The following is a 144,179-nucleotide window of genomic DNA, read 5'->3' as shown; positions in this document are numbered from 1 at the left end:
TTGTAAATTTTACTCATTTTAAATGGTTAACTTTTAAGGAATTAATTTGATTAATCAGAATCAGAATCAGAAAGAGCTTTATTGCCAAGTATGCTTGCGCATACGAGGAATTTGTCTTGGTGACAGTAGCTTCCAGTACACATACAATACAAAGTGACAAGACAAGTGACAAGTAACAGGTATAAATAAAAAATAAAAAAAATAAAATAGAAAAAATAAAATAAAAAGATTATAAATTATAAATATATATAAAGTTATAAGGTGCTATTATGAAATGTCTGAGGGAAGTATTGCACATGTTTGTTCCACAGTAGGGGAACATTTAAGTGTTCATGAGGTAGATGGCCTGGGGAAAGAAACTTTTCCTGTGTCTGGTTGTTTTTGTGCTCGGTGCTCTGTAGCGTCGACCAGACGGTAACAGTTCAAACAGAGAGTGTGCTGGGTGTGACGGGTCCAGAGTGATTTTGCGAGCCCTTTTACTCACTCTGGATGAGTGCAGTACTTTGAGTGTGGGAAGGGTAGTGCCAGTGATTCGCTCAGCAGTCCGAACTATCCGCTGTAGTCTACGGAGGTCGGTTTTGGTAGCAGAGCCGAACCAGACGGTGATGGAAGTGCAGAGGATGGACTGGATGACAGCTGAGTAGAACTGTACGAGCAGCTCCTGTGGCAGGTTGAATTTCCTCAGCTGACGCAGGAAGTACAGTCTCTGTTGGGCTTTCTTCACAATAGAGTCTATGTGAGTGTCCCACTTCAGATCCTGAGAGATGGTGGTGCCCAGGAACCTGAATGACTCTACTGCAGTCACAGTGCTGTCCATGATGGTGAGTGAAGGGAGTGCAGGGGGGTTTCTCCTGAAGTCCACGATCATCTCCACTGTTTTGAGCGTGTTCAGCTCCAGGTTGTTATAACTGCACCAAAGAGCCAGCTGCTCCACCTCCTGTCTGTACGCAGACTCGTCACCGTTCCGGATGAGTCCGATAACAGTAGTGTCGTCTGCAAACTTCAGGAGCTTGACAGAGGTGTCTTTAGAGGTGCAGTCATTTGTGTACAGGGAGAAGAGCAGTGGTGAGAGAACACATCCCTGTGGAGCACCGGTGCTGATGGTGCGGCTGTCGGACGTGATTTTGCCCATTCTGACTAGCTGTTGTCTGTCTGTCAGAAAGCTGGTGATCCATTGACAGACGGAGCTAGGGACAGAGAGCTGGGTCAGTTTGGTCTGGAGCAGTGATGGGACGATGGTGTTGAAGGCAGAACTAAAGTCCACGAACAGAATCCTTGCATAGGTCCCTGGTTTGTCCAGATGTTGTAGGGTGTAATGCAGTCCCATATTGACCACATCATCCACAGACCGGTTTGCTCTGTAGGCAAACTGCAGGGGGTCCAGCAAGGGTCCAGTGATGTCCTTCAGATATGCTAACACCAGTCTTTCGAATGACTTCATGGCCACAGATGTTAAGGCAACAGGTCTGTAGTCATTGAGTCCTGTGATCTTTGGTTTCTTCGGGATTGGGATGATGGTGGAGCGTTTAAAGCAGAAAGGGACTTTGCACTGCTCCAGTGATCTGTTGAAGATCAGTGAGAAGATAGAGGCCAGCTGGTCAGCGCAGGTTTTCAGACAGGCTGGTGAAACACCGTCTGGGCCTGGTGCTTTCCTTCTCTTCTGTTTCCTGAAGATCTGACGCACATTATCCTCACTGATCTGAAGTGCAGGGAGGGAGGGGAGGGGAGGGGGATGGCTGGAGGTGTTGATGGCTGTGTAGAGAGATGGTCAGGGCGGGTATGGGGTGTCTGATCGGGGGTCTCAAATCTACAGTAAAAGACATTCAGCTCGTTCGCAAGATGCTTGTTGCTGTCGATGCTGGGGGATGGTGTCTTGTAGTTGGTAATGTCTTTCAGGCCTTTCCACACTGATGCAGGGTCGTTGGAGGAAAACTGGTTTTCCAGCTTTTTGGCATAGCTCTTCTTAGCCACTTCAATCTCCTTTGTCAATGTGTTCCTGGCCTGATTATACAAGATCCTATCCCCACTCCTGTAGGCATCTTCTTTGACCTGACGAAGCTGTCTGAGTTTTGGTGTGAACCATGGTTTATCATTGTTGAATGATAAGTAAGTCAAGTCAAGTCAAGTCAAGTTTATTTGTATAGCGCTTTTCACAATACAGATTGCATCAAAGCAGCTTCACAGTATTAAATTAAAATAATACAACAAAGTTTGTTTCAAGAGGAATTTATTGATTGATAAAATTAAATTAAATATCCCCAAAATATCCCCAACTGAGCAAGCCAAAGGCAACAGTGGCAAGGAACCGAAAAACTCCATCAAGTGACCTAATGGTGTCCTAAAACTCCATCAGGTGCCTTAATGGAGAAAAAAAAAACCTTGGGAGAACCCAGGCTCAGTCGGGGGCCAGTTCTCCTCTGGCATTGGATAGAGGCCGGATTGTAGTTTGAACTGTAGGATTATATGAATGCCTGGCTGAAGAGATGCGACTTTAATCTAGTTTTAAACTGGGAGAGCGAGTCTGAGCAACGAACAGTATCAGGAAGACTATTCCAGAGTTTTGGAGCCAAATGTGAAAATGCTCTCCCTCCTTTGGTGGTTCTGGATATCCTAGGTATGACCAAAAGCCTTGAATTTAGTGATCTCAAAGAGCGCGATGGATTATAGGGCGATAGAAGATCCGTTAAATAGACTGGAGCTAAGCCGTTTAGGGCTTTATAAGTCAGTAGCAATACCTTGTAATTAATACGGAACTTTATAGGTAACCAATGCAGTGATGATAAAATCGGTGTTATATGATCATATTTTCTTGATCTCGTAAGAACTCTAGCGGCGGCATTTTGGACTAACTGTAGCTTGTTTATTGAGGATGCAGGACAACCAGCTAATAAAGCATTACAGTAATCCAGTCTCGAGGTCATGAATGCATGAACTAACTTTTCTGCATCAGAAACTGATAGCATATTACGTAGCTTAGCAATGTTTCTAAGGTGGAAAAAGGCTGTTTTTGTAACATAAGAAATATGATTTTCAAAAGACAGGTTGCAATCGAGTATAACACCCAGGTCTTTTACTGTAGAGGATAAAGTAACAGGACATCCTATGATGTTAAAGTTGTATTGTGCGAGGTTTTGTGGGCGGTTTTTTGAACCGATAAGTATTACCTCTGTCTTGTCTGGATTTAATAAAAGAAAATTACGCGTCATCCAATCTTTTATATCTTTAACACACTCTGTCAATTTGGAAAATGTAGCGTTTTCATCCGGCCGTGATGAAATATATATTTGAGTGTCATCAGCATAACAATGGAAACTAATTCCATGTTTCCTTATAATATTTCCAAGTGGCATCATATATATTGAAAATAACAGAGGGCCTAATACAGATCCCTGCGGCACTCCATAGTTTACTGGAGTTATGATCGATTTTTCTCCATTTAAATAGACAAAATGGTAGCGGTCAGATAGGTATGATTTGAACCAGCTTAGTGCTTGTCCTTGAACACCAGTATAATTTTGTAGTCGATCTAAGAGTATTGTGTGATCTATAGTATCGAACGCAGCACTAAGATCAAGTAAAACTAGTATTGAGATACAGCCTTGGTCAGAAGCTAAAAGTAAATCATTTGTGATTTTAACGAGCGCAGTTTCAGTGCTATGATGCGGTCTGAATCCAGACTGAAACTTTTCATAGATATCATTTTGTTGCAAGAAAGAGCCCAGTTGAGCGGACACCACTTTTTCTAATATTTTAGACATAAATGGAAGATTTGAAATGGGTCTATAATTTGCTAGATTATTATGATCTAATTGTGGTTTCTTAATGAGAGGTTTTATAACTGCCAGTTTAAATGTTCTTGGAACATGACCTAAAGATAAAGACGAGTTAATAATATTGAGGAGAGGCTCTTCCACTACAGATAACACTTCTTTCAGTAGTTTAGTTGGTATAGGATCTAATAAACATGTTGTTGTTTTAGATGAAGTGATAAGTTTATTGAACTCTTTTTGTTCTATAGTTGTAAAGCACTGTAATTGTTCTTTCGGGGTGATAATTGAAGCTGAATTGTAAGGCGCGATTGAAGATTGAACGTTTATAATTGTGGTTCTGATGCTTTCTATTTTCTCAGTGAAGTAGTTCATGAAATCATTACTACTGAACTGTAACGGGATATTTTGTTCGGGTGACGTCTGTTTATTTGTTAGTCTAGCCACGGTGTTAAATAGAAACCTTGGATTGTTTTGGTTGTTTTCTATTAGTTTGCGGAGGTGCTCAGCCCTGGCAGCTTTTAGGGCCTTTTTATAACGTGACATACTGTCTTTCCACGCGATTCTAAAGACCTCTAAATTAGTTTGTTTCCATTTACGCTCTAAAATACGGGTTTCTCTCTTTAAAACATGCGTAGTATTGTTATACCATGGTGCTTTATTTTTCTCTCTGACCTTTTTTAATTTAATAGGTGCAACCACATCCAATGTTCTAGAGAGAATGGTGCTCATAGTGCTAGTTAGTTCTTCTAGTTCATCTGTTTGTTTGGGTTCAGGCAGCAGCTGAGACAGATTAGATAAGCAATTTGAGAAATTATCTATGGTGGATGGGAGGATTGTTCTGCCTGGTTGATAACGCGACGCCGCATGACATATTACAGCAGTACGTAATATGCAAGTTACCATGTAGTGATCAGTGACTTCATCACTTTGTGGAATGATATCTATATCGGTTGGATCGGTTCCGTGTGATATAATTAAATCGAGTGTATGATTAAGACGATGAGTTGGTCCGGTGACGTTTTGCTTGACCCCAAATGAATTTAATAAATCTGTAAACGCAGCTCCTAACGCATCATTTGGATTATCTACGTGTATGTTAAAATCTCCAACAATTAATGCTTTATCGACATTGACTAATAGGTCTGAGAGAAAATCTGCAAACTCTTTTAGGAAATCAGCGTAAGGCCCTGGCGGTCTATATACGGTAGCCAAGGCTAGAGATAATAGGGATGTTTTTCTAACATCTAAGAGCGTAACATTTAGTACAAGTACTTCAAATGAAATAAACTTATAACCCGTTTTCTGAGTAACATTTAGAATATCTTTATAAATGGTTGCAACACCTCCGCCACGGCCAATCAGACGGGGCTCATGCTTATAACAGTATCCAGGAGGAGTAGACTCATTAATACCGAAATAATCATTTGGTTTAAGCCAGGTTTCAGTAAGGCAAAGTACATCGAAGCTATTATCTGTGACTATTTCATTTACAATAACTGCCTTAGGTGTGAGTGATCTAATGTTTAGAAGACCTAGCTTTAGAAATAGTTTTTGTTTACTAATAGCAACATTTTCTGTTTTAATAACAATTAGATTTTTCCTAGATCCTGCATTAGATTTATTATTTGATCTCACTAAACGAGGAATAGACACGGTTTCTATGCAATGTTCTACACTAGTATTTATATCAGTTGAATTGGTGCAGCAGAGACTATGATTTGGACTTTTGGTTACTAGTCAAAGGGTATTTAACATTTTGGAGATGTTATCTGACAGAAGATCCGCTCCGAATCTGCTTGGGTGTAAGCCATCAGCACGGAAAAGCCTAGGACGCTCCCAAAACAGATTCCAATTATTTACAAAGAGCAGTTTCTGCTCATTGCACCATGACATTAACCATTCATTTAGCGCAAATAATCTGCTGAATTTTTCATGCCCTAGTCGGTACGTGGGAAGCGGTCCTGACACAATGATCGTTGTTTCAGGCGATGTGCTGCGTACCGTATCGATTAGATTCCTGAAGTCTTTCTTCAGAATCTCCGTCTGGCGCAGCCTGATGTCGTTCACTCCCGCGTGCAGGACCACAGTTCCGACGCGCTCGTCACCGTTCAGGATCTCGGGAACGCGAGCAGCGATTTCAGAAACACGAGCACCAGGGAAGCAGTGACTTTGCACCTTACTTGTACCTAACGTAGCGTGTACGTGCCGAACGATGGAATCGCCGATGATCACAGCATCGCGTTCTGTTTCGCGTAGAGGGGAGAAGCGGTTTTGTGTCGATAACTCGAAAACCGGGAGGGTCGGAGAAAGTCTTGGTCTAAACCTGACTCGCGTCTTCCGCTGCGGAACCACCCAGGCTTCGTGGTGGCGTGTTGGAGCCGGAGTGAACGAGACCATGGCTGATTGCGACCGATGCTGAGGAACGCACGGAGTAGACGCGGTCGGAGTCAGCGGGTTAGTAACGTTAAACACTGATTTGTGTGCGTCGGCGCGTGATGTTTCAAGAGCCAAACACCGGTCTCTCAGCTCGGCCTGTCTCAATAAAAGGTTGTGGATCTGTTTCTCAACAGCTTCCAGCTCAGACTGCAGTGCGTGAAGCTCAAATGTGTCCTCACCTGCACCAAGCGGTAGACTACTTACATCTGATATATTCGCCATTTTAACAGATGGACAGTGAGTTAGCAACGAAGCTACCAGTGATGCTATCAATATTAATACTAATTTATATTATAAGTTTGTTTGTAAATGAGTGTGGAGAAGACGCGTTCAGCCGTGATCCACGGACGTAACCTTTAAGAGTATGCAGCGTTGGATCACTAATAGGCTTGAGACGCGTCTGCTCAACAGTCCGCGTTGTAACTATGAGGTTTTTTAGTGGTAGGGGTGTAGAGTAGACGCACGATAGGCGAAAAAAAAGTGTTTGTTTATAAGTGAGTGTGGAGAAGACTCGTTCAGCCGTGATCCACGGACGTAACCTTTAAGAGTATGCAGCGTTGGATCACTAATAGGCTTGAGACGCGTCTGCTCAACAGTCCGCGTTGTAACAATGAGGTTTGAGCAGTAGTGCTTCTCAGTGAGGAAGAGTAGAAAATGTTCGTTGTAAGCGGGTTTAAAGAGAAAAATCAAGAATTATAAATCAAATCGATAGAGCTCCAAAAACAACAACGCATTCAGACGCAACGCATGATAATGACAGGACAAGACATTATTCACCGTGTTTGTTGAGTGTTTCTTATTCACCTGAGCTTTTATGAACTCAAAGGCGCGAGAGAAAATAAATAAATAAAAATAGCTGAGCGCAAGGGTGGCGCGTTAACAGGCTAGCGAATTACTAGCGTGTTATGCGTCAGGGTTGGGTAAGCTGTATTTAGTAGTAATATAAACAACTAGAAATTGTAGTAAATGATGGTTCAAAACAAGGAAATACGAGGCTAAGACGGAGCTTACAGCTCCGAAGCAAACACACTCACAGCAGGCAGCGAGAAAAATCAAGAATTATAAATCAAATCGATAGAGCTCCAAAAACAACAACGCATTCAGACGCGACGCATGATAATAACAGGACAAGACATTACTCACCGTGTTTGTTTGTAAGTCCTGGTAGGGATGCATAAATCCTCACAGAAACTGATGTATGATGTTACAGTCTCTGTGAGCTCGTCCAGATCGCTGGCAGCAGCTTCAAAAACACTCCAGTCAGTGCATTCAAAACAGGCTTGTAAGACCTGCTCTGTGTCGTTGGTCCATCTCTTTACAGTCCTTATTACTGGCTTAGCAGTTTTAAGTTTTTGCCTGTAAGTTGGTAGAAGATGAACCAGGCAGTGATCGGAAAGTCCTAGAGCTGCTCTGGCGACGGAGCGATATGCATCCTTTGTTGTGGTGTAGCAATGGTCCAAAATATTATTGTCTCTGGTGGGGCATGTAATGTGCTGTTTGAATTTAGGCAGCTCACGTGTGAGTTTTGCCTGATTAAAGTCTCCGAGAATGATAAGAACAGAGTCCGGGTGTTGTTGTTCTGTTTCTGTGATCAGATCAGCCAGCTGTTGCAGCGCCGTACTCACGTGTGCTTGCGGTGGAATGTAAACACTGATGAGAACGAGCGAGGAAAACTCCCGCGGCGAGTAGAACGGCTTACAGTTAAGGAAAAGCACTTCCACATCAGGACAGCACATCTTCCTTAACACAGTTACATCAGTACACCACCTTCTGTTGATGTAAAAGCATGTCCCACCACCGCGCGTTTTACCCGTTGACTCCATATCGCGATCTGCTCTGAACAGCTGAAAGTCCGGTAGATGTAACGCGCTGTCCGGAATGGCTTCGTTCAGCCAGGTTTCCGTGAAACAAAGAGCAGCAGAGTTGGTAAAGTCCTTGTTTTTGCGTGAGAGCAGAAGTAGTTCGTCCATTTTGTTAGGGAGAGAGCGGACATTCGCCAGATGGATGCTAGGCAGCGCCGTTCTGAATCCGCGCTGCCTGAGCTTAACGAGTGTGCCGGCTCGCTTCCCACGCCTGCGCGTCTTATACTGTTTCCACAGTGCAGCGGCGCAACCGACGACAATGTTCCGCAAAACGCCAGAAGAATCAAAAACTGGTTGGTGATCAGTTGGTGTGCACTGCCGAATGTTCAGCAGTTCGTCCCTGGTATAACTGATAGCGTATGACAAACATAAAACAGGACAAACTAACAAAAACAGTGTAACAACTGGAGAGCTCAACACCGAGGCAGCCATCCGCGGCGCCATCTTGGATTAATTATTACTCAATTCTAATTTGTTAAATTTAATTAATAATATTGCTTGTAATCTGTTGCCACAATTTTATTGATTAGATATAGCGTATTCATTTTGTACAGTTAAAATACCTACACTACAGTATAGTGAAACTTATGTTTTGAAAACCACATTTCTCATGTTTCAGGAACAACATTCCACTTTAGAAATGTAGCTAAGCTATTATGCTACTTGTTTCTAATGCAGAAAAGCTAATTTACTACTGTAAACGACTGTAACGGTTTGCTTATTTATAGATAGCAAGCAACTTGTATGGCTACTCTGAGAAAGTGAGAGAGAGAGAGAGAGAGAGAGAGAGAGAGAGAGAGAGAGAGAGAGAGAGAGAGAGAGAGAGAGAGAGAGAAGAACAACATTCACAAACACAGTGCTCTACAAAAATATACTCATGTAAATTGTTTGCCATGTACATTTTCACATGTACATTTCTCATGCTTCACATGTTATTTTCTCTTTGTGTTACCAAATAGGTTTATCTTTAAAAATACTAATGTGTTCATTTCAAATAAGTTGTTGGAATATTCAGGCTCTTCATTCTTCAATTCAACATTTGGTTCTAATAGCACAGACCCAGAATTTCTGAAAAATAGTGCCCTTAGTTAAATAGGTACAGCCCATCGTGGACGAGACTCGGGAGGAATTCTGGTGTGGTACAGGGAGGATCTGGCCACACATTTCTTTTATTACATTTGGAAAATATCATTGCTGTCAGGTTTCTGCCCTGGCAGCCTTGTCTGTGTTGTCTTTGTTTCATGTCTCTGTTTGTGTTATGTGTCAGCACATGGCTTTGTCTTTGTTTGTGTTTGCCATGTGCTCTTCTTGTTCCGCCTCCTTATTTCCCATTACCACGCCCCCTTGTTCAGTCCTTGTCTAGTCCTAGTTTTTTTACTTAAGACAAGTTCCAGTCTTTTGCTCCAGTTCTCTCAAGCCTTTTTGTTTCTCTCTAGATTTTTAGTTCTTATTTTTCTCTCTAGTTTCCTGCAGGTTTGCAGTTTTGATTCTTTTGTTTTTAGATCCTGTCATTTTTTTGTAGAATTTATTTATTTTGCTTTTCTCTACATCAAGTCTCATCACACTGTCAAACCTCTGGTTCCCTGAGCCGCTGCCTTGTCTCCATCATTGTTCAGTTCAGTTTAGTTCATCTTTATTCATTTCCCGAAGGCAATTTGGTTGCAGCATACAAGCATACACATAAGACAAAGTCACACACACACACTGTGAGGGACCAAGCAGTCAAGGGCAAAGGACACAGGATTTCCAACCAAAAATGATTTATTAAATACAAAAACAAAGTTACAAATTAAATAGTTTGAAAAACTTAACAAAATAAAGTCAGGTCTGGGCCCATAAAAAGGATCAACTGAACAGAACCAAACTTAACAGTAATCAAACCAACTAACAAAACAACATGACCTCCCAAATGACACACAAGGGGAACTTATATACACAAAGGACTAGTCCATTACACATACACAGGGAACACCACAAACATCACTTAACACAATTACAATAAATAAAGTAATTAACTTCAGAAATAAAGAAATAGGTCATAAACCAAAGTAATTTACCCAAATAATTATAATCAACAAAATACAAATAGAATTATAATAAACAAAACAAACATACAGTCAATCATACACCCCCCAACTAATTGGCAACATGGATTAGCCCAACAGAACAAAATGGCAGCAACTGACGCCAGCCGGTCCTTTATTGGAATAGACCTCCACCGGAGCGCAGCGTCCCAGACAGTGCCAAACTTCTGCTCTTCCCACGTAAGCAACTTAAACTCAAAAGAAATAAACGTTAACACAATATACCACTAATAACTAGAAAGTGTGCACCCAACCTAGTCATGTATGGTAAAAGTGTAAATTATAAATAAAGTGGGTAAAATGAACCAAATCTGTGTGTGTCTTTATTATGAAATATATAGGATGATCTGCAACAAAAGATTTAATTATAAAATGTAATAAAGGACAATCAAAATAACATGTAAACAAACAAAAGGGGAAAAGGCATGTCAGTGTGTGTGGTTTAGTTACCGCCTTGCTGTGTGGCCACGTCGTCGGCCATCACACTCCCCCCCACTTCAGGAACCTCCCTGACACAGCGAGAGAGGAAATCAGCCGTAGCATTGTCTTTCCCTGGAACATACTGGATACTGAATTGGAAGGGCTGCATGGCCAAGTACCACCGAGTAATTCTGCTATTTGTGTCCTTCATCCTCTTCAACCACTGTAGAGCCTTATGGTCAGTTTCCACAATAAACTCTCTCCCAAGCAGATAATATTTTAGGGAATCCAGAGCCCATTTCACAGCCAAGCACTCCTTTTCGATTGTAGAATACCGGACCTCTCTCGGGAAGAGTTTACGGCTAATACAAGCCACCAGTTGTCGTCCATCACTTGGCCCTTGCAGTAGCACGGCTCCAATACCTCGTTCCGAAGCATCTGTTTGCACAATAAACGGTTTATTAAAGTCAGGATTATGCAACACAGGGTCCTCACCCAGGGCAATCTGGATGTCTTGAAAAGCCATCTTTGCTTCCTCTGACCACTGAAGTCGATTGGGGCATCTGGTGCCCACCATATCCGTCAAGGCTGCTGCTCTGCCAGAGAAATTGGGAATGAATCGGTTGTAAAAGCCTGCCATACCAAGGAACGATCTCAATTCTTTCCGTGTTTGGGGTAAAGGACACTGTTGAATGACCTGGACCTTCTTTACCTGAGGTCTGACCACCCCTTTACCAATGACGTAGCCCAGATATTCAACCTCAGTTCGGGCCACAGCACATTTCAGTGGATTGATGGTGAGGCCTGCTAGTTGGAGTCGCTGTAGAACTTCTTGAAGATGTTGTAGGTGCTGTTCCCACGTGTCACTGTAGATAACAATGTCATCTAAATAGGCGGCCGTAAAAGACAAACCATGCAAAATCTGGTCCATGAGCCTCTGAAAAGTGGCTGGAGCCCCATGCAGGCCAAAAGGAAGAACCTTAAAATGAAACAGCCCCCATGGAGTTCTAAAGGCAGTCAACTCTCTAGATTGAGAAGTAAGAGGAATTTGCCAATATCCTTTGGCGAGGTCAATGGTGGTCAGATACTTGCTTTGACCTAGGCGGTCAATGAGGTCGCTTATACGGGGTGTTGGATAGGAATCGAACTTAGAGACAGAGTTCAGGTATCGAAAATCAATACAAAACCGTAAGGTTCCATCTTTTTTAGGGACTAAAACCACTGGGTGGCACCACTCACTCTTAGACGGCTCGATGATTCCCAACGTCAGCATCAGATCAATCTCTTCCCTCAAGGAGACCTGTAATCGCTCAGGTATTCGATAACTCATCCTTTTAACAACAGCATCACCTTTCAACACAATCTCATGTTCAATCAATGTTGTGGCTCCAGGATACTCAGAAAAGAGGTCAGGGTGACAAAGCGCTCTCACCTGGGATTGGCGATCTTTTGGCAAATGCTCCAGGTTAACACATTCTGCGACCGGCTGAGGCAAGTATTGCTCCTCCGGTCCCTTTTCCTCCATCACCTGTTGAATCATTAAAACTTGTGACTCCTTCTCAGGACGAGGAATCCACTCCTTCAGCAAATTAATGTGCAAGACTTTACTAGGCCGGTCCAAGCCTGGTGTGGTAATTTCGTAAGTGGTGCGTCCCAGCTTCCGCTGGATCTCAAATGGACCCTGCCATTTCGCCAATAATTTGCTCTCCTGACTTGGTAACATCACCAACACTTGCTGGCCAGGGTTAAAACTCCGTTCACATGCAGACCGATCATACCATGACTTCTGGGATCTCTGTGCCTCAGCCATGTGAGTTTGAGCCAGTTTCGCCATCGCCTCCAACAGTTCCCTCATCTGCACAACATAAGAGATCACATTTACCAAGTCCCCGCTACCCTGGGTTCCTTCCCACAGGTCACGAAGCAGGGTCAAAGGGCCTCTCACCTCACGCCCATATAATAACTCAAAGGGAGAGAACCCAGTCGAGGCCTGGGGAACTTCTCTGTATGCAAACAGGAGGTAGGGCAACCACCGGTCCCAATCCTTGCCTGACTCACTGATGAACTTGCGAAGCATTTGTTTGAGTGTTTGATTGAAACGTTCTGTGAGGCCATCTGTTTGCGGATGATAAGGAGTTGTACGTAAACTCTCGATACCCAGAAGCTGATACACCTGCTTTAAGAGAGTGGACATAAAGTTAGTGCCCTGATCAGTAAGGATCTGACAGGGGAACCCCACTCTGGAAAAAAGTTGTATCAAGCATGTTGCTACGTACTTGGCTTTAATGGACTTCATTGGGAACACCTCGGGATATCTAGTCGCATAATCAGTTATAACAAGCATAAATCTATTTCCAGCTCTACTCCTTTCTACAGGGCCCACAATATCCATACCCAGTCTCTCAAATGGTGTACCCACAACAGGTAGAGGTTGTAATGGAGCTCTGGAAGGGCTTCTTATGGAGACTTTCTGACACTCAGGACAACTTTTACAGTATCGAGTCACATCCCTCCTTAGTCCTGGCCAATAGAAGTGTCTTTTGATGCGAGCTAAGGTCTTGTGTTTTCCTAGGTGGCCAGCCCAGGGAATGGAATGACTCAACTGGAGGATTACCTCTCGGACACATTGTGGCACGACAAGCTGGTTTGTCGACTCAAACTGGCGATAAAGAATACCTTTTTGGAACAAATACCTTTCGGCAGAGTCAGTGTCATCAGCATTGGCTGTAGCTTCATGTTCTGCTTTCTTGAGGTACGGAGCCAGGCTGACGTCCTCCTGCTGGAGCTGGATCATGTTAGTGGGCACCTGGAAACCTTGAAACAAGTCACATGAGGGGTTAGCCGGTATCTTGGAAACATTATATGCAAGCTTGTCCCGTCGTCTCTCACTACGGGACTTCCGCGACTTTGAAGGTTCCACTTCGATATCCACATCAAAGAAAGGTAAAGTACAGAGTGTTTGCGTCGGTTCCTCTGCCCGCTTCATTTGGGCCCTGGTGATTACAACATTGCAAAGCTGTTCCGGCTGCAGTAAATCCAAAAGCACCGGTAAATCATGCCCCAGAATCACAGGATACGGCAAATTATCTGCAACCCCAACGTCCAGGAGATAAGTCTGTCCCTGTATTTTGATGTAAAGACCCGCGGTAGGTAACAGTTTCTCATCGCCATGGACACAGCATATCAGTCTCTTGTCAGAAGGATTAATCAAGGCAGGTGAAACAAACTGTCTGTGTACCAATGTCTGGTCGCTGCCAGTATCAACTAGAGCAGTGGTTCCCAATCCTGGTCCTGGGGACCCACAGCTCTGCACAGTTTGCATGTCTCCCTCATTTAACACACCTGATTCAGATCATCATCTCGTTAGGAAAGAGCTCTGAACTGAACTGGGTGTGTCAGATAAAGGAGACATACAAACTGTGCAGAGCTGTGGGTCCCCAGGACCAGGATTGGGAACCACTGAACTAGAGCATGGAGTTCTTTACCGTTCACTTCTACAGTGGTCATCTTTAAGGACAGTCCAGGCTTTACCGGAGCTGCATTCTTTCTGGGCACATAACACACTTGAGAGAGCTTGACAACGTTCTTCGGGCAAACAGGTTTGGTATGACCCTCTTGGCCACACAGGTAACAAATAGGCACTTTCTTAGGTGGTTTAAAAAACGCAGATTCAGATTTTCCTCCTCCAGGAGGCTTACCAGAGTTGTAGTACTGGGGCGGATGAAAGACATGGGGCTTGCGAGAATCTCTCCCACCCCGCCAACTCCATGGCTGGTTCCTTCCCCGGGCAGCAACGAACACATCCGCCAATGATGCAGCTTCAGCAGCAGTATCAGGGCCCCGCTCACGGATCCATACCTGAAGCTCAGGAGAGAGCATTCGGAGATACTGCTCAAGAATAATTATTTCTCCAATTTCCTCAACAGTTTTACCTTTAGGTCGAATCCACTTCCCATACAGCTCCTTCAGCCTGGCATACAATTCATTGGGACTCTCAGATGATTCAACCTCCAGAGAACGAAATCTTTGTCGATAAGTTTCTGAATTAATGTCGTACTTCCTCAGAATAGCCGACTTGACACAAGCATAGTCAAGAGAGTCATCGATGTCCATAAGCACATATGCCGCTCGGGCCTTACCAGTCAGTAGGGGAATCAGGCGGAATGCCCAGTCAGCCTTAGGCCAACAACACGCTGCAGCAATCCTCTCAAAGGTTATCAAAAAATGTTCTATGTCATCAGAGTCACTTAATTTTTCTAATCTAGGCTCTTTGACCAAGGACTGACCTCTATCATAGTCCATGTGGTAAAGGTCTCTTTCACTCCTTTTAGGGAATGGTCGATCAGAATCGGGATCACCATCCTGCATTTCCCCTGGACTAGACACAACATTGCTCGATTTTTCGATTGCTCCTGTCTGCCGTGAGTGTTTTTGCTTCGGTGCTGTAAGCTCCGTCTTAGCCTCGTATTTCCTTGTTTTGAACCAGAATTTACTACAATTTCTAGTTGTTTATACTACTACTAAATACGGCTTGCCCAACATCGCTGGCTTCCGTTGCTACTAGCACAACACGGTAGTAATTCGCTAGCCTGCTAACGCGCCACCCGTGCGCTCAGCTATTTTTATTTATTTATATGTCTCTCGCGCGCTCGCGCCTTTGAGTTCATAAAAGCTCAGGTGAGTAAGAATCACTCAACAAACACGGTGAGTAATGTCTTGTCCTGTTATTATCATGCGTCGCGTCTGAATGCGTTGTTTTTGGAGCTCTATCGATTTGATTTATAATTCTTGATTTTTCTCGCTGCCTGCTGTGAGTGTGTTTGCTTCGGAGCTGTAAGCTCCGTCTTAGCCTCGTATTTCCTTGTTTTGAACCATCATTTACTACAATTTCTAGTTGTTTATATTACTACTAAATACAGCTTACCCAACCCTGACGCATAACACGCTAGTAATTCGCTAGCCTGTTAACGCGCCACCCTTGCGCTCAGCTATTTTTATTTATTTATTTTCTCTCGCGCCTTTGAGTTCATAAAAGCTCAGGTGAATAAGAAACACTCAACAAACACGGTGAATAATGTCTTGTCCTGTCATTATCATGCGTTGCGTCTGAATGCGTTGTTGTTTTTGGAGCTCTATCGATTTGATTTATAATTCTTGATTTTTCTCTTTAAACCCGCTTACAACGAACATTTTCTACTCTTCCTCACTGAGAAGCACTACTGCTCAAACCTCATTGTTACAACGCGGACTGTTGAGCAGACGCGTCTCAAGCCTATTAGTGATCCAACGCTGCATACTCTTAAAGGTTACGTCCGTGGATCACGGCTGAACGCGTCTTCTCCACACTCACTTATAAACAAACACTTTTTTTTCGCCTATCGTGCGTCTACTCTACACCCCTACCACTAAAAAACCTCATAGTTACAACGCGGACTGTTGAGCAGACGCGTCTCAAGCCTATTAGTGATCCAACGCTGCATACTCTTAAAGGTTACGTCCGTGGATCACGGCTGAACGCGTCTTCTCCACACTCATTTACAAACAAACTTATAATATAAATTAGTATTAATATTGATAGCATCACTGGTAGCTTCGTTGCTAACTCACTGTCCATCTGTTAAAATGGCGAATATATCAGATGTAAGTAGTCTACCGCTTGGTGCAGGTGAGGACACATTTGAGCTTCACGCACTGCAGTCTGAGCTGGAAGCTGTTGAGAAACAGATCCACAACCTTTTATTGAGACAGGCCGAGCTGAGAGACCGGTGTTTGGCTCTTGAAACATCACGCGCCGACGCACACAAATCAGTGTTTAACGTTACTAACCCGCTGACTCCGACCGCGTCTACTCCGTGCGTTCCTCAGCATCGGTCGCAATCAGCCATGGTCTCGTTCACTCCGGCTCCAACACGCCACCACGAAGCCTGGGTGGTTCCGCAGCGGAAGACGCGAGTCAGGTTTAGACCAAGACTTTCTCCGACCCTCCCGGTTTTCGAGTTATCGACACAAAACCGCTTCTCCCCTCTACGCGAAACAGAACGCGATGCTGTGATCATCGGCGATTCCATCGTTCGGCACGTACACGCTACGTTAGGTACAAGTAAGGTGCAAAGTCACTGCTTCCCTGGTGCTCGTGTTTCTGAAATCGCTGCTCGCGTTCCCGAGATCCTGAACGGTGACGAGCGCGTCGGAACTGTGGTCCTGCACGCGGGAGTGAACGACATCAGGCTGCGCCAGACGGAGATTCTGAAGAAAGACTTCAGGAATCTAATCGATACGGTACGCAGCACATCGCCTGAAACAACGATCATTGTGTCAGGACCGCTTCCCACGTACCGACTAGGGCATGAAAAGTTCAGCAGATTATTTGCGCTAAATGAATGGTTAATGTCATGGTGCAATGAGCAGAAACTGCTCTTTGTAAATAATTGGAATCTGTTTTGGGAGCGTCCTAGGCTTTTCCGTGCTGATGGCTTACACCCAAGCAGATTCGGAGCGGATCTTCTGTCAGATAACATCTCCAAAATGTTAAATACCCTTTGACTAGTAACCAAAAGTCCAAATCATAGTCTTTGCTGCACCAATTCAACTGATATAAATACTAGTGTAGAACATTGCATAGAAACCGTGTCTATTCCTCGTTTAGTGAGATCAAATAATAAATCTAATGCAGGATCTAGGAAAAATCTAATTGTTATTAAAACAGAAAATGTTGCTATTAGTAAACAAAAACTATTTCTAAAGCTAGGTCTTCTAAACATTAGATCACTCACACCTAAGGCAGTTATTGTAAATGAAATAGTCACAGATAATAGCTTCGATGTACTTTGCCTTACTGAAACCTGGCTTAAACCAAATGATTATTTCGGTATTAATGAGTCTACTCCTCCTGGATACTGTTATAAGCATGAGCCCCGTCTGATTGGCCGTGGCGGAGGTGTTGCAACCATTTATAAAGATATTCTAAATGTTACTCAGAAAACGGGTTATAAGTTTATTTCATTTGAAGTACTTGTACTAAATGTTACGCTCTTAGATGTTAGAAAAACATCCCTATTATCTCTAGCCTTGGCTACCGTATATAGACCGCCAGGGCCTTACGCTGATTTCCTAAAAGAGTTTGCAGATTTTCTCTCAGACCTATTAGTCAATGTCGATAAAGCATTAATTGTTGGAGATTTTAACATACACGTAGATAATCCAAATGATGCGTTAGGAGCTGCGTTTACAGATTTATTAAATTCATTTGGGGTCAAGCAAAACGTCACCGGACCAACTCATCGTCTTAATCATACACTCGATTTAATTATATCACACGGAACCGATCCAACCGATATAGATATCATTCCACAAAGTGATGAAGTCACTGATCACTACATGGTAACTTGCATATTACGTACTGCTGTAATATGTCATGCGGCGTCGCGTTATCAACCAGGCAGAACAATCCTCCCATCCACCATAGATAATTTCTCAAATTGCTTATCTAATCTGTCTCAGCTGCTGCCTGAACCCAAACAAACAGATGAACTAGAAGAACTAACTAGCACTATGAGCACCATTCTCTCTAGAACATTGGATGTGGTTGCACCTATTAAATTAAAAAAGGTCAGAGAGAAATATAAAGCACCATGGTATAACAATACTACGCATGTTTTAAAGAGAGAAACCCGTATTTTAGAGCGTAAATGGAAACAAACTAATTTAGAGGTCTTTAGAATCGCGTGGAAAGACAGTATGTCACGTTATAAAAAGGCCCTAAAAGCGGCCAGGGCTGAGCACCTCCGCAAACTAATAGAACACAACCAAAACAATCCAAGGTTTCTATTTAACACCGTGGCTAGACTAACAAATAAACAGACGTCACCCGAACAAAATATCCCGTTACAGTTCAGTAGTAATGATTTCATGAACTTCTTCACTGAGAAAATAGAAAGCATCAGAACCACAATTATAAACGTTCAATCTTCAATCGCGCCTTACAATTCAGCTTCAATTATCACCCCGAAAGAACAATTACAGTGCTTTACAACTATAGAACAAAAAGAGTTAAATAAACTTATCACTTCATCTAAAACAACAACATGTTTATTAGATCCTATACCAACTAAACTACTGAAAGAAGTTTTATCTGTAGTGGAAGAGCCTCTCCTCAATATTATTAACTCGTCTTTATCTTTAGGTCATGTTCCAAGAACATTTAAACTGGCAGTTATAAAACCTCTCATTAAGAAACCACAATTAGATCATAATAATCTAGCAAATTATAGACCCATTTCAAATCTTCCATTTATGTCTAAAATATTAGAAAAAGTGGTGTCCGCTCAACTGGGCTCTTTCTTGCAACAAAATGATATCTATGAAAAGTTTCAGTCTGGATTCAGACCGCATCATAGCACTGAAACTGCGCTCGTTAAAATCACAAATGATTTACTTTTAGCTTCTGACCAAGGCTGTATCTCAATACTAGTTTTACTTGATCTTAGTGCTGCGTTCGATACTATAGATCACACAATACTCTTAGATCGACTACAAAATTATACTGGTGTTCAAGGACAAGCACTAAGCTGGTTCAAATCATACCTATCTGACCGCTACCATTTTGTCTATTTAAATGGAGAAAAATCGATCATAACTCCAGTAAACTATGGAGTGCCGCAGGGATCTGTATTAGGCCCTCTGTTATTTTCAATATATATGATGCCACTTGGAAATATTATAAGGAAACATGGAATTAGTTTCCATTGTTATGCTGATGACACTCAAATATATATTTCATCACGGCCGGATGAAAACGCTACATTTTCCAAATTGACAGAGTGTGTTAAAGATATAAAAGATTGGATGACGCGTAATTTTCTTTTATTAAATCCAGACAAGACAGAGGTAATACTTATCGGTTCAAAAAAACGCCCACAAAACCTCGCACAATACAACTTTAACATCATAGGATGTCCTGTTACTTTATCCTCTACAGTAAAAGACCTGGGTGTTATACTCGATTGCAACCTGTCTTTTGAAAATCATATTTCTTATGTTACAAAAACAGCCTTTTTCCACCTTAGAAACATTGCTAAGCTACGTAATATGCTATCAGTTTCTGATGCAGAAAAGTTAGTTCATGCATTCATGACCTCGAGACTGGATTACTGTAATGCTTTATTAGCTGGTTGTCCTGCATCCTCAATAAACAAGCTACAGTTAGTCCAAAATGCCGCCGCTAGAGTTCTTACGAGATCAAGAAAATATGATCATATAACACCGATTTTATCATCACTGCATTGGTTACCTATAAAGTTCCGTATTAATTACAAGGTATTGCTACTGACTTATAAAGCCCTAAACGGCTTAGCTCCAGTCTATTTAACGGATCTTCTATCGCCCTATAATCCATCGCGCTCTTTGAGATCACTAAATTCAAGGCTTTTGGTCATACCTAGGATATCCAGAACCACCAAAGGAGGGAGAGCATTTTCACATTTGGCTCCAAAACTCTGGAATAGTCTTCCTGATACTGTTCGTTGCTCAGACTCGCTCTCCCAGTTTAAAACTAGATTAAAGTCGCATCTCTTCAGCCAGGCATTCATATAATCCTACAGTTCAAACTACAATCCGGCCTCTATCCAATGCCAGAGGAGAACTGGCCCCCGACTGAGCCTGGGTTCTCCCAAGGTTTTTTTTTTCTCCATTAAGGCACCTGATGGAGTTTTAGGACACCATTAGGTCACTTGATGGAGTTTTTCGGTTCCTTGCCACTGTTGCCTTTGGCTTGCTCAGTTGGGGATATTTTGGGGATATTTAATTTAATTTTATCAATCAATAAATTCCTCTTGAAACAAACTTTGTTGTATTATTTAAATTTAATACTGTGAAGCTGCTTTGATGCAATCTGTATTATGAAAAGCGCTATACAAATAAACTTGACTTGACTTGACTTGACTTGGATTCATAGAAAGTGGATCAAGGGTGGGTGGAGTATGAATACGAGCTTGCACCTCCATCTGAAGCAGGCCAAACTGGTGCTGCAATGCCTTAAATCGTCGTTCTTGTTCCTTTTGCTCTTGGGCCCTCCCGGCCTCCCGAGCATCCATCTGCGCCATGTGGGCCCGGAACAAACTTGTCAGATCTGCCAGCGTTGGCTCCCGCCCTCCAGACTCCTCTGTGACAATCTCCTCACCATCCTCTACGGTCTCCACCTCCCCTTCCTGTGCTTCCATTGGCACCAGCCTTTGTGTCCCTTTTCTTCCAAGCCGACTCATAGCTCAAAAAAAACAGGGAGGACGAAAAAGGGGAAAAACCAAAAAATAGGAAACCTGCGCCCTCTGCAGATCCCACTTCTGACACCATATGTGAGGGACCAAGCAGTCAAGGGCAAAGGACACAGGATTTCCAACCAAAAATGATTTATTAAATACAAAAACAAAGTTACAAATTAAATAGTTTGAAAAACTTAACAAAATAAAGTCAGGTCTGGGCCCATAAAAAGGATCAACTGAACAGAACCAAACTTAACAGTAATCAAACCAACTAACAAAACAACATGACCTCCCAAATGACACACAAGGGGAACTTATATACACAAAGGACTAGTCCATTACACATACACAGGGAACACCACAAACATCACTTAACACAATTACAATAAATAAAGTCATTAACTTCAGAAATAAAGAAATAGGTCATAAACCAAAGTAATTTACCCAAATAATTATAATCAACAAAATACAAATAGAATTATAATAAACAAAACAAACATACAGTCAATCATACACCCCCCAACTAATTGGCAACATGGATTAGCCCAACAGAACAAAATGGCAGCAACTGACGCCAGCCGGTCCTTTATTGGAATAGACCTCCACCGGAGCGCAGCGTCCCAGACAGTGCCAAACTTCTGCTCTTCCCACGTAAGCAACTTAAACTCAAAAGAAATAAACGTTAACACAATATACCACTAATAACTAGAAAGTGTGCACCCAACCTAGTCATGTATGGTAAAAGTGTAAATTATAAATAAAGTGGGTAAAATGAACCAAATCTGTGTGTGTCTTTATTATGAAATATATAGGATGATCTGCAACAAAAGATTTAATTATAAAATGTAATAAAGGACAATCAAAATAACATGTAAACAAACAAAAGGGGAAAAGGCATGTCAGTGTGTGTGGTTTAGTTACCGCCTTGCTGTGTGGCCACGTCGTCGGCCATCACACACACACACACACACACACACACACACACACACACACGCACACACACGCACACGCACACGCACACGCGCACGCGCGCACACACACACACACACACACACACACACACGCACGCACGCACGCACGCACACACACAAAAAAAAGAAGTTTGTTTTCATCCTAAAAAACGGTTTACCTTAGGTTTAAAAACTTTACAGCTGAGGGGATGAATTAATTTTTAAACCGGTTTGTTTTACAAAACGGAGTTCTATACCGACTGCCAGAAGGGAGATGGAACTCATAATACATAGGGTGGGAATCATCTAACAATATGCTCTGGGCTTTACCCAAAACCTGTCTAGATATAGCTGGGCCATAGTCATCTGCTTCCTCCCCGTTATTTTATTTCCCTGATTTACAATCATCCCAATACAATTCTTATTTTTCACATTCAGAGAACTAAACTAGCACAGCAATGAAAAGGATAACAGCGACTCAATACAGGATCTGTAGAACATACACATCAATATTTTATCCACATTAAATGACCTTAGTTTCCGCAGACAATGCAATCTTTGCTGCCCCCTCTTACACAAAGCATCAGTATTTCGAGAAAAGGTACATTTGTTATCTAAGACAGTAAATACTTGTACTGTTCAACACTCTGAATACCCACTCCATTAATACTTATTTGCTTATCTTGAATAGATTTCCTCCTTCTCCTTAGTTTTCAGAACATTAAGTTTTATTAAGTTTAATTAACATTAAGTTAATCAGGCAAAACTCACACGTGAGCTGCCTAAATTCAAACAGCACATTACATGCCCCACCAGAGACAATAATATTTTGGACCATTGCTACACCACAACAAAGGATGCATATCGCTTCGTCGCCAGAGCAGCTCTAGGACTTTCCGATCACTGCCTGGTTCATCTTCTACCAACTTACAGGCAAAAACTTAAAACTGCTAAGTCAGTAATAAGGACTGTAAAGAGATGGACCAACGACACAGAGCAGGTCTTACAAGCCTGTTTTGAATGCACTGACTGGAGTGTTTTTGAAGCTGCTGCCAGCGATCTGGACGAGCTCACAGAGACTGTAACATCATACATCAGTTTCTGTGAGGATTTATGCATCCCTACCAGGACTTACTTATCATTCAACAATGATAAACCATGGTTCACACCAAAACTCAGACAGCTTCGTCAGGTCAAAGAAGATGCCTACAGGAGTGGGGATAGGATCTTGTATAATCAGGCCAGGAACACATTGACAAAGGAGATTGAAGTGGCTAAGAAGAGCTATGCCAAAAAGCTGGAAAACCAGTTTTCCTCCAACGACCCTGCATCAGTGTGGAAAGGCCTGAAAGACATTACCAACTACAAGACACCATCCCCCAGCATCGACAGCAACAAGCATCTTGCGAACGAGCTGAATGTCTTTTACTGTAGATTTGAGACCCCCGATCAGACACCCCATACCCGCCCTGACCATCTCTCTACACAGCCATCAACACCTCCAGCCATCCCCCTCCCCTCCCCCCCCCGCACTTCAGATCAGTGAGGATAATGTGCATCAGATCTTCAGGAAACAGAAGAGAAGGAAAGCACCAGGCCCAGACGGTGTTTCACCAGCCTGTCTGAAAACCTGCGCTGACCAGCTGGCCTCTATCTTCTCACTGATCTTCAACAGATCACTGGAGCAGTGCAAAGTCCCTTTCTGCTTTAAACGCTCCACCATCATCCCAATCCCGAAGAAACCAAAGATCACAGGACTCAATGACTACAGACCTGTTGCCTTAACATCTGTGGCCATGAAGTCATTCGAAAGACTGGTGTTAGCATATCTGAAGGACATCACTGGACCCTTGCTGGACCCCCTGCAGTTTGCCTACAGAGCAAACCGGTCTGTGGATGATGTGGTCAATATGGGACTACATTACACCCTACAACATCTGGACAAACCAGGGACCTATGCAAGGATTCTGTTCGTGGACTTTAGTTCTGCCTTCAACACCATCGACCCATCACTGCTCCAGAACAAACTGACCCAGCTCTCTGTCCCTAGCTCCGTCTGTCAATGGATCACCAGCTTTCTGACAGACAGACAACAGCTAGTCAGAATGGGCAAAATCACGTCCGACAGCCGCACCATCAGCACCGGTGCTCCACAGGGATGTGTTCTCTCACCACTGCTCTTCTCCCTGTACACAAATGACTGCACCTCTAAAGACCCCTCTGTCAAGCTCCTGAAGTTTGCGGACGACACTACTGTTATCGGACTCATCCGGAACGGTGACGAGTCTGTGTACAGACAGGAGGTGGAGCAGCTGGCTCTTTGGTGCAGTTATAACAACCTGGAGCTGAACACGCTCAAAACAGTGGAGATGATCGTGGACTTCAGGAGAAACCCCCCTGCACTCCCTTCACTCACCATCATGGACAGCACTGTGACTGCAGTAGAGTCATTCAGGTTCCTGGGCACCACCATCTCTCAGGATCTGAAGTGGGACACTCACATAGACTCTATTGTGAAGAAAGCCCAACAGAGACTGTACTTCCTGCGTCAGCTGAGGAAATTCAACCTGCCACAGGAGCTGCTCGTACAGTTCTACTCAGCTGTCATCCAGTTCATCCTCTGCACTTCCATCACCGTCTGGTTCGGCTCTGCTACCAAAACCGACCTCCGTAGACTACAGCGGATAGTTCGGACTGCTGAGCGAATCACTGGCACTACCCTTCCCACACTCAAAGTACTGTACTCATCCAGAGTGAGTAAAAGGGCTAGCAAAATCACTCTGGACCCGTCACACCCAGCACACTCTCTGTTTGAACTGTTACCGTCTGGTCGACGCTACAGAGCACCGAGCACAAAAACAACCAGACACAGGAAAAGTTTCTTTCCCCAGGCCATCTACCTCATGAACACTTAAACGTTCCCCTACTGTGGAACAAACATGTGCAATACTTCCCTCAGACATTTCATTATAGCACCTTATAACTTTATATATATTTATAATTTATAATCTTTTTTTTCTATTTTTTATTTATACCTGTTACTTGTCACTTGTCTTGTCACTTTGTATTGTATGTGTACTGGAAGCTACTGTCACCAAGACAAATTCCTCGTATGCGCAAGCATACTTGGCAATAAAGCTCTTTCTGATTCTGATTTTAAAAAAAAGCATTCTGACACCAGACAATAAAATCATCAACCACAGGACCATGCATGGAATCCTCCTCACTCAATAGGCTAACAATTACAGAATCATCAGCAAATTTGATGACATGCCTATCACTAAAACTACTCTTACAATCAATTGTGTACAAGATAAATAATAAAGGAGAGAGGACACATCCTTGAGGTGACCCAGTATAAAACAGTAATTTACTTTAACTCTCTGTATTCTCTGCACAAAGAAATCTAAAATCCATCCTACAAGATTAAAATCCAACCCAAATTCTTTAATGAGTTTCTCAACTAAAATTTGTGGCTGAATGGTGTTGAAAGCAGATGAAAAAATCAATAAAAAGTAATTTAACCAATGTTTTCGGCTTATCTAAATGCTGAAGTACTAAATGTAAGAGAGTTGCTACTGCATCCTCTACACCTCGTTTAGCCCTGTACGCAAATTGAAGAGGATCTTTGCATAATTTCTCTATTAACACATTTTTCAAAACATTTCATAACTAAGGATGTTGGCACCACAGGTCTAGTCATCTAATATCTGTACATTCTGCTTTTTTTGGCACTGGAATCACTATAGACTGCTTCCACCGTGCAGGTACGTTTTGCAGTTGCAGGGACAGAGCAAAAACTTCATAAAATATTGGTCCTAACTGCTCAGCACATTCCTTGAGTAAATGACCCCCTATATTATCAGGCCCAGGTGCCTTCCTGATTTTACACTGTTTAAAAAACTGTTATCACAGAAGGGACACAATCCTTCTCTCCGTTTATCCTACATTCATTTTTCAAATCCTCAATTTCCTGTTTAAAATCATAAGTATCAAATCTCAAATAAAAAATTATAAAATTCCTGTGACACAAAACTGCATCTGAACTGAATCCGTTAAAACTAATTCTATTATTTATTTTCCTACTTCCCTGACCTGTCATTAAATGCATCCCATCCCAAACAGAACCTATATTCCCATTTTCATTTTTAACTCGAGATCTTCCTTATAAACTGCTTTAGCCCTCTTGATTTCACACTTCATTTCTCTTTTTAGCCTATAATGCTCTACTGTATTTCCCTCTTTAAAAGCAGTATTTCTTTTTGACCGAAGAATCTTGAGTGATTTTGTAACCCACGGTTTGCTGTTTGGAAATTTCCTAAACTATTTCACAGGTATTAACTTATCCTCACAAAACGTCACATAATTACAAATTATACTATTACTTGATCAATGTCCGACCCAGAGTCCATTAAAACAGTCCAATCTGTACATTCCAAACACCCTTTTAAACGTAACGTAACATCTTCAGACCAATCTTTCATCTTGATTAACTGTGAATTTTCACGTTTCAGAACAGTTTTATATGTAGGGACCAATAATACCATAGATCTGAAGTTCCCAAAGGTGGTTTACCAAATGACTTCTAAGCTCCTTTAATCGATCCATAGTACAAATCCACAATTAAATCCTTCTGAGTTGGGCAAGTTACATACTGATTAAAGAGCCAAGTCTCCATGAACGCCATCATGCAAACGTTCCTGTAATCATGCTGGAATTTCACCATAGCTTGAAGCTCATCTGTCTTTTTCCGTAGAGACTGCACATTCGCCAACATAATTGTAGGAAGAGGAATTTTAGAAAGACTTAGATTTTTCAGTCTCTGACGAACACCTCCTTTTCGTTCTCTCTTCCGAATTTTAAACGTTGAATCCTTTAGTCCAGATCGATTTTGTTTTTGCTTGAAAGGCAAAATTCCCAAATCAGGATAGCCACATTCCACGGGTTGCTTTACGCAGTTGGGCTTATGCCATTGTAAAAGAAACTCCCGGGAGTATTGAATTCTTGCCGACTCCTTAGGTGATTCGAACAAACACACTCAGGTGGATCAAAGTAGGCTACCCCCATTTTCTCCATTTAGCCTACTCCTATTTAATTTTTTTAGGAAGGGCCTATAGGGCAAATCTCCACATCCAACAGTGTTGAGGAAAAAATAAAAGTTATTTTAAAAGAAAAAAGGAAACAACAAACAAAGCATGCGTGCGCATGCGACTGATTGGCCGTCACACCTTTGCAGTCTCAACCCGACCAGCCAATTATCCTATTGTGTGTCCTGCCCTACTGTTTGGCCTGTCACTACTCCATTACCTTCTTGTGCCTTGTTTACTGTCCTGTCAATAAATATTCTTCGCTCATCTCTGCGTTTGGGCTCTCTCTCGTTCAGAATTCCTGACAATTGCTAGTTAAAACTAAATAACCAAATTGACATTTCAACTACTGACATATACCTCTGTGCCCATCTACATTCCCTCAGCAGAATCCCCTTAACATGATGAGGAATTTCTAAACAACATCCACATAGATCCCCAGCACCATTCATTTTTCTCACTGAGCAGATCTTTGAGTGGGCGGGTGTAGGATGCAAGGTGGGGTAAAAACGTACCCAGATAATTAACCATTTCCATCACTCTCCTTGCTCCATCCACTCCAGTTGGTTCAGGCATCTCCAAGATCGCCCTCTCAGTCTCTTAAAAAAACAAAAAATTCTATCGAACTCTAAAATCTAATTATGGATTGGACTAATATCTCCATAGAGTCAAAGACACAAAGCAGAGACGGATCCTGACCAAGCAGCTCAGTGAGCACAGTCTAACCATTGAGACCGGCAGACACAGAAAGACCTGGGTACCCAGAGAGCAAAGGGTGTGTGTTCACTGTAGGACAGGAGAGGACAGATTGAGACAGACATCCACCTATCACAAATACATATCAATCAGAGACCTCTACTTAAACAAATTCAAAAACTCAAAGAACTTTACAGCCATGACTGAAATAGAACAAATAAAGATAATATTAGGAAAGGGAGTGACAGCAGCACTGGCTACAAGATATGTGTCTGACCTCTGTGTGTTTCCCTACTGTCCACCACAGTAACCCCCAGTATTTGTATATGTGTTAAAAGATGTTTTGAGAGAGAGAGAGAGAGAGAGAGAGAGAGAGAGAGAGAGAGAGAGAGAGAGAGAGAGAGAGAGAGAGAGAGAGAGAGAGAGAGAGAGAGAGAGAGAGAGAGAGAGAGAGAGAGAGAGAGAGAGAGAGAGAGAGAGAGAGAGAGAGAGAGAGAGAGAGAGAGAGAGAGAGAGAGAGAGAGAGAGAGAGAGAGAGAGAGAGAGAGAGAGAGAGAGAGAGAGAGAGAAAATTCAGTAATTCAGATACATTAGTCTGCCGGAACTGCCACAAATTCCCAAGATAATCTTGAAAGTAATATGAACGGCAGCTACGCTAATCTTTTTGCATTTGCTTTCCTGTTTGTTTTTTATAATTCTAATACCAAGGTTAACAGACACGGCACCAGCTCCGGCTCCGATGCAACCTGAGGCCTAACCCAGCCAGATGATGAGGACATCAGTCTTCTAGAATGGATTTCACAGAAAATAAACCACCACAAACTAAGGTCCATGCAGATATTGATGAAAAGGAAGGCTTTGTTAAACAGGAGAGATGTCAACTTACATTAGACAACTCCATGGACCCCCAATGTTGTATATTCATTATAAAAAGTGTCAATAACAGTTTTCTTTCATTTCCTTTTAATTAATGCCATGCCAGGTTCTGTGGCTATATTCATGGTGAGACCCAGGTTTAGTTATAAAACAAATTTTTTTTCTTTTTCAAAACCTTAAAACTAAATTTGGATTTACTTGGTTAAAACCTTTTCAAAAGTATAAACTGAATAAAACAAGTACCTCAAAGGGGTCGAAGTATTACCATCCAGTAAAATAAGTTAAATGAACAGTGAATTCTGACAAGAGCAATTTGGGGAATTTTCTCTTGATAGTAAAATGTATGTGTGAGTCTTGAGTGTCTCATAGAGATTTATGATTTTATTAATATACATGACTTTACCAAGTTTAGAAATCACACTTTTAAAATTATGCAAAATCATTTATAGAGTGGGAACCCAGGTTCCTTTTTTAACATTAAAATAATAAATAGCTTGATTTTTAGTTGTATTTAATATAATGCTTGTTTTCGTTTCATTTTAAGTCATCTAAAGCCCCAGGGTTGAGAACAACCACATTCAACATTACAAGTTGTCACATTTACAATTACAATTTAAATGGGCTGGTTGAAATAATAAAGACAAGTTCTTATGTCCTTGAATTTGAGAATTATGTAATGAAATGACTTTACATATTGGAGGTGAGCAACATCAGCCACATCAGTGACATTCAGCAAAAAAATGTTAAAGGGATGGTTCACTTTAACAGCACTGCAAAATGAAAATATCTTCTTTTGTGCATCAACAGAAGAAAACAAAAATCATACAGGTTTGGAAAAACATGAAAGTGAGTAAATTACCGAATTTTCATTTTTGGGTGACCTATTCCTTTAATGAAATCTGAATTAAATATAATTTTACCAAACACACTTTGGAAAAGAACACAATTACTTTTAATTCATTTATTTATTTATTTACAAAGAATACAAAAAATGAAAAGCGAATCAAATCTGCTGCAGCATCAGGTTCATATGTCGCTCTATATGATGAAAAAAGTAATAATTCAGTAAAATTCATAAAATACAGAAACACTTAAATGTTAACATATTGGGTTTATTATGTATACACCGTAGTATATTTACCCAACCCAATTCCACCATAAGTCTAAAATTAAAGTAATTTGTGAAAGGTAAAATTTTAGCAGCAATCTATGAAAATATAGGGCTGAAAAACTAACCGCTGTATCTTCATTTCCGATGTGACTTCTTAGACGTTGCTGTCTCTCGACCTTGTTTTAAACCCTGTGTAAGAGATAAAAACGTTTGAGTGAGATTTTTCTGATAATAAAAAACAACCAGGTGCACAAAAATATGTTTGTGAACAGCAAGAAGAATAACTGTACCAAATAGTATCCAGTGTGATAGCCACTCATGTACCAGGAAATAAGCATACTGCCCAAAGCCTCGTCATCCTCTAGAGAGTCTGGACTCATTGGTGGAGGCGGTGGGATCATCTGGACCAACAATAAAAAAAGATTTGAAATAAAAAGTTAATTTGCCCCATCAAAAGCTGTCATTTTTTTACTAGATCACTTTTCATGAAAGAAAAAGTTAATAGATCTGAAAGGTCTCCAGCTGCTTCTTACCGGGGGACCGGGTGGAATCATGGGAGGCCATCCAGGGAAGAAATGTCCAGGACCTTCTGATCGTCTGCCATCCGTCTACAGAGAGAACTGAGTCTTAAGGCCCATTCAAACCAAGGACGATAATTGTGATGATAACTAGAACTATAAAGTTTTAATAATCATTCTAATTCTATATGAGCATAGGGAAGTCCACACTGGAACGATAACATGATATCGTTGGGATCACTTTAGTTTCAGAACAATTTTTTTTCCAGCTGATCAATGACAAAAACATTGACAGCCAATCAGAATCAACCTGACTTTAAAGAGCTTGAGTACTTAAAGTGGCAGACGACAACTGCAGTGCATACTTCTATTAAACAGAACATCACTGTGCGTTGGTGTGGATGCTAATACAGTTATTTTTTAGTTATTGTTCTTGGTGTGAATGGATCTTTAATTTTTTTGTGTGAAAAAGCTACTTATCTGGCAAGCTGAGAATCCCTTTGCAATGCTGAATATAACAAGGTATTATAACAAGGAAAGATGGCAGTCACAGATGTTTAATTAGGCCTGTCACAATAATGAATTTTGCACAGATGATTAACTGCCATACAAATAATTGAGAATAATTCAATTTAAGCCTAATACATTACATCTTTTTTCATTTGGAATTGTATAAAATATGATAATAAAATGTATAATAAAATAGGCCCATATGATTTACTTTATTCTGTGAAAATAAATAATATTTATACAATAATTATTTATATGATAATACAATATAATGCAATCTGATTAAACACACAAGCCTTCATTTTGCATGAAGGAAGATCTTTAACCATCGTTTTAAGTGTTGTTTTATTTTAATATGATTTATTTTTTACTCTGCCAGATTATGATTGGCTGCTTCTTACCAAACCAGAAATAGACACAATATATCACACATTGGCATTTCTTTAAGTTCTTAAATTGAACTTATTTGGTTGGCAAAATGTGATTGAAATTTAACAGCACAATTATTGCAGCTATCTCAAATAATTGCAATTAGATCAAATGATTAGATGATTGATTCATCCACAGCATGACTTGTAATTCCAGGCTGCATCACAATGTTCTTCTGTCCAGAGGAGAACTAAGTGAGCCTGGTTTATTCCAAAGTTTTATTCCCAAAGACATCACTTTTTACCCAGAGCTGCTTTATAGAATAATTGAACCCCTTCCATAATTGATTAACTTTCCACAGTTACTGAACCAAACTGAATCAACACTGATCTGATTTCAACTGAATAATAACTTTTTACTATTGTCTTCTTAGAATCTAGAATGTCTTCTTTCACTATAAAGCTGCAATGAAACAATCTGTATTGTACAAAGCGCTATATAAATAAATGTGACTTGACTAATCAATCATGACAGACCTATTTTTAACATTCACCTTTTTGAAGTGAGGTCCAGGCGGGGGTCCAGGTGGGAAACCAGGGATCCACGATGGAGGTCCCATGGGAGATCTGCCTTTAGATTTGTGCTTCCCATGACCGGACTGCTGTGGGGTAAAAGATCGATCACTCTCCTCTGTCGATGACTCAGCCTCCTTGACCTGCATTTAGGCAAGTGAATAGAAGATCAAACACCTGCATCATTAATCTCTTAAACGACTACAGTGTCTAACTGATAGCAATGTCCACATACATCTGCAGTTTTCTGAGTGTCTTCATCCAAATCTGATGCCTCTGTCAGAAGGTCACTGAGGTTCTGCTCCTCCTCATTACCATAATCAGTATAGAAGACCACACAGGTGCCCTTCTCCTGATCGATTGAGGAAATAGTAGCAGTGTACAAGTTCCCATCTTCAGACCAGAAAGAATAACAGGAGTCCCCAACCTGCCACTGTGTAACACATTTCAGTTCACCTGTATTATTTGGAACTCCAAATCAACTCAAGTATCAATCTCGCTGTCCGACATTACCTCTTTATCAGGTGCTGCGTTACATCTTTTTCTGCTTTTGCTCTTTTTGTTGTTTTTCCGCTTCTTTCCAGGGTTGTCTTTTTTGTGAGGTGTCACACTGTCCTCTCCTTTCAATGCATTCTGGTGAGTTGAGGAGGAACGGGAGCAAAACAACAGCAGGGTTACTGAAGAAGCAAAGTAAACGGCATTGTATCAGCTGCAAAGTCGCACCTTTTTGAAGCGTCATTACCTTGAACGACGCAACCGCTTTATCATATGCTTTAATCAAAGCTGTATCATCCCAGATGTCAGAATCATCACTCTGGGAAAAAAGAGATCATGAACCACTGAACTCCTCTGCATGCTTTATGCTAACGTTAACGTTACATCTTTGTTGGACGTTGTTATTCCAACTGATTGTAAGACCAAAACCAAAGTCAAAGAACGCAAAACCCCGCAAACTAGAACTATTGGACTAAATGTGCAGCCAACAAAATGCTAACTAACGAGCAAAAGAATCGGGTATTTTGATACGAATCTAAAATACATGCGAGTCTAGCTAAATCTCACATCGTAAATTCTCTTTTAAAAGGGTTCAATACTCACATTGCCCGTCCCACGACAAAATATGACATCTTCTGCACCATTTGCCATGAGTATTTTAAATATAAAACCGTATAGCAAAATATTTCCCAAGAGCAACGTGCGCCACTGATGTATGCCAGCAGCTGATGACGCTCAAATCACGCGACACTAGCGATGTCCAATTCGCGAACGACGTTCGATAATGAACCGAGCAGCATCTGGAGTGAACCGCGGATTTGGCTGGTGGGTTCTGTGCAAAAAAAAAAAAACTGTTTACAGTATAAATACGTTTCTACATTACTTCGTTTATGATCCGAATCACGGCTAAAACGAATTGGGATACATGATGCATATTGCTACTGTAACAGACAATGCGTTGAACACTAAGTAAAATACGTCATGAAAAAATATAACAGCTGAATTTGCTTTTGAACCGATTCTTTAAAACAAACTGTTCGCATGAACCGATTCGCGGAAATGAGTCAGAGACACATCGGGCTTTAACGTTACATGTTGCTTGGCAACTCGGATTGCCTCAACGTGAAAATCCTGCCTCTGACATATATCTACCTGTAAATAATATCTAAAGTTCATAATGCTGGATGCTGCTTTAAGTTCATACGGAGCCCAGGTTGTGCTGGCTATATCAAGCGATGAGAATCATCCACCGGAGAACATTATCGACGGGTCTGTAGATTGCTGGAAGTAAAAACAGCTAACTTAGCTAATGTTACCACAACACTTAAAAAAATAACTTTTGATGTAACCGATGCATTTGATTTATTTCTATAGAAAAACAGAGACGTTCTGGATTTCAACTGGCATGTTTCCGCAAGAGTTTATCATCCGCTTTCCAGATAACATGAACATTTTCACTGTTTCCATTCACAGCTACAACAGTAAATACACCTTATAAACGCACGCATCCTTATGCAACGCTATCTGTCTATAATAATATGGTAATAATAACACATTGTAATGTCTTCACATTTATATTTCATTTCAGTTAAAAGGCTGAGAATAGAAAAGGGCACATCAGAGGATGCTGATAAATTTGAAGCGGTTGCAGACACAGGTAAGTTAGGTCTGAAAACATGTTATTTATTTTCCTTCCTCGAATCTTTTGAGTTTCGTTCACGCGAATATTGTTTGTTTCAGAGTTTGAGCAAACAGAGGGCAGCCTACAGGCTAATGACATTTCTGTGAGTTACATCTCAAAGATTTGAATCTCCAGATACAGTAAGAAACTCAAAACCAAGATCTCAGATTTTTTTTCTTTCTTTTCTCTCCAGGTTAATGTATCAAACACAACACATTTGCGGTTCCTCATATTGTCTGGATATGACCATTTTGTCTCTGTACACAAAGTTAGTGTACAATCATGAGATGATCTCCATCTGTTATGTCCTTTTGTAAACTCACATGAAGTAACTTAAATGCTTGTTTTAAAATTAAGTAAACTGTATCACTATATTTTTTTCAACAAATAAACCTTTTCATAATTTCTGTTGTTTAATGTCTCCTACAGTGTTGTTAAACTATTAAAACTCGTTTTTGTTCATTGAAATAAAATATATTGCATAAAAAAATAGAAATGTTGCTATAGCAACTAACTGAAATAATTTTGAAGTACTAAAATTACTAAAACAAAAAATGTAATAAATATAAAGCTATGTATGTAGAAATATTTTAACAAAATGAGAAAAGCACACAAGATTTACTAAAACCTAAACTAAAAATGTAATCAAAATATGAATAAAAACTTTATTAGTATATAAATAATACTAAAATTACACTGAAAGTGATGTTCACACAGTGCTGTATGGTGATTTCTAGAGAGAACACTAAATTTAAGTAAACTGAATAAAAAATAAAAAAAAGATATATATATATATATATATATATATATCACTAGCCAATATTATGTGATGTACTGTCCTACATATCAAGAGTATAAAACAACAAGAAAATCTTTGAGAATACGAGACAACACTCAATGATTGGCTTTACAGATTTTAATGTTGTCAAACATACAAAGACAAAACAAGTTTATAAAGTTAGTGTGTACTGCCCAGAAGACAGAGGAAACTGATTTAAATCTAAATGTCTAATCTTTACAAAACCAGATTTACATTCTGAAGACTCCAAAGCGAGTTTTCTGTGTGGGGGCGTTGAGAGCAGCACTCAGACTCAAGCCCAGGACAAGGCGAGTGTCGGCGGGGTCAATGATTCCATCATCCCACAATCTGGATAGTTAGAGGAAGTGCAACAAAAGTAAAAAATAGACATGGCACAGGGAGTAGTAGTAAAAAAAAAAAAGATTATGCCCTTGTTGTCTGGCACACTCTACCATTACAATTTTGGGACCAGTTAAGATTTTTTTTGTTTTAGTAAAAAAAAGAAAAGAAATATATACTTTTATCCAACAATGATGCATTAAACTGCTTAAAGGTGACTGCTAAAAAAACTGCTAAACTGCAAAAAAAAAACAAAAAAAACATTTGTGTCCTTTATGTATGAAATATAAAATATTGGTGACCAAAAGAGACTTCTTTCAAAAACATCAACTTTTTAACGGTAGTGCATCACACAGTTAAAGGACAACTCCAGTGAAAAATGAACCTTGGGGTAATTAACACATGGTTACCGAGTCGATCGTTCCCTGGGGTGCGTTTTCATGATAATCGAATGTAAAGAGTTTTATTTATAAAAACAGATTAGCTCATAACACTAGTATATGGGGCAGAGAGTAAGTAAAAACAAATCGCTAGTTAATACCACTAACAAGGCTCAAAATAGCCTCACACTAACACGGTAGCATAATGAGGGTCCCTACATGCAAACCGAAGCATTGAGAGCGTTGTAAGTGTACAGACAGTTTAATAAGAAGATACTTTATAAAGACAGTACATTACGCGTTTACAGGCAGCGGGCATCTTGGAAAACAGACTCGATTAATCGAGCCACGAACGCCCTGCTACGTGAGCTGGTCGATAGGAATTACGTTTGTGAAATCTAATGTAGCAGGGCGTTCGTGGCTCGACTAGTCGATACTGTTTTCCAAGATGGATCCTTGCTTTGCTTTTGTATTTATCAAATAATGAATAGTGAGTAGGAAAAGTCATAAAGTCTCATGCAATTTAGATGAAGGGAACTTTCTTTTTCCCTTCATTTCGAGCAGCATTTACTACTGATCAGCCGTTCTGCACTGACAAGCTGCACATAAAATAATCACAGCCTTTGCCAAATCTCATGTGGTTTCATTGTGATTAATTGTGCAGCCCTACTACATACTGCACAATGAATCTCTTATTTACATTGTGACTACATCGGATCCATACGAATCACACAAATGACCTATTTTGGATTAAAAACGCAAAATTTCGCTGAAAGATGACAAGTTTGCATCCCTGGCAATTCAAACATACATATCAACATGTCTATCTAGTTACCTGGCACTGGAATAATATGGGTTTCCCTCCTCCTCAAAGCGTTTGATAATTGGCTCTTTCATTGCAGCTTCCTGCTCTGGGGTAAACTGAAAAATAAACAGATTATTTACTTGAGATACATAATCTATGTGCTTTTCTCAGAAACAAACTTTTTTTTTTAATTCTCAGAAAAAATAAGCTGTAAGAGAAAGAAAACAAGCCCTAGATGTATTAAGATTGATAAAAGATGAAATTAAGTCAATTTCCTCTGTTTGATTCTGACCTCTTTTCCTTCCCTGGCTTTTTGATCCTTAGTTATGGTTGCCAGCACAGTGGCAGCCTGCTCTCCTCCCATCACAGAGATGCGTGAATTAGGCCACAAGTACAGGAACCTGGGGCTGCAAGGTGCACATATGGTCAACTAGGGTTGTGCGATATAGCTAAAAAAATGATCACAATATTATGTTTCATATTGTTCGGTATCGATAATTATTGACATTTTTTATAACTTTTTTTTTTTTAAAGACAAGTAGAAAAGTTTTTTTTTAATCCACATTATTAAGGCAAACAACAAATTATATTAGTTTAGCAGTCAAAAACAAAATATGTAAACAAAAATATCTTCTTTATGTCTTATATTAAGATACAAAAGTAAGTGTTAAAGAAACTTTTGAACTTAAAATGTTACAAAATGTGAGCAATGTAAATGTGTAAACGCAGAACAATCGAGGCAAACTTTGAGGTAGATCAACATCTGTAATAAGTAGGGGTGTAACGGTTCACAAAATTCATGGTTCGGTTCGATACAACAGTGGTGTCACGGTTCGGTATGTTTTCAATACAGCAAAAGAGAAAGAAATGGCAGAGAAATTTCCTTGATTTTTTATTATTTTTTAAAAGAGAAATACATTTTTTCTACATCTGAAACTTAGTTTTATTAATGGGGTAATCTTTGAAGGATGAACAAATAATGTTTTGGTCATCACATTAAAAAATAAATAACATATGATTTAATAATATCGGAGTTTTGAGGTGCTGGAAAAAGATGTGTGACGTACTTGAAAGCATTTTACTATTCCTGCCAAACTTCCATGGTTACTGTTAATGTTACGACATTAAATCCATGGTGAATGTTGCTGATCTGTGGACTTTAAGCCTATAACTAGTTCATTCATGGCACAATGTTTCTCCTGGTTTCCACGTCAGCGCTGTTTGATCCGTTAATAACAGAGAAATTTGAATGCTTCTCACTAGATCTCGCAGCGATGTTATTACTTCAGTGGAGAATTCAAATGATTTCTTTACTGGATCTCTTAACGCTGTGTAGTAACATGTCACTTGAATAAGATCGGCTTGCGCTGCACTGACATTGGTCCAAACTGATAAACGGTCTGTGAAGCACAACATAATGATTAGCGCAGTTTCGTTCCGCTTTCATTACGTTTGACATTTGATGTTGGGCAACATTGTGGTGGTCGCGCCATTTTTAACTTCGCAGTCCACTTACGGTCGAATGGAACGCACCTTCAGTCAACATGATGTGGAGAGCGCAGTTCATGGTTGCATCGAAACGACAGACGCCACGGGAGCGCAAGCGCTTAGAAAAGAAGGAGACAGCGGCACAGCCGTGCTTTCCACGCGTTTTTAGACACGATATGTGCAGCGCAAAGATATTCAGGCGATGTGCTCATTTGAATGAAAATAGAGCGCTATATCGGATTTTTTATTTTTTATTGTTACCGACAATGGAGTACCGTCGATAAATACCGATACCGTTTTATTGCCCAGCCCTACGTTCTGACGTCAACTGGATGCCTTGAGCATGTTTTTAGTGCTGTACCTTTGAGCAGGTGCAAGTCTAGGAAATAATGTTCATTATTAATAACGCTTACCTATAGGCTCTGCCACACATGCCATAGTTTCCCGCACCATACGATCCTCCGATGATGACGGTAATCTTAGGCACATTGGCACAGGCTACAGCGGTCACCATTTTAGCTCCATCTTTAGCAATACCTCCAGCTTCATACTCTCTGCCAACCATGAAGCCTGATAAAAAGAGTAACAGAGAACATCATGAGTGTATGGCAGTAGCAATTTCACTAGGCATACATTTATGTTTTAGGGATGCACCAAATGTTCGGCAAACCAAAATTATTCAGCCCGAAAATAGCCAAAAAAATAAATAAAAATAAATTTTAATGAAAAAAATGCCATTTTTGATGACGTGATAAAATGGCAACCAGCATAGAGTGAGAGCCTGAGGCGCGCATGCTTTATGAATGCTGCAAACATGTCATCAGTGTGGAAGCATTAAAGTGTCCGAGAAAGACGCAAATATTGCCGTTTGCAGACACTGTTCTGCTGAATTGTCTAGAGGGGTGCATCTGCAAAACGTTTAATTCAGGTCAGCAGTGAGATCAAGTCAGACGCGAAGATGTCAAAGAAACGTGTACATTTAACGAGGATCTTCAAAAAGAGTTTATCAAGTTATTATTATGCACAGTAAGTTTTCGCGCACCAAAAGCATTCTCTCAGACAGCGCGCGATCCCAAATAAACTTCTCTTTGCGCCTGAATGGTCAAATACAGACACAGTTGTCAAAATGCCTATCATGTGTAGTATCTTACGTAAATACAGTCGGTTATGACTTAACCGCTCGGGTGAAAAACGGATATGTGTCAGTATACTGTATTACTAGATCCAAGCATTCGGTCTTAAAGTGCAGCAGCCTTAAATACCTGTCTGTGTCATTAATGTTAATCAAGCAACAAAAAATGTTAAATAAATGTTTACATGTTAAAATTCTAAATTTTCAATGTTAAATATTTTTAAATAGTAGTTTTGTACTTATTTTTTTCTTTGAAAAGCAAGACTATTTAATTTATGCAATGGTGAAAATTCGGTTTATATATTCATTATATTAATAAAATGTTCATTTAGTTGCATCCCTAATAATGTTTCTATGCTGACTCGTTCAGAATCAGAGCACTGTTTTGTAACATTAAATGTATACATTCAGATAAAGTATGCATAATACTGACCTGTAATATTTTGAAGAAAGAGGAGTGGAATGTTTCTCTGACAGCAAAGCTCAATGAAATGAGTTGCCTATTAAACAACAACAACAAAAAAGATTCTGAAAACATGTTTCCAGAAATTTCTAGTAATAATTTCAAAATATATAGTCTATCCACTTTCATTGTATGGAAAATAGAGCAACCTGGAAGATGCTGTTACTTGGGCTTCCACAAAAAAAAAAAACATGCATGATTCAAGATTCAAGAGTGAATTATGAATTTTCAATTTTATGTGAAGTATTTAACTATAGATTTTTTGTCTCAGTTTCCATACACAGTGCGCTGCACCAGAAGTTGCATTGGCCACTGAGGTTAAATGCGGAAGTGATCGCGCACAGAGTCTATAGTGCAAAAGACATTATTCTCATGAACTTTATGCATGAAAAATCAGAACAATGATCAGGAGATGCACACCTTCTTTGCAGATTCTGAGAACAGCACACCGTTATTGCCAATAATTCCCACAGGGTAGCCAAATATCCGTGCGAAACCTAAAAAGCAAATGAAGAAATCCAGTACAAAGGAAGTAAGAAATCAATGCCGAAATTCAAAAACAAAGATGATTAATGAAAAAAACATCCACCTGTGATGAGTGTGTCTCCGTAGAATGCCTTGAATTCATCAAATTTACTGCCATCAACAATACGAGCGATAACCTAAAATTCATAATTGCCTTTAAGTTCTATCTATTGAGGCAACATTTGAATAGGCTTGAATTCCAGTGATAAAGTGACCAATACCTCTCGAATATCAAAGTTGCGTTTGAGGTTGTCCCCCACAATACCATATAGCTCATCGGCAGGAAACAGAGGAGCCTCAGGAGGTTCCACAGTAACCTTATGAACAGTGGGGCAAGTTCAAGACGATCAGCATCAAGTCATAAAAAAATCAGACAGATTGAACATCTATCAGGAGTGCAGCTGTGTCCTCACATCAAGATTCTTCTTATAGTTCAAGCTCCGTATGGCTTTTCGAGCAAGATGAAGGGCATGATTATCATCCAGGGCATAATGATCAGTTACACCTGACTTTCTGAAGAGACACAAATGTTGAAAAACCCATAAGGCCAATCAAGCTCAAAACAAGTGTTTATGTGAAAATACAAGTGTTTCTCTAACCTGCAGTGAAGGTCTGCACCTCCCAGGTCTTCAGCAGACACCTCTTCACCAGTAGCAGCTTTTACCTGTTAAATACACAGATGGACTTTTACCATTGCTAAACATGAGCAGCCAGTCATATTGCACTCCTGGGGACATTAACACATACCAGTGGTGGTCCACCCAGAAAAATGGTCCCTTGTTTGCGCACTATGATGCTCTCATCTGCCATCGCAGGCACATAGGCTCCGCCTGCAGTACAGGAGCCCATCACAACAGCAATCTGAAAGATAACAGGTAAAACTGATGTATCACGATGCATCAGCTCCCATTGAGATGCTGCCATATGACATGTCAATTATAAAACAACATTTTATAATCGCTTATGGTTTTATATACACAAATGGCTTATAAGGATCAATGGTTCTCAGCCTTTTTGTTTTAAAAGCGTCACATTTTGTTATATATACAATTAAGCAAGAGGAGACTTTTTTTCTGCAATTATGACAACGTTGTTTTTTAAAAACTTCTTTATTAAAGGGTCATGAAACACTAAACCAAATTTTTAACAGTTATGCGTGTTGAACATCATAGAAGTCAATTCTACCATCCGTTAGTTTTGATTATAGGAGAAAACTAGTTATTTTTTAACTAGCTATTTTCAGCTTCCGGGTTTAATTTAGTTTTCAAACAGTGAGATGATCGCATAGAGTAAGTGAGAGATGCATTAATGGATCAAAAACAAGTGTTTGTTTTCGCTTTGCAAGAGTTTCTGAGTAAGTTCTCTTAGATCCTGAATCTTTGAAAAAACGCGACAAGTAACCCGACTTTACGGCCCTTTAACCGATCAGACGGCTTATAAAAATGCTGTAAATAATTGATATATATATATATATATATATATATAGATAGATAGATAGATATTTTCAATGCAGATAACAAATGCGAATGGCTGTGCATTCAATTTTAGCTGTCACAGAATATGTATATATTGGTGTCATTTACTGTGGGCTTACAAAACCATGTGTATATTTTGTTGCATGTAATGGTACTTTGCAGCGTGCATTTGTGGGAAGCTGTGATGCTTTTAACGAGAGCGAAATAAAACTGTCTGAATCAGAAGCCGCTGCTGTGTTGGAAGTCTCCCCTCTTTCCCTTCCACTCCACAGCATAACCACACTCACTTTTGTAGAATTTTTTTAAAACAGTGGTGAGAACCGACTGCTGCTGAAACAGGGGGTTTCAAAACTGATAGTGTTGATATATTAAATTAAACTACTGATTCCAGAAGATCCAAGATTCTGATCCTGTATGTTCTTTAATAAAAACAACAGTTACTGAGGGTTGACTACCACAGGCTAATATGTAAATAGAAATTTCACATAAAAAAAGACCTGTGCAGTTCCCTCCGAGGAAAGGCGGGCCTGGTTGAAGAAGATGCGTCCAAAGTGATCTCTGTCTGGGAACACATCGGCCTGTCTGGGTAAATTGGCTCCTCCAGAATCCACTATAGAAAAACAGATCAGAGTACATCTCAACACTTAACATAACAAATGAAAGCATAGAAAAATGTTGTTCTGTACTGAATTTGAAACCTCTGAAAGAACTCACCCAGGTATATGCATGGTAGATGGTTTTGCTGTGCAATCTCTTGGGCACGCAGGTGCTTCTTCACAGTAACCGGATAATAGGTTCCACCTTTGACAGTAGCATCATTCGCAACTATAATACACTCCACCCTGTGAGGTACACAGGCAGGATGTATAAACCATTAACTCTTGCACAGCATTATCAATGCATGCATACTAGCCCCTTTCCCACATGCAGTCTTTACTGGTAAATTACCATTTAGAGATCATGTGTGTGAACAGGACTTTTTCAAAAATAAATAACAAATAAATCTGTTCTAGCAATTTTCTGCTATAAGAAGCTGTAACATTACCAGTAAATTCCCAGTATGAGTATGATGGTGTGTTTGAATAATATATGCAGCGCAGCCGTCAGACGTCCGTCTAGCGCATGTTTACATAGATGTGCTCATACTGGTAAGTATGAGCACATCTATGTAAACATGCGCTAGACGAACGTCTGACCACTGCGCTGCATATACTATAGTGCACTATAGCCTAGTAACTGTTAGTAACTACAGTATTATACATCATGTGTTTTTAAGAGCAAAAACCCATTCTGTCACTCAGAAGTAGAAAGTGAAACTAAAGCACTTCTCATCCAGGTGGATGAAGAGAACATTGCATTTTTTAAAGGTAAATTCCGATGATTGACATCACAGAGTTTACCGGTACTTTGGTACTGATGTGTAAATGGTATCTATTGGTAAAAAGACGGAATAAAGTCGTTTGTGTGAACAGCACATTTGTGCATTTCGCCAGAAAAGTAAATCTGATAATTTAATGTTAACTGACTGACTGGCTTTAATGTGTGAAAGGGGCTGTTGATTTAATTGTATGTTCCTCACCCTGAGACTCGACCGATACCAGTGATTATGCCTCCTGCAGGAACTTCCTCCTTACCATATAACTGATAACCAGCAAACTGGGAAAACTCAAGAAAGGGAGATCTGCATTCAGACAAACAAAAAAAACAAGTTCAGCATGAAAACAGTCTGAATGGACAACATTGTAATGATGACATTTTAGTTTTAGTTTTTTATGACAGTGAGTTTGTTTTTACCCAGGATCCAACAGTCTGTCGATGCGTTCCCGGGGCAGGAGCTTTCCTCTGGATGTGTGTAGGTTTCTCGCTTTTTCTCCTCCACCTTTGAAAATGGCAATGTTTTGTAAACATTGGTGGAAGGAAATGTGCTAAAGCTGCCATAAACTACCCCTATGTAATGGCTTCATAGGCTGTGTTTAGTGGTATCACAGTAAATACTTTCAACTTGCTCACCAAGTTTGATCCTCTCTGCTCTGTCCTTCAACTCCTTCACCAGTGCTTGCATTCGCTCATAATTTTCCTACAATGTGAAAGATTTCTAGTTAGTAAATTACCATATTCAAAGTTTATAATATAAATAATCAGAACGTGACTGAAAAGTACGGTTTAATATAGTATGGTTTAATGTCACCAGACTCATCATCATCAGACTATTCACAGTCAGTGGTGACAAAATAACAATTATTTTAGCATACTGTAAGTTATATCATATATGTATCAAAAGCAGAAACATATAGTTACATTAAGTATAGTATATAGTAACAAATCTGACCGGTTAGTGCAAGGTGCAAATAAAAGTTTACTCGTCTATTGTATGTGTGTATTATACGAACTATGTCATTGTCTCTTTAAATAAGTGCACAAGGACATGCACAACTGCCGCAGCAGATGAATCCCCACTGCCGGCTGGCTGCAGTAACTTGAGTCCAAGGCTTCATACGTGGCCTACCTGAAAAACCGTAGACTGAGAGTCGGGCTGCGAGCCCACTGTTGCAACTTTATCCGCATGATATAGCCTGGAAATGGCAACATTTACACTCCTGCTCCGAATGAGTGAAACCACCGGTCTAGCATAGTGCAGAATCATGATTCATCCTCTAACTGACAGGTCTAAGGACGAACTCAGCAGGCAATGTCCTCTGACAGCAAACGGTTAACGCTGAAAGCGTTGCTCCCCTCCCCTTTGAACAGCCAATGAAAACTGGTGGAATAGGGATAGGATAGGAACATAGGAACACAGTTGTGACAAGCATAATATTCTCCTTTTTTTCTTTTTTCCCTTTCTTTTTTATTTCTTTTCAAACTTTGTGTTAGTCTCAATGGTAGAGTCTTTGTTGATTGTTTCCTGTCGTATGTACATTCTGCAAAAAAAAACAAAAAAAAAACGCATATATATATATATATATATATAACGTTATTTATAATTATTATTATTTTTCTTTTTTTAATAAACAAAAAGAATAGTATATGTGCTATTCCGAACGATTTCCGTTCGCTGTGCAGATTTTTGCTGGCAAACATTCGGTCACGATATAATATTTACGATCTGCATTTTCATTTTTGACATTCATTTTTATATTAAGAATTTATTCGAACATATGTGCTTACATATAAAGTTAGTGATCTCGATAATTGAGTTAGCCTACGTTACGTACTTGGTATTTAACTACCATGATTTAAACTAAATATATAATTTTTTACAAAACTCATATTCATCATGTGCTAAAAAAAAAAATTGCACACTCCTTTCTTTCAGCAACTTCTTAGCGTGTATGTACATTTTTTGAAAAAAAGTAAACTTGAAATTTTAAATCTGTTCTATTTAAATCTCTTCCCCAGCCCCTCGTTTTTCCTATTCAAGTGCACTGTAATTCCCGAGAAAGAAAAAACATTTTAAGTTTGAAGAAGTGAATATCAATTTATTAACTTATTTATAAATACTTAACTGATGTAATATCCATTCCAGACTGTGCCGCCAATATAATTGACAATTGATCATATTTAATTACACATTCTTGAAAATAAATTCTCACTGGAGAATTGTATTATAATTCACAAAAGTGGTTTTGCTCTCAGAACGAAAACAAAAGTAACACAGTTACCATAAAAACAAATATATTTGCATTGAACAAAGCAAGATCTTTAAACTCAGAAGCAGTCAGTAAAAACCACATTGATAAAAAAAGTGGTGCGATGTTCAGCATTAAATAAATACAAATAAATAACAGAGCTGACACTAAACCTGCATCACTGCATGTCACAAAAAAAAAAAAAAAAAAAAAAACCTTAAGGCAAATGCCTCATAACAAATTTATATAATCTATGTATGTGTTTTTCCTTCGTGAAAGTTGAATAATTTTATTAAAATTACTAACAATTCTCTAATAGGTCTGCAATTAGCAGTGTAACAGTGTTGTACATGTTCACTCCAGTGCAATGAACAGGAATAGCAGCAGCGAACAACGTCTCGAACAAGAATCAGTCCGGATCCACGACTTCAGTGAAGATGTCATCCAGGAAGAACTGGGACACTTGAACAGGATCCTTATCAGCATCCAAATTGGAGATTGGAGGGCTGTTTTGGGAGAACTGCATGATAGAGAATGTAATATTAATGAAAACAACTAAAGGCTTAATAATACAATGATTTGATCATAAATCACAGCATGTACCTGATGATCTGCCGGTGGTCGGGAGGCTGTGGTGGACACTCTAGCTGGGGACGAGGTAGGCATGTTCGCATCAGTTATTGGTACACGATGAAGGACAATCTTTGGTGAGTATCCTGGAGGCACGGGTGGCTCCTCATCAGCATGCAATTCTAAACCAGGGCTTCTGCTTCCATGCAAAGCCAGAGATGCCTTGGTCATCTCATTCCTAAGAGTACAAACAGATATTTGCAAATTAACTAAGCAACTGAGTAGTTGTTTTTACTGTGAACAACACTAAAATATTGTGATTTCAACTATTTGAAAAGGATTATAAAAGATACTAAGAGTCATTGGCATGAAATGGAAATAATTCTTACCCTCTCAAAATGGTTTTCACAGTGACGGGTGTGCTGTGATGCTTTGGTTGCAGGACACTTCGGGGAGTGCATATTTCCTCTACAGATAACTTCTCTAGCTGTACCCTACACACACCTGAGATCTCTCCTGTGTGTTGCTTTGGTGGAGTTCTCATGGACTCCTTCACTTTTGATGTCTGAGCTCGCCGAGGTGTTGTTGGGGCAGCTTGGGCTGTCTTTAGCACATTGGGCTGACCTTTAAGGCGTCTTTCAGGCGATCTTAGTGTCATCTGAAATGTATCTGTTTGAGAGAGATTAATGAGCAGTGAGAGAAAATGATTAATTAGAAAGAAAAATTTGTGGTACAAAGTATAATGAGGACAAAGACAAATAATATTGTGTATGATGAAGAATGACTGACTTCTCGCTGGTGATTTTTCTGCTTGTGATGCTGGCAGACTGTCATTTGACTCATCAGTCTTTGGCAGGTCAGAAATAGTGTCTAAATGATGTACCTATAAAACAGATTTTTGCATTGTCATCAGTACAGTGTTTAAAAGTGTATATAGGTGTATCTCAAAACAGCCTGTCCAGGTCACATTTCACTCCAAAAATGAATTAACACTCATTTTGCATGAAGAAAACGTAATTCTACTCGTAGGACACTTAGCATTTTTAAGCCCATGATTAAGTTCATTTTATTCTCCAAATATAAGGTTTTTGAATTGACAATTTTTTGTAAATTATTTAAATTAATTTTGAATAAAGGCAGTACCGTGAAATCCATAATGTAAATCATTTTTATATTGTATCCAAATCTTTTTTTGTGTTACATAATGCAAAAAAATCATAAAAGGATACTTTATGCAAAAAAAAGTATCTTTGGAATTTTTTGGTAAAATGTGATCTGGGCTCTTTTCATGAGATTTATCCCATACAATTATACATTTATAATGAACTGCAGTTAAATGCTTCTTAAAATAGCATACTTCATCTGAAATCTCAGAGGGTGTCTCCTCACTCTTTGGCAGACTAAGAGCGTGTTCCTCTTCCTCATGAGGACTGCTTGAGACAAATACTTTTAGATCTGTGCTGTTCTCTCCAATCTCTTCAGAAACAGGCACAAATGCATCTGACAGCAACATGTGGGAAACTCCTTCACACCAGTTCTCAATCTCATCTGAGTCCATGGGCAGCATATTGCTACAGAGGGACCATTCCTCTGCTCGAGGGTCCAGGGACAGCTGAGGAGTAGCCGAACAGGTCTGTGTAGAGCCCGACTGACAGAGGCCGGTTTCTAAAGGATCATCTCTCTTTTTTGATAATTTAGGCTTTGGGCGCAGTGTGCCTTGAGGAATAGATACAAGATAGATTGAAAGCATTAGAAGCAAATACATCAAAATCATCTGATCAAATGTTGATAGACAAAAAAAAAAAAAAAAGATTGAGTTTTTTTTCTTTTTCTGGATCCATCACTCCCATTGAAAAAGCAAAAATGATTATTAATTTATTACATTTTTAACTCTAACCACTATTTTTGGGGAGTAAGATATGATTCTCATTACTTCATATATTTTGCATTATATTATTTTTACTCAAATGTCCATTATTACTTCTCCTACAAGACGGTGTTTTCCATTCCACTGACACAGACTGACTTGCTGTTGTCTCATCCGTTTCAGTATTTGCTGGTCTCTCAATATCTGTTGACTTCTCAACCTGTGGCAGTAAGATAGATGCTCAGTAAATCATTGTCATTTTTTAACATTTTATCATAATTTTAAATCATCAGAATCATTTAAATCTTTTTTTTTTTTATCAGCGACCAAAGACCTGTCAAAACACATGAACATACTTTGACTGAATCTTCTTGAAGACCAACTGATAAGGCCTCTTTGTGAAGGTTGTGCTCTGCAGACTCATCCAATGCAGGCACCAAAATATCAGAGAGCAACATATGAGAAACCCCCCCGCACGCCGCCTCATGGTCCTCTGAGCCAACGGGCAGCGAGTCAGAACTATGACAGAATGACCAAACCATCAGTGGTTTCATTTTCATTAAAGTTTCAGTGCATATCAGAGAAAATAGAGTCACTCATACCATGTAAAAGTCTCAAAACTACATTGTGTTGACTCCACTTTGGGTTCTGAAATGCATTCAGTTTCTGGGGAATTTAGAGCAGCATCGACCTCTTGCTTTGGCATTAAGGTGGACGGAGGCACGGTTTGTGATTGCTCGCCACTCTTAGGGGAATCTCCAGCTTTCCTTTTGGGAAATGTCATCTTTACCAATAACTTGCCTTAAAAGCAGAAAATTCCTCACATTGTTACAGAAACTAAGCAGAGTGTTGAGATACATTGTTTTAATAGTTTTTCACCACCTTTCCCCTGAGTGTGTCTTTTACTCTTGGGTGATATTGATGGTTCCACATTTGATGATTGTGACACAGTATCTGGATCCTCTCTCATCTGTAGTATAGATTTCAAATAGAAGACGTCATCAAATATTAATCATGGGTATAAGAACTAAAAGATTTCATTTAACAATGAAATGAGTGTTTTTAAAGATTAAGTTAATCTTTGTAAGTGTAAAGTAGGTGGAAACAAGAATGTACAAGTAAAAACAGTATCAACCAATACCAATAAATCAATTTAATTCACATAACTAACTTCAGATCTTTCTGCTTCATGAGGGCTTGTCTTTCCAGTTGTCATCCATTCCTTGCTCAGATCATCTTGCATGTCCTCATAGACGGGTATGAATATATCAGTCAGCAGCATGTGTGAAACACCCTCATGTGAATGTGTCTCCTGGTCTTTCTCAGCAGCGAGGACCTGCTGGCTCTCTTCACCCATCTGGAGGCTGCTTTGGACAGGACTTCCACTCTCCATGGAAACCGGCACCAATATATCAGACAACACCACATGCGACACGTCCTTGTGCCCACCCTCTCTTTTCAATTCCACAGGTGATGATTCAGTGCTATGACAATAGAGTGTTAAAACAAAAAAAATGAATTAAGGACTTCACAGATTTAAGGACATTTATAAAGATAGACATGTCTTACCATGCTAATGTTTCCACAGTTGTGAATGGGGTCTGCTGCTTTGTCTTTGTGACTTCTTCAATGTTTTCTGTGTCTGACGACTCCTTTGGAACATCAGAGAGATCTTCTCGCGCAGATCTCTCGCTCAGTTCCACTTTAACACATTCTTCTTTAATCAGAGATGCTGGTAAAATGATTAGAGTTGTGACTGGTTCATTAGATCCAATATCAGTTTGCTCCTGTCTTGAGAAATCATCTTTAGTAGATGTTGTTGTTTTGGGGATTTTAGGCTTCACTTGCATCCTGCCTTAAAAAGATAACATTCAAGATACAAATAAAATGTAAATGAAATACATAAATGTAATTATAAAACAAAAAAAATGCATAATATTCAGTAACAGTTTGGGTTTTTTTGGGGTCAAAAAAGGTTTTTTATATCAATAATTGTAGGTAATCTTATTAAAGCTTAAAAATGAACTATGAAGGGAAATTAATATCCTTACTTCTTCTTTGTAAAGGCACAGTCTTCTCTTGAGAAACTGATGGTGTCACACTTGAAGCCTCTCTGCAAGTATCTGGCTTTTTAGAAATATCTGCCATTTTTTCCCTCTGTGGACAAAAGCACTAATCAACTCATGTGATGTGCTCCTAATTAACTTTAAAATTTTAAAATTGGCATGAAACAGAAATTGCAGTCATCTTCCCACCCCCCATTTTGATGTATATCTGAGCAAAGATATACTTAAGATATAGCAAATATATTTTTTTTAGGGCTGGACTTGATGATGTCTATCAGGAATTGGATCATTAATGTTTGCTAATAGTGATAGGCTCCTGGAGAAAAAGGATTGAAACGTGTCTTGTTTAAATAAAAATAGAAACACACTTACTTGGACATTTACTTGAGACAGTGATCTCGCACTCTCTGGAAGGCATACAGACAAGTCCTCAGGTTTTTGGAGCTCACTGTCATGAGGGATTTCCTTCTCATTAAAAACATTTTCCATTTCTCCTGAGGCGACTACAAAGGCATCAGCCAACACCCTGTGCACCTGTAAGGAAACACTTATGTAAACGACTGATTTAGCTTAAACTATAATACAGCAAAACACAGCATGAATGGTCTTGCTTCAACAGAGAGCAGCCAGCGACTCACTGGAGGGTCAACAACAGAGTCCTCATCCATCTGGAGACCTGTTCTGAGAGGACTTTCCCACTTCGCCTGACTCTCATCTCTCATATCTTCAGAGCCTGGCACAATGGCAGTTGATATCACACCGTCATTCCCAGGATTGGCTCCCCACTCACGGTCTTCATGGCTTAAGTGGATTTTAGGACTAACTGTTTCATGTGCAGAAGTTTTCTGGTTGGACTCAATCTCAGCTTGCACAATAGCATGAGATGTTATCAGAGTCTGACTGGGTGCACAGGCAAACTGGCCATTGTTTGAAGGCCCAACCACACATGGCTTTAGTTTTGGCTTGACCTTTATCTTGCCTTGAGGGAGAGATCAGAGAGGACCATTACCATCTTGTCTACTTGAATATACCATTTTTAATAATAGTAACTGACATAAATTAAAGTTAATGTCCTACTTCTCCTCTGAGTGGCAGCTTTAGTTTCTGGATATTCTGTCGGGATCTCATCCAACTTTGGCACATCTGTTGGCTTTTACCAAAAGGGAGAACACTTTAATTTCCAAAACTACTACAAAATATAATCACTTTACAAAAATGATGGTAACAAAAGGGAGTACTGCATCATACCATGGCAGAATTACAGGAGAGCATCTCAGGTGGACTAATTAAAAAGTTCACATCATCACGACTGTTTTCCTGTGAGGATATCAATTGTGTACTTGCATCTTCTGCTGCATCCTTTGAAAGAGGAACCAGGGAATCGTCTAGCACTTTGTGAGAAACACTTTTACATGGTTTATTGGTCTCTTCTGACTCCATGTGCAGAGATGCACTACAAAACAAGGTCATCAAGGATGAAAGGAATGGATGATTGAAGACTATTGCTTTACTGAGAAAAAAAGTTTAATTAAATCTGGACTGGAAGGGAAATGTACCTGGAAGCCTCTAATGTACAGGAAAGAGACTGTGAACTGCATGTAATCAGTGAGGATGTCTGGACTTGTGCTGGCTGCAGTTCATAAGGGGGCATATCCTGCTGGCCACAGTCAGCCTCATGGAACAGCTGAGAGGTTGGAATCTCATATAGTGTCAAAATAAAGGTGGGCTCCTCTGACTGATTATCTGTGACAAGGAAAGAAAGACAATAACACAATAAGATAAGCACTTATGCAATAAGACAATAGCATATAATACCGTTCAAAAGTTTGGGGTCAGTAAGATACATTTAGTTTAATAAGTTAATATTATTATTCAGCAAGGATTTATTAAACTGATCAAAAGTGACAGTATAAAGACATCATGTTTACAGAGTATTTTTTACTTGGAATAGAAAGTTTAAAAGGACAGCATTTATTTAAAGTATCAAAAAAAAAAAAAAAAACATGTATCAAGGTTTCCACAAAAACATTGAGCATTGATAATAATAAATGTTTCTTGAGAAGCACATCAGCAGATTAGAATGATTTGTATGTATACAAACCCCATAATGGTCTCACACCAAAATACACAGCAGATATGTTGGTAGAATAAAAAACAAATAGAGCTCTCTGATCGGAAGGATAAAGCCTGTTAAATTCAGAACTTGATGAGATGGCGTTTAGCTATCATGCCACCCACAGCTGGAACCAGCTGCCAGAGGATGTCAGATGTGCCCCATCATTAGCTACCTTTAAGACGAGATAAAAAAAAAAAACCCACATCTGCTGAACTGTGCATTTCCTGATTAAGCATCGATTCTGCGTTGTACCGATCGCACTGCACGGTTCTTTTTTTTAATTCTTTTCTGCTTTTATGTCCCTCATATTAATTTTAATGTAGAATCTTATTTCATTTGAACAAATGTAATCCTTTTTTATTTTTACTTTTATTTTAATGTTTTTTTTTTAAGTCTTGTGAAAATGTTTTAATAATTGCTATTTTTAAAATAAATTTCTTTGAATTACCGCTGTGTATGAAGTAAACTAGCCTTGCCAAATAAATGCAGCTTTGGTGAGCATATGACAACTTTAAAATTATTGACCCCAAAGTTGCCAAACTTTAAATTGTAATCACTTCACACAACATATTCTAGTAATATTTATATTATACAGTGTGTTCATTTTTCTGGCTCATGTATTCATGTCACCATTACCAGTTGCACCAGTTTCTACTCCAGCTGGACCTGAGATTTCAGATTTTCCATTTCCATCGAGAGTGGCAATGCAATCCTGCCAGAAAACATTAATTAGTTAAAAGGTGTTCATTTCATTCAGTGAACGCAGAGTACACAAGGTGTAATGTTTGTCAGGACGCATTACCTCATGAGCTTCTAATCGCTCTTCTGTGCCATCTTGCTTTTCTGAATCCTGCTCATCTGGTATATGGATGTTTTCAGCTGCAGACTCACTAAACAGCATCCTTAAACAGCATATTATCAATCATTTAATAATATTACATAAACTCTACATAAAAACTACAAACACTGTACATACGTGTCCATTTCACACATGTTGCTTGTATGTTCAGAGGGAGGATCATAAAAAGATGAAACCGGACTGTGTGCTTCAAATGGTGATGAAGTATCACTGAGAACTGGGTCTATGAGAAACGAATGATGAAATTAACAGACTCAATTATTTGTGTGTAACCATGAAGGCGGGTTCCTTCCTAGTCAGTTTTAGGTTTTAACATGGAGTTCAAATTTGTGGACTTAATATTGTTGTAAATAATGAGCATCTACACTGTCCCTTTATTAAATCAAATCAAATCTAATAAATATATTAATTCTATATATATAAAAATATATATAAAATTTTAAAACTTACCATTTTGTTTTTCGTTTCCTTTACCAGTGCTGTCCACAGAAACATCTGAGGCTGAAGTTTGTGTTGAGCCAAGTAACAGGACAGGAGACATTAGATCCTCATCCTGTTTACGTTCCTGCAAATCCACCTCAGATACCACAAGCTTATCCTCTCTGGAGAATCTCTTTATGTCATGATCCAAATCACGGTGCTGGACTTTAACTGGGCTCTGATGTTCTGGCTTCTCAGCAGGATCTAAATGATGCCATGTCTCAATCATTGGCAATAACACAAGTGACGTTTAAAGCAACATTCTCAATCTGAACAACATTAGTCTCACCTTCATTAGGCTCGGAGGTCTGTTGAGGGTTGATCATGACCTGAGATGCCAATTCTAGGTTGGATGTGTGCTTAGCAAACTGAATGTGTTTCTCTGGAGCAATACTATCTTGAGTACAAACTGAGGAACCATCAGAGGAACAGCTGTACAGATGACACCACAAAGCCAAGACGTTTTTAAAGACACTCTAGACAAACCCAGTCAATTGGAATCATCCATTTATTTAATTGCCAGTACGCACCTGACTGGAACAATCCTCTTCACCTCTGTCTGAGGTTCCTCAATCATGGTGTCTGTAACAGCAGACTCACTAGCCTCTGAATCTTGATCAGTTATTTGAACTTTATTCTCAGAAATCTGAGATCCAGACTTTTTAAGCTTTGTTCTCCTTTCATTCACATCTGCAAAAGTCATTCGTTTGTACTTTTGTTTTTTGCTGAAAGTTAAGCTCTTAATTAGGGTTTTGATGTTAAATGTTGCACCTTTGTCTGATGGTGTGGTGTCAGGAACCTGAGGCTTCTCAAGGAAAGATGAAACATCCTGGTCCTCAGTCTTACTCGGTCTTGGAGAAGTTGCTTATTTAAAGAAGCGGTAGAGACAAATACGGAAATTAAAATGAGTTGACAGAAAAAATGAAAGAAATAATGAAAGAAAATAAGACAGAAGAAAAAAAAGAAAATGAATGACAGAAAGAGACAGAAAAAAGAAAGACAGAAAGAAAGAAAATGAATGAAGGAAGGCAAGAAAGAAAATGAATGATAGAAAGAGACAGAAAAAAGAAAAAAGAAAGAAAGAAAGAGACAGAAAGAAAGACAGAAAAAAGAAAAAGAAAGAGACAGAAAGAAAGACAGAAAAAAGAAAAAGAAAGAAAGACAGAAAAAAGAAAAAGAAAATGAATGACAAAGAGACAAAAAAGAAAGAAAGAAAGAAAGAAAGAAAGAAAGAAAGAAAGAAAGAAAATAAATAAGACAGACAGAAGAATGACAGAAAGAGACAGAAAAAATAAAGACAGAAAGAAAGAAAATGAATGAAGGAAGGCAAGAAAGAAAATGAATGATAGAAAGAGACAGAAAAAAGAAAAAAGAAAGAAAGAAAGAGACAGAAAGAAAGACAGAAAAAAGAAAAAGAAAGAGACAGAAAGAAAGACAGAAAAAAGAAAAAGAAAGAAAGACAGAAAAAAGAAAAAGAAAAAGAAAATGAATGACAAAGAGACAAAAAAGAAAGAAAGAAAGAAAGAAAGAAAGAAAGAAAGAAAGAAAGAAAGAAAGAAAGAAAGAAAGAAAGAAAAGAAAGAAAATAAATAAGACAGACAGAAGAATGACAGAAAGAGACAGAAAAAAGAAAGATAGATAGAAAGAAAATGAAGGAAGGAAAGAAAGGAAGATTTTATACAGCAATGAAACAACTGAATATAACAAAGGATAATAAAGTTTTTAATCTCACCAGCTGACGTCAAGGAAGGCAGATCTTCTGCTGTAGTTCTGGCATCATCCTGGACATTCAAGAAGACAAAATTCACTGCAAGTCAGATATTGTGTGTTTGGCTTCACACACTGAAGTCACTCACTCCTGAGACAGATTCCCTCACCGAAACATCCCAAGGGCCGTTTTCTTCTGGAGTAACGCTACACTCAGAAAGGCATTCATTCAGGGCGATCTTCACTTGGACTTCCACAGGACTGCTACACTGCAGCTGTGTGCAGTCACGGTTCAAAGATGCTGTATCCGGATTTGGAAAAGAACACAATACACACATTCAGTATAGAAACCAAATACAGTGCTGCTGGGACAGGCAACCGGACAGTTTTCTTAGCTCATGGTTTATATACATCTGAAGCTCACTTTCTCTAAACTCTGTTGTTTGTACATCGAGAGGTCTGTGGAAAGTCTGTGCTGCCCGGCTTAGACAGGGTGTTGGCTTATTAAATCTCCTTTTTTCGGATGGGTTTTGTTGGGAAGAAATGGAGGCAGTGTCAGCTTCTTTTATTTCTGGGTCTTGAGAGATGCTCTTTTCTAGAGTAACGATAGAAGAGCCCTGTTCCTCAAGACCATCCGTATGCTCTCCCACCTGCAAACCACATCAACAGTCACTCTTAGCTGATTATTACTGGTTTACTCTATAACGCACAGAACAAACTCCCCCAGTACTGACATGATCGCCTCTGGAGGCCGTTGATTCCTCTGTAGCAGTTTGTGCTCGGATCCCTAGGTAGCGCTCCACTTCTTCATGAGACACCAACACAACTGGACTTCTCAGTAATGTCTGACCTTGAGGAGATATTAAAAGAAGCATTACACCCATTTCACCTATTTGTTGCACTCCATCAAAAAAGGTAATGTTTGGTATTAGATAAAGAGATCAGAAACATACTTGGTAATATCATCTATTTGCATTCAAATAGACTACAGTTCAAAAGTTTGGGTTCAGTAAGATTTATAAAAATAAAAATAAAACACTTATTCAGCAATAATTATAATGTTACAAAGATGTATATTTCAAATAAATGCTGTTCTTTTGAACTTTCTATTAATCAAAGAATCCTGATTATAATTTTTTGTCACAAGCAGAACAAATGTTTTTAACACCGATAATAATCAGCATATGAGAGTGATTTCTGAAGGATCATGTGACACTGAAGACTGGAGTAATGATGCTGAAAATTCAGCTTTGCAAAATAGACAATACATTAATGGTAATAAGCAAGACAAATAAGTACACATTTCTACAAGACACACAGTAAGTGCTCAGTTTCTTTAATTGGTCTTATTACAAAAACATTAATATGAAAGTCAACTTACCATTTTCTTCAGATGAAGTCAAAAGCTCTAAATGATGCAAATTGCGACACTAAAAAAACAAAAAACAAAAAAAGGTACTTTGTCTCTTCGGTACAGAGGTGTATTATATAAATGAAATTAGTAGTTAAGTCTTTCTGTTGGTCACGTTGTGTTCAAACCCTGAACATAACGTGATATTTTGATATATAAAAAAAAAACATTCCACATCAAAATACTGTATAACAAGAATATCTATGATTTTTTTTATTTATGCACAATGCACCAGATAATCAAAGATCTATACATATAAAGATCATTGCTATAAACATTATCCTCTGAGGTTTTAAAGCATTACAGAGCACAAAAAGGTCAACTTGTTGCAAGCAAAAATGCATTGAACGTTATTATTGGCGTCATGTAAATGCAGGCCAAGCAGATTCACATCATGCTACACAAATGTATAGCCTCTCATTTTTCTTTAAATTACTGTAGGAATGCATTACTGATAATCAATGCAAATAGTGGAAACACAATAAGAGTTATTTGTTTTACCTCCTCCATGTCTTTAGAGTCTTGCATGACCACTTGATAAGGCATGGCAGTGCTGCTCATGTCCTCTGGTGATGTATCTGACCCAGTCTGACACTGGTCCATACTTTCTCCTTCCGAAGCGGTCCGATTGTGCTTGACCTTTTCCGCTCTCGTCTGCCGTCCAGGAGAACATTTGGAAGAGCTTAGTGAAATCTCTAGACTGAGCTTCTCCCTGACACATGGGGTAATTGATGAAGATTTGTAATTAGAGAACTGTTGAAAGAAAATCCCATACTCTGATCTTGTCAAAATATAATAATTTTGCATACCCTAAATTCCCTTCAGCACAGAGGCCTGCTGTCGAGACTTCACTACCATCATCTGAAACAGTCAGATTGCGCTTCACCCTTTCCGCTCTTGCCTTCTGTCCAGGAGAACATAGTGGGCTCTGAGAGGACTGTGGCTGGTCAGATGAGCTGTGTACATCTTTAAGCCTGTGAAGTGATATAGTAATTCAAGAGATCACTGTGTAACGCAAGTGATGTGCTGAGAGAATGAACCATTTACCTTGGAGGAGTTCTCTCCAGAACAACTACTGGCTGTTTCTGGAGCTGTTCCTCAGCAAGACAGATCATGTTGAACTATAAGAATCAAATAATGAATAATGTTTCAGGATTATCCACATTAATGATCAATTCAAGTGATCACTAAAGAAAAGAATGTGTGCCCTTGTGTTAATAACATTTACTGGTGTTTGCTTTTACACTAGATCTTTTTTTTTTTTTGGCAGAGCAGGGTTTGTTTAATGTAAAAAATGTGGTTTGTTTGGTAGATGTAACAGCAGTGTCATACTGTTGGTAAATAAATCCAGCGCATTTAAAATAAAAATATAAAAATGTAATTAAAGAAAATAAAAATAAAGAGATATAAGAAGATCTTTTGAGAAACATCTCAGTGTTTTTTTATCCATACAATGGAAGTCAATGGTCAACAAAACTAATTGGTTTCCAACATTATCCAAAATTTCTTCTTCTGGATTTTACAGAAGAAAGAATGTCATACAGGTTTTGGAATGACATTAATTTTTATTTTGTTTATTTTTATTTTATCCTGTGTGGTCCGATCCACCTTATTTTTCAACGCGGAAGTAAGCTATTTTCTATGAATGTCCAAGACTGGTTCATTAGCTGCTACAGGTAAACAATGAGAAGAATAACAAAGTGCAGTAAAAGGTAAAACTGTTTGTGCCACAGACTAGTGTGTTAAATTAAACACACTTAAAGTTAAAGGTAAGCAATACCAGTTTGCAATATCAAGCAGCATAACAAGCCATTTTGTATAGCTAAAAAAAACCGAAGCAGATGACACCGCATAGCTGCCAACTTTTGAGTTTTGCTTGGAGTGAGATTTATGTTTTGGGGGGGGGGGGGTTTATGTTGACAAGATTATGTTGACATAAACAAGATTTATGTTTTTTATTTTTTTTTCAATAAAAAAAATTATTGCATCACAATAAGTGTATTGTGATTGTCAAAACATTTTAGTAACTAAACTGAATTTTATTAGGTTTAGCGACAACATGTTACAATGTTTACATGGTTCAATTTCTGGTAAGCTACGCTTTTTTATTATTTCAATTCAATTCAGTTATTGTGATTTGATTTAATATTGACTCATTTGGATAAATATTAGGTAGGCTACACAAGATAGGCATTCATTTTTCTCAAGAAAAAAACAACTCACCTAATGCTGTAAACATACAGAGAGCCCTATCAGCTGGCAGTATTATTTAAGGTTAAAAAATAACACAAATGAAATATAATGCGTTTTTTTTATTATAATAACAACTTTATTTAATGATATAAGTAAAAATATAATAAATATGCAATATAGTACACATATTTAGCCAAATACTCTCTATAGCTCTTTTTTTCTAGGCAACTAACGTGCTATAGCCTATATTATGGTCATTAAATGGCTTTCCTGAGGTAAATGTTATGTGACATGATTGTTCTCCAGCTGTTTTATTGACACCTTTGTTTGATTGATTGGTCGATATTATGTATGAGGAATATACATTTCGGTAAGTTGTACTGTATCTTTCAACAGTGTTCATTCGTGTTTAAAGTTATTTACTATCAGCTAGAGATGATCACGTGCCGCTAGGGATCTGTCGCGTCACATTTACAAGCGCCAAAACGGTATTTATTGTCTGAATTTCGTAATAAAAGTGACAGAATCTGAGAGCTGAGATTTTTTTTATATCATAAGTAACCTGCTCTGTCTAGTCTGTCGGTCTCCGTGTCCTCTTTGCTTCGCGATTTTTCTGTGCGTGAGAAAATGGATGTGTGGCGTGAGCGCGTGTGAAGAGTGTCAATTGCGTGAGTCTCACGGTGAATGCGTGAGAGTTGGCAGCTATGACACCGGAAGCCAGATACATTAAATTTATAAATGGCAGCGCCGCTAAACGTGAAAATTAAGGTGGTAAACAAACCAATATGTACCTCTTGCAAAAAGAGACTAGCAGGTGTGGAATCAAACTCGAAAACATACCTCATTCTCAGCTTCTTTGCAGCTTTCATCTTGAGGTTCTTCTACGTCTTTAATCTCTACGGTTGCTTTTGGCTGAGAAAATTTTTTGGCTTTTCTTTTTGCCAAATTTGGCAAAGGCCTCTTCGAACGCTTGGAAGAGCTTTGTGAAATCTCCTCCTGAGCTGTGCTCTCTAGACTGAGCTTGTCCCTGACACATTATGAGACAATTGATGAAGATTTGTAATTAAAAACCTGTTAAAAGAAAATCCCATACTCTGATTTTGGGAAGATAATTTTGCATACCCTTGATCCACTTCAGCATCGGGGGCTGCTGTCGAGACTGCACTACCATCAGCTCCCAGCTCAGATCCAGTACACTCTGTGTAGAACATAAAAATCAGATGAATTTCTCCAAGCAAATGTCAATTTTTAGAGTGTAACATAAAAAAAAAAAAAATCCTTAACCTTTCTTTGACGTTTTGCTCTTTTTGGCCTTCCGTTTTCCTTTTGTGGCTTCCTCTACCTTTGCACACTCTTTGGAGCGTTTGCATCTTTTAGTTGGGACGGGAGACACCTCATTGTGCTCCTCATTCACTGCATAACTTTCTCCATCAGTAGGTTCTTCATTCCGTACTGTCAAGATTACAGAGAGCATTTTAAATATATACACTACAGTTCAAAAGTTTGGGGTAAGATTTTTTTTTTAATTCAGCAAGGACGCATTAAATTGATCATAAAATACATTTATAATGGTACAAAATTTCTATTTAGAATAAATGCTGTTATTTAAAAAAAAAAAGGATCAAGGTTTCCACAAAAATATGAAGCAGTAGAACTGTATTTATACATTGATAATAATGAAAAATGTTTCTTCTTAGCAAATTAGAATTTCTGAAGGATCATGTGACACTGAAGAATATTTTTAGTATATTATTATTTCCACAATAATATAGAAGGCTTCACAGTTAACACACTGACTAAAAGCCGTTTTGATTTCAGGGGGTCTTTAACGTAAGCTCAGTAAAGTCAAAGTATGGAAAGAAAAAAAAATCCTTAACCTTCCTTTGACGTTTTGCTCTTTTTAGCCTTCCGTTTTCCTTTTGTGGCTTCCTCTTCCTTTGCACATCCTTTGGAGCGTTTGCATCTTTTAGTTGGGACGGGAGACACCTCATTGTGCTCCTCATTCACTGCGTAACTTTCTCCATCAGTAGGTTCTTCATTCCGTACTGTCAAGTTTACAAAGAGTATTTAAATATGAACACTACAGTTCAAAAGTTTGGAGCAAGATTCTACATTTTTGTCAGCAAGGACGCATTAAATTGATCACAAAAGACATTTATAAATGGTACAACATTTCCATTTAGAATAAATGCTGTTATTTCAGAGAAAAAAAAAAGTATCAAGGTTTCCACAAAAATATGAAGCAGTAGAACTGTATTTATACATTGATAACAATGAAAAATGTTTCTTCTCAGCAAATTAGAATGATTTCTGAAGGATCATGTGACACTGAAGAATATTTTTTGTATTTTTAGTATATTTCACAACAATATCGAAGGCTTCACAGTTAACACACTGACTAAAAGCCTTTTGATTTCAGGGGGTCTTTAAAGTAAGCTCAGTAAAGCAAAGTAACAAACAAAAACCTTTAAGTTTCTTTTTGTTGTTCTTTTTCTGGCATTTTTCTTTGCCATCTCTTTTATCTTCCTGCTGCTCCTGGTCACCCTTTTTTGATTGTTTGCGTTTCTTTTTTGAAACAGGCACACATGACTGATCTTCATTGTCTGCGTTCACAGAGCTTCCCTCCACTTCAACTGAGCATTTGCCTGAAATGATACATAGATTGAACTGTCATTCAGTTAATTATGTTCAGACACTGTATGGGATTTGGACCATCCTGCACCACAAATGACAGACAGCATGGACAAATCTGAATTGCAATTATGTGCAATTATGTGCAATCACATATAACGTTTTTGTAATAAACAGTGTGAAACCTTTTTTCGGTGTCTTGTTTTTCTTCTTTGGCTTGCATGTTTTCTCACATGACAAAACTTTTGGCTTAGTGTCTTTGGTGCGTTTACGCTTCTTGCTTGTGCTTGACGGCACATCAGCTTCATTCACATTACAGCCGTCCTGGTTTTCCTTTTCTAAATCAAAATAGACACTGTCCACACTGCACAATTCATCATCATCATCATTAACGGAGTCTTCAACCTCAAGCGGTTTGGCTTTTTTACCACCTGGTTGAAGAGAAGGTGTTTAGAGTAAATAAAATAAATAAATAAAATAAACCATGTGACACGCATCACACACATCAATAGAGTGTGGTACAGTGGGATCAGAAGATCTGAAGCCACCACTCCTGAGCACAATACCTTTGCCTTTCTTTTCTTTACTCGATTTCACAACCAGTTTTATGGATTTGCCTTTTTGTTTGTCTTTAGCCAAGATCCTCTTCAGCAGGAAACTGAAAAACTCGCTATCAAATGGCCGCTTGTTTCCTAAATAATTGAAATGTCAGACCAAGGATTGTACAGTAGATTTTTAACAACACTATAGACAGACAGACAGACAGACAGACAGACAGACAGACAGATAGATAGATAGATAGATAGATAGATAGATAGATAGATAGATAGATAGATAGATAGATAGATAGATAGATAGATAGATAGATAGATAGATAGATAGATAGACAGATAGACAGATAGACAGACAGATAGATAGATAGATAGATAGCATGTGATTTCTGGATGCATTTGAGTAAAAAGTACAAAAGACTCACTGAATGCCTTATCCACTCGCCATGCATTCGCTCTCTCCTCCTTCTTAAATTTTCTCTATCAAAAACAGAAAGACAAAAACACACAAACAGATTAATTCTCAAAGGTATTACATTTATACACAGGGTAATGTCTGTGAGATGAAGATATTTGTTGCGATTAGGGCTGGTACCTTAATTTCTGCTCTGCTACGGTGAGTCAACAGCTGAGCAATCATGGAGAAATCTGTTCCCACCATACTGATGGCCAAATAGAACATATCTGTCTCTGAAACACACACATTAAAGTTTTAAGATGCTCTTAACAGGTTTCTTCACATAAGTGAATGCACCAATAAAGTATTGATAATTTAGCATGCTTGACATGAGCAAACAGCAAATCTCATGTTCCTACACAATCATAAGCCAACAGATGCAACATTTAGTATTCATACCTCTGACAGACCAGCTCTTCACATAGTTATTTTTCCTGAAACTTGAGTATGTTGTAGAAGAGCCTCGCTCAAACAGCGGATTTGCATTCTCAACAATTGTATCAGACGTCCTCTGAACACGCACTGTCAAACTGAACACAATCAATCTGTAATTACTAACAATACTGCATACTGCATTATATATGATGAAACGTATGGGGCTCTTCATGTGTTACTGGACATGCTAAATGGCATCTTTACATCTGTAACCCTGCACTGAACATGTAAAGTAAAATTGTCTCTATTAATAAGGATTGGCTAGACTGTACATCTGAGAAGCAGTTGGGGAATTGAAAGTAAGCAATTCCACTTTCAACAAACAAACTAACATCAATCAATTCAAAATGAATGCTGTTGCGAAAGGGTTCCTGGTTACACTTTAATTTAAGGTGTCTTAATTACAGTGTACATTTTATTACCAAGTAATATCAACTTGTACTTACAGGTTAGGGTCAGGACTTGGTTTAGGGTTAGTTGCATGTGGTTATGTATCATTTACTGTTATTACTATAGTAAGTACACGTAATGTGTATCAAAGACACTAAAATAAAGTGTTACCAGTTTCCCTTATTAGGGACTTGATTTTACTGATTCTTTCAGACCACCATACCTTTCTTCATCTAAAATCAGTGAGCCATCCTCTGCAACCCTGACTTTGGGAACCAGCATATCATCATCAGCATCATCATCATTGTCCTCATCTGCTTCTGCTATATTTTTCTGCACACTGAGACACAAAACACTGACATTATCTTGAAAGACATTAATCAAGACAACATGCAAATTAAAACTAAATATTAAGTCAATATTGCCGAAAAAAATGAATAAAATACAGGTTTCATTTCACTTACATGGGAGACGATGGAGCAATGGTCTGTGCTTGAGTCTCCTCTGTGGAAAGGGAGGAGCTGTTCATGTAATGAAGAGATAAACCAATGACATGTAAACACATACAATAACATCAATATCCACCATACCCACAGCTTTCAGCATTATAATATCCAAGTTATCTTGATCATACATAGCACATAAGCAAAAAGAAAGCAAAATGATGTATTGTCTTAGGGTAAACTTACGTCATAGGATTTGACTCTGGCAGGTAATAAATGAAGTCAGCTAAGGACATTTTGTCACGATCCAGCTCAATACAATGCTCTTGCTTGTGCCGTCTACTCTTCTTCTCCTTTGAGTTGCCAAAAAAAAAAAAGTTTGCATATAAGAATTTAATATTTTCATTTTCATTTGTACTTGCTTCATGGAAATTTGAGTTTGGAAAACTAAGAGTTTTTGATTGTTTTTGATGGATTTCTTATTTTCTAACGGCTGTGAAAAGCTTAAATGTGGCATTTCTCCGGTCCAAATGTGTTTCATTGATTTAATATTGACTTTACCGTTCTTTCTTTCCTCTTCTCCAGCTTCATCAGTTCTTTCAATTTGAGGGCTCTCAAGACCCGCTGCTTGTCTGAGAACATTTTGTTCCTGATGGGAGAGTCTGGTCCATCAACACGTGACAGCTTCACATACGGTGAGAGTGTGCATGAAGCTGGAGTGGCTCCTCCTTGGGGCCCAAAATCTTCGTTTGGGATTTTTTTAGGGGTTTGGTGGGGCTCTTGTTGAGACGGTGGAGATGATGGAGATTCTGGACAGCCAGAGGTGGATGGAAGACATGGTGAGGATGGAGGGCAGTTGGCTTCTGTAGTGGCATCGGAGAATGAGGAGATTTGAGAATCGTCTCTGCTGATAGCAACTGGGACGGGGGACTGAGGAAAGGCTGCCTGGACAGGTGATGATGTATTGGATGGCCCTGATAGAAGGGAAGCAGTCTTTCCAGTAGATGGAGGAGCAGAGCGGACTTTGGGTCTGACCAGGTTTGGTGTGGCAGATAATCTACTCCTCCTCTGAAGTGCTGTAGTTGCAGGTGTGTTGGCGCTAGATGGCGCTCCATTACTGTCAATGAAAAAAAAAAGAACTTTGAGAAGCTTTTGAATCTCAAGTTTTGATCAAATCAGACTCAAGCAGAGCTGCAATTTAACTACATTTTAGAGTAGGTTAGGCAGTCATGTTAATTCATAAATAAGACACTACCAAAAAAACAAAACAAAAAAAAACTTCCACATATTTACATTATTGTGCAGACAGTTGTCCGTTTCCCCCCCCCTTCAAAGTAGCTAGCTAATAAATATCTGAAATCTCAAAGTTCACATTCATATGCAGCACCAACGCAATAGTTAGAAACACAGCAAGATAAATCTAGATTATGATAAGAAAAATAGAAAGATGAGTCAAGGATTATGATGAAACCGAAAGAACCAAAAGACAGAAGAATAAGGATTAACTGAATTAACAGAATAAGCATTAACAGAATAAGATAAACATCAAACAGTGCTATTTCATAACTATATATTCTTATGGTATTCATTAATATTTTTCAGCTTTTAGTTTATTTATTTTTATTTCAGTTTAGTTTTAGTACTTTTAATTCAACTTAAACTTAATTTAGTAGTCAAAGCAACATTTTCATTTAATATTTTTATTTTAAATCAACAGAAGCTATTTTTAATGGACCGAGTCAACAATAACAACACTGACATCAGACAGCACAATATCTATACTATAAAAGTCCTGCTGTATATTGAAATCATTCTGGATTCTGTACAGGAATTCTTTAGCTAAAGTGCCTTAAGAGCAGCTTAACCCTCAAAACTCCACTGTAACAAAATTGCAACACTTGCTTTAAATATTTACAACAGTAGTTTTAATCACTAAACTATAACTTAGCAGCACAGTTTAATCAGGCAAAAATACACAACATTGTTACTTTTGAATGGTAGTTATATAATCATATGTTCAATTTAATGCCTACACCGTTTGCAGGTAGAAGATTGTGCAAATTCACCCCAACGTATATATTTTTAAAGCAAGGTTTTTATTTTTTTTAATTTATTTATTTTGGTTAACATATTAAAATGGTTCGAAGGAGGAAAAAAAAAATATATATTTTTGAAAAATCTCTGGATGCTTTCAGGGGTGTGCTGCTTACGTGTTAAGTGATGCTTTCTCTGAGGGAGAGCCGGGAACATTTCCATCTCCTGTCGCCACAGCAGACTCTCTCACGTCCAGCTGAGACTGTGGAGGTGACGGTGTTTGCTGGGTGTCGTCAACAGCTGTGGACTTTTGGGAACTCTTGTCCTCTGCACCTGGCGCCACACCTCGACCCCCTGGCCTGACATTAGGCTTAATACTAATTCTTGCTCTTCGCATCCTCGTCAGATCACTGTGGTAAGATCAAGTCATGTATACGGTTGCATGTCATAAACACGTCCATATAAAGATGATGTGTCACGTGACTGAGTTCAAGCTGCCCTCAGTTGCATCAGGACAAACCCTACGTTACATGATAAAGATTAAAACCGTGGTCATGTGGTCAAGACTGACTGATCTCATCGATATGGTGTTGTTGGCCATCTCTTGCGTGGCTGCTAGCCAAGTTGTGAATTGTATATTGTTCAATACTGCCTAATAAATGTATTTCTAAACCGTGGTCTTTATATTTTGCTCACTGAGTAAATTATAAATACCAATAGAGTATTTTGAGATTAAAAATATAAAAGGGACAACTCTGAATTGTTATAAATCTAAATCTTAGATTGGCCACATTATACTCGACGGACGCCTCAGATTCCCGCATGCCTCAGTGTGGTGTCCACACTCATTTCCCATTGCCTGCTGACAGACATTTAGAAGCTAAATTACCAGCGATAAAACGGTAAATGTGTAATGACAACAGAAAAGCAACACGCCTTACTTCAGTTCAAATCACAGTGTAACCCTGTCAATGTGATTGCCGCGGTTAAAATGGTAAAATGCCGTTTCTGCCGGTCGCATGGTTCCCCTGCAGTAACTTTCCTTGCGCACCGGCCGGTCTGACACCACCACGCCACTCGACACCTCTCATTCAGCGAAAGGCATTGTGGGTCCTTGTAGTTTTACCAGTACTCTCTTCGGCTCGTTTCTCTCGCTATAAACTACATTACCCAGCAGCTTCAGAAAGTCAGCTGTGACTGATAGTACACACGTGGAGAGCAAAACTCTGACTGAAGGCATGTCATTGAGCACATGCAATGCCATGAAATTAAAATAGTAAACAAAAAATAATTTAAGCCCATTTTTAAAAACGCTGTAACATCTAAAGCATGTTACAGTGTTTCTTCCTTACTCTTGATGTAGGCTACTAGCCAGTTTTAGAATAGCATAGCATATTAGCCTACTCTTACTACTTCCTCAGTTTGTAGTATGTGCACATTATGAAAAAAAAAAAAAAATCTATTAATGAAAGTCAAATGAGCTGCTATATACCTAAAGTGTGCTTTTTAATGATGGTAGTGCTAGTATGTACTATTGAATGTTAAAGGGATCCTATAATTCCCTTTTCAAATATGTAAAATAAGTCTCTGATGTCCCCAGTGTGTATGTGAAGTTTTAGTTCAAAATACCTCACAGATATTTTTTATAGTAAATTAAAATGGTCACTTTTTGAGGGTGAGCAAAAACTGGTGCCATTTTTGTGTGTGTCCCTTTAAATGCAAATGAGCTGCTGCTCCCGGCACAGAGGGTGGAGCTTCAAGAGCAGCTCCGATTACCTTACACAGACACGCACTGAAAATTTCAAAAACTTTAAGCCTTTTATGTTCAAAGCAGAGTCAGACAAAGATGGAGAGACTCAAGAAGAAATGACAACATGTAGAATGCAACAGGACATTTCTGAATGGTTAGTTGATGACTTTTTATGTCTTTTATCTGACGTGGAGTTATGGAGCGTTCAAGTCCTCCTGGGAAGTTCGTACTTACGATGTGGAAAGTCGTTTTTACGACAGCAGGTGCGTTCAAGTCTCTTTCGTCGGAGTAAGATGGCGGTGTACTTTCTCAGATGTGCAACTGCTTTTTTATGTTTTTAGTTAATTTATGAAGCCACTGCAAACTTTATTGTTACATATTACATTGTTATTTTATAATGCTATCATAGTCTGTGCAGGCAATTAGCTTACTTCGCTGTAAATAGAAAAGCCTGACAATATCACTGCTAAATACCTTGACGTATTGTGGTATTCCGCCATGTTTCTCACTGACACGCCCCCAACTCATAAAGATCGGGACTTAAAGAAAATCCCGAGCTCCCCACTCGTAGTATTTACTGACATTGTGGTGGTGTTCATGTGCGTTCAACTCCTAAATATGATCTGTGTGATCTTAACACATCGATGAGTCCCACACTACTGGCAGAACTTTTGCAATAGGCTGAATTGGAACGTGCTAAGCCCTTGATTACTTCAAATCCACTATGGGGTTGATTTATTTATTTATTTTTTCCCTTACGAAATTGTTTATAGGTGTGTTTGAGCTGTTTACATTTTTTATTTTTTTATAATTAATATATCATAGAGTTGTTTGTGGTGGGATAAATTAAACGCAATATACATTGACGTCACAATCGTGTTGCATTGTGGTATATGGAGCTGCCTGAAGTGTAGCCTACGTATGAAGTAGAAGACTCGGAGCTCTGTCAAAATCGAGGGAGCTAGGCTCTGTCCATAAACTTCCCTCGTCCACTTCACGAAGTGGAACGCACTTCAAAATGGCGGAAGGGATTCCCCCGAGGGGAAGTGCTTAGGGAAGTTTGCAAGTGCGTGTCTAAAAGTGGACTGGAACGCAGCCCGAGTGTGGTTCGACTTGCTCTGATGTCATGCTGACGTATGTCAAAAAACTCTTGCGTCGGATTCTGCAGTCGAGCGCAGTTGCTCCACCGACTGCGCTGATAAAAAGCACAAATGTATTGTTCTCTTTTAAAATGTTTCAATTTAAATTATATCTTGCCAAACACTGAGCAACTGCCGTGCTTCGCTCGTTTGCAAGCCATGATGTCTCTCGAGGAAAAAACAATATCGCGCTCGCACGGTCGTAGCTCATTTTCTCATGGGCGGGCCAAGTTCTCTGGGCGGGCAAAGTAGAGAAAGGGGAGTTAACATTTCCCCGTATGACGACATATAGAGAAGATTCCAGATTGGCCCATCTGAGCTTTCATTTTCTCAAAGGCGGAGCAGGATACCCAGGGCTTGGTTTACACCTATCGCCATTTCTAGCCACTGGGGGACCATAGGCAGGCTAGGGAACTCATATTAATGTTAAAAAACCTCATAAAGTGACATTTTCATGGCATGGGACCTTTAAACTAAGATTAAGAAAGTTTACTTTCAGTCTACTTTTTATGTAGGCTATTTCTCAAAAATATATTGTACTTCTCAGAAATATACTTACAATTGCACTATATACTCAACTTATACTGACAGAAAAGTCTAAGGCTGGATCCAAAATTGCCCCCTATACCCTCAAATAGGGCGTTATTTGAGGGGACAGCCACTTCTATATACTATATATAAAAAAAGGCTGATTCTATTTTGTGTGTGGATTGAGCTTAACTAGCATCAGTTTAAATAATGATTCTTTGGAGTTTTTTGCCTTTTATTATGATAGGACAGAATGGGCTAAAAAAAAAGAAAAAAAAAGAAAGAAGTTCAAGCTGGGACTTGAATTCGGTTGCTCAAAGTCCCACAGTGCTAAATGTCAGTGCTCTGACAACTTGGCTATCAGGGCCACTGAATTAACATCAGTCTGATAAATATTAGTACCTCACTGTAAGACACATGGGGGGAACAGAATCCAACGGCAACCAATCCGGCTGTTGAAATCCCCACTCCCATTATGAGAGGTGTTGATGTAGTGGCTTAATGGATGTTTATTCAATTCTGTGTATGGATGGAGCTTTACCAGCATCAGTTTGATGTATTAGAACCTCTTTGTGTATGAAACATTAGACATCCATAGAGGAGGAGCTGGACATCATTTGACTGCAGTAAGTACCACTTGATTTTTCCGCCTACCCATTTTCACTGTTATACGGTATAGGGGGGTGCTACTATGCATCTTCTAATACAGAATCTCTGGATCAAAATATGAATAAGAAGCAGAAACAAGTTATAGCAGATTGCTTATGCAAATGTAAACAACGTGATCATCAAACATTAAACAGCATAATAAGTTACCGAATGAAATGTCGAACCCATGAAAGGGGAAATGACTGTGAAGCTTTGAGGGTGTTGATGGACTCATTCTACGTCATGTATGCTTTGATCATCATTCTGAATCGGTATTCAAGTGTTGATAAAAAAAGGATGCATGAAGCTAGAATATTTTTTTTTTTTTTTTTTTTAAGGAGTTAAAGTACAGTTAAAGGTATATTTCAAGTATAAAAAAGAATTCCTAAATAGGAACATAGTATAGCCTACTTTAAGTGCAAAACTAATATATAAACAGTAAACTATAAGTACTGTATGATGTTATGTTCACTTAAAGAAAACCTACAAGTATACTTGCAGTATAAAACTACTAAACTAGTAGTTTACTGAGTAAACTTCAAAGTGTACTTTCATAAACTAAAAAATAGACTGCAATTATTAAAATAATAAACTACAAGTATACTTATAAGTTCACTTGTAGTAAGTACAGATGCAGTACAAATGAGAAACGTAGTTGTAAACTAGTTGTGCACTTAAAGTTTACTAATGTTAAACTTATAATACACTTAAATGTATACTTATTCTAAAAAGTGGGCCAATTTAGCCTTTGGTGTGAGAGACCCGGGTTCGAATCCACTGTGAGACACCAATGTGTCCCTGAGCAAGACACTTAACCCCTAGTTGCTCCAGAGGCGTGCGACCTCTGACATATATAGCAATTGTAAGTCGCTCTGGATAAAAGCGTCAGCTAAATGAATAAATGTAAATGTAAATGTAAATGTAATTTAGTCCAAAGCAATATTGAAATTGTACACTTACAAGTATACTACTAGAACATAGATATACTTACTACATAAAGTATACTTAAAATATACTTGATTATACTCATATAAATATATTAAATACACTTTACTTACTTAAGTATACTTCATAAAATTAACTTGAAGAATAATAATTTTTTGTAAGGGTATCCCATTCATAGAATATATAAACCATTAGACTCTCCCAATTTGAATATATGAAATATATGAGACATGTGAAACTCAAATCAGTCAGTCGTCACTTTAATGTGAAGTAGACCTAACTGGTCTTTCAGACTTGAATACAAACTTTGCAAAAGATAAATAGGACAATTCTGAATCTATTCTCACTAACTAAAATTCCAGTTTATTGCAGCGAGACTACATTTTTTAAACACCTCAGTTCTATAACATCCAAGGTAGAGATGGCATAGTGCATAACAGAGCAGATATTTATATATGTACACATAGATACTTCACATAGTTCATTCTGACAAGGCTTTAACATCCAGTACTGTAAATGCATTCCTTTTTTTTTTTTTTTTAAATCATTAATCCACTGAGATGAATGCATATCCGTTACACTGTTAAGCCTTGCAATTTCATATGTTTGCCCACTTAATTTGTCTGGTGGAAAACGATTATATCCTCATCTATCATAAAGGAAAACATTAAAAATAAAGAGCAGTGTACTAAAACGTCATCAATCAGACAGACACATCAATATACTTATATCAAGTATTACCTGAAACATTCTGGATGATCATGTTTCACGCAAAACAATGTGCTTAATAAGTATCGCCTAAAATTCATACAGGCAACATCCTCCAACACTATGGATATAGATATTATTTTTGAAGGTGTTTATAGTTGCAGTACCATTGACAACATGCCAGTGGTCACAATTAAAGATTACTCATTCAATACAATGTCAAATCAAAACAAAAACAGAGAACTTTTAACCTCACAACAGTACATACTGTATATATTAGTCAATGCAGCAAGCTCACAACCTCACAAATAACAGCACTGGATACAGTTCATAAAAAAAAAATAAAAAAAAAATAAAAAAAATGTCTCGCAAGGGATTCAGTTCAAATACAGGTTGATTAGAGTCAGTTGCTCTCATATAATGAACAGGTCAGTACAGTATGTATCATGTGATTAGTACAGATCAGATCATCATATGTTGATTGCACAGTTATCATATCAAAGCATCCCTACAGATATTATATACATTGTCTCTATGCTGTCCATCATGTTGGTTTGTATTTGGACATGTAATATAATCCAGGATTGGATTTAAAAAAAATCTGGAATCCTATTCAGTTTATATGCCAGTTCATAAAAACATTTGTCAAAATTAGTTTCCAATCATGCCCTATAAAGCATTTGATAAATGTGAAAAAGTAAACACATAAATTCAAAATAATACTGCAACAGACATCAATTCCTTGTTTACTGGTGCAAAAATGACAAAATTGCTTTTGAGTGCTTTTAATACACAGAACAAAACCACTCTCACCATGTTGTTTAGAGACACACTGCACTGAAAATCATGTTTTAACAGGATACCAGCACTAGATGATGATGGTTTATTTTCAGCCTGCCCACGACCACCATGCAGATCCAATTCTGGTTTATGAAAGGAGGAGGGTTGCACACACTTAATTTGGCTGTCAGACATTGGCTGTGACATCAGAGCTAAGAGACCTGCTCTTGAACAGGATGCACTTTAGTGGGAAAGCTACATAAAATGGTGCTCTGTAAAAAACAGTTGCCAAAACCAAAAACATTATGAAGCTGTAAGAAGCATCTGGAATGGAATTGTTTTTGCATAATTTCTTGTTCAATGATTTTTGTTTGATCCATACTTGGACCCTATGGAGTCATCAAGGTGGCTGGCTATCATGCAAATGGGTTTCCAAATGGGTCTCTGAAAGGATCTAAGCCCACTGCCTTTATGGGAGGAGCACTCTGTAAAGGTAAAGAAGAAAATAAATGTAAATATTCTTGAGGTTCTCAGGAAAAAAACTGTTGTATGATAACATTTTTCATAAGGATGCACATATACGTACAGTTGCAGTTACAGACGAGCCAAACAGATCTTTTCCAAAGGAGTTGTCGAATGGGTTCTGACCTCCAATCTTCAATGGCTCTGCAGTGACAAAAATAGCCACACGACATAGGTAAACAAATAAAATATTAAATTTTTTTGTGTTTTAATTTTTTTTTAGTAAAGGTACTTATTTACAGTATACCCATTTACATATTTTTAATTGTAATAGTGTCACAGTCCACATCATGTTCACACTGTTTTTTTAGGAACTCAATCAATTTTCTATATAATAATAATAATGATATTGTTTTCACATTATTATTTTTGACTGTAATTATAAAAAAATAAAGTCATACATGTATTACTATTGTAATAATGTAGTTGCACTGAAAAATAAATTAAAAAAATGTATTTGATAATTAGAATAATAATTGTATTTTACACTACAAGTTACAGTACTAATATTTATTTTCTCAATTTTTCACTTTCAAACATTAAATCTTCAAGCTTTTATTTTGTTGGAAAACTGCAGGAAGACCTCTGTGTTTAGTTGACAACAGGTTTGTTAACGCTCCCGTTGCAAATCTGGTGAAATGCGAAAAATGTATGTCCACAAAAATGTTGAAAATTATGCGAATGTGGAATAAAGTGATCCTGTCATACGCTGCGTTCCCAAATGCACGTTATAAGCGACTCAAATTCACAGCAGATGCAGAGATTGTGTTAATGAATCGTTAAAACGGGTGAGATTTTAATTACAAATACAGCAATATCTGCTTACCTTTCCTTGCTGGCACGTTTGGTGGCTTAGCTATCTGGAAATCCTTAAACATCTCCTTGACATCTCTCTTCTCCTTTTCTCCAAGAGGATCCAGGTCAACAAAAGCATTACTGTCCACCTTTGGAGCTTCTTTGGTGGCTACTGCCCGAGGTGGAACCAGTGGAGGGGGACTGGAGCTCTGTGGTCCATTGGCCACAAGGCTGGGTGGAAATATGCTGGTCTGAAAGGGGTTCCCCAGGGTTGTATGATGGGTCCAGGATCCATTGGATCCGTTGGAGACTGAGGGGGTGGTCCATGATGGAAGCTGTTGGGTTGCGGTCGAGGTTCCAAAACCTCCAGGAGTAGTTCCCCAGGCAGGCCCAGGAGAAGTGGAGAAAACCGGTACTTGAGTGAAGGGCTGAGAGGCACTGGTGGTGCTGGGGAAGATGGACGAGAGGGGCTGATTCCACGGAGCCGCTCCAGGAGTGGAAACTGCAGGTGGAGCTTGTAGAGACAACCCTTCTTTAGAGAAGACATAGAGTTGATAAAAAGAAGGTTAAATATTAAAAAAGCTGCACTTATTCAGTCTTCCTTCTTAGGGCAATAATTCAACGGACCATGCAATTCTTTGGACACAAAGAGCTTTTTTTAACATTTAAATTTGTAATTACTGTGGTAAACAGAATAGTAATCACCATCTCAGCCGCCCCTTTTGTGAATATTATTCTACTGTAAAATATCCCTCAAATGTTTGAAAGAATTTAATACCTTTAAGGATGCATTAAATTGTGCCAGTAAATATATTTATAATGTTACTAAAGATTTTTATTTCAAATAAATGCTGTTCTTTTGAACTTCAAAATAATCAAAGAATCCTGATAAAAGTATTACGGTTTCCACAAAAATACTAAGCATTATAACTGTTTTCAACATTGATAAGAAGAAAGGATCATGTGGCACTGAAGACTGGAGTAATGGCTGCTCAAAATTCAGCTTTGTCATCACATAAATAAATTACATTTTAAAATACAGTTTTTTTCTTTTTCAAAACATCAAAAAACATTCTTACCAACCCCAAACTTTTGAAAGGAAGTGTAGATGAAATGTAATTCAATAAGCTTTATATTTATAATATACTGTATAAAGGTAACATCACAAAAGTTCTGAGATTGGGACTGCACTACCCACAGGACATACGTTCCATTGTTTGATTAACACTAATTAACCTTAAACTTTGTTTGCACTTGCCAAGTGACCTGCACTGCATTCAAGATACACATTTTATCAGTTCATGCATTCCCTGGGAATCAAACCTATGACCTTCGGCATTGCTAGCACCATGCTCTACTGTTTGAGCTACAGGAATATATAAATAAAAGAACACTTATTCTAGACTTATAGTGGAGCGGCTATAGTTTATGATACAAGCGTGAAAATTGGCATGAGCAGTCTCCATGGGTCACTTGACAAGAAAATTGTCCAAGCCACTTGAAATTTCAAGATGGCGGCCATTTTTCAAGATGGCCGACACCTTAGTGGAGCAGTTAAGTGATATAGTGGTTTATTTGGTGATACAAGCATGAAAATTGGCATGAGCAGTCTCTGTGGGTCACTTGACAATAAGCCACCTACACCTACAGGCTCATGGCAATTTTCATGCATGTATCACCAACTAAATCATTTCTTAAGCCTAATTGCTCCACTAAGGTGGTGGCCATCTTGAAAAATGGCCGACATCTTGAAATTTCAAGTAGCTGTGGGTGGCTTATTGTCTAGTGACCATCAGAGACTGCTCATGCCAATTTTCATGTTTGTATCACCAAATAAACCACCATATCACTTAACTGCTCCACTAAGGTGTCGGCCATCTTGAAAAATGGCTGCCATCTTGAAATTTCAAGTAGCTGTGGGTGGCTTATTGTCTAGTGACCATCTGTTCATGCCAATTTTCATGCTTGTATCACCAAATAAACCACTATATCACTTAACTGCTCCACTAAGGTGTCGGCCATCTTGAAAAATGGCCGCCATCTTGAAATTTCAAGTAGCTGTGGGTGGCTTATTGTCTAGTGACCATCTGTTCATGCCAATTTTCATGCTTGTATCACCAAATAAACCACTATATCACTTAACTGCTCCACTAAGGTGTTGGCCATCTTGAAAAAATAAAAATCTTGAAATTTCAAGTGGCTCGGACAATTTTCTTGTCAAGTGACCCATGGAGACTGCTCATGCCAATTTTCACGCTTGTATCATAAACTGAACGATTATATCACTTAGCCGCTCCACTATTAAACTTTCATTTGAATAAGAATCACTGACATTTTGAAAAAGTATTTTATTGGAAACTCACAAATGTCACGTTATTTATTTATTGCCTCGAGTGTCTTACCAAGAACTGTGAGTGCGTCAGTGGAGGAAGGGCTCCTGCTGAACAAACTGACAGAGTTGAGTGGGCAGATCTCGGGTTGAGGAGGTGGTGATTCTGATTGATTTGGTGAAACAAATAGATCCATCTCAGGTTTTTCATTTGAAGGGGACTATAAAAGAGAATAAAAAATGATCATAAAACAGAGTCCAACCAGGTTAAATAAAAAAAACATAAAACAGAACATAACAGGCTAAAATAAGCTTAATAAAGTGTAATGTAAAGAAATATAATTTATACCACTAGAAATGAACCATAGAAAACCTTATATATACACACTACCGTTAAAAAGTTTGGGGTCTGAAAATTTTTTATTTGTATGTTTCTTTTTAAAGAAATTAATACTTTTATTCAGCAAGGACACATTACATTGATCAAAAGTGACAGTAAATACATTTATAATGTTACACAGATTTATATTTTAAATAAATGCTGTTCTTAGAACTTTCTATTCATCAAAGAATTCTAGGAAAAAAAAAAAAAGCAGCAAATCAGCATATTAGTATGATTTCTGAACGATCATGTGACACTGAAGACTGGAATATTGATGCTGAAAATTTCAACTTTGCCATCAGAGGAATAAATGACATTTTAAAATATATGAAAATAGAAAACAGTTATTTTAAATTGAAATAATATTTCAAAATAGTACCGTTTTTTTACTGTATTTTGATCAAATAAATGCAGCCTTGATGAACATAAGATACTTTATATATATATTCATAATGTGATGGGAAAGACATTAGCAAATCAATCCTTACCTTACAAGTACAAGTCACTGAAGCATTAAAAATTGAGGTAAACAACATTACCAGATCATGAAGTGGTGTTAGATATAAATAAGAAAGAAGTAAGAAGAAAAGTAGAATGTGAAAGAGGCCATCTGATTATCAAAATACAGTCATGTAACCTTACCTTTACACTCCTCCTGCCCCTCCCGGCTTTCATATTGAGTGGTGGAGGGCTAATAATAACCGAATCCTTGGTTTGATTGACAGGTAGCTCACCCATGCCTCCATTCTCATGCTTCACTCCATTCTGCACTGGCTGCATCTTCTCCGAATCTACGACAAACGGATTAGGGGTCACTTTCCCATGTCCGTTCTGCTCTTGAACTGGGACAGTATTCTGAGTCCAGTTAGTGGCTTCTGCAGCTCTGCCATCTAAAGGCCAGTGGCCATTACTGAGAGCCTGGATGACTGTCCTGTTGGAGAGTTGGTCGAACTGCTGGCCCAAGTAGTCTGAGTCACCATTCTTAGGGCCACCATTGAACAAGTTATTAGTGCTGTGGTTTTCTGTGGCAGGGTAGTCCCTGATTGATTGGTCGTCGCTTGAAAATGGGTCATCACTGAACGGGTCATGGATAGGGGCGGGGAAGAAGTTGAGCTGAGAAGAGAAGGGGTTCTCAGGCGAGAGGCTGGACGGGGCTCTGGGGATAGAAGATGAGGTGAAGGGGTTTGCTTTAACACAGTTCTGATTGCTGTCTATCTCAGTGGACAGATCCATCAACAGGATGTTCTCAGACTCCTGAAGGAAGATTTGGAGGATTGGGAGAGAAACAGAAAGAGAAGAATAAATAAATAATAAGCTGATGTCAATAATACATGAATGCTTATTTAACCAGTAGCACCTCACTGCAGTACACGAGATCCAGGGGGCGGAGTTGGATCCAGATCTAAGGGGTGGAGATTGGTAGGTTTAGGGGTGGGTTTAGGGATCAGGGGGTGGAGATGGGTAGGTTTAGGTATATGTAAGGTGGGAGGAGTTGGATCTGGATGATCTCCCCCCCAACTCCTCCCCCCATTTCGTGTTCTGCAGTGAGGACCATCTCTATTTAAGTGGTGTATAGATGAAGTCATGCATGAAGTACAATAAACTTGTTCCATATAAATGCTGTGTAGTCTAATCAATCAGAAATGCAAGCATGTGCGTTCATGACATAAGTGTAGGGCTGCCAACCTGTCTTGTACCAACACCGTTAAGAACAATATTTTTTTTGCATGTGAATCAATTTTACACAATCGTTCAAAGGTTTGGGTTTGGCAAGATTTGAAGAGGAAAAAAGTCACAACAAGGCTGCATTTATTTAATCAAAATACAGTAAAAACAGTAATATTGCAAAATATTATTAAAATAACAGATTTCCACAGATTTTTCAGCAGCCATTACTCCAGTCTTCTACTCCAGATCTTTCAGAAATCCCTCTAATATGCTGATTTGATGCTCAAGAAACATTTCTGATTATTATTATATGTTGAAAACAGTTGTGCAGATTAATATTTAGTATATTAAGTTTTTGAATAGAACGTTCAAAAGAACAGAATTTATTTGAAATAGAAATCTTTTGTAACATTATCTTTAATGTCACTTTTGTTCAATTTAATGTGTCCTTGCTAAGTAAAAATCTTACTGACCCCAAACTTTGTATATACAAGTGCCAATGTTAAAACTACAGAGTAGAGTATATTTTGTATGTATATACATTTATTTATTTTATTATTTCATCTATTAGTTAAATATGCAGGGTTCTTCTAATGGCCTTACTGTTGGGGGGGTATGTGTGTGTTGACCTGTTCTGTTGCTTGTTCTTCTCTTTATCAGACAGCTCATCTGTTTTGTAACTGTTGTAATACCTTTTATATGTCTGCAGATAATGTAATAGAAACTACAGAGCAGAAAAGAAAACAAATAGCAAAACATGAAAGTGAAACACAGTGAGTTATAAATTGAGAGCCCTGATATTAGAAACTGCTACACAGACACTAAATTTGACAGTGGGGGAAGAATGAGGAAGAAGAGAGGGCAGCTACTACTAGCTAATTATGGTGAAATCTTAGGACAATCGGTTTCTGTCAATTTCTTGTGCGTTTCATTGGTGCATTGGTGTCCCTTATACTCTACTAAAGTTGGCAACCCTACTTAAGTGTTTTTCCCCAATATACCATGCTTTTGACAACAAAACACTGGTTGAATAATGGATGGCTAAAAATGGATGAATAAACTTCTCAGTATATGCACACATTACCTGAACTTGTTCTCTCACAGTCAATGCAATGTTTAGTTAGAAGAACAAAACAAACTCTGCATCAACACCACTTGTAAAAAGTCAACCATGAAAGTAAACAGCAAGCAGAAGATGACTGGATAAGGGAAGATTCATTCTTTTTGTGGAAACTCATGTATTTTACATGTAACATATTTAACCATTTCAAAGGCCTTAGAATTCATCATACTGAGAAAAAACTGCCTCATATAGTTGTGAAGTTATTCTATAGAGCAGTGTCTTCAAACAACTGAGCCTTGTTGAGTTTTTAGTGCTTGTTATTTTTGTTGGCCTGAACCCAAGCCTTTTACTCCCCATGACAGCATTTTCTTCATTTGAGGTCAATCAAGCACCAGAGACTAAACAAGGACTATAGCAGGATACGAGACTTGTCTAAACGCCACTAGTCTCTTTCAAACGGCGTAATGTCTCATTTGGATAATGTTGCTTTGGTCTGGTAAATGAGCTGGTGTATAATAGAATTCCATGGAAATAACATTCATAATGGTAGTCTATCTTTCTTGTGTTAATAGAGTGTCACCGTCAATACAAACCAAAATTGGAGTGAAAACGTCTCACATTCAGTCTGAATGTGTATATTTATACATTAATATGCATGACTCATTCTTGCCCAACAGTCTTACCGAGGGAGAGTTTAAGTCAGGTGGGGTCGACATGTCTCCAAACAAGTCCAGCTGTTCAACGCCCTGCAACAGAGTTGAAAAAAAAGTTGACACCAAACAGAGTCAGAGTAACCAAAACACCTAAGAGAAAAGGCATTCATTCGGAGGGCAGATGAATGGGAGGAAATGAGCATTGAAGAATGAGGAGAATTGTGTTTTTTTCAAAGACTGTGAGTGAAAGAAGTGGTGGGAGAATTTCCAGAGCTGCTATGTGATGCATCTCAGTTATTTCCTGTCTGCTAACTTAATTAGCTTTCACCCCCTAAGGAGACTAGTTTAGGTGCAGTGTGCAAATGGTGAACAACAACATGAAGACAACCCAGCAGGAGGCTTTAGGAACTGGGCCAGAGAGACACAACTCTACTGGCATCTGGGAGCCTTCAGGTTGGAGGCCACTAACAAAACTCTTTCACTGTTGTGAAACAATATCAGGACCATTTGGTGAATGTAAATCATACTCACTTTTCTGTCATTGTGTGAGCCTTCACTGCCATTCTGTTGAGGTAAGATTGACAGAAGTTAGAAGCAAAATATATAGTATGATAAAACATTTAGCAGATGTTTATTTAATGTCTCAATACTAACCTCTATGACTTTATTATTTTCATCCTGAAGAGAAAACAAGATCTGATTAGAAATAAAAATGGTTTCACTTTATTTTGATGGTCCCTTTAACACATTCTGTTGTCTAGAAGTAACATTGCACCTACATGTCTACTAACTCTCATTAGAGTATTAGTAGAGTATTAGTAGACTGGTAGGGTTAGGGTTAGAATAAGTTGACATGTAGTTGCAAAGTTACTTATAGTCAGTAGAGTGTCTGTTGGAGGACCATCACAAAAAAGAGTTATCATATATTAAGCAGACAGTACACTAATACTCTAATGAGAGTTAGTTGACATGTAGTTGCAAAGTTAGTTATAGTCAACAGAATGTTCAAAAGGGACCATCAAAATAAAGTGTTACCATCAAAATTTACCTAATTTGACAAAAAGAGCTATATCTATACACAAGAGGGATTGAGTAGTTTAGTTTGTGGTGATATACATACACTGCCGTTCAAAAGTTTGGGGTTGGTAATTGAGTCACCATTGTTTTTGAAAGAAGTCTCTTCTGCTCACCAAGGTTGCATTTATTTGAACACATTTTTTTTTAAATAATAATAATAATTAAAATGCCATTCATTCCTGTGATGTCAAAGCTGAATTTTCATCAGTCATTACTCCAGTCTTCAGTGTTACATGATCCCTCAGAAAGTTCAAAAGAACAGCATTTATTTGAATTAGTAGTGTTTTGTAACATTATAAATGTTTTACTGTCACTTGTGATCAATTTAAAGCATCCTTGCTGAATCAAAAAAGTATTAATTTCTTTAAAACCCAACCCAAACTTTGAATGGTACAGTAATTTCTTGAATTTTGAAATAGTTACACTTGAAGTATGAGTATAAAAGTTTCTCACTGGCTCATACACAGTCAAGATACATCTAAAAAATATTTTTTGAGGGGTCTCGCACCTTCTTTGAACCCTCAACTTCTTTTTTCTTCATATTGAAGATTAACTGGAAAAGATCCTTCAGGTCAATGACAAGAGGCTCTGCCTGAGTGGAAACACAAACAATGTGTTAAAAGGCATTTTTCCTGCAGGTTTATGAGTGAATGTTTGTGAGCAGGGGGGAATGTGTTTTTGTGGGAATGCATTTAGAAAAACGCACTACTGGGAAATGAGTAACAGAGAAAGAGAGAACAAGTTTGTCTGAGTGTGCCTAAGGCATAGTGTGTGAAGAAGGAAAGAGCTTTGCTCCATAAAATCTCACTGGACCTGCTGTGCAGTTTTAATGGCAAAGAACTGGTGCTGGCCCTCCGCACCGCACACGTAGCCAAACGCTCTGCTGTCAGTGACATCCCGTGCGATGAAGGAGATCTTATTTACTGCATGCTCCAGTATTTTTGCCTGAAGAAATCAAAACAAAGTAACAATATAATATACTGTATATTGGGTATCAAATGGTATATCTGTTGAAGAGTTTATTCTAGTCAGTATAAATAAAAGAGTGAGTGAGAGAGACAGACCCCTGTTTTCTCATCAGTAACAGTAATTCCTGCGAGGGAGATGTTCACCCAGACTCTCTGCTTGTGTTTGCCCGCAGAGCGAGCTGCCACTGCCTTGCCCTGGGATCGCAGAGAGAAAAGACAAAGAAATGTTTGCTGAGAATAAAAAACAAATCATTTTGACTTCTTGCATGTAGTCAGTGTCCTGCTAAATAAATGTCTGTTAAACCATTTGGATTTCTTTGGACTAAATAAATTGTGTAGGAAACAGGGATATTTCTGTCTCTTAAAATATCATAAATATTGAATCAGAACAAACTAAAAACAGCCAAAATAATTACTTCACGCCAGTAATATTTATGTCAAAAATACTGGAAAACATTGTGTTGACTCAATTATTCTCTTTCTTGCAGAGATGTCTCTCCTCAAATCTAACAATCTAAGGGTATATTTCATTGACACAGTTTGCTCTCTGGAGGATATTAAGGCTTTAAACCTAGCTAACAAAAATATGTTCTAAAACATTTTGCTACGGTAACTTTTAAGTTACAAAAACGTTAACTCTGAATGTTCTCTGAACGCTTAAAACCCCCAGTTTGTTTGAAAATAAATAAATAAAAATAGTAATTATGCAAACATAATGGGGACGTTACTTTTGAATGTTCTCTAATCATTCTGAAACAATTAACAACAGTAATACATTTTTAGACAAACATCAAACTAAAATTAAAAGAATTTTAGAACAATATTCATTCAATTACAATACTAAAATTCAATGAACAACATATAGCAATATCTTTTTTTGTTGATAATTTTTGAGAATATTTTAAAGACCACATAACTGTGAACAAACTTTATATTAACTTTACTGGAATAATGTTTGTAGATATATACTTTGAGATAACATTGCCAGAACTTTAGCCAGAGTTCTGAGAATGTTCCTTGTTATCTGGGAAACAACAGGCATTGTGAAAAGTCAATACAAATAAATCCATCTTGTCCTATGTTTCTGCCATTAGTTTAGGCTACTAGAAGTCACTTAAAGGGATACTTAACCGATTAGCATTAAGCTTTGTATCAGTAGAAACCCAGTAGTATTTTCGAATGACCGTGCTTCCCTCCCTCATGTCCCCCTGAGACGAGAGATTTCTGTGTGTCTGGAAAAAACCCTCAGATGACGCAAAAAGGCCAGAGGCTAGAGACTACAGCCAGTAGTAAGAGCTAGTTCTGCATGTTTTCAACCCCCCCATAGGGGATGGGATCTCACGATAAAACGGCATCTTTTCAGTTTCGAGTCAACTAGTAGCCAAGTTGTATCATTTCATCTGATACCGCCCTCTGTAACCGGTAGGCATGGCTTGGGGGTGGCCTCGTAGGGCAGCGAAGCAAGTGCATTCTGGGAGTTGTTGTCTTTCATCCACATGAGCCCAAAATAAATTTTCTGGCTTTTCAGTCTAGAAGGCACCAACTTCTAAAATAATTTCACATTTCTACTACATAAATGACCCAATTTAAATACACATTCATCTTTCCAGCCGTGAAATATCCCTTTAAGATATAATGTACTAAAAAACAAACATGCTTGACCTTTCACTGACCTTCAGTTTTATCATGGAGTCTTGGCTCATTTTATCTCCTCTTGCTTCAGGGACATCATCTACACCGATCAACTTGGCTTTGTAGCGAACTCCATTACCTTTGAACCTGGCAAGGAGGAACTCATCTGTTTTCTCTGGGCTCGCTGCAGCTGAAAAAAGCAGATAAAAAGAGAGATTTGAATCTAAAACATATAATGAAATATTGTGAGATTTAAAAGTATTTAATTTAAAGTGTGTTGCAAAAGAGAAATAATTTTATGCTTTATTATTAAACAGATTTGTAAAATAGATTGACTGCTGTGACGCAGATTCCCATGAACATATACACTGCTGCAATTACCTCAAACGCTTATGGGGAGATTGAGACAACATAAAAAATACTTCGTTTTTTATGGCTTTAGGCCAGTAATTACCAACCAGAGATTTAAAATAAAAATGTATATAAAAATATTAGGGCTGTTAATAAAGTAAATAATCATAATGATCTTTTTTCAGTCGAGTTTTAGGAAATGAAAATATATGTGCATATATTTTAATATGTACAAATATAGACTTCCACATTTTGGGCACAGTTTAATAAATTAATACTTTTATTCAGAAAAGATGGATTAAATTGATCAAAAGTGTTACAAAAAAATTATATCATATAAAGTTCTTTTGACCTTCATCAAACAATTCTGAGAAAATGCCTTAGATTTCTTGGCTAGGTTTATCCTTTTGAAAAGAGCTGAAAAAGCAAGTTCTTCACTCATACATGAAACCACTAATTAAGTGTCCTTTCTGTAGTATAGGACGAGCCCCTGTCATTTAACCTTTTTAAAATACTGCTCCATATAATTAACTGATTACAGTTTACAGCAGGCAAATGTGGCTCATCACAAATGCAGCTGTCATTCAAAACAAAAGCATTCTAAAATGGGAATGAATAGTGCAGTGCAGAATAATTTACGAAATCCTTTATTCTTAGAGGAATGAGAAACGATTCAGAGACATAATTATGGCTGTCGCTAGGATTGATGTCATTCGGAAAGAAATGATGGTACCAGCTGTCTGAGATACAGAGTTATCTCTAGCAGAATTTCAGCTCTGAATCTCAGTCTGAATGCTACTCAATCACTGGAAATGTCAGCAAGTTACCCAAGCGTATTTCAAAATATGGGCAATTACTCAATGGCACAAAAAGATCTGAAGGAGGCTGAATAAAATGAACACAAAGTGCTTCAGATAATCCACCAGAGAGAGAGAGAGAGAACGAACGATCAAGTATCTTTTAATAAACAGTATTCATATAACATTACACATAGGAACACAACATTAACACAAGACAAAGCATTGAGGAGATCTAAGGGCTTAAAAACATAAGGAGGCTAGTCAACAGAACTATAGACAGGTGCATAACATAATGGAAACAAACAAGGATCAGGAACACAGGCAAACAGGAACAGAACAGAACCAAAATAAAACTAAACATGTATCTTCTCTCTTGGAAGTTGCGTCTTCGCACTCTTAAGTTTAACAGAGGAGGGAGGGTGGCTCTGGAGGAGGACGAGGAGTCTGAGACAGGCGACAGCCAGCAGATGGATACATCACGGTGGAGATGAGGGAGGTAAAAGCCAGGAAAGAGTCAGAGATCCGACCACCAGCGGTGGAGCCAGGAGAGTTGGAGATCCAGGCGGAGTCAAGGAGACACAGAAACCGGGCGACACCGTAGGTCCTTGATCCGTGGTGACTAATGGCAAAGGTGAAGCCAGAGTGCTGGATGACTGAGTCGGAGCCAGTTGGACTGAGAGCCAGAGGGATGAGGGAGCCCGGTGAAGCCATAAGGACCACAGTCACAGGTGAAGCCGAGGGGAGAGGAGCCAAGGTGGAGCCGACTGTTCAACCAAGGCAAAGCTGGGGGATCCATTTGCCAAGGCGGAGCTGGAGACTGGAAGACCCGAGGCAGATCCGTGCAGCAGAGTGGAGTAAACAGAGGAAGAGCCAAGGAACTGAAGGGAACCAGTCGAGATGGGGTCGAAGGACTGGCTATCTTTGGTAGAGGAGGTGGGAGAGGGATGCTGGGTGGGATCGTTGGAAACACAGGAGACTTGGAGCTGGGCGGGACCAGCGGAGATGCAGGAGACCACAAGTATGGGTGAGGCTCCAATCCATCCTCTCTTACTCCACAAGCACACCTACTGGGATGGACAATGTTGCCGTCTCACGCACCTGGACAGACTTTCCGTTGGGCTTGGGCTCTGGGGCAATGATTTGCTCAGGCGTCCACTCTGGCATCGCGGCAGGCTCAGACTCTGTGTCTGCGGTGGATCCTGGTGTATGCTCCGTGCAGGGTGTGAGAGGTGGCTGACTGGACTCTGGCTCCTCGTCAACAGGGCAGGAATGCTGATCCGTTGTTCACCAGCACCCACTCTACAAACGCGGAAAATAAACAGAGCAAGCGGTCCGGATAGTAGGTGAAGCATACCAGATCTAAAAAGTCTGTCGTGTGGTCCTAAAGTGAGCGATCTCCCTGCTCCAGCAACAGGAGATGCACAGCAGGTAAGTCCATAGTTGTATTTCAACGGAAAAAAAAGCTATTCTAGGTATTGCGATCAGTTCGTGTGTGTAGATAATCCACCAGAGAGAGAGTAACTTTTAATAAACAGGAACCATATAACACTGCACAAAGGAACACAACGTTAACGCAAGCCAAAGAGGAGAACTAAGGGCTTAAATACAAGAGGCTAATTGACAAAACTTAAGACAGGTGTGTAATGTAATCAGAAACCATGGAAACAAACAAGGATTGAGAACACAGGCAAACAGGAACAGAACCAAACAAAAACACAATGAAACTAAACATATATGACAATATGCTGATCATTGTGTTTTATTGGTTCCTCCCAGAGCATTTTCTATATATCTGTTTGGCCATGTTTTAGTCTTAAAATTGTGTTGTTTTGGATATGTGCCACATTATTTGCTAGTTTGAGAGTTCATATATGTCCTCCTCCTCCCTTGGAAACAACCAATCTCTTCTCTATGAGCTCTTCATTGGGTCTTCTGTGGTATCTCACTATCCTTCTTCTTTCTTCTTGACTTTTGGCCATTTATTTTGTCTGCCTGCCCTGTGTCTCACTTCAAAACCAGAGCTCAGCTGACTATGTGGCGATGTCCCCTTTTGGCCAGTGGAGCTGCTGAGATGGCAGAGGCGGAGAAAGAGAGAGTGAATCAGACGCAGAGAAACAAAAAGAGACTGAGAGAGAACAGTCTGGCCGAGGCCCAGACCTCATGCCTTCTGTGGCCAAGCTGAGGGACAACATTGACATTCATCCCATGCAGGGACTCTACAGGCTTGAGGTTTCAGCTCTATAACCCCCTCCCAACGTGAACATATAATACCCATAAATATGAGTGCTTGGTTAAGTTACTGTTTGCATTAAATGGCATGTGTAGACCTTTTTGTTCTGTGTTTTTTTTTTTTTATTGGCTAAAATAAACAGAATATTCATAGACTGAGTTAGCCTATTTTTAAAATAAGATCTACAGGTCTGGCTGATATTTGAGATTTTTTTTTAAATGTATCTATCTATAAATGTATAAATTATAAATGTATAATGTATAAATTAGCAATCAAACATTTATATTACTGTGCCGCATCTAACTCTCACACAAAGTTATGTAGGTTATTTAAGTTTAAGTGGGCTGATTGGAGAAGTCCTGCATACGTCACCAGAGAGAAGTCTGTCGTTTCACTGCAAGATGAATTATGACATTTTGCTTAAACATTATGAGTAAAAAAATAAAACATTGTTTTAAAAAAGTAAAACAATGAAACATGCACGGATGAATCGTTCAAAATAAAATAGAAAATAGGGTGAATTTTAATTTCATGCTGACTTTATAATCTTTATCAAATTTTTTAATATTTACATTTTTATTTATCATACTGTACATTATAATGTTGTGATGCCTAAATTCACTTGTAGCATGTAAATGATTTTCTATAAGTTTTAAGCATTTTATTTTTTCATTATTTAGATAAGATGTAATTGGCCATAACACAAAATCAATTATCGCCTTACCACTATCGGAGAGAATTTTAATACAGGTGCATCCATAGTTGTATGTTTAAGCACCAACACAGTAATTTATAGGCTTACCTATAACTATTAAGGTCTTAATCAAGATGACAAGTCATTTTTGTTGGTCTGGAAGTAAAAACTCATGAGTGGGGTATGTGGAGAGTGAACAATTTGAAAAAAATATTCCCTATTGCTCACAAATGAGCCTGATCATTAAGGTAAGCCAAAAACACATTCATCTATAAAAAAGTTAAAGAAATGAAAGAAAAATGGGGCTATACATGAACTGCAATAACAGTGTGGCTGAAAGATCAAATGTGATGTTGCAACAATGTATTTTTGTTTCTATGTCCAACACATGACTATGAAACCTCCTTCAACCCCAGATGCACCTCATTGCCCAAATCACTGCTGGCTATTCCGCGTGAGACTGTGGGAATCATCTTGCTTGTTTTCATGCCTGTGGAAAAGGCTCATAAATACACATGTTGGAGAGTGTCTTGCCGTCGCAGCTGGAAGGTATTGTGGAAACAGCAACAGAACTGTAATGGAATCCATCACTAGTGTGCTCTGTTGGTATGAATGAGCTAGGCAAGACAAACAATACCACTGTGCACCAGGTTCCAGCTTAGAAAAATAAATCCAGAGAAATATTGGGTCAAAGAGGCCCCTGGAGCTCTGGACGGAGGATTTTAGGTTTCTGCAGGTGGCTGTTCGCCAACTTTGCACTGCGCTACACGACTTGTCAAGGAACTTGATGAACTCAAACTGTCCTCTTGAGAGGAAACAGTGCCTTATTTTTTACCAGACAGAACTTCATTTGTCAGATGTAATCACTGGGTCATATACATGACAACACAATCATAATGCTACTATTGGGTCAGCTTTGCATTTAGAAAACAGGTTGCTTGTATATTGTATTACCAGCTTTTGAAACTTTTACAGTTGCAATTAGGTTGCAAACAAGCACAATGTATCTCTATAGACAAAAGAAAAGTAGGGGAGAAAGGGAAAAGGTAATATATTCAAAAAAATTAATAAGTTGTGCATCTGTAAATGTCCCTAGATGAAGAAGTCAAAAAATCTAAATGTATTACAATATTAAAAAGCCAGAAGGCTTAAAGTAATATCCTATGAAATTAATAAAGCCCACCCATGCTCAACATTCCACAACACAGATTAATGACTGAAACATTCCAAGGAAAGCACACATTTACTGATAAACTGATGAATTTAGCTTAGGACATAACTATTAAATCATTTTTGTCTGATTCCAACTGTACAGTCCGAGAACAATATGGCAAACCCGTTGGATTCCAGAGTGAAGCATAAATCATGGATGTAATCACAAAATGGTTTTCTTGCAGCGCATAACTTCATGTAAATTCTGAGATCAAATCTCTAAACAAACTGCCTTTTCATCTGGGGAGGTGGCAAGTACAATAGATGTATTTAAGTTACAAAAATCTTATGAGGGTTTAGTTTTACCACAGAATAGGTACATTACATGTTTGTAATGGATCAATCTTGGTTTTTGTAGGTGCTCTGGAGACGTGGACGCTAGGAGCAACTCACACTCACATTACACACAGCTAAAGACTCATAGCAAATCTCAGTGGGATACTCACTATACCGCTAATGATGTGCTAGTAGACACAAGTAGGTCAGCAAAGACGTCTACTCAGTTTTTGTTCTTTCTTTAAACAATCCATTGCATTTTCTCTCATAATAGAGGCTTTTACTGAGAAACCACCAATTAAGTAAAAAGTCAAATGATTGCAGCCTGTCAAACAGTCATTGGCAAAGCTGTGCTTGAAAAAAGGGGTCTAAAAGAATTTAAACCACTTGAATCACCCAAGGTCTGGCCTGTATACTAACAAAACAAAACAAGATATTGACGTGTGAAAAGTGTCACTCTCACATACCCTTCTTCTTTTCTTTTTTGGAGGGTGTCTTAAAAGGTGCCTGTTCGACGGGGGGTGTGCTGGTTTCCACTTCTGCAGACATGTTTGAAGGCCAGCCTTGTTCAAAACAAACGTGAAGACAGGATCAGTTGAAGCCCTCTTGCTCTTCTCTCTGCAGTGTGTGCACCACAGCTTGACTCAGCAGTGGACCATGATCAACAGTGCCTGCACTGGATAGGAAGGAGACAGAGAGAGAAAGCAAAACAGGAAACAGATTTAGTAGAGGTTTACAAATGTACATATCAAAGGAAAATAAAGCCATTGTAGCATTATTTAGCAGATGTTTGTGTAGGCAACAGGGCTCCAGACAATAATACAGTATATTAGTGCTATCAAATCTTTTAATCGTATCTAACATAAAAGTTTGTGTTTATATAATATATGTAACTATATATGTGTGTGTGTATATATATATATATGTATATTTATAAACAAACTTTTATGTTAGATGCAATTAATCGTGATTAATCGATCGATATGACAGCGTATTAAGCATTTAGGAGCAAATTACTTTTTAGTTATTACATTACAATGATTATGTCCTGATGACATTTGTGTCATAGTCTATTTATATCACTGTTTTGTAATAATTTTTAACAGAAAAAAAGCTGTTTTGTGTATTATGTTTCCAAAATGTCACTCCAACAAAGATTAACTTAAAGTCAATTCAACCTTACATTTGGACCACATATATTAAACATTAATTGAAAAAAATCGATACTTTTTGTAAAATATTTCCGCTTCTTGTTAAACATTATCCCTACAATTTATTTAAACAAAACTCTGTTGTGAGCATGTATCTTCTTAACTTCCACGTTCTCATATGAACAATTACCTAGTCAATAAACTAATGTGAGTCTCATGGACCTAAAGTACACATCACAGTAATGATTCCCAGTTCATTTTGAATTGTACAATACTGAAAAATGACTTGAGGTTTAGTAAGAGAGTCAGTTGTGAACTCATTAGTGGCTCAGAATGATTCATGGACTGAGTCTGCTTCAAGCCTCCAATTCTTCAGCGAGCTTGAGTCGTGAACCTTTTTGGCTGACTTATTAAAAAACACTGGTACATGCTCTAACTTTATGATATCTAAGGAAACCGCATATGGACACACATATTAGTCACAGTCCGGAGTGCTGAGACAAGCATTAGCATGTCAGATGTTGGTGAACATTGTTTAGCGCAAGGTGATCGCTTGCTCTCTAACGATGGTTACCTTTTGTAATAATGTGCTAACCAGTTTTATCTCAGTGGACAGAAGTCCACAAGGAATACAAAGTGGCTATGCTTAAACAGAAGCCGAATAAACATCCTGAACTCTGGAGCATTTTTCTGTGGTGACATTGTTCAGCCATAAATACTCTCCACTCGCTGCCTTTAACAACCCACGTGACATTCATGTTTTGAGTTAATACAGATAACTGGCTCAGACTTATCTGAGATGATAGGTCACTGAGACATTTTTGCTTTCTCGAACCTGTCCTTTCTTGGCATATCTATTATAGGACCACAGTACCCTTAGCTTCTATCTCCCGCTGTCTCTGCATTGCAATTATACCGCCCTGCACCCAAAGACAGGAAGTCACAGCTTCCCTTCCATCTGGGATCTATTCATTCTCCACCTTCTTCATACCACAGACAGGCTATTTTTGTACATTTGTTTTCAATCCAAAAAAAAAATCAAAGTCACTCTTACATGAAAATATTTCGGATGTTTTTACCCTCATCCACTCACCGACTCGAGCTGCCTATAAATACATACACTTTCTGTGAAATAGCCTTCCTGTAGAACATTCAATACAATGTTGCAATTATGTTAGGTAATTGCAAAACAACTTAGAAGGTTATTATCATTAACTAAAACAAAATAAAAACTATTAAAAACATGTTTGCTAATTAAAAAAATGTAAAAATAAATATAAATATTAGATTGAAAACTTAAACTAAATGAAAATTCGAAATGTTGCTTTGGTAAATAACTGAAATGAGATTAAGTTGAAGCACTAAAATTACTAACTAGAATTAAAACGAGGTAAAACTAAAACTGAAATTAAAAATAAATTAAACTAAAAATAAAAGCTAATTCAAAATATTAATAAAGAAAGAAGACTATAAATATGTAAATAATACAAATAAATTGTATTCAAATTCATGAATCAAAGACCAAGTAAATTCACAGGTTTTGAAATACACTATATTATTTTTCCTGTATCTAGTCCAACTCAAAATGGTATGCTTTTGTGTCTCACCAGACATAAATAGTTCTTCACCCATAATCAGCTTCACCTCTCACACTGGCGACCCACGTGTGACCCCAGACTTCTGCTGGTCATCTATAGCTAGTGAGCAGATTCTATTATAAGAGCAAAGAGTACCAGCTGCTCTTCCCTGAATGACAGCTGTTGGCAACTCACGGTAGACAGAGCAACCGTGGCACAAAATATCCACAAATGCAGTGTCCTTTATAGACATGTGACTTCCCTTCCAGGCAAAAAGGAAGGATGGAACCAGAGGAAGAATGTGTCATGCCGGTGAGGTATAAAGATGTTCTAGTCAGGAGTAAAGTATTGGTATCTATCTAGCTGACAAGCTTATCCTATTAAGTCTACACCAAGAGACGAAAGAAAACATATTATGTGTGTACATCTACCACACTGTCAGCGAGCACATCTAAATTATATTTTAGATAACAGACTGTGTGAATAGCTCACATACACATTTCCAGAGACGTTTATTTAGTTTCAAAGATACATATATTAGAAGTACAAATAAGTAGAACGATATCTTCAAAATGCCACTATCTTACCATTATCATTTTACGAGCACTTTATTCCTGGAAGGATTTCTAAACCATTCAATAGTGAATTCATTTAGGTGTTCAAAGGTGAACAGTTACATAAACTTTTGAGATTCTGACATGGTGTATCCCACAAAACAACACGCAAGGGTTCATTGTAGTAAATACAGTTATGACTCTTAAATCTGGCTGGATGCACTGCGTTTAAAGCGGCTGTGGTATGACTATAAATGCACACTGCAGATTCCATTTAAGTAGCAAGTGGCTACATTGTGGTAATAGCAAACAGCTTACAGTTCGGCCAGGTAACCTCACTAACATTCAAAGTTTGGGGTCAGTAAGATACTTTTAAAATAAGTCATCAAGGCTGCATTTAGTTGATCAAAAACACTGTAAAAGCAGTTATATTGTGGAAAACGTTTACAATTTAAAATAATTGTTTCCAATTTGAATATATTTGAACATGTATTTAATTCCTGTAATGGTAAAGCTGAATTTTCAGCATCATTACTCCAGTCTTCAGTGTCACATGATCCTTCAGAAATCATTCTAATATGCGGATTTGCTGCTCAAGAAACATTTCTTATTATTGTAATCAATGTTGAAAATATGATACATTTTTGTTTATTTATTTGAAAAAGAAATCTTATACGTAAAAAGACTTTCCAGTCACTTTTGATCAATTTAATGCATTCTTGCTAAATAAAAGTATTAATTCCTTATAAAAAAAAATCCTACTGGCCCCAAACCATCGAACAGTGTATATAATATGTTTATTCAAGGTATAATTACTCATATGAGTATTTATTTGTAGCCATAATATTTAATACAAAATCATTGGAAAATACAACGTCTTATTGCTTTAATAAACCGCACAATGTGAAAAGCTTTAAAAATTAAAAGTTGCAGCACATTTTTGGAACTTGTCCAAGGTACAGAAATACAGGAAGCATGAGTGAAAAAAAATGTAAACATTTGCAGGAGTAAGTTGTTCAAAATAACATCCCACAGACCTCACACACTAGTGGGGTGTTTAGCTAATGCTAGAAAGAGGACTGCATAAGCAAAACCTCCTAATGTGACACATCTGAAAAACAAATGTGACAAATTCAATCACAAAAACACATTATCCATAATCACTCCATAAACTGTGGTGTAAATTCGAAAAAAAGTCTTTTTTTACAATGACTACATAGCATCAAGTATTGAACTGGACAGCTTCATCTAAAACTCAGTGAACTGTATATTCTGACCAACCATATTGTCACCATTTGACACACAAGTTGCCGTTATTTGTATATACATGGGGTATTGTACCTTTAAAATATTTACTTTGACTATAAAGATTAAAGTCACACTCTGACTTTAGTGCTTCCCGGTCAAAGCGCATGGAAAACATCAATATTTGCACTTTCTTGCCGGCCTGAGAAGCCCTCTTAGTCTCCATTTTCTCCTGCCTGGCATCTGAGTGTGTCTTCAGTACTTGGTTCAGCAGCCAGAGAGGACTAAGAACGGGTATATAAACACCATCTTTCCTCTTCCCTGCTCCTGGCCCCAAGGCTGTCACTTAACATAAGCTATGGAGTATGTGTAAATATCCACATGAAAAAAAAAAAGAAAAGTAAGAAAGCCAAGAAGACACATCCTCCCCAGCTCAATGCCAAGAATCTGAGGTAAACACACTGGACAGACAAAATCTCCAGGGGTGTGTTGTCAGATGTCAACAGGACACTGGATAACTAGAAGGAACACATAGGGGAACCAGGAACAAAGACCTGATTGTACTCGTGCCACATGCAGGACCGAACGATGCATTTAATGGCCAGAACACCTCTGCGTTTAAGACTCTTTCTGAGGATAATGAACTGCCTGAGGATGGGGATCAGAGCAGAAGCCGGCCATAGAAAAGGAGGCTAAGGTGATACTGATATTGATTCATGTAACATTTTGCAATTCAAATGCAACATGTGGCTAGCCAATTATTGTATGACCCTTATGGCTTTGGATTGTGATGGTTCCTATGGCAACCGATGACAAGTATGGGCATCTCTTTTCATAGTGCTGCACTCACAGGCTGGCTTTGCACAGCAAACACACAATCCATCATCCAAGACACATAATCAAACAAAATGAGGGCAAGGAACACAGTACGCAGCCTCAGAAGAAGAAATTACAACTCACTTTTCAAAAAGAAGAAACTATTACATCAAAAATTCAAAGCAAGTTGACCAAAATGAGTAGAGGCATTTATAAAGTTATAAAAGATTTCTATTTAAAATAAATGCTGTTCTTTTGAACTTTCCATTCATCAAAGAATCCTGAAAAAATATGTATCACTTCAAGAAAGATACTAAGATAAATGTTTCTTGAGCACCAAATCATCTTAGAATGATTTCTGAAGGATCATGTGACACTGAAGACTAGAGTAATAATGCTGAAAATTCAGGAGACCAAACCCACTGTTAAAGTGTTAGGCCTATCCAATGATATTTAGGTAACGCAATCTTACCTCACAGGAAATTATTATAGAATGAATCATCTCAGCATGAGGTCCCATGATAAGTAGAGTTTTTTTATATAAGTAAAAACATTTCAGAAGTACAGTAAACCATAATTTTAACTCTCTGCTTGTGTGGTCGTTCATGTGTTCTGGAACAAAAGAGGCATTAAAATGTCTGGTGTACAAACACTGCCTAACCCATAACACCATAACACCATAACTGGGTTAATCTAGTGACACAACAAACTTTTTATAGAACACTAAGCAAATGTAAATCCAGTTTTCACACAGTAATTGTAGGAGGCCATTATGTACTGTAAGCTGTTCGATCTAGCCTTTGCTGAAATTATGTTTAAGGGAATGAAATGAGGACAAACAGTGCAGTAAGCCACGAGATTTCTCAAGACCTACTAAAGAATAGACTAAATAACTGTGTTTTATACACAAACCTTGGACACAATACTCTCAATGAGGATTAAATGATGTCATTTGTGAAACTATACTGTAAATAGTGGTTTCTAGAAAAGCCAAAATGAAGCGCTTCAGTAAAGGCTAAATGTCTTAATGGTTCTGCAGCACAATGACCTAATGATTTCCAAACTTTCTGTCCTGATCAAGATGGGCAAGAGAGTTTGTCCTGTCATGGGTCAAATGTTGGACAGTGTCAGTATAAATGTTGTATAAATGTTGACTCACTTGCGTTCCATACAGACATTTGCACCAGATTTATCAGACTCTGATTAAAAAGGTATGTGCATTTGAAAATCCTATCCAGGAAAGATGTGTTCCATAGAAGAAAGTCATGCTGGTTTGGAACAACATCAGGGTGAGTAAATGATAACAGAATTTCCGATTTCAGGAGAACTATCCCTTTAAGTGTGTGGAGGTCAAGTGTTATCCTAGCAGATAATGTTGAAAAGCAAAGGCTTCCACGCGTGGCCCTAAAGCACATTTTCTTTCTTTACTGGTATAAAGGAAAAATTCCAAAGTCATTCCTTTTTTAGGAGGGGAGAAAGTGCAGTACAAACAAACACTTGGGGCAAAGGTCACTTACCTCAGCATGTGGCCAACACAGTGAAATACCATTCTACACATAAAAGAGCAGCCATGACTTCTCTACTGACCTATATATGTCTACAATGAAATACAATAACAGTCCCTTTTGTCTAATAAAAAGTCACAAGAGGCAAGAAAAGACAGCAGAGTTAGTGGAGAAGAGTCTCATAAAGGTCCAAAGTGATGGAGAGTTGCCTTTGTTTCTCTCTTTTTTGGACTACATTCTCCACTGAAATATGTTGGTCTTTTTATGAAGAGAGAGGGAGGAGGAAAGGTGCTGGACAGCATTTGAAGAGTTCAGAATGAGAGACAGAAGAGAAACTACGTTGAGTGCCAACATCTGGTTCCAATAAAACAGCACACATTGTACCAACGGGAGAAAGAAGAATGTCTTGACGTGAGTCATACCCAGCATCATTTTTAAATGGTAATTCACATTTTAAAACAGTTAAACACAGTGTTGGCTCCTTGTCCGTGGTAAAGTAATTTACACATACGTAAGTAAAAACACATTTGCTGTTTTCAATATGATTGAAAGCAACTGTCCATGTCCAATGTGAGGAACAAAGACATTTTCCTTCAATGTTTCAAATAGGTTTTTATTTTTTACTACATGAAAGTGAGCTCACTAAAAAAGGGTTACATTTTCCCTCGATGTTTCCAGCTTTGTCAGAGGAAGAGGAACATATTTACTGTGGTATTTCCTCTTCCAAAAGTACTATGGGGGATGGTGAAGGAAAAGGGGATGAAAATGGCATACAGGGAATAGAAAGTAACTGGTGAATGTGATTTCAGTACAACATTTTCCTGGAACATTCCAATCTACCAATCAGATTGAGAGACAAGTTTACAGTTTATGTCAAGCTTAGGCTTACAACCAGGGTTAGGTGCTTCTACATCAGTGTTATTCACATATTATTCCACTCTGATTTTAGGGATAAGTTATGGCTTGGTTTAGGTTTAATGGCAGGGATAGGGTTAGGACTACATTTTTGGACAAGAATGTTGTTCCAGGATCAAGAAAATATGCTGATCCAGGAACATGTCTTACTCGGCAAAATCACAATGACCCAGTACAGTTAAAGTTATACTGAAAATGAGCGTCCTCTCATAACTCTTACTGTAATGCCACTCACGCTTCAAGGCTTAGCTTTTCCAAGTCCCTGCCATTTAGATCAACCAGGACATAATGACATACATTCCCCTTAACTGAGATCATAGCTGCAACCAAATGTAAACTGAGTCACCAAAGCTTGTGCCGCTCAAAACAGCACAGCAATCCAACATCTTGTTTGTAACAACTAATAAGCACTATTTAAGGTCATATGAGGCCCTTATTAAAATCAGGCCTGTGATTCTGCTGGGAAGTCTAAAAAGTGAAGTTTCAGAAATACAAAATCTTAGAAATGTCTTTGAACTTTAAGACAAGGAGCTCTGAGTAGTAGGTGTCTCCAAACTTGTATGCAATCCTTAGAAAATAGTACTGATTATGCTGTTGCATGTATCACTTTATGTCACTTTAGATCTTGGTAAGGTACACCTGACAAATGCCTTTGAGTGTGGTGTCAATAAGAAGCTGTTTGCTAACGGCTGTGGTCACTGTTGGTGAATGCAAACATTTGTGAATTTAGGTCAGACCAGCAGCCAACATCAATGTCATATCAACCTATTTTCACGGTTTTTTTTTTTTTTTTTTTTTTTTTTTTTAAAGGGAATCATTTAAAATCAACAGGTTCAATTGGCAAACAGAAAAAGATCTGGGATAGATTTGATGAGGACATTATAATGAGATATAGCCTATATTTCACATTTTTGTAAGACATGTAGGCTAATGTTTGATTATTCATGAATGTATCGACGACTCAACGGTAAAATAAACATTGCGTTAGAATGTCACATTTGTCTGTGCTAAAGCAGTAGCACGCGTTACTGTGATAATGTTTTCAGTGTTTAGTGGGAATTCTTTAAATATAGCCCATAAGACGGCATTGCGAAATACAGTATGAGGATTTTAGACAGTAACAAAGCTCATGCTGCAGTGAATGGAAACAGATCATATTAATATAAATAAATATTTAAAATAAAACCCCGGCTTATTTTTCTCTCCCGTTTACTCGTTAGTTTAAAGCACGAGGTCCATATCGAAAGCTGGCAAAAATCGCCAGGTTTTCTTACACATTAGGCTACTAATTCATTTAAGGGCAACGTTAAATGCTCACCTACATTAAGACATTGAGCGGATCCTGGAGCTCGCATACTCCGAACCAGCAGAGAAAACGCGGCTTGACAACAGAGACGACGCGTGTCCGGTACTGCGGTATATTCCCGGGATGTGGCTCTGAGATGTTGACGGTGAAGGTCTTATTCCCGGGATGTTGGCAGCTCTGAGGAATGCGCTCTGATGTTGCTGCAGATTCAGTAACTCCCCCTCAAAGGGAAATTTAACCCTCTGAAGTCCAGACGGCGGTTCTCCTCAAATTCACTGCGTCTACAGCATCACACAACACATGATCGTGTAATCCAAATGTTTCGAATGCGCTCTCGCTGGCTGTTTTTATTGTGGGCACTGATTTCTTGCATTTCGCTAGCCTGTGCACCTTTTTCCCCCTTGATGACATAAGTAGTGACAATCATACTTTCAGTAGGACATTACAACACGCTGTGCTGTTTCCAGTCAAAGAAATTATGCAATACTTTACCGTCAGCAAGCTGTACATGTTGTACAGTCAACAACTCTCCACATAGCCTTTAAGTTTACATTGTTTATTTTATTGAACTTCATTAACTTTCTTAAAAAGTATAGCCTATTACTTAAAAAGTAATATAGCCTACTGAGTAATTTGTTCATTTTTATGTAATATTGTAGATTTTCAGAGAAAATCAAATTTTCTTAAATTTTCTTTAATTTTGTAAGGACTATCTTCCTTTGTTTCTACATCAATTTGTGCTGTGTGTTTTAGACTTTATTTATACTCCCAGAATCAGAATATTATTATAATACTGGAAATTATTATTATTAGAATATAATAATAATAATAATAATTAATAATATTCAATTCACATTTATTTTTTATAACGTTTCACAATAGATATAGTTTCAAAGCAGCTTTACAGAAAATGCATGTGTCTGCATTACATTTTAGTGATCTGTTATCAGAGGCGACTGTCATCTGAAGTCTTCATAAGAGGCTGGATTCATACTGGAGCTGGAGTAACTCTCTTACCTCGGGATGAGCATCTCAAGAAAAAGTGACCCTGGATCACAAAACCAGTCTTAAGTCGCACGGGTATATTTGTGGCAATAGCCAACAAAACATTGTATGGGTCAAAATTATCAATTTTTCTTTTATGCCAAAAATCATTAGGATATTAAGTAAAGGTCATGTTTCATGAAGATATTTTGTAAATTACCTACCTTAAATATACTGTATGTAAAACATATTTTTGTGAGTGGATGCAGCACTATAGCCAATAGAAATGGACAACTTTAAAGGTGATTTTTTTAATATTTAGATTTTTCTGCACCCTCAGATTACAGATTTTCAAATAGTTGTATCTTGGCCAAATATTGTCCTATCTTAACAAACCAAACATCAATGGAAAGATTACAGTATGTATTCAGCTTTCAGATTATGTAGAAATCTCAATTTAAAAAAAATTACCCATAAGACTAGTTTTGTGGTCCAGGGTCACAAAAGCAAAAGGAAAATAATTTGCGTAGCAGCAGTTCATAACATTAAGCAAATATAATAATGTGCATTTGATCTGATATAATTGTATACGGTTAGGAGATGCATTATATCAATGCTAGGCTAAAGAGATTCATCTTTAATCTCCGAGGTAATCTAAAGATTTAAACTGGGAGAGTAAATCTGAGCACCAAACATTATCAGGAAGGCTATTCCAGAGTTTAAGAGCCAAATGTTAAAAAAAATTTATTACAAATATATATTTTTTACAGTATTTTTTTTTTTTTTACTCCCTCTCATGAAGAACCTCAGGCCAGGAAACTGTTAAGATGTGGCCCTAAGGAGAGCGCTGCTGCTGCTGAAGGCAATGTTTTTTGTTCCCTGACGTCAGTGTATGAATGAACAACATGTACAGTACAACACCAAAAAGTAAAGCTTGTGTTCCAGTGTTAATCAGAAGCGGAATTAAGTTGTTTTGTAATCTCTGACTCTAATACAATACATATGGCTAAATGTGAACATTGAGAGGAAATATTTAATAAACCGTGGTGTACTACAGTAGGCCTATATATCGTATAGCACAAAATGCTCATATTGCACATTAACACAACAATGTTTCCAACAGATATACTGTGACACAGGAAAGACACAGAAAGGTGAAAAGGATATGAGTGGTTGTCTCATTGCCCTTGAAATGACAGACAGTCCCTCCTTCTGTCCCTCTCACTTCCCTTTTTTTCTGCCGACTCATCAAACATGTGAAAAAGAGTCACATATTTAAAATCTTTTCAAAGGAAAAAGGCATTTTAAAATGATTTTTGCTCCACAATTGTTGTTGAGCGCAAAACTCTCTATTTCTGCTTGGAGCCAAAATAAGGCAACGGTCTAGATAACTCACTTATCTAAAAGAACTATATGGGTGTGCGGTTGATCCATCTCCAACTAAACTGTCAATCAATAGTCAGATTAGCAGTGATGAGTTGAGAAAAGACGACACCAGTCCTGAGAGATATTGTGCCATTCTATTAGCGTCAAAATAAACAGCAAAATGAAAAAGCTCTTGTAAACAAACCAGGTTTAATCCACGCCAGACGTGCCTTCAAACTCCAAAGCTAAACATCTTCTAAACCCCTGCTTACGGCAGTCTTTATTTGGGCCAATATGAAGCTTAGTTACTATAGTGATGGGTCCATAACAGGGCTGAACGCCCAGAGCTTGTTTTACTATTTGACTTTTCAAATAATGCCAGACATATGAAGGTATTTTTCTCTGGATAGTATATCTAAAAAATAGATTCAGAAAGGAAGTGTGGATGGATAATTGAAAGAGGTTGTGGAATTTTTTTATAGGAAAATAGGGGGTGAAGATCTTCCGCCCTGAAATGTGCCTTGACTCCTCTAAGGCCACTGCAAGCCATTCATCCAAGCCTCCCCGAGTTCAGTGGTCAAATGACGTTACCTCATATTTTACAGGAACCCCTTCAATGGGTTGGGGTTTGCCAAATAAAGGCCACATTCACTGGCTCTGAGGCTCTTGCATTTATGAGAGGAAGAATCCAGTCAATTGTATGTGCGTCGAACGGTCCGACACTGGCGTGTCTTTGTTGCTGAACTGTATTACACCAAATGTTTGGGTGGTTATGAATGAAGTAAAACCTCAAAGACATTTCCTTCACATAGGATTCCCAGTGCTGCCTTATCCCAATATCTTATCACTGAACACATGTAAACTCGCATATTAATGTTCATCCACAACAATGTTCCAAAGCTACATTTTTTTTTAGCAAGTCTTTTCTTCTTATGAAGTTATTTCATGTTTCTGCTGTAATCAGAAGAAACATGACAGAATACTGTCTAATTCTTTGAGTCATTTAGCAGATGCTCTTATATGCAAAGCTGCCTACAAATGAGGAACATTACAAAAAATAAAATCACAAGCTCATAGTGCCGCAATGTCAATTTCAAGAGTAAGCTAGAGTAGTACAGAAGCTAGAGCAGAAGTAAAAATGTAGAAAAATAAAGAATGTTTAAAATAAATAAATAAATAGAAACAAGATGCATTTATAGTAAATGCCTTTGCGGTGGTGCTCTTTAAGACTCAAATAAAAATGAATCGTGCTCGCATTTAGCCCATTGGAGCTGCAAAGTGTTCTTCTCACTGAGTATTTTGCCTTTCCCAGAACGCTGACACTTACATTCCAAGAGCCGGTGAGACACAGACATGTGCCAAGTTTACACTGTCAGAGTGTGTGTGGGAGGGCGGAAGCTCATCGTGAAGAGAGCATTACATCTAAACACTCGAATCTGACAGAAAACTGCAGTTCAAATCAGAACAATTCATGAAACGATCCCAAGATGTATGTCAAAGATCATGAACGTTTTCTGTTTCTAAGTGTGTTATGAAAATCAAGGAACAATGAACGAACAGAAAATGATGATGAGCAATTTTGGTTTTCATTTTCCATCGTTTTTTCTTACCACTTCCAGTGTGAGTGGCGTAAGCAAGAACAGGCTATCATCTATAAATGGACACCAGATGTATTCCCCCCACAATGCTCATGATTTTTACAATGACAGTCTGGAATGTATTAAATCCCATTCACAGCAGGAAAAGTAGAAAAAAGAGAGAGAATGACAGAGAGAGCATTCCCGGAATGTAGGAGGTAGGCCTACATCCTTTCCCAAAATTCAGCTTTTTTCCTTTTCTCTCAATGAAGATGTAACAGATGCCTAGGAGTGTTTTCAAACTTTTTTTCAACAGAACAGAAAACAACTTTTCCAGTAAATCCTGTGTTGTTTTGCAGCACATTTCTGACATTGTTGTGCTTGCATGTGAGTTTGTCAGTACTCAGTGTTTGTTTACCATAGTCTTTCTAAAAAGTCACCTCACAAGTGGACACTGAAGGACCCTGCAGCTCGTGCCAAACTGGTGAGGAATGCCTCAGTGGGTGACAGACTTTACATTTCAATTTCCCTTCACAAACTCAAGCAGAACGGTTCTTTCCAGCCTAAAAGAGGCTCCCAATTTCTACAAGTGTCTTTGAGCGTTCTTAAAGTCACTTAGTGTTTTCATTTTCCCTGTCAGAGGAGGAAGCTAGTGGTCTTTCTCCTTTGAAGTGAGAGGCCAGTCGGTCTGAGAATCCTGGCCCGGGCTCTTGCGGTCTTACACAGCGAGCACAAAGGACTTTAAGCATTTATGTGTTTTGTGGCTGAGAGTGTGTTCAAATCTAGAAGAGACAATGCTGCCCAAACATGAGCAAAGTACCTTTTTATACCAACTAGTGGCTGTATTAACGTATTAGGTAGGGAAGCCTGGCTTGCTGCCCAAGGTACAACAGAGGCTGCCTTGTCGAATGCTGAATATAATGTACAACAGTGTGCCGTACCCCTCTCCTTCTTGTCCAGTAAAACATTTCTGTGCTTGATGGAGAGAAAAAAAATCTTACAGACCCACATATGGAACTTATTAGTGTGCTAAGAGAAGACTAAAGTCAAGAGAAATGCTATTGTGGAACTATAGGGCACTAATCCACAGAGATATAACAAATCCGGGGATGTAATGGTAGTTAGACAATGTGTACATGCACTGCAAAAATTATTTCATCATTTTGTTTTAACAGCACGTAGTCTATTTTGCAAAGTTTAAAAAAATACATATACTGTAAAGTTAGATTGACTTTCCAAGCAACACTACAACAATGAACAATCCAAAATCAATTCAAATATAAACAAAACTACAGGTACACTACAGAGGTTATTTTGTTTATTTTTTTGTTGAGGTTACGCTCTGCGTTTAAAAGTGTAGACGAGGCTCAGTTAAGTAAACACTTTCCATGTGCTCTTGAGAACTTCTCTCATCGTTTACTCACTATCATGTCGTTCAAAACCTGCATGACTTTCTTGCTTCTGTGGAACATAAGGGAAGATATTTTGAAGAATGTTAGTAAACAAACAGTTTTGGTTCCTATTGACTTACATTTGGTGATTACCAAACCGAATACGATGGAAGTCAATGGGAACCAAAACGTTTGGTTACCAAGATTCTTCAAAATATCTTCCCTTATGTTCCACAAGCAGGGTTGTAACGACATAAATGTGAATAAATGATGGTCAGAATTTTCATTTTTGTGTGAACTATTCCAAAAAAAGTGGGTAGCACTTTATTTTACAGTCCTGTTCCCCATACTATGTACTTATAATAGTTAATTAATAATTGCAATAACTAGTTAATAATAGGTACTAACCCTGAACCTACCCCAAACCTAACCTTAACCCATGTAGTTAACTTATATTACCAAGTACTTTCTTAGATAAACTGTAAAATAAAGTGCAACCCAAAAGTGAGATCTGTTCTGATATGATGAAGCCATAGATATATAGGCCATTTCATATGCCAGTTTTATGTTTCAGCCACAGATGATCATAGAGAAGCCAGAATTATGCAGTGCACCTTTAAGACAACAATAAGGTGGTTGCAATTAGTACTTGTGTGGATTACTAAACTAAAAAGAAATAAAACATCTCTTGTGAAAGTACTCACACAAATGGGAAATCTGAACAAGATAGAGTGGCATCTATCCTTTGGCCAAGAAGCTGTTCAGGATAGAAGAGCCACCCAGAGAGTCGTTGAGCTCTTTGAGACAGATTTACCACCTGAGGACATCCACTACAGCCAGTATTACTGCAAAAGCCTGCAGCAACATTTAACACCCTGTTTACTCCATTTAGAGTCTGTTCTCACATCAAATCCTAAAACTCTCCATAGATTCATTAGATTCTCTAATCTTAGATTTTAAGTGGAATAATGTATACTGTAAACATAACGTTGTCATTATTATAGAAATCAAGTTATCACAACTTACCTTTACTTAAATGTTTCGGCATTATAAATATATTTGAGAATTTCCATTACGCAGCAGCTTTGACAAACTCATGAAAGTACACTGAGAATGTTAAATTGGTATGTAGACATTAAAATATGTATAAACTTTTTTCTTAATGTCATTACATGTTTTATTTTAATGTTATTTGCAAGGTTTTTTCAAAATTTAAAAGCTGTGTTTTCCTCACGCAGTGGCTTTGGCAGACTGGAGCGGTAAACGTGAGACAGATGGGAAGAGTCCTTTGAAAAAAGACCTTTGTCACAGTTATGTTCAGTTTAGAGTTGTTTCAGTCATTTGCCTTCTTTCTACCTGCCTGTGTTCGTAATATGTTTCTATGGTCTATATAACTACATATTTTAGATATGGTGTATCTTACACACTACCCAGACAACTCACTCTGTGTTTTTTACCATGCTGGCCTTAGTGAGCAGAGTAAGGCACGTCTCCCTGTGAGCGGTCCTATTGAGGATTTTGCCGCCAATGTGGACCATCGGCCATGGACCATGGACCTCCATCTTGGCTGGACTCTGGGATTCCACTGGGCATCCCATGCTCCGGGTCTCCCCTTGGCTGTTAAATCACCATTTATTGAAGTTCAGCAATGAAATGTAAGGGATCAAACTTTAATAAAGCTGTTGATGTGAAGTAAGTTTTGATGACTTCTTGCTTGTTCAATATAAGTAAATGCAACAAATTTGAATTAAGTAGGCTATGCTTTTTAAGTAATCTGTAGTTAAATATTTAAGTTAATTCAATGGAAAGTTTTGTGAGGCACCATTACTCAATTAAATCATTAAATCGAGAGAAAGAGTTTTGAGTATTTAATTTGAGTATAGTCTCAAATTATTAGGGTTTACAGTGTACAAGCCGGTCATTATCACAAAATAAACTTTGATAGGTTTGTTTTGCGATAATGACATTTTCATTCTTAACCATTATCAATGTATGATAATGAACTATTTAGATTTGAATTGAAATTAGGTTATATTATTTTGATTATGTGAGAAGAGAGGGTGCAGAGTGAACTCTTTCACTCTTGCAAAATATGTAACTAGTCTGTAATGGATACACTGTAAGCCATCTGTTTTTTTCTCGTTCTGAATAAATGGAAGAAATGCTTTCATGGGAATGATGAAGAACAAATGCTGCATTTGACTCTGGTGTAAAGTGGCTTTCTGCCCTGGAACACTTCAGCTATTCAAAGTCTGCCTGCATTGTTTGTGGGTAGGCTTAGAGTGACATTAAACAGTGCATTGACAATAGGACTCCTCCAACACCATAAGTGGCCTGAGTGCATTCAAAGCAGAAATCTTCATCAAAACCCCCACTTATGTAGTGTTACTGAACTGTTTTCAGAAGGATAATACTCAGGTTGGGAAAAACAGCACTAATTCATAGTGTGAAAAGAAAGTGCAATTCTTTATCCTTTTCTCTTGGTGGTCACAATTATAGTTTTAAATACTCCAAGAGGGATTTATGACACTCCTTTTCTTCATGTTTTCTCTATGTTTATGACAGTCCCTTTCTCCATAATTTTGTCTTTAAGTATTGCGCAGGATGATATGATGGAAGCAGGTCATTTTAGGGCAGAATTGCATTGTCACTTTTGGGAAAAAAGGATGAATGTCTCCAGAACATGAAATCACATGCACACGAGTTCCTGAAAGCTAGACTTCTGATGAAATGCAACCATCTTTATTTGTCTGATCAGCTCTTTTTTTCTGATTCCATAGTTGTGACTCAGTTAGAATGTACAATCGGGTGAATACTATAAGACAAAAAGGAAATAAATTCATAAAACAGGATGCACATGATATGGTTTCCTGGCACAACTCAGGTTGAGTTTACTGCCCCGACAAAACCACAGAACCCCACTGAATTTAAGAACATGACCTTACAACAGGATATCTCCCCTAAAATCTCCTGCTTCAAACATGTGCCTGTGCAGTACAGGTGGAGTACATGCTACATTAATACCAGACAGTGTAATCCCTGTTAAATATTGTTGTTTTGACTATACTGAAAAATAAAATACATGGTACAAACATGATTTTGATGGGTATTCCTCTTTAAGTATAGTCTTGAAGTGTACCAAGTGCCATGATTGTAGTTTGTTGTAGTTTTCTTTGTTGATTAGTCTTGATTGTTCCCAGGAGTGTGTGTGTGTGTGTGTGTGTGTGTGTGTGTGTGTGTGTGTGTGTGTGTATATATGTGTATATGTGTATATATATATATATATATATATATGTGTGTGTGTGTGTGTGTGTGTGTGTGTGTGTGTGTGTGTGTGTGTGTGTGTGTGTGTTTGTGTATGTGTGCGTTTGATTTATATTACATTGTGGGAACCAAATGTCCCCACAAGGATAGTAAAACCTGAGATCACCTCCACTGTGGGGTCCAGCCAGCGGTCCCCATGAGGGGAATGGGTAAATAAACATACTAAATTATATTTTTTTGAAAATGTAAAAATGCAGAAAGTGTTCTATGATGGGTAGGTTTAGGGGTAGGGTTAGTGTAAGGGGACAGAATATACAGTATAAAAACCATTAAGTCTATGGGGAGTCCCCACAAAGATAGTGAACCAGACATGTGTGTGTGTGTGTGTGTGTGTGTGTGTGTGTGTGTGTGTGTGTGTGTGTGTGTGTGTGTGTGTGTGTGTGTGTGTGTGTGTGTGTGTGTGTGTGTGTGTGTGTGTGTGTGTGTGTGTGTGTGTGTGTGTGTGTGTGTGTGTGTGTGTGTGTGTGTTTCCTCTGTTCGTTGTTGGTTTTTGTCCTTCCATGGATGTTGTTTGTATAGTTTTCTCAATGTTTCCTTGTGTTACTTGGTTGTTAACTTCTTCATTTATATCCTTAAAGTAAACATGCATTTAGATCCATCTCTCCTGGATGTCTTAGCCAACCTTTATTACAAAAAAACACATTATTACAAAGTGTATGTAGCCTACCAATTCTGTATATCTATGCAGCTTTTGCTAGTAAAAGAAATATAAAGGTAATTGTGACTTTATATCTCACAATTGCAAATGTATTTCTTGTAATTATCTGTCAATGTGACTTTATATCACATTATTGTGACTTTTGTTTTTGTTATTTTCAACTTAATATCACAATTACTTATGCACCAAGACTGCAATTACTGTATAATGACTAAAAATACAGTAAAAACAGTATTGTTATGAAATATTACATTTTTTTCTAATTTATTTTAGTTTAAAATGTAATTTATTCCTCTGAGGACAAAGCTGACTTTTCAGTATCATTACTCCAGTCTTCAGTGTCATTTGATCTGCCAAAAATCATTCTAATATGCTGATTTGCTGCTCAAGAAACAGTTATTATTATTATTATTATTATCAATGTTGAAAGAGTTGTGATACAGTTTTTAGGATTCTTTGATAGGAAGTTCAAAAGAAAAACATTTATTTGAAATAGATATCTTTGTTACATTATACACTTCTTCACTGTAATTTTTGACCAATTTACTGTGTCTGTGTTTAATAAAACTATTCATTTATTTATTTTATTTATTTATTTATTTTTGCATGGCAGTGTACACATACTTATTACTGCTCGTGGGACTCATTATTCGTTTATATAGTCTGAGCAGCAGAGAGGACAAGACAAGAAACATAACAAGTGCTGACTAAGCATGTGGATAATGTGGGTGGTCCACACACACACACACACACACACACACACACACACACACACACACACACACACACACACACACACACACACACACACACACACACACACACACACACACACACACACACACACACACACACACACACACACTATCCTCCATTGCAGTTCCAGAGGCTGAATTCGTGCAGGTCTGTGAGCACGTGAGCTTCAAGCAGCTGTGGGGGGGCCAGCTGGCCAAAGTAAAACAGCATGATGGATCCTCAGGGCTACAGAGAGGCATCTGGGAACTATAAAGACTTGTCAAAACAGTGACGGTGTTTGACTAGAGAATAATTCATTATTCAATGCATTCTCAACAGATACATCATTTAGATTTTTTTGCTCTTATTTAAAAATAAAATTTAAATTAAAAAAAACATTATTAATTATTATTATTAGGTGACAACATAAGCAGTTAAGAAAATTAAATGAAAAACAATAGGAAGGGAAATTCACTGGCTCTCCCAATACAATTTACATATATATATATATATATATATATATATATATATATATATATATATATTTAGCTTTTTAGCTCCCTCAGCTGCATGCGTCCATTATATTTACAGTTTTTTTTCGATTGCTAAACGACAGTGAGCACAACTGGAGCTACATGTGCAAAACTCTAACTACAGTCTGCACTACCAACAGTCACCTGAGCTAAACAGTTCACATCACCTGCAAAACTCACTCCAAGCAACACAACTCTTAACACATCGTGAGCTTAGAATTATAAGGTTCTATCTCCACTTTTGGTCGAAATTGAGTTTTTGACATAATCTGATCCATTAGGTGTTTATTAATGCCTGTGTGGTGTTATTTTTGTAAAACAATATTTTGTTAGTAGTTATTAATAAAATAAAAAGGTTCCATCTATCCATTGCCAGCTGGGATGTAAAAACTTTGATGCTCAATATCTCAGAACTACCCTAAACGGAGATAGAACCTTATAATTCTAAGCTCACGACATGGCTCAAAACAGCTCAGTGCAGCCAAACACTACACACAACCCTCACTGAGATAACACACACTGTCACTCAGAACACACTGAGAGGAAAAACACTAGCATCAAACACCAATACAGAAAATACAAACTTTTCATCTTTACAGTTTGAACAATTTCAGTGACTTCATACAAAGTAATATTTTCTTCAAAGAAAAGAGTGACATTCTTTCACATGATTTATTTAAATTTTTAGAACATAATTCTTTAAGGTAAATGAAAATTAGCAGTTTGCTTCAATAGTCTGTAGTAATTTACGGAATTACAGTAATGAGAAAAAAAAGGTAGAAACTAAAAGTACATACTGTAATTCAAACAAATAATTGAGGGGCTAATCCTGCCTCTCTCTAGCATCAGGACACAGGTTTTCATCAACATCACATCTAATATTCTCTCTTGCCATGCACCTGTGGAAGAACCTTCTGGAGTGCCTTATCCATCCCTGGCAGTCCTCTGGACTCGTGTCCTCACATCCGGCATGCATGGCTTCCAAAAGAGACATTTGGTCATGTGGGTGGTGACCAAACACTTTTCACCTCCACAAAAAAATAAATTGAAATATATCTTACGTAAAGTGTCGAAAATATATGTGGCATATATTCCAAATTGTTGGTCACTTATATTTATCATTTTGAAATATATTATGAAATGTAACAAAAGTATATGATGTTACAGTAAGTGTGAAATATATTTACATATATTTAACTAAAATATATTTATTGGGCCAATTTCGAATATTTGCATATATTCCAAAAATATATTTCAAATATATTTATTTTGTGTATGGGAGCCTTTCAGCTGAAATTACAGTCAGCAGTGTTTGAAAGGCACAAGGCTGAAATCTATTCTGTTTTGAATGTGTGGTTCACAGTTTTGACAGCAGTGTGTTAGCATTTGAACAAAGTGCTGTAAATCCACAGTGTTGTGCAGGTTGTGGTTAAAGTCATGGGATAAGTGTGTAGAGTTTTGAAAACTGTGTTCAAGCAATGAAAAACGAACTAGAGTTTGGTCCACATGAACTGCTGCTGTGCAGACTGTAGTTAGAGTTTTGCACATGTGTCTCCAGTTGTGCCCACTGTCGTTTAGCAATCGAAAAAAACTGTAAATCATTATTCAGATATTGTTTATATTCAGGGTGAAAACGAACAGCATCAGATGATCATAAACATGATGTCCTTCTTCAATTTGCTCAGATGTTGTGAAAATATCATTCAGTCCCTGTTGTTGAATAGGATTGTTGATTGGGATGAGAAACAGTAGGGGATAAAGAAGTAATTTTATTTTAATTCTTTACTGTTTATCGAACATAATGATGCCTGTGTTAATTATAATAAAATACCAAAGAAGATAATAATTAGCAAATACAAGAATGGAAATGGTCTAATGTTTAATCATTTCAGTCCATCATTAAAGAGAATGGAGAACAACTGTACCTGGCACTACTGATCAGTGATGTGGAAGGAGCGACACCTTGCGGTGGAAGCATGAAGGCTGTGATTGAGAGAAGTAATGATCATCAGTGCACCTGAGTCTGACTAGCAACATTAGACTTGTTTGTGGCTGTAATAAACAGCCATCGGCATGCATAAGTCAAGGTTTATTGCATTCAAATAATTTATTAAATTAAAATCTCCGTGGAAACAATTGTGCCAAGAAGATGTCCAACACATAGGCGTCTTAACAAAGAATTCAGCCTAGCTAAAGGTAAGTACATTTCACCCAGGATGACATCGACCGCCTGAGTTTTTTAACTGTTGTTGCAAACTTTGTTGTCATACAGTATTAGTTTTACAAAGCGTTTCCCTGACGATATGTAAGTTTGGTGGCATATAGGCTACCTTGTAAACGCAGTTTTATCAGTGATGGACAGTTTCCGATGCAAACTGTCAATCACTGAAAAGAAAACGCGTTTACAATGGCTTTTTAAACACTATTCAAAATAAATTCACCGTGATTCAGGCAGCTGCATGAGGCCCATTTGTGTTTCGGAAAATGGTTGTTTAAGCTCGTTTCTTGCTGGCACTGATCCAGGCTGGCCAAGCGGGTAGACCAGCTAGAAGAACCAGCATTACCAGCTGGTCACAGCAGCTTCCAGCTGTTCAAGCTGATTTTTTTATTTATTTTTTGTCGTTTCTTATGCTTCACCAACTGCACCCTAGATGTTTGTTTCAGTAAGCGGCCAATAGATGGCAGTATTGCCCTCTGTCTTCGACATAGGGTCTTCGACAGGGTGACAGGTTCAACGAAATCTAATGAACATTATCTCAAATTTAACCGTATTTCATTACTGCAAAAATAATGTTCCTTTCTGTTTAGCTTCGAAGTAGTAAAAATAAATAACGCTATAGTGGCAATTCAAGTCAAATAAATAAATAAATAAAACCAAGATAATTACGTTTAACCAACGCATTTTCTCATTGGCTAGCCGAAATGATTTCATCAAGATGTTGTAAATTAAATGAATTAAATTACAGCCATAAAAAGATTTCTTGGAAAATAAATGCACGGAGCACCAAAGCTGTAACTTGTTTCTTGAGGAAGTAAACTTGAAATGCTGCTCATTTGTCGGACAAACTGCTCATGTCTCCTACCAGGACAGAGCGAGACGCCAGTCCCTTTGACCGACGTTCTCATCCGCCAATCAATTGAATGGATGTGTGGCGAACCTCCAATCACTGCAGAGATGGGGCGGGGCTTTCTCGGAATAGCCTCTTCACTATTACGTCATGCGCGAACAGCTGGTCCGTTGCAAGAGCTGAAAATGTGGACAAGCGTAGCGATATAAAAATCGCGTCCGTGCCGTCGGGGCGTAAACAGTCAGTTTATCACGATGTGGTGGCTGGAAGGGTTTAGGTCGGGGATGGGCCGCCTGGAGATCCTGTTGCTTGTTTACACCTTGCTCTGCTCTCTCGGAGGTGAGTCGATCAGTGAGGGTTGAAGTGAGATCTCTATCTTGATGCAGTGGAGCTGTCCTTTGTGCTGGTGCTGAACTATTCAGCACTGAATGGCTTGGCCGTAGCCTATATCACATTCAATGCTAGTGCACTTTGGCCACACAGCAGGTGGAATGCGTTTCTTCTTTGCGCTGGTGTCTTATTTATTTCATGCTTTAATGTTGTCCTAGGCACATCCCCGAGGATAAAGCACAGACTACAGTGTGTGCTACATTCTTGAGGAGCTTCGCGCGAGAAGTGGATGCTTCTTTATGTCTAGCAAGACTTATATCGTAGTATAATCTCGGGCTAAACTGAGAGCAAAGTATGTATTATGTTCCGTATCGAACCGCACTTTATTGCCTTAAATCCCTAGTGTATGCTGGCTTATATTGTTTTAACTCAGTTTTATTCTCTCGTAGACAATAAGCAGTTTTAGTTTAGCGTGATTCCCATAGTATCAGCATTACTTGCCTTCGGGAAATATGTAGGCCAATTATCCAATTATTGCTTTTTAATGTCAGCGTGCAAGTCTCGAGACTTACCTCTAGTCATCAAACGCTTGATAGCGCTAGAAGAGCGCCGAGTTGTTTCTTGTTTATCTCGAGATGCATTTGTAGATCGCATCGATAAGGAAGTAAATCTGGCTGCCAGAGCAAGACAATACCTGCGCTGCCGTGCCTGAAAGCGCATCTGATGGATGCTGTGCTGCTTTACTGTCAGCTGTACTTGAGCTCCAGACGGACTTCACGGACTTGCTGTGCTTAAGGAATAACTGGCACTGTGGTCTCGTTTGTCTTCTGTACTCTATTTTTACTCCGTTCCATTATACATGGATAATAATTGTTTGATTACGCACAGTAGCACACATCACAAACTTAGAATAGTATAATATTATTTGATATTTGCTGGTTCATTTTGGAAACCTGACAAGCTTAGCGTGCAGTTGTTTGTTTGTTTAAAAAAAAAAAAAAGGATATTGGTGAAAATAGCTTGTATTTATACATGCACTGTAAAATGTTTTCATTATTATTAGCCTATTATTATAACACATTTTTTTGTTTTGTTTTCATCCACAGATTCTGTAATTCTGTAATTTTTCATTTATAATTAAAAAGAAGAATACATATTTTAACACTTTATTTTACAATGTCCGTGTTACATGTTACATGTTGTAATAACAGTAAATTATGCATAATTACATGCAACTAACCCTCAACCAAATCCTAATCCTACCCTAACCTTATAGTAAGTACATGTTGTTAGTTGATATTACTCAGTACTTAAATATGTAATTACACTGTAACAATGACACCTTAAAATAAAGTGTAACCCCACTTTGATTTTTACTTACAAATTTAAGGTTGCAATTAACGTTAAGTTTTAGATTTGAACTATATTTACCATGAGCATTATTATTTTGAAGTGGCTTCAAGTGTTACTTTTTGACCTTATACAGAAATTCTTAAATCTTGAATTTGCACTCTTTATTTTGTACAAAACTGCACTGCATGTGCAACGAGGAGGGTTGTCTATTGGGGAAAATGTTTTCCATTTCCACTAAATACATAAAAAAAATTTGTGTGTGTGTAAAAAAACAACAACTTTACTTACTGCTAATGAGATTCATAATGCAGGAGCAATTCATAAACATCACTTGATTAACAGGGCACCAAACACATTGCAAGGTGATCCGCCAGTCACAGGACTTGGCTGCGCACTCGCATTGATCACAGTATTGACAAGCCGCAGGAACGGAGTGATGCTCTGAGGCTAGCACAAAGGAGCAAGACCAATGAGCCATCCAGTCTCATGGGAGAACAATTCAGAGCAGACCAAAGAAAACAGTTCAATGTGACAGACGTAGACAAAGAGCAGGGCTGTGACTCAGTGAGTGAGAGAAGAGACTTTCAGCTTACCGATTGTGCCTCTGTCTTAGTTGTTCGTTCTGGAATCGCTCACACCTCTTAATGTTTTGACTTAGTTCGATCTTACCCTCTGTCCTATTTTTATCTGTTGCAGTCAAGATGGGATTTGCTGGGACAAAAGCATGAAATCTATCTATCTATCTTCAGTGTTTGTTTGTGTGAAAAACCTTTTAGTATTTCGAATGTGATAGTGACTTTTATGTCAAAACGAGGCATGCTTGTGAGATCCCATTATGCTGAGACTTGACCCGTGAAGGGAAGCTTTGCACTGAGTGCTAGTACATTACTTAACACTCACATTTACTGTGTAAGTAGGTGACGTGTTATTATTGAACTGAACTCAGTTAAACATATGAGGATGACAGCCGTTGTTGTGGCTCATCTGTATCAGCAGTTTAGATGTGGAGTGACCAGTGAAGATTTTTTTTCCTGTTGTGAAACCAATAGCTTAATTGTGATTAAACTGGATCATTTGGACAGTGGATTTCTTATCGTTTTAAGATTTAGGTGTAATATAGAGTAGAAAAAAATTCTGCGGTTAACATTATTTGAAGAGACTTTCGTGTTTTGCATCATACCTGAATTATGAAGCTGCTGCCGGGTTTTTAAATGTTGATGTTTCTAAACAAAAAACTAAAACTGACACAAGGATGTGAATTTATGTACTTGACAAATTGGACAATCGTTGTGCTCCTTATGTAGCAATTTGCTAGTAACTTGCATTTTTGAAGCACACAACAATATGTGTCCCTGGATCACAAAACCAGTCACAAGTCGCACGGGTATATTTGTGGCAATAGCCAACAATATGGGTCAAAATTATCGATTTTTCTTTTATGCCAAAAATCATTAGGATATTAAGTAAAGGTCATGGTCCATGAAGATATTTTGTAAATTTCCCTACCGTAAATATATAAAACATTTATTTTTGTGAGTGAATGCAGCACAATAGCGAACATTAATGGACAACTTTAAAGGCGATTTTCTGTCACGGTTGGCTAACTGTGGTCCGTTCGTGTGTGTATGTTTTTGTGCTGATTGTCATCATCTGGACTGATCAACTGATTACTACCTCATCAGCACCGGCACACCTGTTATTTATTTAGATCTGTCTATATAAGCATTGTCTCTTGGTTTGTTAACTGTCGGATCATTGTCACCGTTACCTGTCTCTGCTTCATGTCTTTGTTACTTGTTATCCTGGATTTCTGTTTTGTGTTTATTTGTGTAAATAAATCTACATTTGTTACTTGCATTTGCATCCTCATCGATACGTGACATTTTCTCAACGTTTAGTTTTTTTTGCACCCTCAGATTCCAGATGGTCAAATAGTTGTATCTTGGCCAAATATTGTCCTATCCTAACAAAACATACACCAATGGAAAGCTTATTCATTCAGCTTTCAGATTATATATAGGTCTCAATTTAAAAAAAATTGACCCATGTGACTGGTTTTGTGGTCCAGGGTCACACATTCAAGAATTTTTAGCAAATTTTTTTTAGCAAAGTTCTTAAATAGTTTGCCTGTTTGACTATTGTTTGTTGCTTTAAAAATACTTTGGTTTGCCATGAAAATAGCCATTGATGATAATATGGCAATACAAATAAAAAATTAAATTTTAAAATTCACTAGAGGTATTTTATGTCTCTTCAAATAACCACAGACCAAATTTCACTCAGAAATCCAAAGCGCTATTCTGCAAACCCCTAGGAATTTTCTGAGGGAACCCATTGCTATTCTACTCTACTCTACTCTGCTATACTATACTTCTCAAAAACAAGACATCTCTTCTGTGCCTTTGTGTGAGGCCTTACTTTATATAGACAATCATTTTTTATGAATATGAAATAATATTCATCCTTGCTTTAGTTACACTCCTGTGCAGCGTAAACCTGGGTTTCATCAGCTGTCCCTTTGCAGCAACGCATATCACCTTTACTCGCGTGCAAGTCTGAAATCAATTAAAACACTGCAAGATGAACGGCGCCACAACAAACCCGCAGGGAGATTTAGGGCTTCATTACTTTGCTCAGTCCGCTGAATGCGCGTCACTGCTCTCTGATTGATGCGACGCCATCGCATAATTCAATATGCACCGCACCGAGCTGCTAATCTCAAAGTCTCCGGTAACTAATGGAAATCTGCTTTTGTGATGTCTAAATTGTTGTGCATTGTCAAAAAGTTCTTCAGATGGTTGAGTCATGTTGCATCCAAACTGTGGGAAAATCTTACAGTCGGTGATAAAGAAATAAAGATGAGGAAAGAAAGCATTTATAAATAATATATGGAGCCCTGGGTAAACTCTTAAAGTTTTTACAGATGGAAACCTTCTAGCTTCCGAGATCTGTTCCTCAAGATCTTATGTTTGGGGCATCCTTGTGGCTTCTTCCTTTATTGAGAAAAATAATTCATAATGTCCTAAGGTCTGTTGCATTTTATATAACGAATGCTTCTCAGATTCTTCTTGCTTTGCCAGAAAAATGGCTAGAAGAACAACAGCAATCATCAAGCTAACTTCTGAATGAAAGGGCACACAAATCAAGGAAATTAAAGGAAAATATACAGTTGTTAATTGGCACAAGCAGACAAAGAACAAAATAAGCTCTCTGAAATTGTATTACATAAAAATGCCATAGAAAGATCTATGAATATGGTCACACATAATGAGTGATTTCATTCTTTTTTAAATCCTGAAATTATTTGTGTATTCTTGAAAACTGCAGTAATAACTAATATATTTTGTGCTTAACACAGCATACAAATAGCAGAGATTATTTAATCAAGTTTTCATGACTCAAAATGTGCTCTACCATGACCAATTCGTACGAGTGAGTACGAGGTGACGAATTGGTACGATTTGTCTAAACCCCAGTGATGGGTAGGTTTAGGGGTGGGGTCAGGGGTAGGTCATTCGTACGAATTCATACGTATTAGGTAACTCGTAAAATTTGTACGAATTAGCCACCTCGTAAAATGCGTACGAATTGCCGTGAGATCGGATTGGCTCTACCAGTAGAAAGGCCTGTTTTAGGGATATGGAGCTATTTCTACCTGATGTGACCCTTAAAAATGTATTGCATTGGTGTACGAGTGATCTGATGCAGTCAGTTTAAATAATTTATATTTTGGTCTTTAACAAAACAAGTACTTGAAATACATTAGGCCTTTTAATTTTAGATGTGTTTTTCTGTGCATATTTGCTAATTGGCAATTGATAATGGCAAAACATTTTTTTTCCCCATTAATTCACCCATCACAAAAAATATAATCATATGATATAAGCAACAATAAGCAAAAATATTTGTTGTATTTAATATTCAAAATGTGTTCATACGACTAAGTCATAATGTAGATTTTAACTTTCTGCTCTTTTTGGTGTTGTTGTTGCTTATAACCTTAGTCACACTAAATGCCAGATGCGTGCCAATAAGGTGCGGAACAAAATCCTGGTGCTAAAACCAAGACATTTCCCTGGGTCACTAAAACACTTCAATAAAAAATTCACTTTCCAATACTTCTTAGCAAGGATGAGTCATTATGAATGAATCATCATCGTGGGATATTTCACAATACATTTATTTTTATTTTCCCGCTTTATTTTAGAAACCTATGAAATAGCTTACAGCCCTAAAGATCAGTCTGAGTGTGAAAAATAATATTCAGCAATTTCAAAACTAAAGTAGTGCACAAAACATCATTTAAAAAAAAAACCTTCACCAAGTGGGTGAAATTATGTTGTACAAGTAATGTGTACAATGCAGTCCTGATGTTTATCTAAAAACAACAATAAAACAAACATATATATATATATATATTATGCAGAGAGAGCAAGAAAACGCTCACTGCTATGACTGTCAGGAAATACAGAAGGTAACTGATGAACCCAAATATGTTCTTGGTTTTAGCTTATTCGTGAAGATGACAGTTTTATCGCTTTGATTTTATTAAATCTGCATCAGACGCCCTGTTTGTCATTTATTACTGCCAAGCTATATTTACCATGAATCACTTTAAGGATCACAAAAAAAGTCAAAACCAAAATGTAATATAAAGCCGTCCATTAACTGACACTGACGGCACTTGTGCGAGTGACAGCTGAAGTGATTCTAAACGCTTTTGAGCATAACACCAACAAAAAACGTATTGAGTAGAGAGGAGGATGCCATTATCAGATTGCATTTGTTTTGAGTGCCACCTTCTGATCCAGCGGCTTTATTCAATTTACACCAGCAATACTCTTCTCGTTGTTGGAATGAGGAGATGTACGGTGCGATGTACACTATACCAGGGTTTGTGTTCTACTCCAGAGGGCTGGTCTGTCACCCTCTGCTTCTCTCTGTGTGATTTTGGCATTAGGGCCACTTTGCTAATTGCACTCGGCTCTGCACATCCGTTCTCTTACTGAGTCACCAACTGCTACCAGGGGAAAAGAGCTCTCTTTCCCTCATCAGAATCTCTTATGCCTTCTTTTTTTCAGTCACACTCTTGCTCCCCATGACACTATCCTCCAATTCACGCAGCTTGCTGTGAAAGGTTACCGCGACACATTTCTCTCATCCTCAAGAAAACATTAATTAGCGGAACCGTCTGAAGAGGAAAGTTCTTGTTTCAATTCCGAAAGACTCAAGTTTAAGAGTCAAGTTCAAGTTCTTGATTACGGAATGTTTTGAGTTCAATGGCTTAGAGGAAAAAAGTTGAAAATCATTAACTAGCGGATCAAATAAAGCTTCAAAAAAGGTTTGCTGCTCCAGAATGGTTTGGTAGTACTTAGCAGTGACACACTCATCAAGCACAGTAGGGAATGCCATGATATTGCAGCCCAAACCATCACTGATCCACCCTGTGCTTCACTCTGGGCAGCAACAATCCGAGGGTGTTAGGCCTCTTTGGGGTTCTCCACACCGTCACACCTACAGTATGTGGTGTATGCCGACATTACCATGAATACCATAGCTCTCAATACACCACAAAGACTTGATGTCCTGGTCACAGATGAGCCAGCGAGACGCGCACCAACAATATGTCCTTTTTTGGCCTCTGATTTGTCTCCCAGTATGTTGTGTGGATTGCAATATTTTATGCTCTGCTAATTCAACCTTCACACTCTTACTGATGGAATGTAAAATCAGTGGAGATTAGCCACCAAAGGCGTGAAACATCCAATACTAGTGATCAGTGTTTCAGTTTCATTGTCCAACCCCTGTATACTATACTGTATTTTCCTCCTATATTCCTATTTATTGTGAAATTTAAGCAAAGTAACCCTTATAGTGTCTATTGCATTCTAGTGGTCAGGAATTTGGAATCTTTACAAGTATACCAGTAAATGCATTTAATACAATAACTATTCACAATCTAGTTTTCAGCCATTTGTTCACTTTGGCCAATTATTTGTTGGTTTAAATCAAGAATTTGCATGGTTGCACCATCTGATGACTATCAGTTGTGCCACCTGACAACGTTAATAATGATTGAGGATATGCTAATTATCTGACCCCCCCCTTTCAATTACATATAAAATAAATAAATAAATACAAGTCTTTTAGTCAACAGTCTCTATTGAAGTAAAAGTAGTAAATTGATCAAAAACAAAATAAATCCCATAACATCACATTTGGTTACAGTGCAATAGATTGTTTAGAATACACTGTAATAATTGATTGTGATGAAGGACAACAAAGTCATGTTTTATATTGATACAAAAAAAATGATCAGCTTAAGTCAGTTAAAATATCAAAAATGCATTCATCAAAATGTTTAAAACATTAAATGCATAGCAACTTTAATGGAACACTGTATAATAACTGATAAAGATTCATCACCTCTCTTTTCTTTCTGCAAGATGCTTCTCTTGCTGCCGGATCATTTTTAATGCTCCCTGCCGTGCTGAGTTCTCTTTAACTACCACATACTAACATTTAAATTAATCACTTGATACAATGCACTTATTGTGTACATATACAAGTTTTACTTTGTACTTTTAAAAAAATGCCTGCATATTACATCTGTAATTAATTTCTGTAATGGCATCTGTTGCCCCTTTGCCCCTTAAATATTAACCCACCCTTAAACCTACTCAAACGTGTACCTTACTCGTATCCCATCTCATGAACAAGTACATCATACCTAACCATTTTTTTTTGCATGTGAGTAAATATTAGTTAAATACACTTAATATTAAGTGTGACCGATTTTCCTTTACTTGATATGATAATGCATCTAAAATTATTAATCTTATTATCATGAAGATAATTGAAAATGTAAAACATCTTTAAATTAAAACTACATTTTAGAACAATCTTAGCTTAAATGTATAATTTATTTAGCTTAAAGCTGCAGTCCGTAGCTTTTTGGGGTTAAAAATGATCCAAAATAATTTTTTGAGCAAGTACATAACCAGCCAGTGTTCAAAACGATCTGCTTGCCGTAGCTCGATTCAAAATGGTAAGCTTGTAATGATGTTTTTAATTCCAGTGGTACTGGTGGATTTCCGCGGGAAATTCAAGCATGTCTTTGCGTCATTACGTCACATCTGTACACATAAAGAAGGAGTCTCGGCTAGTAGGCTATGTTGCATGTGAGGATGTTGGAGGTGGAGATTTATAGCCTTTTCTCACAGCACTTGATATAATTAAACATCAATTTGATGGCGGATCCAGAAAGGTTCAAACGACAATCACCAGTGACTAGAAGACAGACGGGTTGCTCACGTCACATCTACGTCATCAAGCTCAGTTTGAGTCTGCGCAGTACGCTCGACCATCAGGAAGTGAGAGCTTCTAATTGACTTCACTTGTCTCCGTTGAATCCAATGGGGTCGCTGTGTCCAGTTTATATACTGTCTATGGTTACACCACCTGACTTTGAACAGGCTCCTACTTGGATGCCTGTATTACTTTTTGCTCATAGTGCATACATGTAATTTTTAAATACAATAAAGAAGTTTATGATAAAATAGCAGTTTCCTAGTTTTAGATTGGTTGTACCACAGACATGGAAAGTGTACCAGCCTACACATACTTGAAAGTAGCTGATTTTATCAGTATTCGAGAGATATCTACAAACGTTTTCTCCTCTAGATGCCGCATTAACATGATTACTGTTATTACCTTATCAATTCACAATAAAAGAGCCATGTTTGCAGTTGTCCCATCCTGACATTTGAGAATATACAAATTCCTGGACAAAAGCTAACAGCTTTAAACTTTAATCTCTACAGCTTTAAAACGACTATATATATATAAATATATTATTATATATATATTATATATATATAAAATTTGTTTATATGAAAGGTTTCAAATTTCACGTTTTATTTAGATTTTCTTATTATTAAAACACCATTTTAAATAGTTTTCTTAGTCTGTTCATTTGCACATACGGTTGCTCCACTTGATATTTTGCGGGTTTAAGATACCAAAATTTAAAAATAATATTTATGAATGTACTGAAAATGATACTTTTTATAGCGATAAAGGGATACATGTCATGAATTTATCAAATTATTTTAAAAGGAAAGAATTCACTTGGACACAAAAATATGCACGTCATGTCATTGACCCGAGTGGCTTTGCCTTTCTGTTATACAGAAAATTCAGTGCGCACTGAAATTTACGATTTGCGTAAGCTGGGTTTTTTGGGATTCCTCTTTCCGTTCTTCATGTTTCAGATGAGAAGGATTGATGGGAATTAGGAGAGATCAGGGCCATTAGGAACACTAATCCACATGTAATCCAGCTCCATCCTAACTAAAGTTTCCTCTGGGATATTGTGCTACTCTTGGTGGGGAAGAACCACCTGCTTTTGGTCTGCATAAGAGAGATGGGCATTTTGACAGAGTGTGTGTGAACATTAAAGGGATAGTTACCCCCCCCCCCCCCCCCCCCCCAAAAAAAAAAGAAAATTCTGTCATCCATTACTCACCATCAAACCTGTATGACTTTTTCTTCTGAGAAAAGTGGGGGTCATTACATAGCATTGTGCAAGCAGCCACATGAAAATAAGTCTGTATTAATCAATCATATATTAATCAAGCCCCTGTAATTATAACTGATCTGAAAATGAATTAAAGTTGATAGTGTTTTACTGACACTAGTGTTATTTTCATTTGGAAACAGCTGTGAATTCTGTTTTTGGAGTTTTGCAAAAAATGTACTGTAGGTAGAGGTGCATTTTTCCAATGAGCCAAGGTCAAAACCAGGCCCTGTCACTTTTTCCATTAGGATATCTATGGACCATACTTTATATCATCTCTCGAAATAGCAAGAGAGGAAGCAAGAGGGAGCGTAAATATGAATTCTGAGAAAGTGACAAGGACAGGAGAGAGAAATGGAGAGAGACGAAAGCGAGAGCGTGAGGCTGACAGCTGCTTTGCCTGTGGCCATCCAGAGCGGCTGGTGTGCTGAGAGGCCTGACAGATAAAATTGCGGACGGATAGTCTGGATGCTGAGAGGAGGGGAACGAGTTACAGAGAGAAAGGAAAAGCAGAGAACTTTTCTGCTGTGTCTGCTAGCGCAGTAGCAACGTCATCCATCATTCCTCTTATTATCATTAATTATTATCAACGCACCAGAGGCCCATTTACATCAAGCTCAGAGAGGCAGAGAGGGGATTCCTACACACACAGAGTTGCTGCAGCCTGTCTGTGTGTCTCTGTGTGTGTGTGGGTGTCTTTTTTGTGTCTGCCAAGGGTGTTGAGCTTATTTCCAACAGACCTAGTCTGGGCAGTGACATCTCTTGAGTGTGGTATTTTCGGCTTTTTCTTTTTTGATTGCTTATGCAATGCCCAAGTGTCACAGGGATTTTTTTGCTGCTCCCTTTTAAAAGGGCAAGTCATAATGGCTGAAATGGCCCAACAATGAATTGGCTCTGAGTTAATATGGGCAGACATGCAATATAAATATACATTTTATTGCTGCATTGTCATGATTACAGATCTGTCTTTTGGGCAAATTTCAGCAATTGTACATGCTTTGCTGGTTTTTATTTACCCTTTTTTAATACTAATTTAATATTTTTATTGTAATGATATTTATATTTTATTCATGATTATCAGTTCCAATTAATTGCCAACATTTCATGTCCATATAAATTACCGTTCAAAAGTTTGGGGTCTGTGGATTTTTTAATTTTTAAACTCACCAAGGATGCATTTATTTTATCAAAATAATGTAAAACAGCAATATTGTGAATTATTATTATTATTTATTTTTTCTATTTGAATATATATTTTTAAATGTTGGCAAAGCTGAATTTTCAGCAGCCATTACTCCAATCTTCAGTGTCACATGATCCTTTAGGAGTCATTCTAAATCATTCTAATATTAATATTTGGTGTTCAAGACGCAGTTCAATGTTAAAACCGTGATAATTTTTTTTCAGTTCAATTAAATCAAGATTTGTAGTTCAGTAAAAGGAGATTGGTACATTCAGACCCGCAATATAAATGAGTTTTATTGCTGTAATATAGTAACAGTCATAATGATTACAGATGAGATATTTGCATATATCTCATTTTGGGAAGCTTTTGAGTATATTAAAAATATAGTAATTTTACATTCCCTGCTGAAAAAATCCTAAAGTGGTTAGCTGGTCTCTCAGCCTGGCTAAACTGGTTAGAATTGTTTTAATGGTTTTAGAGGTGGTTCAGGCACTTTTAATCTGTTCAGTATGGAAGACCAGCTAAACCAGCTTTGCCAGGCCGGGCAACCATCTATAGACCAGCTTAACACCAACTTAGCCAAGTTGAGAGACCAGCTAAGACTAGTAAACCCCCTTAGGCTGGTTCTCTTGAAGTCAGGAATTCCCTTTTGCCAAAAGCATTTTTTGGTTTTTGTAAACCTCTTTTTGATAGGAGGTACAGTATACAGGTATTCCTTTTAAAAACAGTCAGTACAAGATCAAAAGTCTTATTCGCCACGCTATTTTTTAAACATTTGTATATCCTCTTCTGCGTGCCTAAAAGCAGAGCCAACCACACTTCTGAACCTGTGCTGTCTGTTTGCACTGCTGCCGTGGGTCTTTATTTAGCAGAAGATGCTTTGAATGATTCATGACCTAAAGTAAGCTACTGGGGGCATCTGGGCATGAGGAAACTCCCCTTAGGAGGTCTGCCTGTGTCAAAGGAAGGCAAAAGAGGAAATCAATAGGGGAAGATTTTTTTCAGACTCTGAGCATAAGGGCATTGGCTGCATCACAGAGTGACTCAAAATCACCTAATCGCTGCAGTGCACAGTTTATTGATATTGAAATCATAGCGTAGATTCATTTTTGATAGTTTTCCCTTTTATTGTGTTAAAGAAATATTCTGGGTTCAGCTCAGTCGAGACTCGAGAGCACTTGTGACTTGTTGATAGATTCATAAGCATTAAAATACTGCTTCGAAAGTATAGCCACAAGATGTAAATGTGTGTTAACACGATTTTACTGTGAAACAAATCACTTACTAAACTTCTTCTAAACTTTATGACAATGTGACGCCATAAACCCTAAAATAACTATAAAAATTATTTAAAAGCTTTACAGCTCAGAAAATGCACAAGTTTTAACAGGAGATTTAATGTAAGTGCTTTCCATTTCACCATTCACTTTAATTGTAACTGTCTCACAAATGGAGAAACCTCAATTTGTACCTTTTTAAAAATATATATATATATATTTGTTGTAGTCAACATTATGCCACAAATGCTGTCAAGTGAGCTAAACTGAGCTGGTACTGAACCTGGAATATTATTTTACACGTTTTTTTAATAGCATTTAAATATTGAATGATTGAAGTGCTCGGGTATTTTTGCGTATTTTGCTAGTCCCACAATCTCCAATCAGTCAAAATGACCTGCACTCAGCACACACTCAGAGCCGCACGACCCAGCGGGCAAGCAGTTCTCCAAACTCTAGGCCTCTCTGAGTGCCCTCTCAATTGTTCATACCAGATCCTACATCTCCATTTTCACCCTTGCTAACATTAATATTAAAAGCTCACATCTTCTTTATTACAGTCTTTCACCTTTCAGCAAGGCCACACCGAACTCTCAATGCAGCCCTGCCAAGAAGCTGAAATTGGCTCTCGGTCTTTGCCCTGGGTCCTGTCAGGTGCAATATGCCAAACGCCAGAGACAAGGCTTCATTTTTGGCAGCAGTAAATGGGCCTGGCAGGCCTGGTCTTTTTAAAGGTTTGATGGATGAAGAGTGAACATGAATATACATATATATATTTTTTATAACTGTAAGCTAGGACCCGGAACAATGCTACAATGCTTGTTTAGAAGGCAATTAGCATACCTCAGCTGAGGGGAAGTGTTCTGCTGAGTGCCAGTGTGCTATTTTGGATTGATGCCTTGCCAATGTCACGCTGGTGGCCTTTTCATGTAATATATTTGTTCTTTAATGGATTACAGTTGTTTGAGTCAGCCATTCGTATGAAAACCCCCCCCTGACATTTGCATGTTTTTCAAGCTGAAATGTGTATCAAATAATTTCTTAAACTCAGATGAAAACTGTACACACCTTTTTAATAGTATTAATCTAACTAGATGTACCGCATGGCGGTACAAAATATGACCGCCGCTCAGGCCTACACTGGCTTTCCACAAAAATAAATGACATGGAGCAATTTGGCTGTATTGCGTGTTTATGTATATACCTAAAAAAAGTAGTAGTATGTGCATGTCTGTCTGTGTGTGTGTGTATGTGTGTGTGTTTGTGTATGTGTGTGTCTGTGTGTGTGTGTGTCTGTGCGTGTATGTATGCGTGCGTACATGTGTGTGCGCGTGTGTGCGCGTGTGTGTGTGTGTCTGTGCATGTGGATTTGTATGTGTGTGTATGGGTGTGTGTGCATGCTTGCGTTTGTTTGTATTCCTGCATGTGTGTGTGTGACAGTATCATCCTAAACCAGCAACCCTTCGCTCAACACCACCATCTACAGGCCGATGAGTGTACAGTCACTAAATGTGCACATAAATGAATTTATTTTATACCCCCCCATGGATGAAATTCTACGAAACTTAGCATACTCCCAGAGGTTGTCAAGTTAATCATACACATGAAATATGGTGCAGTTCTGAACATCTCAACTGAAGATAGGGGCGATTAAAGCAGTATAATATTGCATTTTCATTTTTTATGGGAGGGGCGCAAATCACAAATGAGTGATTATGGGCTAGGTTGATGTGGGCCCTTAAGACCAACATACCATAAAAATGTCTTCATCCTCGGTGCCACGGTTCAGGTAGTTATTTAGGAAAAACTGAATTTTTGGGGTTTGGGGGGGCCCAGCGCGGGGGGGGGAAGTGGCCCCCGGGGACCAAACTAAATGTTCCGTAAAAGTCTAGTGGGGCTACATGCCCACCAAATTTCATGTTCCCCGGTGTTTCGGTGTCCCTGGTATCGTTGACGAAAAATTCAGTAGATGACAAAAAAAAAAAAAAAAAAAAACTTTGACAATCCCTATATGATAATTATATATCGGGCTACAGAAACTCTGTAACAGCAATAAGCCCCACAACATGGACTGAGACCTTCCTCATGCTGCTGGAGATCAATGTGAGCCCTGGGCTACTAATCTGCAGACAGCATATCATTGGGCTCTGCAGCAATTCTGTGAGTGTCTTTTTACCCCATAAGCTTGAGAACGCATTAGAAAGACCGTCATAACACCTCTGACAGATCTGAGCCACAGAGACTGATGGGCTTCTCGAGTCATTCAGTTGAATGCTACTGAATAGTAACCAAAAGAAACGTCCCTCGTAGTCATATAATTGCATTTCCGAAGTGTTATAAATGCTTAATGACCTGCTCTGAACCCTAATAAAGTCCTGTGCTGACCTCCCTCCTGGGAGCTGCTTAATTGGATTACTTTTTACCCCCATCATCTGCTTCTCATTTCTGTGGAAAACCCTTGTCCTTGATTGTCTCACATCTCATATTTTACGCTGCCACCTCGTAATTTTATTTCAAGATGAGATTGCTCATCTTTTTTCTCTGGTTCCTGGCAATTTCATCTGCATAGTTCTACATCAGAATAGAGGGAAAAAGCAAGTGCCAAAAACCAGACAGATCTTATTATTTGTACAAAACATTCAATATCGAAATTCTCACAGAATCTAAAACTTATTTATACATGCACAGCTTTAGAAATGTAGAAATCATTATGGATTCTCTATTATTATATTATATATTATTTATATAAAATTTAATTTGCACAGTCATGTTTAGCTATTTTATAGATATTTTTGTAAAATGGCACCAGAAATCTCTCAGAACAGGGTGAAAATTTGGTAAACAATTATGGCATTGAACATATAATTAATGTCATTGAATACAACTATTAACCTATTAACTATTAACATTAATTAGCCTAAAATGAAAATATTCGTATGTCTCTAAAGTTGTTTGTACTTAAAATGATAATACATTAATATTGCATGTTTCAGTGTTTATACAAACCTGTCTATGCACAGTACACTAGTCAGTAAGATATTGAAGATACTAAAGACTGAAAATTCAGTTTTCCATCACAGGTATAAATTACTTATATATAAAACAGAAAACAGTTGTTTTAAAGGGCCCCTATTATGCTCATTTCCAAGTTCATATTTTTGTTTATGGGGTCTACTAGATGTCCATATGTTTACATCATTTAATGTTCAAAAACAATTTTTCTTATAATTTACATTGTTGCAGCACCTGTTTTCACCATATTATGTCTGAAAGCTCTGTTTTTTTTAAACTTTCGGTTTCTTTAAAAACCGTCTTCCAAAAAGCGCTGATTGGTTTACCGCTTAGAATGAGAATCTCCGGAGGCTTCCTGAGGCGTTGTAACTATGCTAACTATGCCGTCAATTTAGCCATATCAGTTCGAGTCCGATAATGACAGTCAATAAGAACAAGGTGATCAACCCGAACCTCCTTCGCAAGCACGACTTGTGCAGGGCATTTCACAATAGTAATTCTTTATGTTATACCTCTCTTACATTTCAGATGAGATGAGATGTTATAACTGTATAATTAACCGCTGATCTGCATCGAACTGCATGGTTCAGCAGTCATTTGAAAAAGGGTGAGAACACAACAAAAGGTTTTGGTTGTTTACAGTGTTTAAAACACATATTAATAATAATTAAAATAATAATAAATAATAATAATAGGTCACACTATTACTGTATTTTCTCTTTGATCATGTATGCAGCTTGGTGAGCATAAGAGACATAAAACGTAGCAAAAAAGTCTTACTAGCCCCAAACTTTTGAACGATAGTGTATGTGCTAGTGCTACTTTACAGATGAATGCAGATGATTGCCAATAAGATCACATTGGTAACACTTTGGGACACATTGGGACACTTTTCTGTAAATAAGAGATGTTGGAGGAAATTGAGCACATGTGATTGGCTTGTACACTTACCACTCATCCGAAATCACTTTCCAGTCATTGGCCAGTCTGAAAAGTCAAACGCAGGTAAAAAGCCTTCTTTCTCCCACTTTCTGATGATTGCAGTCCACGTTTTAAGATGCACAGCTGGAGTATTAAAACCAGCTATGCCATAAAGTTTATTTACAGAGCACTGGGTTAACGCCGGTCATAAATGGCAAATCAAATTTACCCTTGGTTTTACACCAGCTTTGAGAGTACTTATCGACATGTGCTCTCTGCCTCCCCTTTGCAAAGATGTGTCTTAATGAATCCCTCTGCCATTAAGCATAAAATACCATCCTGTGCTGATCTGTGCATTTAAGGTCTTAAAAGATGTCCTGCCATAAGTACAACTCAATATGTCCTCACCTTCACTTTAAACAAATCATGTACAGTATTCTATCCCTGCGTGTTACATAGCTAAGAAAAACGGACTAAATTAACAATTATTTTCCATCTGGTTTTGATTATTTTTAAGAACAGCTGGCTTAAAAAACCAAAATAGGTTTTAAAGTCAGTTAAAAAGACAGTGTCTTTCATTGAATTGCACATATACTGTAGCTGTAATTGGCTTGCTAGTAAAAAAAAAAACTAAAAAAAAACATTACAGGTAAAAAAGACTGATGTGGTTACTTGAAAATATGAATCTGACCTCTTTGAATTCATGACTCTTTTTCTCTACAAAGGATTTGACTAGAAATCTTATATAGATAAAAAGAAAAAGCACTTTTCCATCTTGTCGACAACTCAATGTTTTCCTGTGCCCTTATCTTTCCCTTGCGCTCAATCCCTTTCTTTCCCTTATTTAACCCTGGCCATATTTAACTACAACAGTTCTAAGCAGGTTGCCATGCAACACAAAAGCACGTATAGTTCCTCCTTATGTTTTGTCTTTGAGAAATGTGAAGTTGAGATGCAGAGACTTCAAGTTGCTCTGATGTGAATGTTGAGGTTTTTTCTGTAAGGCCTGCTAACTGAACAATGATGAAGGCACACCAACTGCGTGGGTGCCAAGCATCGGCTCAGTATTTTTATTTTCCTGGCATATGTTTTCTTACTACACTGACTTACAGTACAATCTGATTTGTTTTACATTACATAAATCATTATGTGTTTTACTAGATAATCAGTTGTGAACTGAAATTTTCTCAGACATTTGGTTTCAATTTTCTCCTTGTCAACTTTTTTAACTTTTGAAGTAAAATCTACATAAATATAATAAAAGATAACAAGTAAACAGTCTGTAATAAAATAAGCAAATAATCAAACTACAAGCAATAGTACAAATAAACACAATAGAACAAAGATACAAATTAAATAAACAGTGCTTTTCAGGTTTTTCAAGTAAATCTAACACTAGTTAGAATCGGAAATGTAATAATCAAATGTAAAATAACACTAATAGTCTTCACTATATAAATTAAATCTGAATCCTTATTAAAGTTACAAAAGTTAAGTCGAGAGCATTGAGTGAGTTTTTTGTTGTTTTATTAACAGCTGCTGCTGTCACTTTATGCATTTTCATTCTCGACTGTTTACTTTCACTTAAGACATATCCAATGTTTACTAGGATACTCTGGCATTTTGACATCATTTTGTGTGAAATTGTCCGTTTAAGTGCAAGAAGACGTGAAAGAGATCTCAATTCAGTATTCGTGTGCTGTCGGACACGGCTTTCTGTGTGAGAGAAAGTGACAGAGGGCGTTCTCAGTTCTCAGGTGACTGAAATTGTACAATTTACTAGCCATTAGCTAATTAAATACATTTTTAGTCACCCAGTGTGAAATTTGGCCGCATATGCGAGTGATTTACTCATATTGTACAGGGCTGGACTACTGCCCCAACTGCATGTGCAAGTAATTTGCTGTAATTTAACGGTAATATGTAATGTTCTTGTATGTTTTAATATGATGAATCTTTGATTTTAATTGGCAAGCAGAAGTTGCATTTTAGTGACTCATCTGGCTCAAAATAAGATAAGGATGCAGTTTTATCCTCATATAAAGATGATCTTTGAAGCTTGAAGTCAGAACCAAAAACAGAGTATAGTTGCTGAACAAATACAAAGTGAGTTTTTGCTCACTGCCAGGGTGTGCTTGTGCTTTAAAATAAATAAATAAATAAATAAATAAAATTGTCAACAAACCAAGATAAAGAATTCAGATGCTGCAAGCTTATCGTCTCAACTACTTTAAAACTTCACTTGTCACTTGCAGCAAGTAACTCTCAACTGTTCATCCTGGTCATTATTAATGATAACTTTTCACATGCAGGCAGCGTCTTATGAATTTGCATATGCTATGGAAATACTCCTGGCAGTCACAAACAACTCTTTGTTCTATCGTTTTACATAGTTATTTTCCCCCCTCAATTTATGCTTATTTATTTATTTTGATTATTTATTTATTCGATTTAGTTTTCTCTAGGACGCGGTCCCAGAGAGAGTCGGTTTTTGTCAGTTTTTGTTGTCATTTTATAATGAGCGCAAACACTGTTGATGCCTTCACATTTAATAGAACAGTCTGAATAATTCAAATGGCAAAGGTAGCGCTGATTTATGGCCCTTTATACAATGTACACACCGAAACATGCTTACCCGGCAGAGTTTCTATCAGTACGGAGAGCCAGGTGGTGGCCTCGGGTTGTCCAATCAGAAGGCTGCAGGGGAACAACGCTGTATCTTCCCCAAGTGTAGCGAGTGTTTCTGGGGAAATGGAAACAAGATTTCCTCAAAGGACAAGGGCTGCTATACTACATGTGTTGGCAAGGTCATTGTCTCTCAGGGAAAACGCTGGTGCATGCCTGGAATATGAGACAAGCTCATGCCATGGTGGAAATGATGTAAAGTAGCTATTCTGGCTTCTTTGCATAACAGGAGCATTTGCACTGCCTGACCGGGGATGGCACGTGGACTTTCATCCAGGTCCCACTGTTCCCCCTACTGTTCTTTCTTCTAGTTTTGCTAAATCCGTGTGTGCTCTCTGACCTAGTTTGAAACTCTCAACTCGACTTGATTCATCCCTGCACTCAGTGTGAGCTCTACTTGCTTGTTTGTGGTTTGTTTATCCTCAAAAAGAGAACTTTTTTTTTTGGAAGCAGTGAGAAATAATTACTACTTTGTCGCTTTCCTTCTTTTATACATTGAAAAAAAGTCAAAATAAGATGGGGTTATTTAAGGAAACATTTTCTACCTGATCTGATGTGATCTTTAAAAATATTTCCATTGGTGTAACCTAATAGTGTCTTGTTTCAGTTATATTAAATTATTTTAAAGTATATTCAGGATGACTAAACCCACTTCAATTAGATGGTCCCACATGAATCGCATTTTTAGGTTACCTGACAAAACATTTCATGATAAGTTTAAAGATATTCACAATTTACCTCTGGCATGCAAAAATCCCCTTGTGAATTAATATGACCTATAAACTTATTCACATTCGACTCTGTTTTAAGCAGCTTACTTCTATCATTTCAGTAAGATAGAGTATGCACTAAGCGAAAGATATCACAGTGTGGAGGCGATATTTGCATGATCGAGGAGTTTAAATGGAAACAGACTCTCTTTATACTTCTTTGTAGAAATATAACCTCAGGTTTTCAAATCAAGAGTTTATTGGCACATTATTCAAAGGCCTTGCTGCATTACTGTCATGATTTTAAAGGAATGGCTCACCCAAAAAAGAAATTCTATCATTATTTACCAACCATTGTGCCAAACCTGTATAAATTCTTACTTTTCTTCCCCTGAACACAAATGAAGGCACTGTCAAGCTCCAAAAATGAAAAACAAAAACAAAACAACAACAATATACTCAGTAGTCACTCTTAAATCTCATTAGTGTAATTTCAATATGCATTATTCAAATTTGAATTCAGGCGGATGACAATTTTCACTTTTGGGTAAACAGTTCCTTTAATGTGATGAATAGGCTATGTTCAGTGAGATAATGAAAAACAACTTTATTTAATAGTTATACTGAACATTACTGATAGATTATGGGTCTAAGCATTATTAAATCATTAATCAGATTCATTCAAACACATTATTCATTTAGGAACAAAACAATTGGTTGTCTTTATGAAATGTGTTACTGTGTTCATGTATGAGTCATTGAATCATTTGCTCAACTAATTCATTCAAAGACTGATTAATATAGGAACAAAACAATTGGCTGTCTTTATGAATAGGTAATTTAATCATTCATTGAACCGATTCGTTCAAAAACACTTATCAATCAAAAATTAAATGTGTAACTGTGTTTATATATGAGTCATTGAATCATCAGCCCGTTCTCATACCCAAGACGTCACTTTTTGTCACTTTCAACCATGCTTCAATATCTGACGCTCAAAGCACCCTTTAGCGTCCATATGAGACGCATAACCCTACCACAGACCTAAACCTACCCAACCGAAGCGTCTCATATTGACGCTAAGGGTGCTTTGTGCGTCGGATATTGACGCTTCCGAAAGCGTCAGTTATATGACGCCTAAACCTACCCATAACCGAAGCGTCACATATGGACGCTAAAGGGTGCTTTGAGCGTCAGATATTGAAGCATGGTTGAAAGTGACAAAAAGTGACGTCTTGGGTATGAGAATGTGTTGGAATCATTTGCTCAACTAATTCATTCAAACACTGATTCATATACTGTAGGAACAAAACAATTCACTAGGTGTGTTCGACTTGAAGCGGTCTATGACATCAAAGTACCACGAGAGTGATTCGAAAGCATACGGACCTGTCTGTTCTCTAATCGCTCTCGTGGTATTTTGATTTCATACACCAATCAGTCTGTGCAGCGTGGCTTCAAGCCAAACACACCTACTGTCTTTATGAGTGAGCCATTGAATCAGTCATTCAACCAGTTCGTTCAAAAACATTGAGTTTGTTTAGATGTTGTACGATGTTCAGGCAAATTAGACAAAATAATTACAATGCAATTTACTAAATATGAACAGTTCATAATAAGAAACAGAAACAGGACATGATGCTTACCTTTCATGAAGTGATGCTAGATAAGGTCAGCTACATGCAATCTCTTTATTCTTAGACATTTTGCTCATCAATAACAAAACCACAACACAACATACTGGCTTGGTGTGTCTTCATGTTTGACTGTTATTATAGCAAGCCGCAACCACAGTCATAAATCCTCATGAAGGTGAATATCGATTTGAAGGAGAGATGGAGTGAGACTGATGGTCGTTCTCAGGTCAAAGCCCTTGGCTGGGCTCTGCAAGCAGTGCAATAACAGGAATGGTCCAGTTTATCAAACCACCCTCCCCCTTCATATCATGGCCTGTTTATCACCTTGGCCAGCCTCATAAAGATAGAGCTTCATTCACTCTTTCCTGAGCCTGCTCAGTTCAGTGACCTCCAACTCTCAGCGACAGTCACATGCACTTATAGTCTCATTTGAATAGGAGTTCTAAGAACAGCATAGCCAAGCAATCAATATGTGTTATCTCATATGCACACTTAGACATGGCCTTTTATGGCAGTAAATAAAGCACACCTGACTCATTGTCATGTGGAATAAACACATTTCATAAACTAAAAGAATAAAATGTTTCAAATGTTTTTTTGTTAAATAACCTGAGTAAGTTAAAGTTAAAACTATTCAACCTGACTGAATCGACCTAAATACATTAGTGTGCACCAACAAAAATATGTTTTCGACAAATCGGATCAGGTAGAAATAGTTCTTTAATCTTTGCTTATGACAATTTGTGTGGTTTGTTTCACTAATTACCAATTATATTTATAGTCTATTTTTCGTTTTCTTTTGGCCAGACTAACATCTGACTAGACAGCTGACATTTATATGAAATAAAAATGCATGTACCAACACTAGAGAATTTCTGTCTCTAGACAACATCTGGTCTGTTTAGGGTTTGATATAGTATACTACGTTTTATTTGGGTCAAGCAATCCATCCTGAAAGTTTCCAATTCGGGGTGTCTAGCAGTGGTGCAAAAAATCAATTGCTTTTTTTTAAAGAAGTCAATTCCACCATCCATTTCAGGATATTTGTTGATAATTGAATGGCCATGGACTATTTCCCCACCAAATGGAGGAAGCACTCACCACTTAGTAACCATATAGAGAAGGACAGTCTGTTTGGTTTCTTGTCCATAAAAGCAGATATGTCTGTGTTGCATAAGGATATATTAAACCATAGCAACATATTACAGAAGAGACCCAGCACAGAGACACAGAGTCTTATTTTATGCAATGTGTCTTAGACCACTAAAAGTTAAACTACAGTGATTTTATTTTTTCTACACCACCAAGTCTGGACAGGTTTGACCTTTTTTAATCTATTCTAAAGGCTCAAATGTGTAGAATGAAACAATAATTAACCAAAAAAGAAACAAGAATAAACAAAAAAATCTGTTTATTTACAAAACCACATTTTTATTACTTTTATTACTTTTATTTTTTAATGAATTCCTTTTTATCTATTAGCCTATTTATACGGACTGGTTAGGAAGGAAAGCACCCATTTTGACAAGTAATACAGTAGCAACTCTGAAGAAGCTGAAATATAGATAGATTGGCTTTGATTTTAACATTTTGTGTCCCTAACTTTCATAGATTTTATGACTGGTTCACTTCATCTTATGAAGTGGAAAATAGTAAAAAAAATAAAAAAACATTAATAGGTATGTATGTACAGCTTTTTCACAACGTATACCAACTGTATCATTTTTTTAATTGTCTTAAATCAGAAAGAAATTCCATTGTCTCACTTGTAATTGCTTTTCTTTTTTTTTCTTTTTTTGCTGGGTATGTATGCTGTATATTGACAGATTAATTTGAGTCCAAACCTGTTTGAAGATTAAACAGGTGTACAGTGCCCATCTCCACAAATCAATAGGAGACTGTTAAAAATGCATGATCACATTGATCAATATCAGGAGATAAGAAGAGCTCTCATGCAGGAAGCATCATCAATACCCGAGACTTACCAGTTTAATTCAAGAACATGTACGAGCACAAATCATATAGGGTCACTCATTAGATTCTCATTTACACAAATCCTTATTGGCATTTCAAACGTAATACAATAGTGCATATGTTTTGCGACCTGGAAGTAAATGCTGTTTGCGAATGATTATGGCTGGATAAGTCAGTGGCACAATTGTGATTAATGATTATGTCATTGTAACTTAAACAAGGAATGCAGATAACCATTCAACACGTAGCAAACCAGCACACACTCAGATACATGTGCCCACATTTACCAGACTAAGGTATTTGCTTGGTTTTCTTTGAATCAAGTGCATGAAGGGTACTACATGGTGTGTGATTTCAGTTCCTCTGCAGATTCAGATGCTCTGAATGGCCACTCCAAGTCTGAGTGCTGTTTCATTGATGCATTACATTTCCTCACCTTCCTAAAATAATTGCCTTAGTCATTTTTTGACAAAAATGATTTTTTTTTGCATAAGTCATCTCCTCATGATTCTGGCCACCTCTGGTAAAATCATCCACATCCTCAGATGAACAGATCATGCAATTCTACCCCTGTAGTATAATGGCCTATGTCAAGAGTGTGACTTAGGCCGTTTTTATTTTGCCTAAGTCAAAAAGACTTTTACAAGCTTTTCATGATGGCAGCTGCATCAAGAAGAACCAAAATCTACTCAACCTCTGTGCAAACTTACAACATGCAATTGTTTCTACAGAATGAAATACATTATTGCATTCTTAAAATGTCAAAAACAGGAAGGGGTAAAAAAAAAAGAAGCTGTTTTGCAAGTTTTTTAAATGAAAGATTTGCACTTGTACATTGAGGCGATATTAATTTAGGTTTGGCAGATGGGTGCTCAGTCAGAAGGCTAAACATTAGCTGCCTCCACAAATATCAATCTATCCTATAACACTGCTGCGCCATAATTATACGCTCTGAGTGAGCGCTGCACTATTTTTGGGGTGAGCTAATAAGTAGCACATTAGTAATGATCCATTTACTACCAGACAAGCAAATGTTACTGCGCTAATAGTCGTTAGCACGTAGCTGTAATGTAAAGGCGTTTTTATATGTTATTGCTCTGTTCAGTGCAGAGCAGGTATTTTTATTGTGCTTTAGCATCATCAGTTTCATGACGTCGAGACCAAAAATATGACTAATAGAGGCTCACATATCACAAAATGTATCAATTCAAAAACGCTTGCAGCTTATGAAAAATAACTGCTGTTGGAATAAATTATTTGAAAGTGTAATTTTATGGCATTAATGAATAACTGATTAAAAGTACCTTAATATTTCACAAAAAAATATCCTGGTATTCTTTGAAATACACTACTGTTCAAAATTCAAAAGAACATCATTTATTTGAAATATAAATCCATTGAAACATGTCTTTGCTGTCACTTTTGATCAATTTAATGCGTCCTTGCTAAATAAAAAGATTGACTTTTAAACTGTATTGTAGGAATACATAGCAACTATATAGTCTGATTTAAACAGAAAAGTTGAACTCTTTCAACAGAAATACAAAGCATGATAATATGTTGTTCCTTTCAGAGTACGACACGTTTCTCCTCTATTAGACCTGTCATGCCCTTTAAGACTGAAAGTTGTGTGCGTGTAAGTGTCGTGCAAGAGTGTTAGCCCACCAGGGTTGCTCCCTTATTCAACATGTGACATTTGTAATTTTGACATGTGGTGATGCCCTTTGGAATTGTGCCATTTTTACCTTCTAGAAGATCTTTGTATCCTGCTGACCCCCTTCTGCCACCCTGTAAGACACAAACAAACTGCAATGGTTAGGCTCCGTCCCTATTGTATTCACTCGTCCCATGGGTTTCTGCACAGAGAGGTTATGGTAATCCCAAGTTACAGGGACCAGTTGCCTTTTCAAGGTTAGTGTGTGAAGCTGGGCATGTCACATTTGCTCAGGCAAGTGTCTGGGTTTATCGAGGACAGGCTGTGGAAACACACTGGAGAGAGAGAGAGTGAGAGACAGAGCGAGGCAAATGCAAGAAAAAGAAAAGATGTTTGTCTTTTGACCAACCATGTGCAGTCTTCAATTCAGGGTCTTGATAACCATCCTTGGCCTCTTTTAATTTGCCTTAACCTTAAAAGACTGCATAATAATGAACAATTAAATAGGCTGTTATTCACACATGACATTATCTCTGAGATTTGCTGTGACCATGAACAGAACTTTAATTACGAGCTGTTTTTTTGTTGTTTTTTTTTACCTCTCCAGAATCTTTTTTTATTTTATTTTTATTCATGGGTCTCTAAAAGGATGTGAAATGGATGATCATACTGCTTAAATTCATTCTAATCTCTCAAATGTATCTATTCTGTTCTTTTTCTTCTTTTTCTTACAAGCACACATTGTTCAGTTTGGATCAATGAAACCACTGCGCATTAAGCCAGAGGAGTCATGGATACATTAAGGAAATAATGGCTGAAGAGTTGTTAACAGCAGTTAGTTATATCACACTTCACCCAGATGCTAGGAAGCTAATTTTAGGTGATTAATCAATTCAGAGAGCATAGAAATGTAATTAGGAGTCTCTTTTGTTTTAAGAGGACGACCTTGTGATAAAAGTTTACAGGCAAACCAGTCTCAGGGGACGGTATTAGACTTTACACATCTAATCTTGTGTATGTGTAAGTTTGTGTGTTTTATAGGGCTTTCGGTTTTGTTTAAATTATATTATATATATATATATATATATATATATATATATATATATATATATATATATATATATATATATATATATATATATATATATATATATATATATATATGTGTTTTAATTAAATAAATTGTATGCCAATTAATAAACAAAATTAATCACATATAACATTTATTTCTGACCGTTCAGACAGAACAGATTTTATTCCACTGCACAGCTTTTCCATTGTTTTTCTTTGTAAACATACACTAGAAGGATATGTTTGTGCGTTTTGCGCTCGTGTCTTTAACAACGCCTCTTGCTTGACACACTGTTCTAAAAATGTGGCGCTCAAGTTAAAACAAGTTCAACAGTTTTTTTAAATGTGTCTCTAAAGCTTGTGTTTTTTTTTCGTTCCACTGACTTGCGTCTCATGTTTTAAACAGCAAAAACACGTTCTGTGTGATACATTACATTATTTTGGCACGTGAAAGCATATAATGTAACTATTCAGTTGCATATTAAATAGACTGAATAGATTACAAAAATGTTATGTATAAATTTTACTAGTATCGGCACAATCATTTTTTTATTGACTTTAATTAATCACATTGGAAATCGGATTTTGCTTGGTATGATAATATCAATCAACCTACACTTCGAATGAATTTATATATTAGTACATAAGACATATTTTATTCAATATATGTATTGAAATTGATTTGCTGTTCTGCAATTATATGATGATGCAGCCTGTTTAAATGCTGTTACATGATTTGTTTTGAGATTGTTTGGGTTTGTTCTGTAGGGACAGTATTATCTTTTTGGTGCATGTCTTAAAAAATGTCTTTTAAAGTCTTACATTTGGTTTTAAAACCTTAAACTTTAAATTGGCCAAAATAAGTCTTGTTTACTTCTCAAGGGGCCCTAAAATTTGTCATATTGACATAATAAAGAACAGCATGTCTTTTCAGGGTGTACGCATATTCTTTTCCTCATCACACACCTTATTAGCAGTGTCCATTTTTTTCTCCATTGTATGTTGATAGTAGGATTTGTTTTTCCATTCTGAGGTCTTAGCTTGATGAGTGCTGAGATAAGTATTAAGAGAGAGAGAGAGACAAAGACGGAGACGGAGAGAGTTTGGCAGGCCTGTTTGTTTGCCCTTGCTCGAGCCAAGCCTGGTGTTTACAGCCACTGCTGATCCACTCCACAGCACTGCATAGATGAGCGATATGAGACTCATTAGCCCTGATTGCATTTATCCACTTCTGTGCTCCACTGACCGGTGACAGCTGAGGCGGGTGATTGATAGAAATACAACAGGGGTCAAATGCAGAGAAATTAGACCCTGTTGAGTTAAGGATTTAAGTATTTTGTCGGTACATATTGTGCGGCTCCTGAACTGTGTGTTTGTTTGCGGAATCTTTTGTGTAATGCTTCTTAAAGTAGTCCTTCATTTCAACATGAAATCCAAATTCACCCTATTTGCTTAGTACTCGCTGCTGTGCATAATTCATCAGTGCTTGTTATTCTGAAGAAGAAAACATTTGTAATCTTTCATCAAAATGAATGAACTTGCTAAATTACATTTATTTTCCTCCTTGAATTTACGGTTTAATTTGGATATCCTCGTCACATTATACAGAGGTGAAATGGGTTGTGAATGTAGTTTCATAATGACTTTCACTAAATTGTTGTTTCTGTTGATTTTCTGTTGATCATAGCAACAGTTATTTAAAAAATTCCTGATTTTCTAATAGTTTGTGTTTAAGCACCATTCGAAAGTTGGTGTATATGTATGTATGTATGTATGTATGTATGTATATATATATATATATATATATATATATATATGTGTGTGTATATATATGTGTATATAATATATAATATATATATATATAATATATTCAGCAATGATGCATTTCATTAATCAAAAGTGAAAGTAAAGACATTTATTCCACAAAAGATTTATATTTCAAACAAATGCTGTTCTCTTGAACTTTCTATTCATCAAAGAATCCTGATAAAATGTATCATGGTTTCCAAAAACATTAACAAGAAATGTTTCTTGAGCAGCAAATCAGCATATTAGAATGATTTCTGAAGGAACATGTGACACTGAAGACTTAAGAGTAATGATGCTGAAAATTCAGCTTTACACAGGAATAAATCACATTTTAAAATGTATTAACTATTAGAGCAAACAGTTATTTAAAATTGTAATAATATTTCACAATATTACTGCATATAAATAAATGCAGCCTTGGTGAGCATAAGAGATTTCTTTTAAAAACATTAAAAAAATCGTACCTACCCCAACGCTTTGAACGATAGTGTAGCTTGTGCATTGTGTTGTTTAATGCTGTATGAAAGTAATACAAGTAATGCTGTATGAAACTCAATTAAAACTCGTGATGCGTATTGCATTATCTTGCAAACGCTGCTGCAATAGCTCATGACTTTCAACCATCTTGACGACGCTCCAGTATTCAAGCTCTGGGCTGGAAACACATCCTTTCATGTCAGTCTGGATCAGTCATCGCTGCATGTGGAACCTCGGCTGAATGTTGTTATGTCAGGCTGAATGTAAAGGGCAAGTGACAGAGCCGTGGTAAAGAGCTCCAAGGCAGCAGTCTGCGCTTTTATCAGGGATAGAGACCCAGAAACATGCGTGGAAGGAGAAAAGAACTGCACTCTGCTCGCTGCCATTAATTATGGAGCAGACAGCAATGGTGTGCACAGACAGACTGTGTTTTATGCAGGTAGAATGAGTTGTCAGTCTCAGGGCGGCACATTACCGAAACCCTGGGCTGCACTGGCAATTCCCAAGATTTTATAAAAAAGCACTTTCCATTTACTTTAACAAGGAGGTTATATAGCAAGTCGAAAATTGCTGTCGAGGTGCAAAGTATCAGGACTGCATGATCAGGGTTCACCAAGGGCAATGTGACTGATGCTTATGGGATGGCTTTCACTGCTCTCTCTCACCTTGTGCTCTCTCTGGCACATTCTCTCATTTGGCCTTTAACGAGAGTCTGCGCACTTTTGAAAGTGCATGCCGGTCTTCAACATGATAGCCTCCTATTTGACATCTGCTACCTTTTTTAGCAGATGTCAAATCATGACATTGATCATGTAGGTGACCTGAGTCTGACACGTGGCAATTGTAGTAATTTTTCCTGAGAGAAACACACTTTATATCCCAGCAGGCTTTTTCTTTTGACTGGAGAAAGTCTGTAACTAAATCGGGTGAGCAGCCGTCTTTTAACACACACACACACACACGCACGCACGCACGCACACACACACCTTTTTGTTATATGTGGTTAATCACAATTAATCGATTTGACAGCACTATTATTTTCATTTTATTTACTAGTTTTATATTTGCAAAAGTTTTTCTTTTTGTTTTAGGCCTGTCTTGCTTTATTACAGAAGCCAGAGTCATGTGCGTAATGATTGCAGTCTGCTTAAATGGCGTTTGTTTTATAAAATTGGGTTGATTAAAATGGGAAGAAAAAAAGAAATAAATTTCAGGGTTTACAATTAATTCAGTGAGATTTTTTTTGCAGTCAAATAGGAAAAGTAACACAAAACAGCAAACTAAAACAAAAATCCATGCATATATCATATCGACATTTGAATCAAATTGCGAGGTACCAAAAGATTCCCACCCCTTATGTATGTTTACACCTGCAAGATTCTTTTTAATACATTTAAAATTAGTTTTCCACTGTATCTGATGCTTGGTTCCAATTGAAGTGCATATTAGATATTGTGATCAGTCTCAAAATGTAGATATCATCTAATATTAGCCAATATATTAATTACTGGCTTCAAAATATAAATATTTATATTAAGTCCAAAATTTCCATATCGTTTTTTGTAGATACTTTCCAGTATTGAATTAATTGTAAGTATATTTGTAATCAACATTTCTTTCTTTTCGTCTGCCACATTGGATAGTTTTTACTGATCTTCTCACAGTGAATTCTGGGGTAGCATTCTGCACAAAGGATACATGCTGCTTTGGAATTTGGATAAAACATTTTGAGCTCTGATGTCTTAAAATACAGCCTCTGTTGGCAGCTTTGGAGCAGAGCAAGTGTGTGTGTTTTTTTTGTGTGTTTTTTTCAGTGAGTCTCACTGTTTCTGCCTGGTCAAGAACTGCCACTTAAAACTGATCACTCACATTGGTGGCCTGTGGCCGTCTTCTTTTGATCAGCGTCTTGAAATATTTCCTTTATGTCCAACCACGGGCTAAAATAGCAACAATGTGTCATCATGATGTATGGGGGTGCTAATTCACAGCTATTAAAACATTTCAAGTAGGGCGATTTCACACAGGCAGAGTTTTGAGGCCTAAGCTTGTGGTATTTTCTTAACTACCCCCCCTCCGGGATGTGCTGAAATACTAGCGGCCTACTGTAGGTAATGATGTTGCCAGAGCAGATTACACCAGGCTTTGCTTGGAGTGTCTCTGTGAGCATCTCTTTGAAGGTTGTAATCCGTGGATTTGGGCACGGATGTGGGAGATGAACGGAGAGAACGTAAATCGAACTCGGAGAAGAGCATCTACCAGGTCAACCTGCCTTGAGAGCTTAGTCTGGGAGATGCAGACATTGCTTGAAGTATGCCAGCTTGCTACCCACAAATGTGCATATTTGTTTGATGCAATTTATAAATCTGATTGCCTAAAGCCTGAAGCAAGAGCAATTTTGCTGGTGGTTAGGGCTGGTGTTATTTTTTGGCAAAATGCTTGAACTGCAAAGGGAGCTGCAGAGTGTTTGTGGCTTCTGTCAAAACATTCTATATTTTATCTAGAATCATTGAGGTCTTCATTTATCTTCATGAGCTGCATGTTGAGTTGGTTATTGTAAGGCAATTCCTGTACAAAGTGCACTATGGTAAATATTCAATATTTTGATAAACCGTTTCTGATTTACAAATGCAGAAATGTTGGAACATTTTGTAAAATGCACTAAAATCAAAAATGTTTCACTGCACAAAATTGTATTTTGTAAAAAACAAAAAAACTTTTTTTTTCCATTTTTTTCATTGATTTTGATGGCTGCAACACACTCCAAAAAAGTTGAGACAACTACTAATTGCAGTTTTGCAAGTGGATTTTTTGCCCAATCTCCCTTGATAAAATACAGCTGCTCAACAGTCCAAGGTCGTCGTTGTCTGATTCTCCTTTTCTTGATGGGCCATACGTTTTCAATAAGAGACAGATCTGGACTGCAGGCAGGACAGTTAAGCACATCCCTTCTACGGTGTAGACTAGAGTGTCTATGAAACCACATGTAGCACATGCAGAATGAAGCCTTGCATTGTCTTGCTTCCCATGAAAGATGTTCTTGGGAAGATCAAGATCAAGATATTTATGCAATTAAATGTCTCTGTAATCCCAATAAACGCGTACCCATCAATGGCACCTTCACACATATGCGAGTCACCCATGCCTTTTGCACTGATGCACCTCTATATCATGACAGATGTTTGCTTTTGTACCTTTCGCAGATAATGTCGCTGAGAACTCAATGTTGTTTTTTTTCTCAAAAACAAGCTGAAAAGTGGACTCATCTGACCGCAGCACACATTTCCACTCGGCATAGAACAGTTGTATAGCTTTCTCCTTGCGTAACAGAGATTCAAGTTGCATTTTTTGATGTAGCGGCAGACTGCAATGTGGATATATTTAACAAAGTAGCATGATGGTTTCTCACACAATGCCATCTGAGGGCTCAAAGGTCACACACATACAACTGAGGTTTCCTGCCTTGCCTTACATATACTGAGATTTCTCTGGATTTCCCTGAATCTTTTTACAGTATTATGTTTGGTAGATGGAGAAAGACCTTTTTTTTTTTGTGCAATCTTGCATTAGAAATGTGATTTTTGTTTGACAATTCTCTCATGATATTTGGTACAAAGTGATGAGCCATGACCCACCTTGCTTGCAAATACTGAAATGCTCCTTTTTCAGCTCCTGTTTCAAAACAGTCACATGATCCTTCAGAAATCATTCTGATATGCTGATTTGCAGCTCAAGAAATATTCCATATTATTATCAATGTTGAAAACAATTGTGCTGCTTAATGTTTTGGTGGAAGCCATAATACTGTATATATTTTTTCAGGATTCTTTGATGAATAGAAATAACAACATTTATTTGAAATATAAATCTTTTGTGGCATTATAAATGTTATTAATGTTACTTTGGACCAGTTTAATGCGTCCTTGCTGAATAAAATAATTTTTTCACAAAAACAAAAATCTTACTGACTCGACCATCATGGCCACGAATTTAAACAAATTGAGAACTGATTTGCAAATTAATGTTTTTCGCAGTTCACTACAATAATGTATCCACTCTGCTTAAATAGCTCTGACTTCAGTCACTCCATATGTGGCTGTAGCTTAAAAGGGGCATGTGTCAATTGTACTTAGAACATCTTTACATAGTTCTCTTTGCATACATAAATCATATTTCTCTTTCCGTATCTGTATGCTTTTCAACTTTTGGTCCTCCATTACACATGCACATCGTTTATCCCATATGCTCCCTTGAAACACTTTCTCCCCATCTAGTCTCTGTGCTCTTGCTAAAAGCAACATAGGCAGTACTGCGGATTCAGGGATTGGATGACTTTCTCTCTGGAGATACGATCCGATGGTAATTTTATGATGCACATGTCACAAGTCATCTCTTCATCACAGCATTCCAGCATGATGAAAACTGACGGAACAGCTTCTGCCTTGATATGCTACTCAAGAGATGGAGGAAATTAACGCACCAAAACTGTATAACCTTGGGGAGAAGAATGACGTAGATGCACAAATATAGTAGCCTGTCTATGTGTGAATGTGTGTGCCTGCTAACAGCTCGGTTTCTTCTGGATTTGTTCCCAGTGTTCTTGTCCTAAGAAGGCATTTGAGGATTTTTTGAGAACTCCACAAGCTTTCTGTAAAACTCCCCTGCTGCAAGGACACGCTCCCTCCATACTAGCCTGATAGCACAAATCCTCCCTCATGT

At 37.9% G+C, this 144,179-nt stretch overlaps 7 protein-coding genes and 1 long non-coding RNA gene across 13 annotated transcripts in view; 4 read left to right on the top strand and 4 right to left on the bottom strand.

Moving 5' to 3' along the window:
• The first annotated feature begins 15,192 nt into the window (after nucleotides 1–15,192).
• On the top strand, nucleotides 15,193–23,254 carry LOC309498568 (uncharacterized protein). The gene is made up of 2 exons (XM_082169351.1): nucleotides 15,193–15,249; nucleotides 15,598–23,254. The coding sequence occupies exon 2, from the start codon at nucleotides 16,195–16,197 to the stop codon at nucleotides 17,113–17,115; it is 921 nt and encodes a 306-aa protein (XP_082025477.1). The 5' UTR covers nucleotides 15,193–15,249; nucleotides 15,598–16,194; the 3' UTR covers nucleotides 17,116–23,254.
• A 6,129-nt stretch (nucleotides 23,255–29,383) lies between these two features.
• smn1 (survival of motor neuron 1, telomeric) lies at nucleotides 29,384–32,773 on the bottom strand. Its single transcript, XM_082169352.1, has 9 exons — nucleotides 32,616–32,773; nucleotides 32,260–32,331; nucleotides 32,031–32,150; nucleotides 31,753–31,950; nucleotides 31,499–31,660; nucleotides 30,082–30,156; nucleotides 29,839–29,949; nucleotides 29,674–29,737; nucleotides 29,384–29,475 (listed from the first exon to the last, which is right to left on the bottom strand). Exons 1-8 carry the CDS (start codon nucleotides 32,661–32,663, stop codon nucleotides 29,684–29,686), a joined length of 840 nt encoding a protein of 279 aa, XP_082025478.1. The 5' UTR covers nucleotides 32,664–32,773; the 3' UTR covers nucleotides 29,384–29,475; nucleotides 29,674–29,683.
• A 47-nt stretch (nucleotides 32,774–32,820) lies between these two features.
• hspb11 (heat shock protein, alpha-crystallin-related, b11) lies at nucleotides 32,821–34,100 on the top strand. Of its 2 annotated transcripts, none has more exons than XM_082169354.1 (5): nucleotides 32,821–33,299; nucleotides 33,387–33,493; nucleotides 33,601–33,669; nucleotides 33,753–33,796; nucleotides 33,887–34,100. In XM_082169354.1, the coding sequence occupies exons 1-5, from the start codon at nucleotides 33,190–33,192 to the stop codon at nucleotides 33,977–33,979; spliced, it is 423 nt and encodes a 140-aa protein (XP_082025480.1). In that variant the 5' UTR covers nucleotides 32,821–33,189; the 3' UTR covers nucleotides 33,980–34,100. The 2 variants fall into 2 exon arrangements, with proteins under 2 accessions (XP_082025480.1, XP_082025481.1); XM_082169355.1 differs by having other exon boundaries at nucleotides 32,833–33,281.
• Nucleotides 34,101–34,594: 494 nt separating this feature from the next.
• Nucleotides 34,595–43,829, bottom strand: mccc2 (methylcrotonyl-CoA carboxylase subunit 2). The gene is made up of 17 exons (XM_082169348.1): nucleotides 43,606–43,829; nucleotides 43,110–43,176; nucleotides 42,894–42,978; nucleotides 42,679–42,780; nucleotides 41,814–41,941; nucleotides 41,597–41,709; nucleotides 40,372–40,485; nucleotides 40,224–40,288; nucleotides 40,038–40,137; nucleotides 39,846–39,941; nucleotides 39,689–39,761; nucleotides 39,520–39,596; nucleotides 39,070–39,136; nucleotides 37,918–38,074; nucleotides 36,309–36,423; nucleotides 36,047–36,132; nucleotides 34,595–34,840 (listed from the first exon to the last, which is right to left on the bottom strand). The coding sequence occupies exons 1-17, from the start codon at nucleotides 43,741–43,743 to the stop codon at nucleotides 34,723–34,725; spliced, it is 1,701 nt and encodes a 566-aa protein (XP_082025474.1). The 5' UTR covers nucleotides 43,744–43,829; the 3' UTR covers nucleotides 34,595–34,722.
• Nucleotides 43,830–44,554: 725 nt separating this feature from the next.
• Nucleotides 44,555–66,012, bottom strand: bdp1 (BDP1 general transcription factor IIIB subunit). 2 transcript variants are annotated; one of them, XM_082169111.1, is made up of 47 exons: nucleotides 65,112–66,012; nucleotides 63,463–64,018; nucleotides 63,148–63,254; nucleotides 62,923–62,979; nucleotides 62,682–62,798; nucleotides 62,033–62,163; nucleotides 61,772–61,866; nucleotides 61,602–61,656; nucleotides 61,192–61,317; nucleotides 60,811–61,056; nucleotides 60,460–60,639; nucleotides 59,872–60,039; nucleotides 59,279–59,446; nucleotides 59,117–59,192; nucleotides 58,835–59,021; nucleotides 56,849–56,922; nucleotides 56,611–56,775; nucleotides 56,303–56,513; nucleotides 55,772–55,820; nucleotides 55,125–55,240; nucleotides 54,815–55,040; nucleotides 54,540–54,691; nucleotides 54,416–54,464; nucleotides 53,455–53,547; nucleotides 53,214–53,373; nucleotides 52,973–53,115; nucleotides 52,654–52,887; nucleotides 52,321–52,426; nucleotides 52,147–52,246; nucleotides 51,981–52,056; nucleotides 50,785–50,971; nucleotides 50,477–50,681; nucleotides 50,306–50,378; nucleotides 49,867–50,207; nucleotides 49,601–49,762; nucleotides 49,214–49,319; nucleotides 48,732–49,017; nucleotides 48,334–48,646; nucleotides 48,045–48,132; nucleotides 47,765–47,963; nucleotides 47,519–47,681; nucleotides 47,277–47,382; nucleotides 46,653–47,011; nucleotides 46,085–46,178; nucleotides 45,685–45,964; nucleotides 45,329–45,533; nucleotides 44,555–45,245 (listed from the first exon to the last, which is right to left on the bottom strand). In XM_082169111.1, the coding sequence occupies exons 1-47, from the start codon at nucleotides 65,330–65,332 to the stop codon at nucleotides 45,135–45,137; spliced, it is 7,722 nt and encodes a 2,573-aa protein (XP_082025237.1). In that variant the 5' UTR covers nucleotides 65,333–66,012; the 3' UTR covers nucleotides 44,555–45,134. The 2 variants fall into 2 exon arrangements, with proteins under 2 accessions (XP_082025237.1, XP_082025238.1); XM_082169112.1 differs by having other exon boundaries at nucleotides 51,975–52,056; nucleotides 54,561–54,691.
• Nucleotides 59,385–60,814, top strand: LOC309498400. Its single transcript, XR_014205940.1, has 2 exons — nucleotides 59,385–59,502; nucleotides 60,574–60,814. It is a non-coding gene; the product is annotated as an uncharacterized lncRNA (long non-coding RNA).
• A 4,177-nt stretch (nucleotides 66,013–70,189) lies between the features above and the next one.
• Nucleotides 70,190–97,562, bottom strand: LOC309499065 (disabled homolog 2). 4 transcript variants are annotated; one of them, XM_082170070.1, is made up of 14 exons: nucleotides 97,171–97,562; nucleotides 88,553–88,761; nucleotides 82,564–82,712; nucleotides 80,987–81,085; nucleotides 80,736–80,867; nucleotides 80,431–80,514; nucleotides 79,500–79,523; nucleotides 79,377–79,409; nucleotides 78,876–78,938; nucleotides 76,104–76,715; nucleotides 75,153–75,300; nucleotides 72,782–73,279; nucleotides 72,020–72,099; nucleotides 70,190–71,918 (listed from the first exon to the last, which is right to left on the bottom strand). In XM_082170070.1, the coding sequence occupies exons 2-14, from the start codon at nucleotides 88,632–88,634 to the stop codon at nucleotides 71,850–71,852; spliced, it is 2,073 nt and encodes a 690-aa protein (XP_082026196.1). In that variant the 5' UTR covers nucleotides 88,635–88,761; nucleotides 97,171–97,562; the 3' UTR covers nucleotides 70,190–71,849. The 4 variants fall into 4 exon arrangements, with proteins under 4 accessions (XP_082026196.1, XP_082026194.1, XP_082026193.1 ...); XM_082170068.1 differs by having other exon boundaries at nucleotides 72,782–73,282; nucleotides 97,167–97,560; XM_082170067.1 differs by having other exon boundaries at nucleotides 72,782–73,282; nucleotides 97,171–97,560.
• Nucleotides 97,563–110,398: 12,836 nt separating this feature from the next.
• tmem8b (transmembrane protein 8B) overlaps nucleotides 110,399–144,179 on the top strand; it is a 147,264-nt gene continuing 113,483 nt past the window's right edge. Inside the window, exon 1 of the mRNA XM_082170065.1 lies at nucleotides 110,399–111,128. Within this exon, the coding sequence (XP_082026191.1) occupies nucleotides 111,044–111,128 (85 nt within the window). The 5' untranslated portion in view covers nucleotides 110,399–111,043. The remainder of the gene's footprint in view (nucleotides 111,129–144,179) is intronic.

The sequence above is a fragment of the Leuciscus leuciscus genome (genome assembly GCF_965113295.1).
Source record: "Leuciscus leuciscus genome assembly, chromosome: 5".
NCBI lineage: Eukaryota > Metazoa > Chordata > Actinopteri > Cypriniformes > Leuciscidae > Leuciscus > Leuciscus leuciscus.
The sequence above is the reverse complement of the archived record's forward strand: the minus strand, read 5'-3'. Positions and strand labels throughout refer to the sequence as shown.

Excerpts from the sequence above, each read along its gene's own strand:
- hspb11 (XM_082169354.1), top strand. The coding sequence starts at position 33,190 with ATGCTGGATGCTGCTTTAAGTTCATACGGAGCCCAGGTTGTGCTGGCT. Across the intron at positions 33,494-33,600 it reads TTCCATTCACAGCTACAACA|TTAAAAGGCTGAGAATAGAA; the intron begins GTAAATACACCT and ends ATTTCATTTCAG. Across the intron at positions 33,670-33,752 it reads TGAAGCGGTTGCAGACACAG|AGTTTGAGCAAACAGAGGGC; the intron begins GTAAGTTAGGTC and ends TGTTTGTTTCAG.
- smn1 (XM_082169352.1), bottom strand. The coding sequence starts at position 32,663 with ATGGCAAATGGTGCAGAAGATGTCATATTTTGTCGTGGGACGGGCAAT. Across the intron at positions 32,332-32,615 it reads TTTGTCGTGGGACGGGCAAT|AGTGATGATTCTGACATCTG; the intron begins GTGAGTATTGAA and ends CTTTTTTCCCAG. Across the intron at positions 31,951-32,030 it reads ACGCAGCACCTGATAAAGAG|TGGCAGGTTGGGGACTCCTG; the intron begins GTAATGTCGGAC and ends TGTGTTACACAG.
- LOC309499065 (XM_082170068.1), bottom strand. The coding sequence starts at position 88,634 with ATGTCTGCAGAAGTGGAAACCAGCACACCCCCCGTCGAACAGGCACCT. Across the intron at positions 80,515-80,735 it reads CCATTAAAACTGCACAGCAG|GCAGAGCCTCTTGTCATTGA; the intron begins GTCCAGTGAGAT and ends GTTTCCACTCAG. Across the intron at positions 79,410-79,499 it reads AAAATAATAAAGTCATAGAG|AATGGCAGTGAAGGCTCACA; the intron begins GTTAGTATTGAG and ends TTACCTCAACAG.
- bdp1 (XM_082169111.1), bottom strand. The coding sequence starts at position 65,332 with ATGCGAAGAGCAAGAATTAGTATTAAGCCTAATGTCAGGCCAGGGGGT. Across the intron at positions 62,799-62,922 it reads ATTGCTCCATCGTCTCCCAT|TGTGCAGAAAAATATAGCAG; the intron begins GTAAGTGAAATG and ends TTTGTGTCTCAG. Across the intron at positions 47,682-47,764 it reads AGTTTTGAGACTTTTACATG|TTCTGACTCGCTGCCCGTTG; the intron begins GTATGAGTGACT and ends ATTCTGTCATAG.
- mccc2 (XM_082169348.1), bottom strand. The coding sequence starts at position 43,743 with ATGATTCTGCACTATGCTAGACCGGTGGTTTCACTCATTCGGAGCAGG. Across the intron at positions 42,781-42,893 it reads GACAGACTGTTGGATCCTGG|ATCTCCCTTTCTTGAGTTTT; the intron begins GTAAAAACAAAC and ends GTCTGAATGCAG. Across the intron at positions 40,486-41,596 it reads CCTCGGAGGGAACTGCACAG|ATTGCTGTTGTGATGGGCTC; the intron begins GTCTTTTTTTAT and ends GTTATCTTTCAG.
- LOC309498568 (XM_082169351.1), top strand. The coding sequence starts at position 16,195 with ATGGCGAATATATCAGATGTAAGTAGTCTACCGCTTGGTGCAGGTGAG.